The sequence below is a fragment of the Leguminivora glycinivorella genome, chromosome 18, assembly GCF_023078275.1.
Source record: "Leguminivora glycinivorella isolate SPB_JAAS2020 chromosome 18, LegGlyc_1.1, whole genome shotgun sequence".
NCBI classification, from domain to species: Eukaryota; Metazoa; Arthropoda; class Insecta; order Lepidoptera; family Tortricidae; genus Leguminivora; species Leguminivora glycinivorella.
In genome coordinates this window covers 16,992,469-17,136,647 of record NC_062988.1, presented here as the reverse complement: position 1 = coordinate 17,136,647, position 144,179 = coordinate 16,992,469, and the positions used below count along the sequence as shown (strand labels likewise).

General features: G+C 36.0%; 1 protein-coding gene and 1 long non-coding RNA gene across 4 annotated transcripts; one reads left to right on the top strand and one right to left on the bottom strand.

Annotated features, from left to right (window-relative positions):
• Positions 1-29,524: 29,524 nt before the first annotated feature.
• On the top strand, positions 29,525-137,483 carry LOC125235762 (leucine-rich repeat-containing protein 24-like). 3 transcript variants are annotated; one of them, XM_048142347.1, is made up of 2 exons: positions 29,525-29,636; positions 135,247-137,483. In XM_048142347.1, the coding sequence occupies exon 2, from the start codon at positions 135,282-135,284 to the stop codon at positions 137,046-137,048; it is 1,767 nt and encodes a 588-aa protein (XP_047998304.1). In that variant the 5' UTR covers positions 29,525-29,636; positions 135,247-135,281; the 3' UTR covers positions 137,049-137,483. The 3 variants fall into 3 exon arrangements, with proteins under 3 accessions (XP_047998304.1, XP_047998305.1, XP_047998306.1); XM_048142348.1 differs by having other exon boundaries at positions 29,538-29,636; positions 135,251-137,483; XM_048142349.1 differs by lacking the exon at positions 29,525-29,636 and adding an exon at positions 104,234-104,271.
• On the bottom strand, positions 92,941-96,325 carry LOC125235763. The gene is made up of 5 exons (XR_007178133.1): positions 96,084-96,325; positions 95,896-95,976; positions 95,419-95,687; positions 94,539-94,741; positions 92,941-93,845 (listed from the first exon to the last, which is right to left on the bottom strand). It is a non-coding gene; the product is annotated as an uncharacterized LOC125235763 (long non-coding RNA).
• Positions 137,484-144,179: the final 6,696 nt, after the last annotated feature.

Below are 144,179 nucleotides of genomic sequence, written 5' to 3'. Positions count from 1 at the left end.
GCTCGGCCTGGTCTTGAGTTAGAGTAGGAGTCTGATTAAAGTTTAGTTTTGGTTTTTGTAGCACAAAATCCTTCATATTGGTTATCTTATTTTTCTTGGAAGGGGGGTTTGACGATTGATGTGCGGTAGAGCAGCTAGGGTGGCCTGACTCAGGAGATATAGATAAATTTCTTTTTGTCTTATCGTGCGCTGGTGCTTGGGTTTTTTGTGATTGTTTGCGTGGGCTTCGTGTGTTCAGAACAATGAGTTTGTCGTATTTAAGAAAGGCCGTGTTGCCAGCTTCTTTTTCTTTTTGAAGTTGAGATTGAAGTTCTTTGCGTTTATTCAGAACTTCTATAGGAAAGTCTTCTTTTAAGTAGTAGGCGGTGTCTTGTGAGTAGTACTTCCTATTTTTCAGAACCTTTATTTTCAAGCCCATTGTGGTGAACGATATTGTGACTGGCCTGGTTTTGTCACCCTTTTTCCCACTCTCCTTACAGCTTCAATGTCGTTGTATGAACATTTAACATTAAATTGTGTATTTATTATATTAATTACTGACTCTTCTAATTGGTGGTATGACTTCTCTCCCTCTTCCAAACCAAACAGAACCAGATTTTTTCGTCTAGTATATCTTTCTAAACTGTCAATCTTTCTTTTTTGATCTTCAATCTTTTTCTCAAGAAGAGTGTTTTTTTGTTCAAGACTGCTAAACTTCTCGTTGATATTTTTATTTATAGTGTTTTTTATGTCCTCCTTCATCTCCGACATGTCAATTTTATTTTGTTTTATTTCTTGTTGTACTTGCAATATAAGGTTTTTTAATTCATCCATCTCTGACATATTTGTTGTGCTCACAACGCCCTCTGTGATTTGTAATGGAGATCAAGTACAGTGGTAAGCCTTCTCTAGTCTGTTAGTGTTGTTGTTCCGTTGGTAGTCTCGTCCTATGCTAACAGGTGGCGCTAAGTGTTATTTTACTCGTTATGTCGTGAGATGGCGCAGGTGTTGAAGGTTTGACACGCTTGGTTGATCGATACTGATTAGGCTTGATATCCCGGGTTCTCCACACTAGATGGCGCTGTCGTGTATGTTTTTATAACGGGTATTTAATAATTGAGAATTGAGTCCTTTCGATTGTCTTTTTATACCTATAGAACGTTTATTTGCACTTCACATTTACGCACTATGTTCCTAATGTTTATATGCACTCAACAAAGATCACGGCACGAAAGTATTATTGTGTGATGACACTTCCATTTTTTTCTTTGTTGTATTGGGTGGGTGTGCCGACGAATGTTTCGATGGTGCTTGTTTATTCAATTTTTTCAAGTTATGTCCGATGGATATGAGATTTATTTATTAAATTTATTTTTTCTCATGTAATTTGTAATAACTGAATTTGTAACATAGATGATTATTGTATGTATTCTAGTTATTCGAAATATAGTGATTTATTTATTTATCAATAGCCTACATAGTTTTTCACAGCTGGACAAAGGCCTCCCCGTGGATCTCTCTCTATCCGTCACGGTCTTCAGCAATCTCTGGCCAGTCGCTAAGTTCCATCTCCGCCTGGGTCGGCTAGATCCTCGTATCTCTTGCGGTACCTAAATTGTGGAAATTTTTGCCCACCTTTGTGGTGATATCAGATTTTTTTTTATTTCATTCCTAACTACAGAGTAACATGCGCCCTAACATTCCTCGCGAACCAGATTGCAGCAATATAAAAACACGCAGCGTCCCCAACTCGCCTCGTTACGAAACTTCAATACCGCCGTGAACTTCTGATTTAATTTCGCATCCCTTTCGCAGGTGTGCAAAGGGTACTGTAATGAGCTACGAAGATGGCGCTGTTTTGGGTTTGTTATTTTTAGAAAAATAAAGATATCTATAAACGTAAGCCGTAAACGTAAGGTTTTAAATCACTCTTAATCATGAGCACAAAAAAAATTGCGGGACCAAGGATGAAAATATAAAAGATTGAGAAGAGACAATCTTCATACTAAACACCGTACCTCCGTTTCTTAGAGGTCATTATTCTTAAAATAAAATATATTAAAATCACTCAATAATATTGGTGAAAATATGAATTTTGCCACTTCCAGGCTGTAAAACAGTGCCATCTAGTTTTAGCTGTGAACCATTGTGGGCCATTTTAGAGGGACATTTTTTATATGAGATTGTCAGTCCCGGTATATTATATGTCCTTGGTGGGACAATTTTTCGGAGGACATAAAATCTAAGAAATATGTAGTTCTTTCAAAATATTGATCAGCGATGCGATGTAGCTTGAAACTGGCAGGCGAAAATTCGAGAGAGTTTCAATGCTCTGTTTGGTGATTCCGCTTGACATGTGAACCATGAAGGTTTCGTGTGACGTGCCAAAGTAAATTTTATATCCTGTGATTGTCTAATGTGCTTCTAGCACGTGAATTATAAGTTAATTAATGTGGTAAGGTCAATATGTGTCTCACCTTAACATTTGGTCTGTTTAAAGAATGATCCGTGGTTATTGCGACTTCATACGTTTACCAGTAATCGTGAGCAGCAAATATCAAAAGTATGAAGATGCTAAAACACCTGTGACAATGACAAACTTATCCCCGTATGACTAGTTTTATTTACCCGTATTGGCTTAGCTTAATATGGTTTTTCTGGAGTGTCTTGGAGTTGTAAAACTTGAGACTCGTCGAGACACTTCGCGAGAATGACTAAAATATATTAGTACAATTAGAAAAGCCTTTTTATTGGGCCTTTCAAAGGTGCAATTATTATTCATAATTAATATATAACCTAATCACAAAATTTTGATTTCGAAAAAAAAAACCCCGACATAGACCGATTCCCATCAAACCTGGCTAAGAACACTCCCGACTAATTAAGCCTTCTAACAAAAAATTATAATCGAAATCGATTCATCCATTCAGGGTGCTACGATATGCCACAGAAAGACACACATAGACAGACAGACAATCCGTCGTTTTTGCGTCGGGGGTTAAAAATACGTAAACAAATTCTACAACTATGTCATTGCAGCTTTTTTTCCATGAACACGTCAGGTCGCCAATACCAGCAAAAATACTTTATTGCATCGCCGACATATTGCTTTGAACGTGACACCGTATAAAATATTTATGAAAAATGCTAAACCGAGACACGTTTTTATTTTTACTGTCTGCATGAATACAAATAAACTTGTGTACAGACTTATAGAGTTTGGCAAAGTTATGAAGTTATCAAGCATGCGAGACGATGAACTATACAAATATTTCAATAAGTTGTAAAATGGACGGAAATTTGACTTACAACATTACATCATCATACTTGCGTTATCCCGGCGTTTGCCACGGCTCATGGGAGCCTGGGGTCCGCTTTGACAACTAATCCCAAGATTTGGCGTAGGCGCTAGTTTTTACGAAAGCGACTGCCATCTCACCTTCCAACCCGAAGGGTAAACTAGACAACTAGAAAACTAGACAGTTAGTCCAGTTTCCTCACGATGTTTTCCTTCACCGAAAAGCGACTGGCAAATATCAAATGACATTTCGCACATAAATTCCGAAAAAATGATTGGTGCGAACCGGGGTTCGAACCCGCGACCTCCGGAACGAAAGTCGCACGTACTTACCGCTAGGCTACCAGCGCTTTGCTATTTTACATACAACATTTATATAATTATTATCTTCATGATAAATATAAATATATAGGGTGACAATGTGTTAGAAAACATAATAGGTTTCCTTTTTGTGTTTTTTATGACATTTAATTAAAACAAATTTGATTGGATTTCAGTATATTGTGTCGAAAATTTGATATTTATGTAACTGCAGGTGCAAAAAAACTTTAAGTATGGAACCAACTCCACCAAAATGGTTTTAGTCACTAAAATGACTTTTTAAGCTTCTTAAGTTTCCATTAAAGTTTTTATTTTATTTGTTTCATGAATCCATTTTTCATATCTCGTTTATGTGATCCACTGCTGGGCAAAGGCCCTCCGTTCCCCGTTCCGCAGTTCCAGTTAGTGTGCTATATAATCGACACTCGTATATTGTACCTTTGTTATTTATAGCTGTCTCATAAACTATTAGTGAAAAACCAAGGTAAATGTTGCTTTCTCGCTTTACCAGACGCCTTTTCAGCAGAAGTAAATCTTGGCTGGCACCTGCAATTTTCAAATATTACTTCCTAGCTCAGAGACCCGATGAGATATTTCCGTTACTGTCCAACTTTTGGGATTTGAAATTCAGATTGAAAAGATCTGTTTATTTTAGCATCTCTGGAGGAATCCCTTTGGAACCAATTTTTAATTAATTAACCTCTTCTAATTGCCCCAGAATTCGTTAAAATGTATCCTTTCAATTGACTTTTCGTTTTGAAATCTTGCGGCGCAAAGGTTAAGAGGAAAGGGCGGCAGTGTGACCTTACAAATTATCCGCTGTATTGTGATTTAGGAAATTATTTATACGTAATTTGTGACTTATATGGACCGGGATACAAAAACAGCACTGCAATGGTGGCCTAGCGGCTAGACTTTCAATCCGGAGATAGCGGGTTCGAACCCCGGGACAAGGCAAGGACGATGATAGACCAGGATACAAAGCGTGGTCACTCTTTTGTTTTTTATCGAGCTGTCGATATTTCCATGCAGTTGAGTACATGCATCATACTCGTACCTATGGTTACAATGATTACGAGTAGATTGGAGTTACCTGTGAAAGTAACTGTGATTTGCCGATGTATTTTTATTTTAAAATAATTATTCAATCAGATCTATATATATATATATATATATATATATATATATATTTATATATATTTGCTAAAATTGTGCAGACCTACATAAATTCAAAAAATAAAAATCAAGTGCCTACAGTTGTGGTTATAAACATTTACATAATTAGGTATGTCAAAATATTGATTAAAAGTATCCATAAGGAAAAATGGTGACTTATTTTGTATGAAAAGGCGAAGTTGTTCAGTATCGTCTTAAATTGGAACTTGCAGTGAGCAGTTACAAATTTTAGCGAAACACCGGAATCGTCTCGACAAAAAGTTAAATTAAAATCTAAATTTGTATTGAATTAAGACCGCGCCCACGTCAAAGAATTTGGAATTACATTGTTTGTATGATAAGTTACTGAATTTAAATAACATTTTTATTCTTAGAATACATTATCCAATCTAAATTTAAATTTAAGTGTAACGTTCTTACGGTATCACTACTAGTCCTGTTAAAAGTATTGTAGAAATATTAACTGATATGATTGAAATCATCATCATCATCATCATATCAGCCCTTTATCGCCCACTGCTGAGCATACGCCTTCTCTTCTAGTACGCCACTTTTTCCGGTTCTGGGCGGTCTCATCCAGTTGTGACCCGAATTTTTCGGATGTCGTCGACTCAACGAGCCAACGGATGCCAGGCACTTCTTACATTTGTTATCGATATGATTGAAATATTTTTGGCTAAGATGACAGATCGCTGGAGTTAGTATTGTAATTCCACTTTTAAATTTATTCTAGTTAAGCTCGATTGCAGTGTTCTATACAATTGTTTACATAAATAAGTATATTATACATATTGTTTGCCCCACATTCATTTACAATAATACTCATCTGCCCCATTTTTTCTTCCCTGACTTTCATTTGCCCAATCATTCGGGCGTTTACCATATAAGTTGTATTAAAGTGCATTAGGGTAATTCCGAAAGTCGTCTAATTTCGAAAGTCGCATAAAAATCACCATTATTTCCATCATATCAAGATTCCCCTTTCGGAATTACCTGAGCATTACTGTTATTCGGAATTACCCTAATGCACCTTATAGTTATATTATCATACTCTTGTTTACCCGAATATTAGTTTCCATAATGATATTTAATGATATGTACAATACCATTTTTGGAGGGGATCACAGTTCTGACAAAGTTTCAGGCAAATGAATAACATTGTAAACAATAAGTTAGTTAAATTAGTACTAAATTTCGAAAAAAAACATTATGTTTAATTACCATGACGATAGATTAAGGCACTAGTCCCAAGTAATTAATAGCTAGCTATAAAAAGAACAAAAGATAATCACATAAAGAACAATGTTTATAGTTACTCGACCAGCGGTGAGTATCAAAATCGCCGTGTCTCTTTTATGGGAGTGATTATCTTTTGTTCGTTAATGGCCATGACGATAGATTAAATTAGTGCAATTCGCAGACGTATCTGATTACTAAAAAAAATCTAAATATGTTTTTAATATCAAATTCTATTCACCTATTTAATTATTTACTTCAAAAGTGATTTGGAACACAAATTACAAATTCCGCTTGTCCTATTTCGATTTGATTTAAATCATCCATTTCTAAGAATCAGTTTTGGAATTACATTTAATGAATAGTTGCTTGAAAAAGGTATTTTGAAATAGTTGACTTGTGTTATTTATGTAAAGCGTTTTGACAACATAGATTTTACCATTTGAAATTTGAAAATGAAACTAGGCAAGTTGATGAAATTTTAAATAAGTCGAGCTCACTTAATATTTTGTCAAACTTAAATACTGTGATTTGTTGTAGAATGTTTTAATCAAAAAAATCAGGTAACCAATAACAAACTGTAACACACAACCTCATAAAGCTTTTACTATTCTAATATACTTGTATAAACCTCTCTTTTTAGGGTTCCGTAGTCAACTAGGAACCCTTATAGTTTCGCCATGTCTGTCTGTCCGTCCGTCCGTCCGTCCGCGGATAATCTCAGTAACCGTTAGCACTAGAAAGCTGAAATTTGGTACCAATATGTATATCAATCACGCCAACAAAGTGCAAAAATAAAAAATGGAAAAAAATGTTTTATTAGGGTACCCCCCCTACATGTAAAGTGGGGGCTGATATTTTTTTTCATTCCAACCCCAACGTGTGATATATTGTTGGATAGGTATTAAAAAATGAATAAGGGTTTACTAAGATCGTTTTTTGATAATATTAATAGTTTCGGAAATAATCGCTTCTAAAGGAAAAAAAAGTGCGTCCCCCCCCTCTAACTTTTGAACCATATGTTTAAAAAATATGAAAAAAATCACAAAAGTAGAACTTTATAAAGACTTTCTAGGAAAATTATTTTGAACTTGATAGGTTCAGTAGTTTTTGAGAAAAATACGGAAAACTGCGGAACCCTACACTGAGCGTGGCCCGACACGCTCTTGGCCGGTTTTTTTTAATAATATGATGTTGGCAGACGCCTGCCTACTGTGCAGTTTGAGTAGCCTATAAACGCCTGCAGCTCTGTGTGCGTATCCAATGCTCAAACGTTCACGATAATATCTGTTTCTTAGCTATCTATCTATCGCTCTTGCGTATTGGCGCAACAGAGCTAGACTGCATTGTTGGCGTCTGGCGTCGCAGAAATTCCATTCGGCTAGCAAGCCTGTGTGCGTAGCCGAATGCACAAAAACTTACGAAACGCTCGTAGATATCTATCTCTATCGCTCTTGCGTATTGGCGCGACAGAGCCAGACTACCTTTCGCGGCGCACATAGGAGTATTTCACTAAAAAAGCTCGCCATTGCTCGATGCAAATAAGAAAAAATAAAAATAGCATATTTGGATTGACACAATGGAACTACTTATAAAAATGTATATAAATAATTTTGACCAGCTTTTTTAGTCAAATACCCCTATGTGCGGTGTTTCGTTTTCGTTTCGCGCCAAAGAAATGCCATTTGGGTGAGGGGCCTGAGATGTTAAATACATGCGCTGTGCCGACCCTAACACTCCGCATCCTCGTTGAATTCTAGCAACCTTTACCTACCTCAGTTTCATTTCAAATGAAATATTAGACTGCATTTAATTAAGCAATTAACTTCGCGACAGAGTCCGGTCATCAGTCACCTAGTTTATCACGGTCAGTGACAAAGCAAGGGAATGATAAACCAGATAATGCCAGTGCCTTTAGGACTGTTCCCGGGAATTTCCCGGTAATATTGGGTTGGTAAGAAAGTAATGAGCGAATCATAACCAATATTGTAATTTTTATTTAATTTATTATTTTAATCATTTATCAAAAATATAACGGCCTTCGTTATCTACTACTTGTCTCCATAGTTCTGGTAAAGAATGAATAGCATCGGCGAAGAAGTTCTTAGGTTTAGATTCAAAAAACTCAGCTATGTACTGTCGTAGATGGGCTTGATCATCGAACTTTTTTTCATTCAAGGCATTGCTTAGCGATCTGAACAATGCGTAATCCGTAGGTGCCAAGTCTGGAGAGTACGGTGCTGCCGTCCTATCACTAAAACCCATCTAACCCACAAATGATAGTTTTGAGATATGGGCAAAAAACATAAAAACCCATATCTCTAGGAAATGTGTCGATTTAGTCCAGATTTCTTTTATTCTTAAATTAAAACTAAATTCACGCTAACATTATTTAAAATCAATTTAATTAAATATTGTTTAATTTATTAGAAATTCGCCATTTTGTGTTTAAGTTATGCAAATAATTCCTAAAATATGTATGATTTTACTGTTAAAACACGGTTAAGTATACTTTAGCCGTTTTTTAGGATTGAATAATACATAAAACATGGCTTAATAACGGCAAAGTAAATTTACGTGGTTATAGTAATCGTAACTGAGCATTGCATAATAATCTAAAAACATAGCTTAATAACCGCAAAGACACTAAATAATTTTATACTATCGTATATGCTCTAAAAAAATGCTGTAACCGTTTTTAAGCTATGCAATGACTACTAACATCGTAATAATTTGTATGCATTCCTAATCTAAAAGCCCGCTATATGACAAACCAGCGACGATTACTAGGTTTTAGCATTGTCATTCTTTTTAAAAGGAGTTTATCATTTTAGCAATGTCCTGTTTACCTGCAGTACCTGCACTAAGTTTCAAGAGCAATTCAATTTGTTAATTGAATAAAAGACAACTGTATGATATTGTAACCATTTATTTGCATGCATAAAAAACCTCGTTATAAGTTATGTTACAAATCAACATATTTAAACTTAATATAATATTCTAACATTAGTGAAAACTAACATAACATTAATATGAAACAATAAAATTCGCTTTTTACATTGCAACAAATCAATTTGCTATACCGACACGGCGAAAGGTGTCGCTCTTGGATATCCAAAGTTATTCGTATTATTACTATAATACACTATTAAAATAATGTTTTTATTACCGAGTTATATAAGGTTAAAAACGGTTGACATTGGCAGTTCTTACAAAAAGAAACACGGATTTCATTTATTATTCGCCAAGCAAGTGAAAATAGCAATCTTTATTTATTTTATACTTCAAAAATTCAAAATACATTTAGGATTGTTTGACATAATAATTTTCTCTCTTTTTGCTTGATTCCGTTGTTCTTAAAATGTATTTTTCTTTTTTTGTGCGTTTGGTTTTCGACAGTAGTATTATTAATATTAATATTACGAGTGTAGTGCTCTATATCGACGGTGGTTCTAGATCGATAAATGGTTATATGTACTTATGTGTAGGTCAGTCCTCCTTTTCTGTATGTAAAACTTCTGGATTTGAAGGGTCTGAATGAATTGGTACAGCAGAATACTTATATATCATACATCTTTTTTTTTTCTTTAAACTAGAATCAATATAGAGATCTTTGTTAACAATTTCTGGTAAAATCAGGTGCATCATTGCTTAAAATTGTATTAACTAGGTTAAATTTAAGTCTGTTTCTCTGTTGTTTGTATGAATTGGAGCGGATAAATCAAGATAAAGCTTCATTTTGGATGATACATATGTTGTCATTTTACAATTTTTACATGCTAGGTATAGAGTTCTTCTTCTTTCGAGTCATCACTTGTAGTTTCAATGCGTCTGCGACGGAATAGTCAAAAACCTTCTTTCCTTATATCAAGATGAGAAGCATTTTACGAATGATTAAAGAAGTAAACGTTGTTCGATTTTGTTACAACGAAGGATAAACCCAAATTCGATGATCGTCAGCAACGGTTAGCTTGGACCAGTAAAAGGGAGTTTTAAAATTGATGTATTTCCGTCAGCATTGAAAATTAAAGCAGAAACGTTCGACGTGGCTAAGTTAGGCAAAGAATTCTGAGGTATCAATCTCAAAAATTCTTGAAACAATACACAACGATAGAATGTTCCTTGGTAAAGATCGAGTTGAGCAATCCCCTTCTGTTCTATATTTATTAAACTTACTGCTGGTGTGATGACTTGTGGTCGGTTTTTCGGTATTCATTTTATTCGCAGATCTCTGTTATCGTTTGTATCCTGAAGTTCGTAACAAGCCTAAAAGAAATAACATTAATTAATTTGATTTTTGACTGCATTATTAAATCAGCTTGACGGTAATATAATGTTGCGCAAGTAATCCATACCTACATGGGTACTAAAACATTGTAAGGTAAATAAATGCTTACAAAATGTATGTGGCTATGGCAATGCCTACATAGCAATAGGATGGTACAATGTAATTTCTTGACTTTTTTGTTTACGCTTTATTTGTACACAATTGTTTTAACTGGGCTCTTGATCGAATAACTTATGAGTTAGGTATTTACTTGTCGCGGCAAACGTGTGATAATACGTTAGCAAAACGCAAGTTGTGCTTGAAAAAAACCTTAAAAAAAAGATATTTAACACTTACCCGGTCTTCGGTTTCTTAAGATTTTAAGGAGAAAATGTTCATTCACCGGTCACTACAGCCTTCGCACAACCTTCTGCGGGCGAGCCGCTCGGCCGACTGTCGGACTGGCGCAATAACTTTGGAAGGTATACTTTTACAACTAGCGGGGTTTTAGCGTAGCTTTGCTGGTTTGTCCTGTTTCAGTGTGGCATTATGAATATTTTTTAGTAATAAATTCACCGTAAAGCGCAGCAACTAGGTTTTAGTGATGTATTTGTAACCGAAATTACAATGAAAGTCTTTAAATACACGGTTAAAGGACTTTAGCCGTGTTTAAGCGTAGTATTTTATTTAAAAAAGTGAATGTTATAAAATGTAATAACGCAATTAAACGGCTTTAATGGGAATTTATGAAGCTTATGTCAAGTAACGTTGTTATAGTTATGTATCGTGTGATAAAACTATGAAGATAAACAACTGCTAAGCGCTTTAATATAAGTTATAGAAGACAAATGTGGGTTTGCGGTTTTATACTATTGAAAAGGGTTATAAAATAGTGCACTTAGCGAGGTATGTCGACTCTGTATCTCGGTAACTAAAAATGATAAAAATATGATTCCAAGACCAGTCGATGGGGAATTCTTTCCTATTTAAGAATATTTATCCAAATGAAAACTGGTAATATGCAGCTTAGAGGGGTTCTAGTGATAGGACGGCAGGGTGGATGAGGTATCACTTTCCAACCTAGCTCCAATAGCTTTAGCCGAGTCACTTTTGCAATGTGTGGGCGAGCATTGTCGTGTAAGAAAAAAACTTTAGCATGCTGTGGACGATTCTGACAGATTTTTTGGTTTAAATTTTCAAGCTGATTACAGTATACTGATGCGGTACCAGTCATTCCACTTGGTAGGAGTTCCCAGTGAATAATACCATGAACATCCCACCAAACGGACAGCATAACTTTTTTCGGGTGAGGCTCTGTTTTTGGTGCCTCTATTCCTTTTTCGTTTAGAGCTAGCCACTGACGTTTGCGTGTGTGATTTATATATAAGATCCATTTTTCATCTCCAGTGATAAGATGGTCCCACTAGTTGAATGTGCGGCGAAAAGACAGAAGTTGTATGCAGATATCGGCACGGCGGTTTAGTTGATCTCTATCAAGTTCGTGCGGTATCCAAACACTGTATTTGTAGTTTTTTCCCAACTCGTGTAAATGTGTTTCTATGGTGACATGAGAGCAGCCTAACTCGGTAGCAAGAGTACGACTCGTTAGCCTCGGATCTCCTTCAATTAAGGTTTTTAATTTGGCTACATCAATCTTCACCGGTCGACCAGACTTAGGTTGATCTGATAATGAAAAGTCGCCACTACGAAACCGCTGGAACCATCGTTTCGCCGTGGCCTCAGACACAACTTCAGGAGCAACATGCTGACATATATTACGCACTGCTTCGGCGGCTGAATGGCCAGACTGAAATTCATATAGTAAGCAATGCCTCACATGCACTTTTAATTCGTCCATTTTCTTCCTTATATTAGCTCGGCGACAGCTAGTGAATGACTGACGAGAAACTGTGCGACTCGCTCTTTATATACTTTCGACCATAGAAGATTCTAGAACTCTCTCAAAAATTTTATGTGGAATTCAATCGATCGCTCATTACTTTCTTACCAACCCAATATATTGAACCCCCTGTAGCTATAGCCTGGAACTCTGCGTACATTTTATGTCATACCGTACCGACTTTTTATCGATAGACAGATATATAGATAGATAGGTAACTTTATTCTTAAATATCCATAACACAACATATAAGGCTTAGCGCCAGTTGCGACAACCACATGACAGACACATCATCGTCACGCAGCAGACGGCTATGGAATTTCCATACAATAAAATTTAACGAACGCTTTAACGGTGACAGACGGTTTGACGCAACCGGCCCTTAATAAAGATAAACAAGAAAAAAGAAATATAACTACACCGCTTAGCAAATAAACAAAGAAAAAAGAAGCAAAACAAGCCATGTGTCGTGGTATAGAAAAGGGTGCTTGCTCAGCGTTGTGACGTGGCAAGCCAAGACGCAACGTACGTTAATTGGATTCCTCCGGGATACCCACTACTTCGACATCGTTGCACAGGATTTCCTGATCGCGATCATTTCGTCTATCTTCAGATTTGCGATCGATTCCTCCAGGTCGTTATTGTGTAAGTTTGTGTTATCCCGCTGTGCGCGTTCAACGGCGTCTAAACGGGCGTCACATCTTTTGTTACATTTTAGAAGTTCAGCCGTAAGTTTTGACATCGTAGATCTAAATGCTTGCATTTCAGTTCGAAAAGCAGTCATTTCTTCTCGCAGCATCCTCATTTCCATAGACAGCTCTGAGGATATCACCACATCACCAGTTTTACCAGGCTGCAGAGATACTTGTGGAGAAAGTTGTGACTTAGGTACCTATAAACTTCGTAAGGTCACATTTGAAATGCTTGGTTCGTCAACTTCATTTGCTGCACTTTGACTGGAGTCTCAATAATGCTTATCTTGGGCTTCTTCTCAGCACACACCGGGCATATCCAGCTTTTCTTGTGTTGTTTAGTCATTATATTGTATCTTGTTTCAGCATAAGTAGTCAAAGGTCGAAACTGTGTCTGACTGTAAATTTATTTAAATAAAATGCATTCCCTACTTTGTTAACAACTCTAGTTCTAATAATTTCCTCTTACATATATAAAGTATTGACACAGCAAATGGAAAACGAAATGAAATGTTGTTTTTTCATGTGTAGTGATAATTTTATTGGTTTTTTTTTTAAGGTATCTAATTACATTCCTTATATCCTATATTAACGACCGTTAAAAGTTTCCCTCGTATTAGATTTACAAAATGTATTATGAAAACTCATTGATACGAGCCGAAGTACAAAAACGCTCTCAGTCCTAGTCTCAGGCCCTTGAGTGTTCATAATTTTTGTGTTCTTGCAATTAAATATCATATCAAGGCTTTTTAATGTCTTTGTTGACTTCAACTTACAAAAATTGACGCCTGAAAGCTGCAAGCGGCGATTAAAGACGGATAACTTAGTGGATTTTACTGAGTTCATTTGACACGCTAAATAGATACGTTTTCTTGATCTATGGTATATATGACATCTGTGATTTCAACTTTCATTACGCACGGAACCTTAAAAATACTAAGGCACAACTTGCACAAGCATTTGAATGAAATACTTAGGTATTTTGTGCATTGTTTTAGCCACCGTAGGTCACGTCTTTGCCTTTGGCTAGTCTGTGGCCAAGAGGGACCTATTTTTTTTCTAGCCTAGTGTAGTGTCCCACTGCTGGGCAAAGGCCTCCCCTCGCTTCTTCCACTCAACCCTGTCTCGGGCGTAATCCTACCAGCGTGGATATAATGCGTCCAAGTCATCCCGCCATCTCTTCTTCGGTCTGCCTAAACCCCGGCCTCCAGCACCCTCTACGGTGTTCCGTGGGTCCCACTCGGTAACCATATTGGCCCACTGTTCAGGGAGCATGCGTCAGACATGTCCAGCCAGTTCTGGAGCGCAGTTCCGTGTTTCTGATTCGATCAGTGCCGCGAATACCCAGTATACTGCGCTCCATCGCTCGCTGGCAAATGTACATATAATAATTAAAAAAAACATATTTTCATTCAATATTCCCACAGAGTAATTTCCTAGAACTAACCGTGTCCAGTTTCATTCCGTTGCTTCCATCAGCCAGTGTACCTACACGAATATCTCGAGTTCAATCAATCTCAGTTTAACTAACAAAACAGGGGGTATAGGTATACCGTGGACGTCAAAAATACTTTCGTTATCTGTTGGCTCCCTGGTGTTATTTTTTATGGATCGATTTCTGATGAATCAGTTCAGTAATTGACGTAACTACTAGGTAGTAGGAAGGTAGGAACTTTACAATTCACCAAGGTGAGATAACCGCTAAACGAAACACTAGATGGAACATTTAACGTTAAAATATTTTCTTAAAATAAAAATTTTAAAATTTTTAAAATGCGTAAAATATGATGTAGATTTTACAGCGTGAGTTTAAAACATAAGCATAAAATCGTAAGATTAAAGTAATATAATAATATAGTTTACTCATAATGACTGAGACTTTCATATTGCTAACATATTAACTGCACTAATAAAATTAAATGTCCTACTCTTATTTCTTCACACCTAACCCATGAAAACGTTTAAAACTTAAAAGGGAATCGTCCAAACCCATCCATCTCTTTTACGACATAGATGCGTTTTCCGATCCGTGTTCTATTTTAATAATTAAAACCGGAACACGGAATTATTCTCACGCTTTTGACAATAAGGTTAGTTATTAGTTTTTCGATTTATAACATGCTGGTCTACGGTTAGAATGTTTTGCTCCGTGATGAAGTGATATATCTACGATTAGCTAGTACAGCGCCATCTAGTTATAAGTCTAAAAGGCCCATACATTTCAGGGGTACGCTTTTTTTTTTTTATACTACGTCGGTGACAAACAAGCATACGGCCTGCCTGATCTAAAGCGGTCACCGTAACCTATGGACGCCTGCAACTCAAACAGTGTCACAAGCGCGTTGCCACCTTATTAGAAACTTGTACACTCCCTTTTGCTGTGTTAAGTACACAGCAAAAAGGAATGTACAAGTTCTAAGGAGGGTTCGGGTTGCCGACGACTCAAAGGCCAATAGACGGAACAAGTTAGTTCCGTAAGTCCTCCCGTCATCAGCACACCGCACCCTCGTTGAGCTCTGGCAGCCTTACTCACCGGCAGGAACACAACACTATGAGTAGGGTCTAGTGCTATTTGGCTGCGGTCTTCTGTAAGGCGGAGGTACTACCCCAGTTGGGCTCTGCTCTAGATTCTAGCGAGACGATATCCGCTGTGCTGTGCCCTACCACACAAAGCGGAATATCATTCGCTATGCCCTACCTCCTCCTACCTCTTTTAATTAAACTTTGACATGTTTGGCCACAAACTGTACAGATAAATCAATAATTTTCGTTGGCTATTCTAAAACATATTGTTAAACGTAAGTTGTTTTAAAAACATAATTACGTTAGGTTGTGTTAAAATGTTGTATGCAGTTTAATTTTCTTGTATTAAGTTACGTTATGTTGTTTTCTTATATTCATTAAGTGAACATTATTTAGTATACAATTATGAACCTCCAGGTCTTTTGTTACTGTTTTCTTTATTTTGCAGTACATTTTTGTATTGCCAATATATAATGTGTTTATGTGACTGTTTGGTTTCTGAATAAACTAAACAAAAAAAAAAAAAAGTTATTTAGAATGTCAGTGGGCTACTTCACCACAGTGACATTAACACTCAACACTGACAAGTCTGTGCCTATTTCTGGATTGATAAGTAACATTGTCAGCGTCATATCTCCTTGTTGAACAGGCAACGAACAGCGAAGTGTCACTATTACGCCGTGTCTTGCGTGAGCGTCGCCGTCGCGTCTCATACTTCCATATCGATAAGGTTTGATTTCGTATGCGTCGCATCGCCGTCGCGCGACCATCGCGTGACCGTCGCCCACGCAAGCCACGGCGTTAGACGAAAATTGACACTATTGTGAAATAGCCACTGATATCTTTGTTGTTTTATTCACTGTTATTGATAATTACTGACTGTACATTTGTACAAGGAAAACGTGTTTTCGTCACGGCTCAATTACGACATTGGTCTAAGCGCGACAGCGGTGAGCGGCGGCCATACATTGGAGCGAGACACAGCGATGGGACTTTTCATTCGCACGTAACATGGCTGCCGCTCACCGCTGTCGCGCTTAGACCAATGTCGTGGCTGGGACGTCACATTCACGATAAAATAAGTCAAGTGGCATTCATAAAAAGTGAAACACATATCACCACTAGTTAGTACATACACTGAGTGACACCCGCTTTGAACGAGGAAATTGCGTCTTTTATATTAGCGCGTTAACGTAATACCGAGTTTTCTGTCTGTGTATTTGTATTCGGAAATCCTATTTTAGAAATTCTTGTTTAAGATTCCAGCTTTTTAATCTAAGTTTCATAGTAGAAATGTAAGTACCTACCCACTCTTCATAATTATTTTAATTAACCTGATTGTGGACAAGTCTGATATAAATACAATACGATATTTTTTTGATTTCAGTGCACGTCCGAATGGAACAGACAATCTTATCTCAGCAACCTCACATATACTTATCTTATCTTTCAACTGCCTGCATTATACAGGGCGCCCCTTTAGATACAAAAATAAATAATGCAAACAACGCCACGTGCACGTGCTATAGTTATTTTTCACACCTTGGATTGATTATGTTAATAAATAAGTTAGTGAAAAGATTTCAAAAGTAAGGATGAGGCAAATCATATAAGTTCATCTAAATATTCTCGTGAATCTTGGTGAAACGCATATAACAAACGGTATAATATGATATGATGCTCGCATACGTGATACGTGCACAGCGCTGTATTACCACAGAATATATAATAGTACAAGTACAGAAGGCTCACTCCTTTGATATTCACAAAATGCCGCCATTCTAAATTCTTACGTAAATTAACAAACGGACCGCACGCGAGCAGCCGACATTGAATTCTATTGCGCCGTGCGAAGGTCGTCGCCACTGAATGGGCCGCAAACTCGCGCATGTACTTAATTGTAGCGCGGCGATAGCATCGCGGAGTGAGCCGCCCCTATTATTACTAACGCCGTGTCTTGCGTGGGCGACGGTCCCGCGACCGTCGCCGTCGCGTCTCATACTTCCATATCGATAAGGTTTGATTTCGTATGCGTCGCATCGCCGTCGCGCGACCATCGTGCGACCGTCGCCCACGCAAGCCACGGCGTAACACTGCTGTGTTGGCACAATGGTTGGTGTGGCACGTCCTTACAAAGTAATATGTAAGTCAGTGTGCTAGATTGATGAACGCTGTGTTTTTATTTTAATAGTGTAAACAAGCCACAGTGATTGATATGTTTGACTGACGGATTCCACGTAGAGATTTATAATAAATATTTATAATATCGTTGATTGAGTTTTATTCTAAACAAGATGAAACATTTCTGAATTTTAGGTGTAACAGTTGTAAATTAGGACATTAAAAATAAGATGAAATGTCGCTAGCATCCTTGGTACAATGCCTCTAGGGCCTATTTTAGATATTAGCTAGCTTTTAAGTTTAGTCTTAGTTTTTTAATTATTTAAATATGTATGTTTTTATTCAAATAAAGTTGATTTTGAACAAAGTTTTAATAAGTCAGAGAGATGAGCCAATTTCATAATTCCTAAATAAGACTGTTTTATTTATGAATATTTATTGATGTAGGTACTATATTAGTAACATACCATTGAGTGCCGAACGAGTATGGCTAGGCCGGGTAGTCTAGTAGTAAGGACGTTATCGCGAAACCTAAACACCTGGGTTCGATTCCCGTCTCGGTGGCCTGTCGCTTTTTTGTATGATAACTATTTCAATATAAAAGATTAACGTTAGTGCCGTGGGAGAGAGGACGTTACTTGATATGGGACGCCACGTGCGTAGGTACCTACGCGGCCTCCCATATCAGTCGCACGGTACGCGCGGCAGAGGCTCAAGCGGCGCTAAAGCGCCAGAAGCATGCGCCTTTGGGCGGGTACATATTCGTACCATTTTCAGGGGAAACAGCGGGCTGTTCGGGTGCCGAGGCAAAAGAGTTTGTGCGCGACATAGGCCGTAGATTACGGCAAAAAGGAGAGGGCCCCCGCTCTGAATCGTTTTTGGTGCAAAAGTTATCCATAACCATCCAAAGGAGTAACACCATAAATATTATGGGTACTTTTGCACCAGAAACGATAAGGAGCGGAGTTTAATAGTTAGTTTATTTGTAAATATTTATTTTAAGTTACTTTCAATTAAATTGTAGTATTTGTCTGTATTGTAAATAAATAAATCCAGTCATTATAAAAAAAAAGATGGTGTGTTTACCTCACGGTGTTTTTGTAAACAGCTGATTAACATCATAAAAGAAGATTTCACGGAAACTAGAGCTCTCGTAATAACAAAGAATAACTCGAGGGAGAAAATGACGAAACCTCTCGTTAACAACATGGGACTTAAGATATTTTCAACCTTTAAGAGATTTTTTTTTGTTTTTAATAAATTGTTTTCCTGCTCATAATGCTTATAGGTACACTTTTAAATACGCTTAGACGCAAAAATAATAGTTCCTAAGAAATCATGTAACACAATACTAATTTTACAAGGGTCGGTTTATATTTTCCATGATTTTTTCTTGTGTAATAAAATACGTCATGCTCCACGGCAGCGCCACCTTAGCTTTGATGAACATAAACATATGGGAAAATATCTATATAAAGTCTATAAAATTCTAGACTAGTTAAAAAAATATCTATGTTTCTAGTTTCGTCGTGAGCTCTTATACATTGTGGCGCTGCTGTAGAGCATACTCCACAGCAGCGCCACCATAAAATATCAATTACTGCATATGGTACAGGCACGTATATGGCTTCAAATAATTCTATAACAATTCTATATTGACCTAGCTTACAAAATCCCTACTTTTATTTTGCAAGTAGGAAAGTACGATGCCACAAATCTTTTAAAACAAATAATTATCGCAGCGCCTTAATAAAAAATAAAGGCAAATACACTAACAATTTTGCCGAGATTTTCAATAAGGCGCTGCGATAATTATTTCTTACAAAAGGTTTGTGGCATCGTATTTTCCTAAATGGTAAATAAAAGTAGGGATTTCGTAAGCAAGGTCAATATAGAATTGTTATAGAATTATTTGAAGCCATATACGTGCCTGTACCATATGCAGTAATTGATATTTTATAGTGGCGCTGCTGTGGAGTATGCTCTACAGCAGCGCCACAATGTATAAGAGCTCACGACGAAACTAGATACATAGAATTTTTTTTAACTAGTCTAGAATTTTATAGACTTTATATAGATATTTTTCCATATGTTTATGTTCATCAAAGCTAAGGTGGCGCTGCCGTGGAGCATGACGTAATAAAATGTCGTAGATAATTAGAATACTCTAGTAAACAATATTAGCACAATTTTACAGTATGTTCTAAAAAACAAAATAATGTCATGGATGTGTAGGTATTTGAAATGTAATCACGATATAATTATGGTCGTTTTTGATTAAGACGATACGATACAGGTCAATTCTTCATACAAACGCTCTCGACTATTTTCTCCCTGGTTTTTGAAGATGCAATGATTTTTTCAACACAGATTATTATTATTTTTATCTGTGTCGCATCGTTTTGATTTTTTTGCTATTTTTATTTTAATAGACGCTAGAGCCAATCAAAAATTTCTAAAAGCGGCCTTTTTCAATATGGCTCAAAAAAAGGTGTGATACTCAAGATTGGTAACAATTAGCCAAAAAATCTAAACGGTCCGACACAGATTATTTCATTGTTATTCATATTCTCAAATTTCGTTCCGTTTTAATAAGTTTTGAAGGAGGAAACAGTCGAGAGCGGAAGTTTGGATTTTTTCGCAATATCTTTTAACTGAGTTGTTCTTAATGGACATTTTTTTTTCTATTAATCTAGTTAATAACACTAGTATATTTAACTGAAATTCCCAAATTGAAAGGGGGACTCCTTTTCATTTTAGCATTTTCGCTCCCAACTGGTATATAACGGCTTACTTTGCTATTCGAAAACAGATGGCAAAATTGCATTTTATCCACAAGAGGGCAAAGTAATTTCATAATTCATTTCATATCTTGAGCTGGCTGCTAGAATTTACCTATATATGATGATTTTGAATCATAAATATTGAATAAATTTATAGATTTGATTTAGTCTGATGTTTTATAGTCAGTATTTTGTTCGTGTTGGTGTGGTGAACATTTTTATGTTTCACTCGGTGGCAAAGTTTGTTTAACCGCACGTGCCTATATTGATACCAGAGCAAGCGAAAGATTCCAATATTAAACCGCGAGCGTAGCGAGTGGTTCAAAAAGTGGAATCTTGAGCGTTGCGAGGGTTTCAAGGCACGAAGGTTAAACAACAACTTTGCCCCCTTGTAAAACAAATAACTATTTTAGCGTAGAACTGTAGATGGTAGATATAATATTGCCTAGTATGGAGAGATAGTATTAAACAAAACACACGATATTCAGGGAAAATATAAATTAGTAATTCATTCAACTTTTGAAGTAAGAAAAAAGGTTTGCCTCAAACAACAAAATGAAAATTACTTAATTGAAATGTGACACCACGGAGTAGGAATTAAGCGACGTTTAATTAAATCTACATTTTAACAGCCACTTCTTAGAAATTCGAGTTATAATTATACTTCTTAGTACTAAGGTCATCGCTCTGAAAGCTCGACCGCGACTTGAGGTTAACCAATCCGTTATATCTTAACTTAAGGTCTTTGACATTTTCATCTTGGATTATGCGGGAGACATACATTGAGAATTAAACTTCATGAATTTCGTCATAAATTCAGATTTTAACGTTAATAAGTTCATTTTATTGTACCGCTCTTTTCTATCAATTGTTATAAAATATTAATTAACAAATAAAGTAACTCATGAAATAAAACTATGGAAATGGATGATATCGCGTATTACTTTACCACCGGCTTGGGATCATCCAGTATTACATCTGATAACGAAACAAGCACGACGAAGACTGTGAGGCATTTGTGTTGTATGGTGTTGGACTTTTGCAGTTTTTTTGACAATTTTGTGTTTATTAATTAATTAATTGTTTTTTAACATAGAAATTGTATTTTTTTTAAATATTGTATAACTAGCTTTATTAACAGTGTGTGAACTTGCCTTAAAAATCTATATTATTTATGGTCAGGCTTCATTAATATTTCTTACTCTTCCTCACTCACCCGTTGACCACGAATGCTGTAAAAAGTGTTCGAAACGTCGGGATGAATTATTAAATTCATTATACGCGATATAATCAGTTTCCACTGTTTTATTTCATGAGTAACTATCGCGGTACCCGAAAACAATCCATACTAATATTATAAATGGGAAAGTGTGTGTGTCTGTTTGTTTGTCCGCCTTTCACGGCAAAACGGAGCGACGAATTGACGTGATTTTTGAAGTGGAGATAGTTGGATGGAGAGTGACATAGGCTACTTTTTGTCTATTTCTAACGCGAGCGAAGCCGCGAGCAAAAGCTAGTATTAAATAAAGTTACTAATATTCTTGGCAAATTTTTTTCATATATTTATTCTCTTTTTTCAGGCATGTAGACAGGATGGACGAGAGGAGACGTTAACGAAGAAAGTATATGAAACAAGAGTGGAAGGGTCAGTTGGAAGTGGAAGAACTAGGCGAGCTTTTCTCGGTCAAATCGGGGAAATATTGCAAAAACCGACCAGCATGTATGAGGAACGTTATGAAAGTGCGTGAAGCGAAATTGGTTTGTCAGGATCGTAGCAAATGGAAATCCGTGATCTCTGCCTACCCCTCTGGAAGACAGGTGTGATTTAACTTTAGTTAGAACTATAGAGTTAACTTTAGTTAGAACTTAGAATTAGTATATAATAGTATCAATTGTAATTTCAACTCAATTTTAAATATTTTTTTAAATACCTATGTACATGTGACGTGTAAAAGTGCCCCTGTGGCCTATTTGCTGAATAAATTATTTTGATTTGATTTTGATTTTGATTGTAATTTTGTCAAATCAATCATTATTTTAAGTAAAGCCCTATTTATCCTTTATCTATAAAATATACATTGAATTCATAAACATAACCGGTCCAGCAGGCCATCACTCACACGAGGGGCCGGTCTCAATTTGAATATTTACATTCCGTCTTACCTTTCCCTTCGAGCGACGTTATTGCTAGATCGAATCGAGTCCTTGAAAGGTAGTCAAATATCAAGTTGTATTGTATATTTATTTATTTATTAAACACGTTTTACACAGCTTTACAGTTTGCCACCGAAGTACTGTGAAGTAGCTATATGCAAGAACAATTAATATAATACATGACTGACAAAGGCCATACATAAAAATTTACCCCTGAAATGTATGGGCTTTTTTTAAAACTAGATGGCGCTGTTTCGCAGCCTAGAAGTAGCCAAAATCATATTTTCTCCAAATATTTTTGCGTGTTTTTATTTTTTATAATAAGAAATGACATATTCCTTTATTTTAATATCATGTCAATACACAAAAAAAATTGTAGGCATCATAAATATAGTTATGATAGTATACATATAATGGGTGGTGCTACAAAAATCAGGTATGATTTTTAGTATGAAGATTGTAAGTTCATACTAATATTATAAATGGGAAAGGATGTGTGTCTGTTTGTTTGTCCGTCTTTCACGGCAAAACGGAGCGACGAATTGACGTGATTTAAATGGAGATAGTTGAAAGGATGGAGAGTGACATATCAATCAATCAATCAATATATCTTTATTGCTTACTTTTACATAAAAGCATAACGCATGACAAGAAATTGGTATATTACATCGCTATTCATATAGATATAACTACTTATTTCTATGAATGTGGACGTGGAAGGTATAGCGAAAGCAAGCTACCCTCCGTACTAGTATAATATACTGTTTACTGTATTACATCAAGGTACCTCCTCCCTTTCTTAACCCTTAAAAGAATGAAAACAGGCTAGCTACATAGTTATCAAGAGAGGAAAAACAAAAATAGTTTTATTTGCAAAGAGAAAAAAAAAGTTTTGCTTGCGTGTGTGTGTGTGTGTGTGTGTGTGTGTGTGTGTGTGTGTGTGTGTGTGTGTGTGTGTGTGTGTGTGTGTGTGTGTGTGTGTGTGTGTGTGTGTGTGTGTGTGTGTGTGTGTGTGTGTGTGTGTGTGTGAGAGAGTGAGTGTGTGTGTGAGTGAGTGAGAGAGTGAGTGAGAGTGAGAGTGAGTGCGTGCGTGCGTGAGTGTGTGAGTGTGTGTGAGTGCTACTTTTTGTGTGGGAAAAAGTGTGTGCTATATAAGTATCGTTGCACAATTTCACAAAATTTACACTTTAACGGCCAGTTAACAGACACATCAAAGTCACGAAGCAGAAGTCTATGAAAATTACGACACAAAACATATTATCGCAAATGCTAAATTCGGTGACGGACGGTTTGGTGAAACCGACCCTTAGTCAAAAAATATGGTTTGACCGTTCCGCCATCATTACACTGGCATAACAGATCGATTTATTATACAGACTTTAATAAGGTCAAGTTGTCTGATGTTGGATAAAGTTATTTTATTTCTTTCAAGATATTTCTGTCATCAAATTACCCGTCTTTCATCTTGCTATCATCTTGTTAAAATAATAATAAAAAAATACTCCTACGCACAGATAAGATTTTTCTTCCAAAAAAAATTAGATTAATAACATCGTATCGAGAATTTGACTCTTTTTTTGACGCACAAAATCAAAATTAGCAGATCCTTCAAGGGAAATACGCAAATAAATACTTACATTTATTTTACGAATTTACCGTTACATTAATGTTACCTGAAACGGGTTCGATAAAATTTATCAAAGAAAAATCTTAAGATGGGAATTTCATTTTTGTTTGTGACATGATTCCTTTATTGCCCAGTGAACAGTTAAAATGTAGTATCGATATTAAAACTCGATCGCATCGGAGACGACTAAAAATAAACAATTTCATTTTAGCTTAGGGGAGCAATATGTAAGATTAGAAATTTATATTTGGTAGCGAATTCTAATATAAGCCGTTTGTACGGCGTTCAGAATGCTGCTTGTGTATGTGAATTATATGTATGTATATGTTATAGAGTAAATCAGAGTAACTTGGTTACATAATAAAATGAAATATAAAATACTAGCGACCCGCCCCGGCTTTGCACTGGTACTATACCTACATGTAAACCTTCCTCTATTTATCATGTAAACCTTTATCTATTAAAAAAACCGCATCAAAATCCGTTGCGTAGTTTTAAAGATTTAAGCATACATAGGGACAAAGAAAGCGACTTTTTTTATACTATGTAGTGATTGACAACTACAAAAACAAGCACTTAGTCCGGAACGTTAAATTAAAAACAGTGGCAATAGTCGATTGATTGTTAAAAAATGAAATGAAAATCACTTATTCTCGCTAAGGTCGTTTCTTCGGAATCTTTCTTTAGTAAAGGATCCCTGCTCCGTCCAGATCAGAGTAACTTTAATTTATTCGTTTCACATTACATATTTTTCTAATAAATTGTGATCGGGCAATGAAAATTTTTAGTAACTCACTCAAAATATTTCGATTATACATAGTTGAAATGTACGATTCTTTGACCAAGTTGAAATAATCTTTACAACCTAGTTCATTTTCCCGGTCTAAGCAGCGCCAGGGTCCAATTTCCTTCTTAGGTTGAAGTGATACATGCAAAAATTAAAATATGATATTCGTAACGTCGGTATGTATTATAAATTAATTACTTATCTTATACGAGATATAATTTACCATGGTTTTACTTCGTGAGCACTATCGCACTCACCAAGGACAATGTTATTATTTTTGCAATTATATTTGTGGCAATTTTTAACAATGTTGCCACTTTAAGTCGAACATTTAAAATTTTATTCAGTAGTACTGAATGTGATTCGAAACGAGTGATGATAAATTAAAACACGACCGAAGGCAGTAAAAGACGCCATATATATGTACTGAAGCGGTACATATATATGGCGTTTTTTTCTGTCATATCATGACTCGTTTCAAATTACATCTTTTCCGCACTTGTACTATTTACAAATAGTTTTATTTTTATCCGGTAGGTACTTTTTGTTGCCTATAATATAAAACCGTTATTAATAAAGCCACACACTCTTTGTACGCATTTTTTTAATATTTCAAAAACCATGATCAAAGACGGGACTCAAATTCTAACGCAATTCTTAAGGAACTTTTCTCCGAATTATGGAAATTCTTCCCTTTCAATTAATATAATCCGCCTAAGATTTATATCTTTCTTTTCTGATTCCAAGATTTTTTGAGTAGAAATAAGGTTTTTCAGAAAACCACCAAGTGAGAACATTTTAGTTTTATTTAAATAGAATGAAAGTATGTATTTTCAACTAATCACAATTCACACAAGATAAACACGGTGCTCGCGTGCCCGCATAAGTTATAATATATATTTATTAATTGAGTAACGTTTACCAGTTATAATATTAATAAATTTTAATTAATACAGAACTGATTCTTGATTCTGAAATAAAGTTCAAAGTCATTTAATAATTATTATTATTTATGAAGTAACTCTGCCTAACTGCGTAACATTCCCAACTTTAAACGTACGTAACTTTATTAAAACTCATTATTGAAATAAGTGGGTAAGTACGAGTATTTTGTTTTTCAGTACAGATGGTGCGTTTTTACGCACTAGTGCGAGAAGTGGTTCATTTCTTATCAGGTCGAAAATTCGGAGGGCCATCTGTACTGAAAAACGTCGTACAATACACGTGTGAAAAGGTATGATGAAACAGAGAATATGCTGAGATAAATTCTACGCAAGCACGCACACACACACACACACACACACACACAGAGAGAGAAAGAGAGTTGTTCTTTTATTTCTGTTTTCCTTTTTATTGGTATATGTACATTAGATAGATATTATTTTTGGTATTGTAAAATTGTATATAACTTAGTTTAAGTTAGTTAAAATTAAATAGAATAGAATAGAATTTTCAACAATATGTAATATGTTAATAGTTAAATAGGGAAGAGCGGCGTTACCCAACACGGGCATTTGTTGCTTACAGGGTAGCACCATCCTCTGTATCATATTCTATGTGTATTTTTTGAAATAAACAATTTTGAATTTTTTTGAATTTTTTTGAAAATTCCTAACTCGTGTTTAAATTTATCGCCTTGTTTCAAACTTCCTATTTTTCGCACTTTTATCGTAATGTACGGACCCATACGCGTAACAAATGTTGAATATAATAAAGTACATTCATGTTCACCACACCAACTGGCAAATGCTCTCTTGATTATTCGAAAACTGATAGCAAAATTGCATTTTATTCACAAGAGTGCAAAGTGATTTCATACAAATTTACACTTTCCTACTTTATTACATAGGTACGACCGATCACTACATCTAGCGTATACTTAGCGTGCTAAAAGAATTCAGTCAAAATAATTAGGTAGTCCGTCTCTACTCACAGCTTGCAGCTTTCGCGCGTCAATTTTTATTGCGTGGAAGGCAACGAAAACATATTAAAAAAATGTGTCGTTACGTGATATTTAATTGCAACAACACAAAAATTATGGACACTGGGCCATAGACATATTTCCCACAGTAGGTAAGCAACGATGTCACTAAAAAAACCGGCCAAGAGCGTGTCGGGCCACGCTCAGTGTAGGGTTCCGTAGTTTTCCGTATTTTTCTCAAAAACTACTGAACCTATCAAGTTCAAAACAATTTTCCTAGAAAGTCTTTATAAAGTTCTACTTTTGTGATTTTTTTCATATTTTTTAAACATATGGTTCAAAAGTTAGAGGGGGGGGGACGCACTTTTTTTTCCTTTAGGAGCGATTATTTCCGAAAATATTTATATTATCAAAAAACGATCTTAGTAAACCCTTATTCATTTTTAAATACCTATCTAAAAATATATCACACGTTGGGGTTTGAATTAAAAAAAATATCAGCCCCCACTTTACATGTAGGGGGGGTACCCTAATAAAACATTTTTTTCAATTTTTTATTTTTGCACTTTGTTGGCGTGATTGATATACATATTGGTACCAAATTTCAGCTTTCTAGTGCTTACAGTTACTGAGATTATCCGCGGACGGACGGACGGACGGACGGACAGACAGACATGGCGAAACTATAAGGGTTCCTAGTTGACTACGGAACCCTAAAAATGTGACACGCTCGGCCCGTATAGAAATAAATTAACTCATTTCTTCTAAATATAGTTCTGTGGTTGTGGAACTAAGTATTCTTCATCTTTTGGCGTTGAAACTCTAGGTCCATGGGGTCCCAGCGCAAACAAGTTTTTCTCAGGAATCGCAAAGCGTCTGGTTGAGGTAACTGGTGACCGAAGAGCTGGCGACTTCCTCGCACAACGTGTCAGCATTGCGATACAGCGAGGAAATGTTGCCAGTATCCGTGGTAAAATACCTCAAGGGCATATTTTAGACATTAGCTAGCTTTTAAGTTTGGTCTTAGTTTCGAATATAATAATGTAAATAATGTTTATGTAAATAAAGATTTATACATTAAAAAAAAAGTATTCTTTATTAAGATTTAATATAGGAAAGCCCACAAAATGAGAACAACACAAAAAGTTCGAATCAAGAATCACAAGTAGGTAAATGCGATTAGATCCCGCTAAAGTTCAGACGTTATTTTTGTATGAGAAATGTTAGGTAATTCTGTTCTGTTGTTTATTTTTCAGGCTATTCCGGGAGTCATATTTGTCATAATAAGGCATCCATTCATATGAATGTTTGGTGGAAATATTGGTTATAAATACGATTGGAGCATGATTTTTTTGCTATTTACGAGGCATTCAAGAGGAACTGAAATTAAAAGTCAAAGTCAAACTCAGCGATAAATGTGGTGGTGTATGCGTAATGTGATGAACAGAAAGCAAACATTTATTCCTTAAAAAAATGATTTATTTTAACTTTTTTCGAAGTATTTATAGCCAAATACTTACATGAACAAATCTATAGTCATTTGATATTTGCCAGTCGCTTTTCGGTGAAGGAAAACATCGTGAGGAAACCGGACTAATTCCAATAAGGCCTAGTTACCCGTCGGGTTGGAAGGTCAGATGGCAGTCGCTTTCGTAAAAAACTAGTGCCTACGCCAAATCTTGGGATTTGTTGTCAAAGCGGACCCCAGGCTCCCATGAGCCGTGGCAAATGCCGGGATAACGCAAGGAGGATGATGATGATGACTTACATGAACAAATCTATATATGTATAGAACCTAAGACTAAGCATGCAGTCGTACCTACATGTATAAGATAGATAGATAGAATACTCTTTATTGGCACACCTCAGCAAGAGATACAGAAAAAAGATACAGCGGAGACAAAGCTACTTTTTGTTGACTAGAAATTCAGCAGATAACTCTAACAAACAAAATTCAGACACAAAACTTTTTATTTTCTACTATACCTATAGCCTAATGGTTACCCATTGCTGGGCAAAGGCCTCCCCTTTCTTTGTCCACTCCTCACGGTTTGATGCCCGGTCTTGCCAGTCGCTGCAAAATACGTCGAGATCGTCCCGCCATCTCATCTTTGGTGAAAATATTACCAACACAAATTTTATTTTCACAGTTTACAATAAAAGTTCCCTTCCCACCTTACTACCTTACATTTCAACAGGTATCAAAAATACCCAAATATTTTCTATTCCCCAAATGACAACGCACGAGCATAAATATTATAACAAGCAAAATTCGGACGCAAAACTTTACCGACACAGGTTTCATTTTAACAGCTTTTTACACTTAAAGTCCCCTTCACAGATGTCATATATACCGTAGATCAAGCAAACGTATCTACTTAGCGTGTCAAATGAACTCAGTGAAATCCACTGAGTTGTCCGTCTTTAATCGCAGCTTGCAGCTTTCGGGCGTCAATTTTTGTAAGTTGAAGTCAATCAGCCTGAGACATATTTTAAATTACAGGCAAGAAACAACTTCAGTACAAAATTTGACACGCTCGGCCCCTATACAAATAGATGAACTTGTTTCTTCTATATAAATAAAGTTCTGTGGTCCCCTTCCTACTTTAAACTAACCTTACATTTCAACAGGTACATCAAAAATATCCAAATATTTTCTATTCCCCAAATGACAGAACGCACGAGCATAAATATTTTTATGTCGCGAGGGGAGCGGGGCCGATCGAGCTCCATACGTTGGCCGGTTGCCGCGGCGCGCGATCGTGTCGCTCGACCCCGCTCTCCCCACGTGTGCAGTGCTGTGAAAAACTGTGATGGTGTTAGTGTTGTAGGAATTGTTCCATGTTCTATGGTGAGTTATTGTTTTTTTTTTACGACTGGCTGTTTCGAATTGACGTGTTTTTATTGGTGGCGGGAATATTGGCGGCAAAATTGTTTTAGTTTGGAAGTTGTGGAAAATATTTAAATAAATACGAAAATGTAGGGTTTTTAAATAAATACATAGTTTATTTACTGTATGCAGTGCAAATTTATTTAGATTGAAATAAATCTTAGAGATACAAATCAAATTGGATTATTCCGGAGAACCATTCAACCATAAACAAACAAGTAGGCAACAAATAAAATGGGTTTTATATTTTCCAATAATTCCAATAAACTGTTGCAAGTCGGAATGAGTTCTTTCCAGAATACTTGTGGGTCACGACGACGTAAAAATTCGTGCAGCGGGAGAATCCAATTGACGAAGTGAGTCCACTTATCCGCACCATGGGTACAGTCGACAGAAAAACTATAAACAAAGTCAAAATTATATTATTATATGAAGGACAAATCAAAATTTTATTGACATACGTTTAAATACTTTGAGGTTAACACTAGATATTCTTTTTTCAGAAAAGTTTACGTTTAGTAGGTAATTAATTTATACTGTACTCGTATTGTATTGTAGTCGGTACTTTCCGTTAACATTTCCGCAAAGTACGCTGTATTCAATAACTTAAGAAGAACACATAATTTTACTAGGTACCCATTTCATAGTTTAAGAATATTTATTTTGTAAAAACCAAATAAAACCATAAACTTAATTATTATTTTACATAATAATAATAAACCATGATTTTTTATAATGTGTTTATATATTTTGTATTGTTTTGTAGGTGGTTTTGTATTTTACTTTTATAATCATAGTATAAAATAGCCTAACTTAAGAAAAATTATCAATAAAGAGAATGACTTTCTTTACTTCCAACATTTCATTTTCTAATAAGCAAACATGCGTAATTTAGTATTATTCCCTTTCTGTTTGCTTTTCTCTACTTATACATAACAAGCTTCATAAATCAGAGCTCGGAACACATTTAATTTGAGCTGTGCACGATTTATCTATTTGTTTTCCTGTTTTGTCTAAATTTAGATATGTTTTTAATTATGAAACATCAAGTAAAACAAATTAAAAAAGGTACGTTTAAATCTTTAGGTAAGTTGATACTTATTACAATATATACGATGTATATAATTATAATTATGTTCAACGCGAGGACTTTTTTAATGGTTATTTATCATTACAAATTAGTGGGCTTTGTTAGATTCATGTTTACATTTTTTTCTGGTTTAGGGTTGAAAAATTGTTTTAATTCATTTTATTTTAAGACACGTGTTATTTAAACGTTATTTTGAAACATGGTGTATGTAACCAACTTTTTACAGTAGATTAAAAAGTAAAAAAAAATTTAGATAAGTGCCCGTGTGGTGACGGGTTAAGAATTTCACCACCCCCTTTCTTCCCGTGGGTGTCGTAGAAGGCGACTGTGGGATATATGGGTTAAATTGTGGCGTAGGCGAGAGGCTGGCAACCTGTCACTGCAATGTCACAGTTTCGTTTTCTGTCAACACTTTATTTGCCAAAAGTGGCACTGAAACTTGAATAGTTTCATATGCTCTGCCTACCCCTTCATGGGATACAGGTTTTTCGTAGCATCACCCACTTATTTGTAACAACTGTGTACCTACAAGCGTACTGGTTAATTAATTGGGCTTAATTTTGATATATAATATTAAATCAGAAACTTCAATTGGGATAGGAGGCAAACGAGCAGACAGGTCGCCTGATGGTAAGCGACCACACTTCATCCACACACACCACACCACACTCACCACACTTATCCACACTTTTGCGTAATTACATTATTATTGTATTAAAATTGGGCATTTATTTACCATAGTACAAGCCTTGCTTAGTTTGGGACTAAGTTGATCTGTGTAAGATATCCCCAATATTTATTTATTTATTTATTTGTGTGATGAGCTCAATTTGCCTCGCCAATCCTGTCGTGGATGTTTTCTCTGTAATAAGTATTTTTATATTATAAAATATATCGTTGCCTGAGTACCAACACAAGCCTTCTTGAGCTTACCGTGGCGTGGGACTCAATCACTCTGTGTAAGAATGTTTTATATTTACCTTATAGTCGTAGTCTTAACGAAAAATGGATTTCTGACTGGCAGTTAAAGACGGACGGTTCTGTGAGTAGCCTTGTCTCACCCGGTGCAAAATTGAAGGGGTTTAATCTCCCGCGTCATGAATGGTGCAAACTAAACAGAATGCGGACGGTGTTCGGCCGTACTGCCCATTTCAAACACCTTTGTGGCTGGATTGATTCGCCTAGATGTGACTGTGGCGCCGAATCGCAAACCGTTCAACACATAGTTCAGGAGTGCCCCCTCAGAGCCTACCCAGGAAGTCCCGACGACCTGATCTCACTTACTCCTGACGCAGCTCAATGGCTGGGAACCTTGGATTCAATTTGTGACATACTTTTTATGTTATAAAATATATACCTGTGAACCTATTTATGCCATACGATTAAATAAAATAAATTTACCTTATATTTTTATAAAAAAAACGGTATTTCTAAACTCAATTTTAAAAATAATCGCCCGCGATTATGCGTGAGCTCAAGGCTTAGACAGCTTAATAAGCTTAAGCAGTTCGTACACGCATTATATCTAATACGGCTAATACGCGTCGTTTTTCCGTACACACGCCGTACAAATCAGGGGCCGGGACACGTATTTAATTTAAACAGTACAGGCTTTATCCATCTGCCTTCCTCCGTCTCAATTTGCCGAATGGCCGCCGTGAAGACTTCCTCATTTATTATTTATTTCGATTACATTGCTTAGCTGAGTGTACTTTTGACAAAATGAGATTTAGTTTGCTTCTGGCAGAATACATACAATCACGCCTGTATCCCATAAAGGAGTAGGCAGAAGCACATGAAACTACTCTAGTTTCAGTGCTACTCTTGCCAAAAAAAGGGGGTTGAAAGAAACGATATTATCACTGCAAGATAGGTTGCCAGCTTCTCGCCTACGTCACAAAACACATCAAAACTGGAAGTGGTGATACCTACTTTTCAATACCTATTAGCTATTCAAATAACTTTCGGTTACAGAAAATACAAATGTACAATTCAGGCTAACCAAAACAAATATTTTATATTTAAAACAGTGTCATTATTATGTTCATAATATAGCTAGTTACGATGAATGGCTGATCAAGTGATCATACGAGTAAAATCTGAACGAATGAATAAAATACTGTACAATCAACAACCATAGCGGATGAATCAAAGCACCAAAAGTATCTGACGTCCTGAATAACTTTTTGATTAAAACTCTTTATTTACATGACCATATTTACATAATTATATAACTTTTTTTTAAATACAAATATGTACAAATAAGTATGTGCACTGTGCAGGTTCTCGGTCAGAAAAATAAAAGATAAGAGAATTTATTTTTCTCTATGTAGGTATAAGTAACATATTTCTTTTTAGCGGTTACAGATCGGTAGTTACTGTGAAGCGTCCGCTACTTTTGATACTGACTGCAATGAACAACATTTATATTAAGTTCTTTATTAAGGTAATAAAACTTAAATAACAAATAAATAACAAGCTAACTCTAAAAAAATAATAAAACAACTTAAAATTAAATTAAAAACGAATCTAAACTAAAATATATCTAAATAGGGGCCCCTGCAGCATTGTGCCAAAGATGCTGGCAGCATTCCCTCGCTGAATAGCAATGCTTATGCGTTGCGAGAAAAAGCTGCCAGCTCTCTGGTCACCGGTGGTTTCTATGAGCACATTTATATTATATAATTCCGTTAGCAAATTTTTAAGTAATAATTTTGATTTGAATAATCAAATGAATGATCCACATCCTAAGTTTCTTACAAAGATTTCTTTTTACTATCCGTTTTTTCTTGTAAGCTCGGAACTTGGAGGGAGATTAAACTTTAGTGTCTGTAATAAACCTAAAAATCTTCAAGTTCAGTCGCATCTCAAGCAAACAAACCAATAGGTAAACATGAATAAAATTAAGTACTTAAGTAGTAATTCCTTCTTTTTAGGGTTCCGTAGTCAACTAGGTTTCGCCCTGTCCGTCCGTCCGCGGATAATCTCATTGACCGTTAGCACTAAAAAGCTGAAATTTGGTACCAATATCAATCACGCCGACAAAGTGGTAAAATAAAAAGTGGAAAAAATGTTTTGTTAGCTGTAAAATGATTTTTTTTTTTTCATTACAACCCAAACGTGTGATATATTTTTGGATAGGTATCTAAAAATTAATAGGGGTTTACTAAAATCGTTTTTTGATAAAATTAATATTTTCGGAAATAATCGCTCCTAAAGTAAAAAAAAAGTGCGCCCCCCCCTCTAACTTTTGAACCATATCTTTAAAAAATGTGAAATTCTAGGAAAGTTATTTTGATCTTGATAAGTTGAACAGGTTTAAAAAAAAAGGGAATCTAAGGAACCCTACACTGAGCGTGGCCCGACACGGTCTTGGCCGGTTTTTTTTTCTTGCTATCACCATACTGACCAGATCCTGCGCAATATTTTTGATAATTTAGAATAATACCTAACTTAAAATATACATATGTATTTTTGGTTCGAGTACCTTCTCTCCTTTCCTTTACAAGCCAAAAAGCCCCGCCTTTCATAGACGAGTTATAATTACATACATGGTATTTTAATTGTATATCACCATCTGCTCTAAACCGTTTACTTAAAAGTGTAAATGAAAATAAAAATTCCACGAACTACTAGGATAAAACAAAAACGAGAAAAGCCGGCTTACGAGCAGCGTGTAAAAACCGCACTTATTCGGCTCAACATTTGTACTATAATTAGGACAGCGGGCTTTCAGAGTAGTTAGGATCATAAAGGACGCGTTGAGGGCATCTAGAACTTTGAGCTATTTTTCATTTGTTACCTAAATTACTGCTCTTTGTAAAATATGTTCTTTTATCTCTTTGGGACGTAAAAATGTGTAATCTCATTATTTGGATTAAGAAAAAACACATTATCTATCTAATTGGACTAGCAGTCCGTAATGTGTTAGTTGTTGCCTCATGATAATTGATAATACAATTTGGCGAAAATTATTTATTTATTTATTTATTTATTTATTTATTTATTTATTTATTTATTTATTTATTGGAAAACCAACAGCACATGAAACATGTTAACAGAAACAATAGAAACAAGAGGCCAATTACAGGTTCTCACCGATAGAAATCTTATAGAAATTAACTTCACTAGGTATTAGGTATTACAAGTAGGTATACAAATATGCTTAGACTAGACAAGTACATAAATCATATTATATCGTCATTAATAATATAATTGCACGCATCGCTCCTTTTAACAAGAATTTGCAACGTAGACAGCATTATCTTAAGTAAGTACTGTATACATATAACCTAGAACTATTTGTAAAGTGAAAACTTATTGCCTAGGGGAAAGACTTGAACTCACGGCCTCTGTATTTATACTCCAGTGCTCTGCCATCTTAGCCACCAAGGCTAGTTAGCCATAGTCAGCAAAACTTTCCATTTATATAGGTTATCTAGTCAATGGGACATGTTATGTAAAATAAAGGAGGGAGTTAAATAAAAGAGTTCATAGCATTAAAGTCTTCTTATAGGTATATTGATATAAATTTAGATGCAAAAACTATAATATGATTTGTTTTGTATAGTTTGTAGCTGCACTCTCTCGGAAGGGTCTCCACGGAAGACCAGCGTCAGGGTCCTCCAGGGTCCCTTGGCATGAAGCTGAGTGGAGACCTTTTCAGTTACGCTTTAATACAATAATAATATTTATTATGTTAGTGTTATTAGTTAAGTTTAAATTAAGGGTTTTTGAATAAAGTTCTTCTATTCTATTCTATTTTATTTTACTTATTGTAGTTGCGTTTTTTAATCATTTCTGATTTTTGAGCAACCGACTTGATTTTATTGCTCAAACATACTTATTCTAAACATTTAAGATAAAAGTGGGAGAAAATAACAATAGGAACATTATGTTCTTACAATATTGTAACCTGTCCTTAAATAAAACACACAGATAAAACCGATTCCGCTCGGTATAGCCCGACAAAGCCTAACAAAGTCCCACTTTCCGGCCGGTTACACTGTCGCCCAATCAATAGACAATATTACCGTCCTATCTGCCCTATAAACCCTCTATACGACTTCCTAGAATTACTGTCGCTTACTGGAGGCGAGTTGTTTACTTAAAGTACTGTAACAGACTTTTGTATTGTGTTACGGATGTAAAAAAGATCGTGCGTAGCCAAATGCATAACCGCTCACGAAACGCTCGTAGATATCTATCTCTATCGCTCTTGTGTATTAGCGCAACAGCCAGACTACCTTTCGCGGCGTTTCGTTTACGTTTCGCGTCGTAGAAATGCCATTCGGCTACGGGGCCTGATGGGGTGTCATACGTTCCTAGGAGATTGGACGGATCTTAGTGTGAAATGTTATCAAGTACGTACACTCATGGATATTGATTGTTGAGTCATTTAGATTTCAATTAATAATGGTTACTTTAGTAGGAGACTTCATTCTCCAGTATAAAGTTGGCTCTAAGTGGCTAAACAATTAAAGTCCGCGACCGTACATAACTTGATGGCGCGGCAAAGTTCGCATATTATATATGACGTCCGCACATTATTGCTATATGAAATCGGTATGTAGCGACTAGCGACACTCTCTCAGGGTCTAATAAAAACTTGTCAGGCTTTACTTAATTTACACTAGGGACTAATGATGATGATTCTGGAGTTGGACTGCACAAACGTCAGACTCGGCGGCTTTAGGAATAATCAGGACCAGGACTATTAGCCGGCGTTTTGCAATACAAATAATTCCAAAGAATCGTCAACCGGGGAAATTAAACTTCGCCAGTATCATGTTAAGGTCGAAGTTTCAGTAAATTGACGCGACAGTTGAGAATTTATGGTAATTAATGGGATTATCTTTATTGTTTTTTGTATTGGCGCTCAAACGGATTATTTGGTGAATAAATTGTTGTATTGTGCTAATTTTACTGGAGTATAAAGCGCCGCCCTTTAGGGTGAAATGATTTGCAAGTCGAAACGAACAAAAATACACGTTGTTTTAATATCTTCCTGCTTTATTCAAACAGTGGGATACGCGCGTTGAAGTGACTCACGATTATCTATTTTAGGGATTTCGAACAAGTAACCCTTGACCTATAACCTTAACCTTTAACCTTTGGGTAAGATTAATCAGTAGGTACACGTATTACGTACTCAAACTAAAATAACCTAAAATTTCTTCTAACTCATTTTTCTTTCGTTAGCTTAAATAAGTTTACTGTGTACATTTTAAGCTTTAGAAGGTAAATTTACATTTTTAAATGTAATTTAATATCGGTTTTATGACTTTGATTTTACTTTCAACCTTGATATGGATTCAATATCAGAAACCCGTGTAGTTGATAATAAGACTTTTTTGAAGCCCCGTTTGGAGAAAGTTAGACATATTTTTTTATAATTAGGTTTATTTTCACTTCTCTGAACTATTCACGTGATTAGTATTTTCATAAAGGGCGCTCTAAATTGCTTGAAGATAAAATTAATCAAGCATTTCAATACTCTGCTATGCAGCCACAGTTGCTGCAAGCGAGGTGTGTAAGCTCGTAACTCTCTACTGGAAGCATGTGAGTAGTGAAGTGTTGTGAAAATTGTCGAAAAAGTATTTAAATAACCTAACCACAAAATTAAAATTTTGAAAAAAAAAACCCCGACCGCGACATAGTGGACCGATTTTCATAAAACATGGCTAAGAACAAGAACACTCCCGACTAACTCAGCTTTCAGACAAAAAAAGCTAAATCTAAATCGCTTCATCCGTTCGGGAGCTACGATACCATGACAGACACACACACAGACAGACAGACAAAAGACAGACAGACACGTCAAACTTATAACAATCCCGTCGTTTTTGCGTCGGGGGTTAAAAATGCCTAGTGACGAATTTCTTAAGTTCCTAGTGACGAATTGAAACAAGATCTAAATAAAAGAGTGTTTATAGTCGATCCGTGTAGCAATACGTTTCTATTTGAACGCGAACTGTAAAGTATTATTATAATGACCTTTTTACCTTTTTTTAGACACTTATTAGATAAGTCGGTTGTCACATGAACAGTTAATAGTTATTTTCCCCTCACTAGCTCGGAAACACGTGTTTTGTCCTTTAATACCAGCGGATAAAAACGCATTTTATCCACTAGTGGGTAAAGTAATTTGACCTTGAATAAAGTCAAATTAACTGCTTTAAAATTGATAAAAGTAGGAGAATCTAGTAATAAAGATGATTTACCACCTGTGGAACTACTGGAAGCAGTGATAAACGCATTTTTTGCGCTGTAGTTTCCTCGCTATAGTGAGGGGAAAAGTTTTGTGTTACACTCGGGTGCAAATGTATTTTACTTCTCGTGTGTTAAAAAACTCGCAAGTTCAGGATTCTATTTTCGAACCACTCGCTTCGCTCGTGGTTGAACTATAGAATCCTTTCACTTGCTCGTTTTTCAATTCCACACTCGGCGTTAAAATATAACTTTGCCACCTTGTATAACAAATAACTATTATTATGCAAGGGTGCAAAGTTGTATTCTGCACCCTTTGAAAACTTTGAAAAACGTGCAAGTGAAAGGATGCTATAGTTGAACCACGAGCGAAGCGAGTGGTTCGAGAATAGAATTCTGAACTTGGCGAATTTTCAACACACGAGAAGTAAGATACATTTGCACCCATGTGTAACACGAAACTTTTCCCCTCACTATAGCGAAGAAAGTACAACGAAAAAAAATGCGTTTATCATTGCTTCCAGTAGTTCCACAGGCGGTAAATCATCTTCATCACTAGATTCACCCACTTTTATCAATTTTAAAGCAGAAAATTTGACTATCAAGTTCAAATTACTTTATCCACTAGTGGATAAAATGCGTTTTTACCCGCTGGCATTGAAGGATAAAACACGTGTTTCCGAGCTAGTGAAGGGAAAAAGCTTTCACAATACTTAGAAAGCACGTTCGTCTAAGATAAATAAGTGTGCATAAAGTTACCACTGTATAATTAACATACACCTACTTACTACCTACACAGGATGTCATATTAAACGTAAAGGTATTACAAGATTTATAATTTACCTAAGGCATATTGTTTCTTAGTGTAACATGGCTTAATCATCGAAGCTCCTTTACCTACTATGAATAAAATATGAGTTACAGCGATGTCACGAATGAATTATTAAAGCAGGTGCAATTTGAACATAGTATTAAATTCCTTAAAACGGTAACATAAAGTTTAATTTTGAGTACGCGAAAGGATTATTCATCACCTGTGCAATGTTATACAATTCTGCATTGAATCACAGTGAGTGAGATAGGGTACTTTTTGTCTCTTTCTAACGCGAGCGAAGCCGCGGGCAAATGCTAGTCTACTATATATCGCGTTGCTTTTGACGTTTGTCGCATAAGATAATCGTTCGCTTAATAATCCTTAAAGATATTCCTAATTTTTCCGTTTTTCATGGTAAGTATTTGCACTGTAGACTTCGTATATTTTATCAAAAAACTGCTACCATTTTACAGCGATACAAATGTAATCTCATCTTGTCTCATTATCAACCGAGTCGGAAACAAAGTCAAGAAAGCATCAAAACAAGCCCGTCAGTATGTTAAAGACCCAGACCCTGACCCTCATAATAGCGGGCCCTATCTGTTCATCGGCCCTTTTTATTCTGTGCGAATCCCTCCCTGGGGAAACCTTCGGTTTTTTCCACCTAAAAGTACGGTTATTTAATAAAAATGTACCCTCAAAGTTGTTAAAATGGCAAAATGAGAGAGTTTTTAGGCGGTATTGTTTTAGTCTTTTGTTTATTTATTCTGCTTTTAGCATGAAAACAGAGAAAGCATTATCAGGTGTTTTAAAATGTCTATTCGAGTGTTTGAAGTAGAAATGTAAAACTAGAAAAGTAACAATTAGACAATTATCGGCAAATTTGAGTCTAAAACTAGCTTTTCCGAACAGCCGGCGTATAGACGGTGTATATTAGACGTTGATTTGATGCATCTAAGTAGCGATGCATCTAGATACGATAGGGGATCGATTTTTAAATTTCGAACGGACTTATTCGCCGTTCGAAGGTCTGTGGAAAACGACGTAATTCTATTTTTGAAAAAGGAAAGGATTTTAAAACTAGTGGTAATGACCACTCGTTTTCGATCCTGTTAGTAGAATTTAAATCGTTAGTAGTGGAGATATTATTGAACGAATTTCACGAAATCGAATGGCCGAGATTAAAAAATCGGCCCCCATATGATGTAGCCTTTTCAGCATTTTCTATAAAGCTTGATGTCGAGACACTCGAGACGCAAGAGACGAAGGATTGAAATGATGACTATGAAGAATACGACCTCGATATCTTTAAAGCAAGAGCGAATTCAATAGGTTGATAATGACAAGCAAGACTGAAGCTCCATCTTACGCCGTGTCTTGCGTGGGCGACGGTCGCGCGACCGTCGCCGTCGCGTCTCATACTTCCATATCGATAAGGTTTGATTTCCTATGCGTCGCATCGCCGTCGCGCGACCATTGCGCGACCGTCGCCACCGCAAGCCACGGCGTTAGAATCTGTCTACACTTTTCACAAAAAAAAAAAACACCTAAGTGTGGGAATTTATTTATTCGTGTGGCTTAATTTTTCAGTCGTTTACCTATTTGGATCCATTCCATTACGTCATTATGCAGGGATGACCCATTAGCAATTCAAATTTGAAAAAAAGAATAATCCTGAATTGCCTTGTCATACCAAAACAAGAAGATGGTAATCCGCACGTCATCAAATTGCAGCCTAGCTAACGCAACTGAGAGCATGTCTAAATAATTACAAAAGGCCTGTCGACGAGCAAACTTGCGTAATTAATCAAAGCCGGGAATATTTTATTGGGCCGACCCTTTCATTGGAGCGCGGTTTCGGAATCGGCTAGACCTGTTTACCGTACTCACTTTAGGCTACAAACTTCTTATAAGGTACATCTACGCTGCGATAGTATTTAACATGGACACTTTATGTCAAAGTGACAATTTGTAGAGACTTTTAACTTATAAATAGAGAGCGGATTTCAGGTAGCGGTTTAAATATTAAATAATATGACTAGTGCAATTTTTTTAAATATATTATATGTCATGTGGTTTATAATAAGGTCTTACAATCTTAAAATATTTTATTCTTAATAAAGTAGTTTGTATATAGGAGGCTAATTATTTTCATTTTTCTATTCTTTGAGTCGTAATAGAAGTTTTTACTATGCTACTAGACGAAATAGTAAAGAAGAAGAACTTAAATAAATAAACTAATTTAATAAAATAACAAACATTTTTTAACCGACTTCAAAAAAGGAGGAGGTTCTCAATTCGACTGAATTTTTTTTTTTTGTATGTATGTTACTCGATATCTCCGAGGATCGTGGACCGATTTTCAAATTTTTTTTTTGATCGAACGGGTATAACCCCGAGATGGTCCCATTGGCACCAAGTCGGGGTCTGATGATGGGATCTTGGAGAAATCGAGGGAACTCTTCAAATGTTATAGGCACATGTAATGTTCTTAGTGTATTTTTCAAAGGTACACCAGTATTTACGCCTGATGGTAATAATTTTATGTGGCTGAGCTGATGATGGAAGGTCAAGTCCTCAACAGTTAGGAGTTAAAGGATAATTCTTTCACTACTGTACACATATTCGGACTGATACATATAATATCACTAGGAACCACTAAAAACCAACAAATAAATTAACTTTTTAACAAAAAATAAAACCGCCTTCAAAAAAAGCGTGTTACAAAACACGGAGAAACTAAAAAGTAAGAAAAAAAAAAATAATAAACCTTCGAATTCAGATTTCTTATCGGATTGCAATAATCTAAACATCCAAATTATAAACAAATCAATTATTTTTGGAGTCGGGGCCAGCCTGCGTATGGTTGGGTGGGGCAAACAGGAAATAGCAAGGCGACGAACAGGTCTGGTACCGACTACAATTTTTTAATTATCATCATAGTTTTTGTCCAATATTCACAAAAACATACAATGTCAACAATATCAATGTATTAGGTACTTTACATTTTTTTTGTGTGTGGAAAAAATAATAAATTATGCGAGCTATATCCATATTAATATTTAAATTGCTACCTGAAATCCGCTCTCTGCTTATTACTTAGAATTTGTAGCTAATCTTTCTATTACGTAAAACACGCGATAAAACGTTACTCATGAAATAAAAGTATGAAAACTGATTATATCTCGTATAATTAATTTATAATAGGTACTTAATTTATAATACCTACATCTCGACGCGACGTTTCGAACTCTTTACAGTGTTTGTGGTCAACAGGTGACTGAGAAAAATTACAAGGTGTAAAAACTCCCCCCACAGGTACCTACATACAACAAAACCAAATGAATGATCCATAAAATTCAACATCAAACCTTATTTCTAAAAGATAAAAAGAGTAGAAAAGATAAGAGTAGGGCGCTGTACGTGTCTCGCCTGCATTACTCCGCCATGGCTGACGAGGTGGTGGACTACGTTCGTCGGAAGACTGGCTACACGCTGAAAATGCAGTCGCGTCACTACGTGCACTTCAGCTCGTTCGTTGTGCGCGTGCCGCGGCCGCTGCAGGACACCATCGCGAGCGCAGACTTTAAAGGTGTGGTTTTTCGGCGGTTCCGGGGACCTGCCAAATCCCACACCGGGGCAAACGACGCAACGGAGCCACGCTGTGACGTCATCGCCCAAATCAATTGTTTAAATTTATTCTTTTTTGTTAAAATCTAAGTTTCGTGACGCATTGGTTTTACTGTAACATGTAAACATATTTTTACTAATAAATAAATAAATAAATAATAAATAAATTAAACATTTCTACGGGTTTTTTCAATGGTTATCATGATATGTAGACTTATAAACATTACATGACATGTAATGTTTATAAGGCACATAGTGCGTTTGTAGAACAATTCTCCAGATATGCATCTAAACTTGTTTAACTAGCTTTTAAGTTGTCTTAGTTTCTTATATAATTATGTAAATATGTTCATGTAAATAAAGAGTATAATCCACCAAAAAAAACTTGTTTTATAGTTGTGAGTTACCTCTGCATTGCATAGTGTTACAACTGCAGGAAAGCATCTGTACTTTGTAACCGTACGATTATTTTATTAAAAAAAACCTAAGCTGCTAATGTTGTTTAAATGGACAAGCATTTACTCGAAAAACTCCCATTGTTCAGTTCTCATTGCTAACTTTATTTCTCATTCAGTGACCGTAAACAAGAGCCTTTTTCCAGCATAAATTTAGCAAACTACAAAGTTAGTCTTTACTCTGAAAGCTGTGTCACGTCTAGACTGCAATGATTTAATAATAAAACTGGCAGAGCGCACATTTTACTACGGAATATTTTGTGCCCCGTGCCAACAAAGTGGACCACTGGGTTGATATTTGGAGTGGAAATAACAAGACTTATTATTTCCTAACGCAAAATCGTGATATATTATTTATGTTTTCTTTAATCGTGAGTTATGGAAACGTTAGTCATTTTTTTCAGCGGCCTTGTAACTGGAAAAGGCAGGAAATTAAAAAAAAATGTATACAGAAACAATTCCTTCTCAAGATGCGTCTTTTCTAACTGTGAGGTGTGTTTAAGTATAGCCACAGAATACATATTAGGACAGTATAGCTTTTGAAAGCTATTCACATAGACTGTTACAAATTACGACCAGGCCCCGTTTAGGGCATTTCTACGACGCCATTGAACACCGCAGAAATGCAATGTATCTCTATCGCTCTTGCATATTGGCGCGACAGAGCCAGACTGCAGTTTTGCGGCGTTTGGCGTCGCAGAAATGCCATTCAGCTACGGGGCCTACGGGGGCTACGGCATAGTTAGCCAAGATGCTAATAGTTCGTTCTCTCAATGACTGTTCCAATTGTTCCATATTAGTGCGACAGAGACATTAGCATCACTTTTGCTATGGAGCATAAATGAATGGCATCTTGGCTACGTACGTTGTTAACTGTTCGGTTATCTGGAAGATATCGCATAAAGGGATAAGTTCGCCTTTGTACTAAAAACTGTTTTGTTTTTATACAATACAATGTACAATAAAGTGTTTTTACTACTACATATTACGTTCCTTGGAATTATAACTGTCAGTCTTGAACTCTTGACGTTGGATAGAAGTTTAAAGTTGGGATGTATTGCGGGACAGTAATGTGACTAAGTTTTGTTACTTAGATTCTATTGTTATGCTCGGTGAGACTCAGTTTCTAGGTACCGTAACTATACAAACAGTCTAGCGGACTAAATGACAAAATGTATTCTCTACCAGTGAACCATCGAGTCAAACAGAGACATATATGTTGAAATTAATAACTGGCAGAGATAGATTAACTATAATACAATCGTGGCATCATCTTTTTTTTAATAAAATAAGGTTGAATTCAGGTTGGTTATCGTAGTTTACAAACTTTGCTAACTAGTGTTACATTACCTAAGTGTAGAAACTGACTTTCTAATAAAGCCTGACCTCAATTTAATTTTCTCTGACATAGAAAATATTTTAATATTCAAGTCGGAGAATCGGCGGACTGTTTAATTTCCATAATATTGTACGCATTGTAAATATTTTCTGGCCCTGATGGCACCATTCGAATTCGAGACCAAAACTCTAAGCCCAGAGGATTACTCAAACGTTCCAAAGTTATCTTTGAGCTACATTTGCTACATAATTTGGTTGAAACTTGTATTTATAATTCAAGGAGTTTCTATTTGTTCGACAATTTGGCGTGGCCTAAAATTTTTCTCCATTAATCCATACTAATATTATAAATGGGAAAGTGTGTGTGTCTGTTTCTTTGTCCGTCTTTCACTGCAAAACGGAGCGACGAATTGACGCGATATTTTAAGTAGAGATAGTTGAAGGGATGGAGAGTGACATAGGCTACTTTTTGTCTCTTTCTAACACCCCACTCCCTAAAATGGGGGGTAAAATTTTGTATGGAAAATGCCGAATATTTTAATTTAACGCGAGCGAAGCCGCGGGCAAAAGCTAGTATATTTATGAATCAACGAACTGCCATTATTTTATGTTTTCAATTATTTTTTACACAGCTGGAATTCACTTGTTTTGTCATATTATTAAAGCGTCAATAGTTATTTGTTTTACAAGGGGGCAAAGTTGTTGTTTAACCGCACGTGCCAATATTGATACCCGAGCAAGGGAAAGATTCCAATATTAGAGCGTAGCGAGTGGTTCAAAAAGTGGAATCTTGAGCGTTGCGAGGGTTTCAATGCACGAAGGTTAATCAAACTTTGCCACCGAGTGAAACACAACATTTTTCACCACACCAACACAAACTAAAAATAATGACTATAAAACATCAAACTAAATAAAATCCATCAATTTATTGTATATTTATGATTCAAAATCATCATTTATAAGTAAAATCTACCAGCGCGCTAAAGACATCAAGTTAAAATGAAATTACTTTGCACTCTTGTGGACAAAATGCAATTTTGCAATCTGTTTTCGAATAGCAAAGAGAGCCTCTACCAGTTGGGGTGGTGAAAATGCCTTTATATTGTACCTAGTTCAGAGTTTATTTTTAAATATTCTGAAGCGTGTTTAGAATTTAGTCATAATAAATATGATCTTATTGAATGAGTTTTTTTTTTTTGATGGACATGTGATTCAATATTTATAGTTTTTTTTTGTCATATTTGACATTGATTAGTTTATTTGCATTTTTTTTTCACTTGCTATTTAATTGTTAATTGTATTATATTATGGTAAGTCTATATTTATTTTCTGACATGTCCAATCATTGATTAGTTTTTATTACATCATAAGCATGTTCTTAGCTCGTAAGTTTTTCTAACACAATTTATATTGTTCAAGAAATAAATAATTGAAATGAAATGAATGAATGAGTGAATTATAAAAATTGATAATGTTTACTAGTTACCTGTTCGGGCTACGGGCGAGTAGCGCAAATGGTCCGGCGTTTAGGTTGCACGGAAATAATAAAGCACCACGTAAATAAATATATTATTTTATTGTTCTATTTTCCTACTTAATAGAACACATCAATGTCATAGCATAGACTACTGTAAGTAAGGCAGCCAGCAAGAAACCTTGCTTTTGGTATAAACCTCAATATTACCTATTTGTATATTTTTTATGTAGTCTAGACTATTCCGGTATTCACAATTTCGTTTACTTTGAACCAAGGATTATTTATATAGGATTTACATACTTCATACTAAGAATCGTACATCGATTTTTTTGCGCCACCTATTAAATACTTTCATAACTACACCGATGATACCTACAATTTTTTTTTAATGTGTATTGACGTGAGATCATGATTTTAAAATAAAGAAATATGTCATTTGTTCTTATAAAAAATAAAAACTCGCAAAAATATTAGGAAAAATATGATTTTGGCCAGTTTCAGGCTGCGAAACAACGCCATCTAGTTATAAGCCTAAAAAGTATGGGCTTTTCATTTCAGGGGTACGTTTTTTTGTATGGGCTTTGTGAGTGCAGTATTAATTAGTTCTTGCTTTGAACTTAAATAGTTAACAATAGCAGTCAAACTCGAGAACCTATGTTAAATTAGTTTCAACCTATCCTAATACCTGATTTAACATAAGATCCCAACGATAGTAGCTTCAAAACTGACGTATCACCCACAACCAAATTTGTACGAAGCGAAGCTTCGCGGCCAGCGGGCTGAGCGGACGTCAAACCCAGCAGTTGCTCAAATATTAGCACTGAAAATGTATAGTTTGTTCTCAACTCGTTACCACAGAATTACTGGCGTTGTTTACTGTTTTTGACAGCTTTAGAATAACGTTATGCGGTTATTTTAAAGGAAAGTTTGCACGCTGGCAGTTCGTGTCCGCGTTTTTGGACTGGAGTGTCCAACTTTTAATCAGTAGTAGGAAGCAGCTATCGTCTTCGACGTTCGAGTTTCATAACAACATTTTATTTTTATCCCTTTATAGGGCACCGGTCTCAAAAAAGAGTTTCTTTTTGTATTTTTTTCTTGTACAGAATTTTTAGTACTACAGGATGGCGATGAGGTTTGAACTCACGATTTTTTGAGTCTTGCCCGTTTATTTAACCGATATGTCTACGAGCTGTGTTCACATTAGAGAAATACGGAAAATCTCACGACTCTTTGACGTAACGGAATGAAAGAATCGAAAAATATCTCTGCTTTGCCTAAAGGTTGACTGGTAGAGAATGCTGTCTGGCATTAAGTCCGCCTTTTGTACTATAAGTTTTTCTTTCTTTGTGTGCAATAAAGATTAAATAAATAAATAAATAAAAATGTATGAAGTTTTGGCATGAGTTGTTATTGTAATATAATCATTAAGCCCCAGTAATTCCGATCAGAAACAGCACATTCACTAAATAGTAAAATAGATATCAAGTTACCCTTAAAAGTGAATAAGGGTCTCCCCAAACCTGTCGGCGCGGAATCGGTTTGGGGGTAGCGTACACATATGTGTTCGGCTATCCGACGCGTAAGTAAGCGTCTTGATACTAACAAGCGTTTTTTGTTCAGCTAGAGCCCATTACGCGTCGATAGGTTTGGGAAAACCCTAAAGCTTCAGATTACACGAGTCAAGTCCTGATCACTAAACCACTAAACGGTGCGGTCACTAAACGCAAAAAAAAACAGTACAAGTATATATCTATGCGACCTTTTTTAAGTTTATTTAAATACGGAGCTTAAACAAGCATGTTGCTGACTGTGTGGTGGAAAACTACATAGCCAAACATTTGGTAGTTTCACTGTTGATCGCCTGTCATGTCGCTGTGACGGATGATCTGTGTTAGCAAGTTCCGACATGTATTGGGAAAAACCGATTAAGTGTTTGGCGGTTGCAGAGTTATTACTGTATAGAATTATGGCGAGAGAAAAATATTAGCTTGTTATGTATATCGAATCTTATAAATCTGCGGGGGCCCTTAAGGATACACTTCGACCCTTGAGGATCTTAATGTACCCCTTATGATCTTAAGATCTAGTCATTCAAGAGCTTCTCGGCCATCTCCATGTATTTGATGAGGCTCGTGGGTAGCTCTCTGAATTCCTTTGCTTCCAGATAACGTGCTAGAAAGTTCTTCATTCTTTGTTTAGCGTGGTCGTGACATATTTTAGGCGGAGTAGCGAAAAGCACTGAAATTTTGAACCTCAAAAGAGACTACCATATTGAACCATTTTGTGAAACAAAGTCAAATATTCGCTAGTTTATGCGAATTTTGGATTAGTGTTCTGAACAGTTCAAATTGAGGAGTTCATTTGTTTGATGAATTGAAACATTTGCACAGAACATAGAATGTAACGCGGAGTCTGTGGTTAGCAGGATAAGAACCTTTCGGCTTTTCTACATAATAACATTTTTATGACAGTGCTGTAGTTACGAGTACCTGTGCATAATAGACTTCGTAGAGATCAGCATTAGGTACTTGATTTTCTTTAAGAAATATCATTGCAGTGATGGAGAGGGCAGACACATGCTGCAGACTTATGGGGACTTTTAACCCGGGTACGATGCTAAGTGGAGGTCCATTTTAGGTTACATGTTAACTTTTATCATAGTCGGAGTTACATAAAGATTTAATTTATTTTTCCCCTCACTAGCTCGGAAACACGTGTTTTGTCCTTCAATACCAGCGGGTAAAAACGCATTTTATCCACTAGTGGATAAAGTATTTTTTCTGCTTTAAAATTGATAAAACTGAGTGAATCTAGTGGTGACGATGATTTACCACCTGTGGAACTACTGGAAGCAGTGATAAACGCGTTTTTTGCGTTGTACTTTCCTTATTATAAAGAAAAGTATTTTACTTCTCGTGTGTTAAAAAACTCGCAAGTTCAGGATTCTATTCTCGAACCAATTCAACTATAGAATCCTTTCACTTGCTCGTTTTTCAATTCCACACTCAGCGTTAAAATACAACTTTGCACCCTTGTATAACAAAAAACTATTAGTAAACTTTAAAGAAATACTTAATCTGTTACCACACGAAGTTGTAAGCTATAAAGAAACGTAGAAAGAAAAAAGCATACTGAACGAATTCCACTAAGACAAATTAGGTTTCTACTAGCTTACGCTGACTTTTTCCAGGCGGACTTTTTATATTGCTTCATATGAAAAAACAGGATGAGGAAACTCTTTTTAGGTACACAATTAGTTAAGATTTAAAACCTGTATTATTTGAGGTAGTATAATATATGCAATATGCATCGTGTATGACACTTACATCAACATTTTAGATCAAATCAAATTATTTTCATTTAAAAATATTGTAATTTGCATTTTTAAGTAGTAACACTACTATTATACTACCTATACACGGTGTTTCCGGTATCACTCAAAACCTCAGACACCCCAACTGATTTTTATTTTTTTAAACTCATCTAGAGTATTCATCTTTTAATCTGATCGTTACTTTTTTTTTAATTGAATTTTTAATTTTCTGTACAGCTCTACTTGACTTTTAGCTCTACACTCAATAAAATAATTGCTAACTACCATCATAAACCATAAGACTATTTATTTGTGTACGTTACTGCAACGACATAAGGTTTACCAATAGACAGCTAAGATGTCACTGTAAAACACTTTAAATCTTTGTCACAGTAAACTTCAAATTGGACAGGTAATCGCAGTAAGCAAATAAACTCAATATTCAAAATGACAAGGTTGTAATTAGGTACGAGTTCAATTTGTTATGACTTATGATAAACATTAAGATTAAACTGACAAACAACGTCAAACTAGTAGCGGAAAAAATAATCGTCCAAGTAACCAGCCAGTATTAATACCCCTAAATACTGAAAAAAGGTAAACAACCTCTAGCAATGCGATATACACAATGTTGTATTACGAGTAGAATAGAATGGGCACGTAAAAAATAACTAATAATACTAATTTAAATAAAAATATTACCCCCATCAAGATATAGCTCAATCGATTCTACTCTCGATTCTGAACAAACTGTTTTCAGGTTTTTAGTGTTAAGTGAAACACGGTGTATAAACATTAAATAACTCCGTTAACCGGTTAACGGAATACGCTGATTCGATTACCTCTCGGAACACTTGGAGGCCTTGGTCACTTTTTCTTTGCATTTGCCCAAAAACTCTATCAACCAGATTTACGTAAAAATTTAACTTGTGCGGACATTTTAATTCGTCGACGTCTACATTTCCCCCATCCGCACTAGTGCGTTTTTACATTATCCGATCCGATATCGGATGTAGGACCGTTATCCAATATACATAAGCCGCCATCTTTGATTTTTGGCTTTGAAATCCGATATCGGATCGGACGATGTGAAAACGCACTTACTCCGATTAGGCAAGCAATAAAAGTTTTCACTGCTTTAGATTTTGGTACGAACCCGATAAATACTTTATACCAAAAAACCCGCGTTTTTCTTTTAGTGCAACGAAATTATTCACAGGGAAGTTACGAAATTGACCGTAAACCTCAACCTTCCGCAGTCTAATATGCAGTTTTATAATATTATTCCAGAGAATAAAACCGCCAATAAGAACGGAACAGGGTTTTTACGATTCCACAGAAATGATAATAAAACAGGCCTTTTTCGGCTTCCCCTGTAATTTCTCTTCGTCTGTATACGTGTTTTCTTAGTAATTTATTTCCTGGGTATTTTGCTTTCTTGGGATAATAAATAGGATGGGAAGAAAAAACAATATTGTTTAACCTGCCAATAAAATTACTATAAGTATCTGAAACAATTATTATAAACAATGAAACAATGATAAATTTAAATAGATATCATACACGAAAGAAAAAACGACAAGGCCCACTGGTGGCCGAGCCGGGAATCGAACCCGGGTCTTCAGCTTACGCGGCTAACGTCTTCACCACTAGACCACCCGCCCGCCGTGGTACCCGACGAAATTTCTCTAGTGTATGTTATCTCTGATAAGGCTAGGCGCCTTTTGACCAACTCTAAGGGCGAGCAATTAGTGCTTGCTTAGACGTTAGCCGCGTAAGCTGAAGACCCGGGTTCGATTCCCGGCTCGGCCACCAGTGGGCCTTGTCGTTTTTTCTTTCGTGTATGATATCTATTTAAATTTATAATTTATATACAGGGTGGGGCCTGTAACAAAAGCAAAAAATTAAACTGTAGGCTATACTCCTTAAACTGACCAACATTTGTTCAGTGACTTTTAAAAATTATGAAGTCTTTAATTTTTTAATTTTTCATACTAAATAAATATTAGCTTCAATGTACGCCATTATTGTTGTCATTGACGTTGTCTGTCACACTTTAGACTTAACAGAATTCGCAATACATTACCTCTTAGAAAAAACTTTCAAGGGTAATAAAAATCAAAATACAAGTTATTTTTAAAAGTCGCTGAACAAATGTTGATCAGTATAAGGAGAATAGCCCACAGTTAAATTTTTTGCTTTTGTTACAGGCCCCACTCTGTATAGTAGTGTGACTACTTGAAAAAAGAACAAATCAAAAAATATTCAATAAAATAATTTGATTTGTTCCTTAGTTGAATGAAACAATGATTTTGTAAAATGTCGATTCAGAATAAACCTGGTTGAGTGAGTTACTTTCTAAAATTTCAGGGATCCGTAGGCCGGACTAAATTTTTCCTTAGTATTTATGTGATATACTTACTCGTAAACAACAACCGGTTTTGACAACCGGTCTGGCTCAGTCGGTAGTGACCCTGCCTGCTGAGCCGCGGTTCTGGGTTCGAATCCCGGTAAGGGCATTTATTTGTGTGATAAGCACAGATATTTGTTCCTGAGTCATGGATGTTTTCTATGTATATAAGTATGTATTTATCTATTTAAGTATGTATATCGTGGCTTAGCACCCATAGTACAAGCTTTGCTTAGTTTGGGGCTAAGTTGATCTGTGTAAGGTGTCCCCAATATTTATTTTTTTTTTTTTTTGTGGAGGAAAATGAATATATAGGTCGCCTGGCGATAAGCGATCACTGCCGTCCATGAACACCAGTGGCCCGTTTCTCGAAAGGTACAAGCCTTATATTACAAGTGTGTTTCCATGACAACCCATACGATTTGCCAGTTAGCGCACTTGTAATACAAGGCTTGTACCTTTCGAGAAACGGGCCCCAGAAGGGTTGGAGGTACGTTGCCGGCCTTTTAGCTGGGTGTACGCTCTATTCTTGAAGGTTTGTAGCTCCGGAAATACCGCAGGCGACAGATCATTCTAGAGTTTAGCTGTGTTATTTCACCTTCCAACATGATACCATGTTGAAACACAATTTAAAACACCTGAATAGCTTCCCGATAACGATGTGAGTAAATCTCCTCACGTCGTGGCAGCCGTAACTCACGTTCGAGTAACTCAAACTCACTCTAAATCTTGTTTTATAGTTCGCATAAATTATTGAGATTAAGGCAATACAGTTATGTGTATTTATAGCTTTGGTGGCGAGCTCACGTAGAGTTTGAACATGAATACGTTGTAACCATTATCGTTCTCTTTGCGTCAACCCGGCATTCAGTGTTTTCAGTAGGTGCTGTTTCATCGCACTAGTGCGAGAAGTGGTTCATTATGTGCCTATGTCGAAACTTCAAAGGTCTATTATCCACTGACGTGATTTGGATTTTCATAAAAGGCACCCTAAACTGCTTCGACATAAAATTATTTAGTCAAACATTGCCATACCCCGCTATGTAGCCACAGCTACTGCAAACAATTCTGAGGTGTGCAAGTTTGTAGCTCAAGCTACGGAAGCATGTGAGTGGTTATAAATGTACCTACTGAAAAACGTCGTACCTACGATACACTAGATTCGTGCAAAGACGTGCATTCTTATTCTTATTCTTAAGAGGAAATTCGTAACTCGTTTCGATTTAGAACACCCTTCGATCGTTTTTCAATTTATCGCCACTCGTTCCGAACTTCCTCTTTCCGCACTTGTATCACATGCACTTGTATCTTGTATGTCTTCACAGCAGCATAGTACCTACTGTATGTTTACAGTTACGATGACAGTTGATGACGTTGCATACTTATGTGAAATGAGCTATTAAAAGTAACTTATCAGCGAGCGCTTAACGCGAGTGTTTGAATCACACGTGCGGGCCGAATAATTTTATATGAATTTTAATTTTTACTGTAAATATAGGATCTTATATCCTATACCGTTAGGAAATTCTCCCGTATTAGATTTAATAATGTACAACACACACATATATATTATGTAATGCAGTGTGTATAATATAAATAACCCGAATAACGCCTCGATAAATACGTACACATAATATTCAATTACCGATAGTTGAATTCTCGGTAAAGCGCTGATAACTTCATCGTACTCTGTTCACGAGTTACTAATAGGCTTGCAATTTTGCATGTTTGCGCTTGAACTTGGTGCCTATGTTAACTTGGCAGCTTTCGATGTGGGTAATAAGATAAGTATTCATGAATAGGTTTCATATAAATTTGATTTTTAACCCCCGACGCAAAAACGACGGGGTGTTATAAGTTTGACGTGTCTGTCCGTCTGTTTGTCTGTCTGTCTGTGTGTGTGTCTGTCTGTGGCATCGTAGCTCCCGAATGGATGAACCGATTTAGATTTAGTGTTTTTTGTTTGAAAGCTGAGTTAGTCGGGAGTGTTCTTAGCCATGTTTCATAAAAAGTCAGTCCACTATGTCGGGAGTTTTTCAAAATTTTAATTTGTTGATTAGGTTATTATATGTAATCAAATATTTTTAAGCTACTCGATCAGGTATTAATGCGGATAAAGAGAGACGATGTTTTTGCCGGTCACAAAGCATCACATATGTTTGCCGGGAATATGTCGTCATATTTATTTATTTTATTTTTATTTTATTTATTTATTTACACAAAGAAAATTACACAGTATGACAGTAAATAAAACTAAAGCACCGTGAATTTTAAATAAACATTACAACAAGTAACACAAAAATAAAATATTAAACAGCAAAATTAAACATAACATAACACACTAAATATACTAAATAACAGATGAAGGCCTAGCATCCAATCTCACACAAAACCTCAGGCATTCGTCACGTACAAACGCCCATCTGCTCGCAAAAATATCTACATTAGGTGCCCCGTCTAAAAACTCATTCACCATTTGTATTGCACGAACTAACGGTGACTTGCGGCGAGACACGGTCCGTGCGGCCGGCACCGCCAGTAAAGGGTGCCTACGTTCACGGAAGGCATATTTCGTCACAGGAGGAACAAACAGACGTACCAGCTGGGATACTAAAACCGGGCAATCTGACTCCCCCTTCAATCTAACGAGAAGAAACCCAACGTCCCCAAAAGGAATTTTGTTGGGTACAAGAATGGATAATACCCGTACCTTTTTTTATAAAAGAAGCGCAAAAATGTTTTTTGGACCTTTTCAAGCAGCAAGATATAGGACGCTTCATGGGGATTCCAAACGGCTGATGATATTATGCTTATATATCATAATTTATAATAAACACCTGAGGTACTGACAACAGCGTAGTTTAAAGTTGTAAGAAATCATTTTGTATCATATATCAATTAGGTATTAAGCGTGTTGGCAGAAAATCAAAGGTCCTTGCAAGTTCACAATATAAACTAATTCTTGTATGTCTAAAACGTTCATAAAAGTTTTATATTTGTACATTTCCATCGCATTGATACGAGTAGATACTCCATATATCTTGAACACAGATAAAACAAGCCATATAATAAAGAGCATTATCAGCCCAAATCAAGAGGAGACGTCCGCAGCAGCCGACCAGTACTTAACCTTTACTATAAAAACAATAAGATTTCCACACAATGGCTCGAGGAAAACCCGGAATCTTGTCAGAAAGCGGTTTACTTGCGTGGGCGATGTAGTTTATTTTATGTTATATGCTATGATCATTAGTGTATTACATAGATAAAGCGTCCTTATATACAATTGATAGAATGAAATACAGTAAAATTGGCTATCAGTAAATCAAAAATAGTAAAAATTTGATCTTAAAAAAACAGTAGTTTTACACAAAAATGTTTTTCAAATAAATATGTTATATATTAGGAACCTAGGTACCTATTTAGGATTTACATTATTAGGAGTGATTCTGAATATTGACCATTTTATTCCGGAGTCATGAATGTTTTCTATGTATATAAGTATTTGTATATTATATATATCGTTGCCTGAGTATCCACAACACAAGACTTCTTGAGTGTACCGTGGGACTCTGTCAATCTGTGTAAGAACGTCTTATAATACTTATTTATTTTATTATTTATTTATTTCATTTATTTATTTTGTTAGAATCACTGAGTTTCCTTTTCATTGTGAACATTTACTTATTTTCATTGTAAACAATTATGACATAGTACATCAATCAATGTTTTAGACGACATTCAAAGACAATTTTTATTAAAACCGTGCAAATGGAACTAATTATTACCATTTATTGACTAAAAAAGGCCTAGGAGAGTGTACCTACTGAAAAAAATGTTTGTAAAGAAACTAAGTATTCAACTAAGTATTCAAAATTTATTTTCATATAATTTTTCAATTTTTAGGTAACTATTAGTTTTAGTTTTGTACTTCGTTATAGTTTTAGGTTAATTTTTATTACTAAGTTTCCATTGTATTATGTAGGTACTTAAAGTTAAACAATAAATACCTTTCAAGTAAGTACATACTAGTATATAGGAACTGTAAATAGTAATGCCTATTAAATTAAATTACATTGGTAGGTAAAACCATAATTATCGAAATAATGATGGCATCGTTTTACATGGCTATCCATTTCATCTGATGTTGAATCCTCATTTAATCTGAACCCGCAACCTCATAATTTAAGTTGTGGCAATTTTATTAAATGTACTCGCGTAATTACAAATATGAGCATCAATTTTTTATTGAGTTGAAGTATTTTATGATAAAATATTACATGACTGAATGCTGGACATCATATTCCACAGCAAACTCTGATTCCCATGCATATTCTTGTGTATATAGTTTTAAGGTTTTATTTGGTTTTATCTTATATTTCCTATGTTTTGAAAAATAATCGGTAGAAACTAAATAATTCGTCGGAAATAAACTTCGACGAAAGAGCGATACAAAATTCATTATGATTTTTTTTCTGTAAATTCACTTAAAATAATCTGTGTTTGTTTTTAATAAAGTGTTTGAATAAAATCGAAACCATGACACATGTCAAGCATTCTGCATTTCTTTGTAAATTAGACTAGTCTAAATAAAAAAAGCTACTTCTAAGGCCTTACTCATATTGCCTCTCCGTTTCGCTTACGTTTAGGTCACTTCTGAAAGGGATCCGGCTCTTGTTTGACATAATGAATAAAAGTCAAAATATAATAATTGCCAGATTATCAATAAAGTCATAATTCTGAAACGGTTAACCTTTCAGGGTATTTTTTAATGTCGTCCATACTTAGGTTTGTTTTACGGCAATCCTGAAAAGTGACGCGTTTTGAAAAACTAAATTATGACTGACGAAAACGTGGACATATATTATGACTTAAGACTGTATAGGAAGCAATAGAGACCCCATTTCTGCATGTCAAACACAGCCCAGTTTACGGAAACGCCCGTATCAGTGAACTGGCCCATTGTCTACTGATTGCTCCAACGGGCCAAATTGAGTCTTGTCAAACAACGTCCGTATATTTCCACCTAACTTTTCCTTTTGTTTATTTCGCATGCGAGATATTGTCGGAATTGTCGGAGTAATTGATTTGTTGATAAACAGTGTTTATTTTTGCCGCTGTTTAACGCTTGTTTTTGATATTGAGTATTTTTTTTATACAACATAATTTTAACACAGTAAAATTTTAGTACAGTAATGCACAATTCCCTGTTCTTATTAGTATTTGCTCTGCCCTGTACTTTTTTAATTGACACACCAGTACGCTAATTTTGTTCTGATTGAAAATCACGTCTCTAATATCAATAATTGTTTAATTTTATACTACTATAAACACATGAAATAAAACTATGGAAACGGATTAAATCGCGTATAATGAATTTAAAATTAATTACGACGTTCCGAACACTTTACAGCATTTCTGGTCAACGTGTGACTGAGGAAAAATTACAATGTGCAAAATATCCATAGTTTCATTGTTTGTACATAGTTTTATTTCATCGCGGTAACCGAAGACTATAAACAATTAAAAGTTATTTCAACTTCATAAATCTATGTAATTCTAATATTGAGGTAATCCTAAATATAGACATGACCCAAAATAAATTGCAAAATTAAATGAAAATAAACAACGTCAAATACTGACAAGGGTTGAAGAGGATAGTATAAAATCCTTAAATTTTCTACCTGACTAAATTATAGAATAGTTTTCTTATTTCGGTGAAAGCTATTAAACTACCCCGGACTAATTTAGTTGAGCAGTAAATCTCACCTCCGCCGCAGGCCGCAAAAATCCTGTGGTACAGATTTACAGATACTTGAGGGGTTGAGGGTATGCCGATGATAAAAATTGAGTCACGCTCGTAGTAAGTTCATACTAAAATCGTGACGGAAAGGGAAAAAAATGAGGAGACTTTTTTATCGTCGGGATCGAATCAGCTCGTGATTCTGAGAAGAATGAGAGACACAGCCAGATCTGGAGAAATTCGACATTCGGGTTTTTTTTTTAATCACCTAGCAACGAAACGCTTACGAAGTGTAAACGACTGTGACGTTGGCTAAGGGTCTTGATATTCCACAGAAAAGGTTAATCTTCCATTTGCTTGGGAAATTTTAGTACGTAACTTCTAACTCCATGGGGAGTGGAGGAAGGAAAAAAGTTTGAGGAAGAACGGGGTTTGTTTTGGTGCTGATGCGTAATATTTTTACTGTAATTTAAGGTACTCTAAAATGGATTGTATTATTAATCATTTGGACATTCCGGCTTCATTGCGATTTTCGAGTCTTTAAACTTTTGCATAAATAGAAAAAAAAACCTAAACATTCGGAGAAACAACATTTTGCCAGACGCTATTATTTTGTTAGGTACACCACTTTCATACTCTCCGGGTCTCAAGAACTGTATAGTGCCAAAGAGGCAAAACAATATTAAGTATCATTTAGCATAAGATACAGCTTAGGATGGAATATTCAATTACCAGAAATGTTTTCCATGTTTTACATTATTTCCTAGAGTGCGAAATATATCCACTGAACACATTTGCCCCGGGTGTACCTACTGAACATATGAGGTACTCTAGTTAAATTATTATTAATTTATTATTTAGAGCCCACTGTGTCCCACTGCTGGGCAAAGGCCCCTCCTTTTCCACTCGTCCCTGTTAGGAGCAATATCGGGCCAATCTTCGAAAAAGAAGTCCAAGTTATCCCGCCATCGCCTAAGTAAATACAGCCATAATAATGTAAAACATAGAAAATGTTTCGACTAAGTACTTAGTTATTGGTTAGTGCTTAGTTTATGGTCTCATCAGAAGATCAGCGCCGGAAGTCACCAGCAACACGCTGAGATGAGGCCATTACGTGACACTTCATTCCTTTCTGTCCTGTATGTCAATCATGGTCGCGCGATAGATGATAAAACGTCGGGCCGTCCCTATCGCACTTACAAATAGCGCGATAGGGACGGCCTGCTATTTTATCATTTATCGCGCGACCATAATTGCCTGCCTGTTGTTATTATGTGTATTTTGTCTTGCCTGTGTTCACGAATAAATGTTGATTCCATTCTATTCTATTCTTATTTTCGTTCTATTCAGGATTTCCCCTGTTCTATATGTATAGGTACGGACGGTTACGTATATTGTGTAGAGGTGTGGATGGGCAAGATTTTTGTATCCTCAGTTTCCCCATTATCTGCGCATTTCTTGTAACTTAACCCCCCTACAGCCACACGTGCACCTCGCTCAATTAGAGAGCAGCCCTCGATATTCCACACAAGAGGTTAATCTCCTATTGACTTAATAAATCTTCGTCCGTAATCAAGTAAGCCCTGAGGACTTTAATTCGGAGATAAACTGCTCGATTAAATGGTTTGTTGTGCTGTGAATCGAAAGTAGGCTTTGTAAAGAGTTTTATTTTGTACTAGCTGTTTCCCGCGGCTTCGCTCGCATACTAAAAGTAATCTTATTCAAACGTTGAAATGTGGACCCCCATTTCACCGACTTAGGAAGTGAATTTAGAAACATCCTTAATTAGTGCTCCTCTACACCGTATAAAGAACCTACGTGCCAAATTTGGAATCTCTAGGACCAGCGGTTTCAGCTGTGCGTTGATATGTCAGTCAGTCAGTCAGTCAGTCAGTTTCTTCTTTTATATTTATTTTGTATTGGTTTTTTGCACTATCCAGTACTCGGTAAGTCGAAGACAATCGGACTTGATTCGACTAAGAGAAATGGAATGAAAACTCCTTACAAGTTTTATATCTTAGCCCGCCTTAATGTTTGTTTACCACATCTAAGCTTCCAGAACCTAGGTATTATACTTATTATTTTCGCAATTTTTATAAGTTATGAACACAATTTTATGGCAAATCGCAGATCAGATGCAATATTTGTGAAGTAACTTATATTAAACTAATTTTAGTTGGTTTAAGACTTAAATACCGTATAGATAAGAATGATATTGAATTGCCGAAACATTTCTTACATGTATATGATATAGCTAGAAACATAGACTAGAAATATCTAGGCAATTATATGAATATCTCGGTATTAACAATATTAGAAACTTATATTACCTACCACTTAAAATATATTCCGTGTTATGTCTGCAAAGGTTGTTCTAAACATAGGTTGGTTGCACCAAACCGTCTATCACCGTTAAAATGTCCTAAATTTTATTGTATGGGAGTCATAGTTCACTGCGCGACGTTGATCAGTCGTCGGCAAAGCTGTCCCATAGCAGGCACAACATGTTGAAATGTAGACAGTCAACCATTGGTCGTATCCCACTAACCGTTTCTTTTATTTTCTACACCAAGACGGTTCTATGTCACCATGTTGGAGTATTTTTGAAATTCAATTGATTTATTTTATTACAATTGACAGGTTTTAACCATATTATATGTTAGCTCGTAGGTACTTCCATCGTTAGCACAACTGTCCTATAATATGTCGGAGTGTAGCCAGTCAACCATTGGTCACGTCGCACGCTAAACGCGTCGTCTATATTTCACACTCTGTAGAACATATTGGATTAAAGTGGATTAGGTGAATTGATTGAAGATCAAATAGATGCTACAACAAATAGATTTAGAGCAGACTATTAGTTAATTTGACATGTGAGGATACTCCGGCAACGGTGTAATGTTGGGAACAAATTATCTACGCACATCACACACATTAATGCCCTTATCGGGATTCAAACAAAAGTACAACAGCTATTTAACAGAATGGATGCCAGCCTGGCAAAACAGACCGGTTGTCTATACTTAACAACATAGGAAAGCTAAGCTACAGCGGCAGCGATGTAATTAACAATGAACGGACCCTCAATCGATTTTTTACAAGCCGGCTGTTGATAATGGACGAAGGGTTCTCTTATTCTATTTCATTCTATTCAGGTTCACAAGATTCGAGTTGAGTTATGTTTGTATCTACCGCTTCGGTATTGACAATACCTGCATACCGTAGGTACTTGGCGTAGCACAGCGTAGGCGTAGCATACATTATTTATCTGATATGCTACGCTGTATGTATGTATTGTCAATATCATAGCTCAGTCCACTCGGTCTAAACAGTGACAATTGTTCACGCTCACGCTACGTAGCGTTAGAAACACAACCTGTATGCGTAGCCGAATGCACAAATCTCTTTCGTAGCTATCTAGCTACGCGCTAGCGCTAGCGCGACAGAGCCATACTACATATCTGCGGCGTTTCGGTGGCGTTTCGCGTCGCTGGTTCTTTTGCGCCAATATAAAGGAGAGATTCTAACGTTAGCTACGCAGGCTACCTACCCTGTGTGCGTACCCGAATGCACAAATGCTCACGATAATATCTCTTTCGTAGCTATCTATCTCCATCGCTCTTGCGTATTGGCGCGACAGAGCCTGACTATATTTCTGCAGCGTTTCGATGGCATTACATGAAACGCCGCGAAAGGTAGTCTGGCTCTGTCGCGCCAATACGCATGAGCGATAGAGACAGATATCTATGAGCGTTTCTAGATGGAATATATTCTCAAAGTACTTGATTCATCATTTTATTTATAAAACTTAAAATGCTTGTACATTGTGCAGATGTAGTGCGAAAAGATTTGTCTTCATATTGTTGCGGAAACGTACGAACATCATGCTATTTCAGTCAGTCTCAGTACAAGATGTACTAGGCTTGTGTCGTTCACGAACTATGAACTGTTAGGAATAAAATCCCATCAATGACCGAAATGAACTGAATCTTTCCGTGCTCTGAGAATCGGTCTTTGCTCATTTAGTTCAGTATATTAGGATCGGCGAGCGCGAGCGGTTTGGATCGAGAACGAGCGTGTGACTGCGCCGACCGAGAGCGAGAGCTACTTAGCAGAGCAACAAAAAAAGTCAAGTTTTCATATTGAACTTCGGTTACTTACAACCTTTCGGCCCGAAATGTTACTATCTGTGGACTATTCGTATCATTTTGACACTATTCGGTCCCATTCATTCTGATCTTTCTGACCGTAGTGGTCGCTGGTCTGGCTGAACTAAATGAGCAAAAGACCTAAAAGAGCGAACTAGTTCGTGGGAGCGATTGAACGAGATCGGAGCGCTCCGATCAACGAACGAAACGGCACAAGCCTAAGATGACTGACATTGACTGAACTAGCGTGACAAATACGAATGTTTCCGGAAAAATAGGAAGGAAACCCTTTTCGCACCACATCTCTATCTCTTTTTAAAAAGTAAAAAGTTCAAACGCGTCTAATATTTGGATGTTTATGCCATCGGCGTGTTATAGAATCTTTGTGGTCAGTTTTCAAAGTTACCTTTTAATTCCCAACCCAAATTCTGTTTACCTCTACTATTATAAATCAAACAGTCGACTTGTGTATTGTCTCTGACCTAACTTCTCTCGAAGTATCAATCGTGGATGTACGTGCCTCCATTTTCCAATTAATTTGGGTTTTGCTCGGTCTTGGCCCTGTAGCCAAGACTACAATCGTTGACCTTACGTAGTGTACCGTAGTTTTGTGTGTAAACTTTTGTGCCTAGTTTTAGAGTTAATACTGTTCATTCCTTATTACTAAGTGTCATTTTGAGGGCGATGATGGTATTGAGGGCGATGATGGCATTGAGGGCGATGATGGCATAATCTAATTATCCTCGTTATTCTGATTATGAATACATGTAAAAATAAATAAAACAAAAATTATAAAAAAAAACAACAGTATTTTGGTGAAAGGTTAAAATTACATGACAAAAATTACGTCGAAGTTAAAAACCTTTGTTGTAATATTTAATGTGTTTCGTGCTAGATTAATTTTCCACGTGTCACACAAAAATTAGGGATGTACCGACTAGTCGGGAAAGCCGACTATCCGGCCACATTTGTAGTCGGCGATTAGTCGGCGACTAGTCGGCAAAACAGGCCGATTAGTCGGCACTTTATAAGTCATAGAAAAACAGTACAGAAATAAATTAACAGCCGATATAATTGTATTATGTACCCGATTCGTTATAAATAAATAAATAAATAAATATTGTAGGACATTCTTACACAGATTGACTGAGGCCCACGGTAAGCTCAAGAAGGCTTGTGTTGTGGGTACTCAGCAACGATATATATAATATATAAATACTTATATACATAGAAAACATCCATGACTCAGGAACAAATATCTGTGCTCATCACACAAATAAATGCCCTTACCGGGATTCGAACCCGGGACCGCGGCGTAGCAGGCAGGACTCCTTACACCTTTACCTTTATACCTATACCTTATACCTTTGTTATAACTTTGTTAGTCAAAATAACAAATATCTGTGATCATCACAGAAATAAATATCCTACCTAGGACTACCGGGTTCCATAGGCAGGACTGGTTTCACTACCCTACCCACTAAGCCAAACCGGTTGTTAAAAATGGAAAATGTATAAATATTCGCATAAACCTTTGAAAAATTGAACCTGTAAAAAAAATTAAAAGCGCAAACGAAGGGAGGACCAAAAATGTAATGCAAAAATTCTGATGAATTTAGTCGAAAATTATATTCTGGCCGACAAGCCGACTAATCGGCCACCCAAGCGCCGACTAGTCGGTAGTCGGCCTAGTCAGCCAAATCAATAGTCGGTACATCCCTAACAAAAATCTGATCATGATTAATGAGATTTACTAACTAATGTCATGATGTTAATAATCTGATTAAATACTGTAAATACATTGCTCACATATTTTACCAATACCATGATCATATTTACAGTGAATATTATCAATGAGTATTTCGTAATAATAATTACTGTTTTTTGTAAGTACCTAGACTTGGCTCACGAGATAATCGCCATGTGGGATGTTGAATCAACGATCATTGTTCCGATAGTCGTTTCAGCGAACGGTCTCATAGCGAAGAGTCTCGACCAACATCTTAAGAGGTTAGGTGGCTGGATCAAGGGTCAGATGCAGAAGGCGGTGATCTTGGACACGGCGCGGATAGTCCGACGGTTCCTCTCTCTGCAGCCCTAACCACCGGCAGCTTGGGCCCTGCCCCGTTGCTGGCGGCACCCTAGGTTAGGTTTTTTATAATATGTTTATATGTTTTTATATTGTTTTGTAAATGTTTTTATATACATATTGTAAAAAACCTAGCCTAAGAAGGAAAATAAATACTGAAAATTACTGTTTCATGAACATCATTGTAACCTAGTTTCTATCGCCAAATTTGTCTATAGTATGAAGTGGGATAGGATAGGAGGCAAACGAGCAGACAGGTCGCCTGATGGTAAGCGATCACCGCCGCCCATGGACACCCGAAACACCAGAGGTGTTGGAAGTGATGACTATTAAAAGACATCATATTTTCCGGGTTTCTAACTACTTATTTCAAAACAAAATTACATCTAAGGATTATTTCAAAGACTTCCTACGGTCGTATTAAACATTCTCTGTAACTACATTTCACAAAGCCAACTATAACATTTGTAACCACGTTATAGTGACAACGGGTTACATCCATAAGAAATGCTTCAAAACTTCTAACGTTCTGTACATATGGCGCCACATTAAGCATTAATATAAAAAGGTGGGCCCTTCACATATGCAGAGTTCTCGTGAACAGCGAAATCGTAATTCTAAACGTTGTCAAAGAGATTTGCTCGGCCGCGCTGACCGGTATTTTGTATCAAGAATGCTTTACAGTCCAGTGATATTACGATTTTTAGAATATATAGGGCATTTTTTTCTCTTTTTATATGTTTCAAGCTTGACCTCAGACAATTCCCAAGGTAATGTTCTTTACCCAAATTTTATTGGAGAATAATAATATAATAATAACTTGACAAGTATAGCGATTATATTGTAATGCTGCTAATCAAATATATATATGTGTGTTACAATGCAACATACTCGTAAACATCATACTGGCTTTATAATCTTGTGCACCAAACTAACTATCTCTGTTTTGCCCAATGGTTGAATGGTAGAGAATGCCTTAAGGCGTTGAGTCCGCCATTTGTACTTTTTATTGATAATTTGTGCAATAAAGTTTAAATAAATAAATAATAAATAAATAAATAAACAAAAACATTTTTATATTAAAGGAAAAAATGGAAAAATTTACGCTTCCGGCGGGACTTGAACCCGCACCTTTTTTGCAATCCGTGCAATGCTCTTACCAATTGAGCTACGGAAGCCACGCCGGACTTCGCAAATCTTTCCATGCCTTTCCTTTTCGTAAATTTTTCCATTTTTTCCTTTAATATAAAAATGTTTAGAATCGTTAGCAGACGTTTCTGCTTAATAAAAATTAAACAAAAACATGCTTATATGTAGACATAGAATGAGGTAATAAAATTAAGTAGTCAAGTAATTTTTCATTTATGAGTGAAAATCGGAATATTTTCAAATGTACTAAAATGTCTCAATACTTAAAAGTCTTTTTTAACCTCTTGTACATTGTATTTCCTTTAACCCTTAAATGCATGACCTTGACAAAGATTTATTAAAATTTGAATTTTGACATTCTGTCAATAGAGTCAAAAATGCATGATGCATATATACATCACTATGCAGTTAAGGGTTAAAATTCCAAGGTGCCAAAAAGTCAAGCATCAAAACATTATTTATTTTCAGGGAACTAGAACAACACGAAGGATTTTTGCTGAACAGTTTTCTAAAATACGAGGTCCCTTGAGAACTCATTGAGGAAAGTGTTGGGATTAAAATAGCTTATTATTAGTATGGTTTTGTCGTCTCGCCAGGCAAAAGGTCAAGATATATTTACACGTTAAAGATGTTATTTAATTAAATTATCCTTAGCTACAATATTATAACTAACCAGTCTTATTAATTGTTGAGTTATTTTTGTACGCAGCGTGGGTGGCAAAAAAGCTTCCAGTCTGCATAAGAGTATATAGGGTTAGCTTAGCGCATCGTAAGTGGTGAATTTTCAATATGGCTTGGGACTCCGGTTGCCGTTAAAGAAGTTTAATGCTCTTACAGTAGATGTCGCCACAGGTCCCAGTGACTAAAGTAATGGAAAATTTCGCTGTTTTGGTTGGGTCCTTGTAGTTCAACACTGATTTAAATTTTCACGATTATTACACATAATTATTTTTAAATCGGGACTTAATCGCGTATGACTACATATCAAAGAGGATCGAGTATTAAAGAGCGTTACTGTTAAAGTAAAATGTGTAATCACAGTGCCATCACTGCCATCTCTCGACACAGGCTTAAAACTTTTTAACCTCAGTTTTGACAATTTGGCCCATATTCTTAGCTTGATATGTTTTAAAATGTCAAATATTAATATTAGCGCCATCTAGCCGAGCGTACCCCAAAGGTGTATCGCCATCTAGCTCACCGTACCTTTTTCTGTATGGTTTTGGGGTACGTTTTTTACTTAGACTTTATCTGTCTATACGAAGTTATATAGTCTTTGCTACATATTAAACTGACCTCCAACGTTTCAGGGACGGCGTTGTCCCCGTGGTCTAGGAGAAGACAACGTTGAAGGAAACGTTGGAGGTCAGTTTAATATGTAGTCATACGCGATTAAGTCCCGATTTAAAAATAATTTCCTTGTAGCTCAGTTGGAAAAGCGCTGGAGTGTCGATCCAAAGGCCGTGAATTCAAGTCCCACTTAAAGCAGTAATTTTCCACTTTTATTGTAAGCCTAGTCAGGAATCGATTGCACGCGTTTCTGCTAATAAAAAAGTTAAAATGCATAGGTATGAATGCTTGCTACCCAATAAGTATTTAGGTATTAAGGACATGACCATTGCGACACCAATACTCCGCACACTCGTGTTCTAGCAACCTTACTCACCATCACCAAGCAAGACGACATTCACAGTACACAGCTGTCCCTAATTTATTTTATTAGACGTATTTTGAGAACATACCTACCCGGGGGCGTAAGTACTTTTATCATTGAACCAAAAATAAAAATATTTAAGCCGGAAAATTCGAATCAACATCGTATTAATTATTTTGTCATTATTCATCTTTTCTCCCCGTGGATACAGCCGTCAAAAGCCAGCATGTTTACTAAAATGCTAAATAAATATCGTATTTTTACTTTACAGATAAATTTCTATTTAACTAATGACAAAGTCCATTCCATTTGCGGTTTGATTACAAACGAGTATTCATTTGTTTAGGGCTCCTGGTCCTCTAGCCAAAAGTGCAAGCGTTGGCGCTCCACGTATCGTAGTCATCTCTCTATATTGCTCTTCTTATGGCCTAGCTGAAGTGGCAATCGTTGAAGATACAGAAGAGCATATGGAAAGCTAGCTGTAAATTTTTAGAATACGTAAGCACTATCTTGTGAGCATCTTGGGATCACCTGTTAGCCCGCAAGAGTTGATATTAAATCAATAAATCAAACACATAAATAAATATTATAAGACTTCTTACACAGAATGACCGAGTTCACTGTAAGCTCTAGAAGGCTTGTGTTGTGGGTAGGTTTAATACAAGGATAAGTTTAATATAAAAATACTGGTATAGGTACATAGAGAACATCTGTGACCCAGGAACAAATATCTGTACTCATCGTACTCATCATTGAACCCAGGAACGCGGCTTAGCATCAGGCAACGTCACAATGCGCTAGGTCAGATTGGTCGCCAAAGCTGTACGACACGCATACCCTGAATTAGCGCGAGAAAGCCAATTGCGCCAGAGTCAACAATTGCACGTTTGGCTAGATACTCTGTTATTAATCGTTGTTTTTCTGACTCCAGCAATTTATCCAATATACACTTTGTGCCGTTATTCCTTCACGCTAAGGTTCTATTCCGTTTCATTTATGTCTCCGATTGTACTCGCCATTTCTGTTTATGTTTTGTATTCGTAACAGTACGGTACTTTATTTGTTATTAAACATTCTGGAATATTCTGCCGAATCGGGAAGGAAATCTTTTTTATTGACAGAGTCAGGGAAATGAACAGTTAGGAGTATTACGTCTAAGGGGCTTTATTAAATGAATGAAAGGTCGCGCAATATTGGATGAGGGTAAAACGTTACTAGGTAAAAGCTTTTAATGTTGAAAGAGTAATTGTTTTCCTTGTTTTAACGTAGCTAATGACTTTTAGGAAGGCTACTCAAGAGCCCAATTCAGAGTTGCAAATTAAAGTAAATTTGATACTGTTTTTAAATAGGTAAATAGGTAATTACGTATCTTATGCATATTTTTATTAGGTATTTGGTACAAAACATATTTCAAAATATCTCAATTTAAGCTATCGGGTCACCACTTTCCCGAATGAAGGTTGGGAGAGGCGATGGCTGAGATACGCGCCATACTCGTGAACGGGTGCTGTTTGTGAAGACCGGTCTGTTTCAGCTAATAGTAAGAATACATTGAGGCACTTTGTTCGGTCCTTGTTTGTTTATTTTCTTTCTGACAGACCATATACATCTCTGAGAAAAAAAATTAGATTAAGTATATTTATTATCTTCAGTTGTCATATCTAGAGTCTTAGAACTAAGTTATTTTAGTTGTTCTTATTTTTTGTATCAGTTTGTATTTTTTTTTCACTATGTTTGATTAACATTTCAAGCAGCTTTTAAACTTTGTTAAATCCGTATTATTTATTGTAACGTTGACATGTAAAAGTGCCCCTGTGGCCTACTTACTGAATAAATGTTTTTGATTTTTTTTGAGCATTTTGCATAAACTCTTGGTCCATGATGGTCCCAGTGCGCACAAGTATTTTATATCAAGCGCATTTTGAAATTGAGGATAATTTATTTACATCAACAAATTTCAAATATTTAATATGTAAATATAAATTTGTAATTTTTCCATGTAAATAAATGATTATCCTCAATTTAAAAAGGGCCAAAATTTTCTCCCGTTTATTTCTGCAATCCGTACAAACAAATCGCAAGACTTTGTTTTCTAAATAAGATAAAAGGTACATTTCGAGATTAAATTCGTTTCAGATTTGAGGCGGCCAGTATGTGATTTCCCTGGAGCTTACCTTAAGACGGCAGTCAGTGGATTTATGTTGAGACATGCAATGCCAGATTACGGAGTGGGAGCTCATTTGTCTACTTTTTCTGATTTACTAGATTTATTAGATATTCACCAAAGACCTAATTAATTGTTGATTTTAGAATTAAATAATTTATTGAATCACATAACAAATAACAAAATAAAAAGAGAGAATTACGTTATTGACTTGGTCGAAAGATTAGATCATGTGTGTCAAGTGCTGAAATAACCAAACATTTATACAACGTATTTGAGACTGCTCGAATTTGTTATAAGGGGGACTTGTGAAGGTGTAAAATCGGTCTAGGTAGGTATTTTTAACTTTTTATATCGTCACTACTTTAAAAAAATCTCGTATCTCACGCTGTTCCTCAAAGTTAAAACGTAGTAAGTCTATATGCATTCCATACAATACATACTACAATTTTCTTTTCATTGACAGACGCAGATACAAGTTTTTTTAAAAGTAGTGACGATATGTTTTGCGAGCTAAACTCGGTCTCCTTGATACTTAATCTTATCATATTATATCTATATTATCATATCTTAATCTATGACGTCTGGGACTGTTTAAACGGGCATGTTTTAGTTTAATGTTATATAGTTAATATTATTATGTTTTCCGAGTAGAACTCTGTCTCCACATAATAATATACCAATGTTTTATCAACACTCCAGAAATCTTCTGCAACCCTATCAGCAGCAGTAGAAACTCCAATAGTTTGACGTGTGTAAATCGCGTGCTTTGGTAACTTTACCGCTGCATTCCTAGAGGCGGGTTGGCGGACTATCTGACTTTGACGCGTTCTATGCAATAGTATGATGCTGGTACATACTTCTCGTTTTATAAGACCAAGTAGGGTTTTCTATGGCGTACTTGATATTGAATAGCGGACAGACTTTACGAATATTTTCAGACCTAATGAGGTGCTAATATAATATGCTTCTTGTAGGTATAGTTCATGATAAGAATCTAAAAGCAAAAGTTATAAATAAGTATTTAAACATCGCGTTGCTTTATATTAAACCGCTAAGTAATAACTTACGTCTGCAATATTAGATGACTAAATAAACATGTGAGACTTGACAAAACTAACCTATGGATGATTAGGGTCAACAGATAAGGAAATTGTGTTCAGAAATAGGTTGCTAGCCCATCGGCCACCTCAATTGAACCCAGCCCATAGTCGACATCTATCACCAATTGACCAGGAAAGGAGCAGTGAAATTTTTAACCGATCTCCACACTAAATTACCGAAGAAATATGTAGTAAATCGAGCCACGGCTTAAGTCATATCAGCTTCTAATAAACTTAACATGTAATGTGCTATACTATGTGATTGAACGTTATGTAATAACGTACACATGTTAAGCATACGTCAAGTTGCTCATGGATTTCCAACTATGTTTGCACTGACGGGTTGCAATTCTGAGTCAATGTTAGCGTTTAGGTACCTATGGAGTTTCCGTTTGTATTTCAAGCATCTGGCCTAGGGATTGCAATCCGGTCTGATATCCAATCCGGCCGGATCCGGCCGGATTTTGGTCCCAATCCGGCGGATCCGGCCGGATTGGCCTTGAGGATTAAAAGTACCCAAATAGTAACTTTTTTTGTATGTTTTCAGAATAATATGATAGTATTTTGCTTCACGGTTAATAAACCAAAAGTTGAAAGCTTAGAAATCAACATTTTTACCAGGTAACAAGTAAATTTTACAAAAATAAATCAGTTGCAAATAAAATTCCTTCGTTCTTTCTCAACTTTCATAGGATAACAAAATTATTTTACTGTATTGTTTTACAGTAATACCTATTTTAACACGTTCGCGGACGCTCAGTCACCCCTCTGGGACACCAATATTTTGTATGGGAATTTTTCGACTGCTATAGCATACCTGTCCTTAGACAGCTTATATTAGGGTTATTATGTGACGAGGAACGCTATAGCATTCGGATGCTATAGCATACCTGACAAAATACAGAGGTAAAATGTGATCTTATGTGACACCGTATGCTATAGCATACGATGCTATAGCATACCGTGACACAATACTGAGTCAAAATGTGATCTTATATGATACCGTATGCTATAGCATACGATCCGTAGATGGTGATACAGCAGATTCATTCTGTAGAATCATATCAAATAAAACATTTAGTGTTTCTGGCTGCGGGGATGATGCCCACAAATAAAAGTATAAAGCTTGTTCACGAATACAGAGTTTTTTGGTACAAGAAGAATTGTCTAAATGTGTATCTCGGGTATCTCCTACAGACTCTTTTGGAGTACCTAACTTTCGTCAGAACTGTAGTCACCCGTTTCGTCATTGAGACTAGAATAATGTTTGTTCAAACCTGCTGTTGTATAGGTGCTAAAGGCCTTCGTTTGGTGCGATGATTTCTGGGTAGAACTTATCCACTACCTCTCACTACGCGATGATTCGCCCAGCTTTATATACTATTTTACAAGCATCTAAACCAAGTTCAAGTAGTTAAACACCAACAAAATTCACTGTAAAAGACATAATTTAACGTAAACAGTCAGTATCAACCAGAAATAGGGTTTATTCACAATTATATGAGCAAAGCAATGACTAAGTACGAAGGAAATTACTCAAATAATAGGTATAAACATGCCTCGGTTTTCTTAATTTATCGTAACCAAAATCACGGTGTATTATTATAAAACGACAGTGGACATGTTTGTTAACAAAACCGCAACACAAAAATATATATAAACTGTAAAAATAATTACTTATGATTTTTTAAACAATCCGTAAAATTACGTTTGCGCTTGAAATTTGGCCACATTTCACGGGCCAACTCCCGGTGACACTCGCGGGGCTACTGCGCAAATTTCCATACAAAGAGGTATTCTATAGCATACGCGTCACAAAAAGGTGAACTCGATCTGTGACGCCACAGCATATTTTTTAACTGCGATAAAACTATGTAATGTTGCAGTATGCATACTATGATTCTAGTGAATGGTAGAGGAAATGTTGGTGAATAATATTATACTGTGAACAAGCAGATTACTAAGCAAACAGACGCAGAAATTCAAACCAAATAACGTATTCTATAGCATACGCGTCACCAGAAGGAGTACAAAAACGTATGCTATAGAATACGCGTCCGCGAACGTGTTAAGATACAATTAAGAACGGACATTATAACATTACCTACATGCATTATGAGATAACTATTTAAAAAAAGATAATTATGTTTTGTGTTATTTTACAGTTAACTTTTCTCACATGCAAAGAAGAACTAAAAAATAGTACAGTAGCTAAATTAAAGTCATCAAGAGTAATTGACCTTAGTATTATTTGCTATTGCTGAAACCACAATCTTACTGGATACCTTTTAAAAATGTTCATATTTAAGCTTTGAATTGTTTTTTTTTTATGATTCTCGTAGCAATGTGCCCTCATACTGAAAATTCTTATATCATGCTGAAAACGTGGTTGTTCTAGTAGTCCTACGTCTCCGCAGAGCTGCAAAGGGCCTTCTCAAGTGCCTTCCTATCTTCGGCTACCCTCGTGGCCTCACTCCAGCTCGACCCGGTCGCTTATAGTTCATCCTCAACGGACCGCTTCCATGAGTTTACAGGGCGCCCGAAGCCAAGGCTCCTTCCAGCGGCAGGCGATTTTCAGCCGAAAGAAATGTTTGCGTTATTTCGTTAGAGGGAACTCTTGGAATTGTGTGTTACCAATGTACTTTATGTACTTTTTCTGTCGCGGTTTCCTCACAAGCAAACACCCATTAGGGTGTTTGCTGGCATATACTCAATAGGTCTTGATTTCGGATAGTGTTTGGCCAGGAAACGCGAATGATCGACCTCAGTGACATGTTAACGAAAAGTTTTGTCGTATGGTCCTTTGTCACTCTCCACTATTCCACATTTTGCATCCAAGCAAACAATTGCACAGATTTCGCTACAGATTCAAAGACGGAAAGTTCGACGCGTCACTTGAGCACATTATTTTACTTCCAAACGGCCTAGTAATGCAAAAAACGTGCGTATTAAATTATGTTTTGATTGGAAATCAGACCGGATTGCAATCCCCTGTTGAGCTACGTTCAAATGTTAGCGTAAATGTTTTTTTCTGCACTATTTTAAAATATTAAATTACATTACCGGATCCGGTACCGGATCCGGCGAATTTCACCGGATCCGGTAGCATCAAAAAAGCACCGGATCCGGCCGGATTACCGGATCCGCCGGACCGGATTGCCATCCCTAATCTGGCCCCGTAGCCGAATGGCATTTCTGCGACGCGAAATGACAACAAAATGCAGCAATAATGTAGTATGGCTCGACCAATACGCAAAACCGATAGAGATAGAGCTACGAAAGAGATATTATCGTGAGCGTTTAGTGAGCGTTTGTGCATTCGGCTACGCACACTGTCATTATGGGTGTAATGTAGGTATATCTCTCTATGATCTCATGATAGTTTGAGAGACACAGAACTTAATTTAGATAGAAGAAACAAATTCATATATTTGTATAGGGGCCGAGCGTGTCAAATTTTGTACTGAAGTTGATTCTTGCCTGTAATTTTAAATATGTCTCAGGCTCTTGATTGTTCATAATTTTTGTGTTGTTGCAATTGAATATCACGTAACGAGGCATTTTTTATGTTTTGGTTGACTTCAACTTACAAAAATTGACGCCCGAAAGCTGCAAGCTGCGAGTAAAGACGGACAACTCAGTGGATTTCACTGAGTTCATTTGACACGCTAAGTAGATACGTTTGCTTGATCTATGGTATATATGACATCTGTGTTGAGAGACGTATAACAGCGCGATCTAGTAGACATTTTTGTGATACATACATCCAGGCATCGGACAAAAAGTGCCTATGACGTCAAACCACTTATAGGATGATTTTAAATAGTATCTATGATTTTCATAAACAATTATCACTTATCTGTTTATCAACCTCGTTATTAAACGATATCGCCACTTGAAATGAGTAAGTACGTACGTTACGTTTTTTACTAATCTTACCTACTGTTCCCACCTTTGAGTTTTAAACCTATTTATCTGAGGTTCCCACAGATTTATTCAATCCTAATTGAAGGGATGTTTACAAAAACAACATAACTGACTACACTGGTTGACACCTGTCACGATCAAAAATGTTGTTCTAAAAGTGTCAACCGCTCTAAGCAGTTATGTTGTTTTTGTAAATATCCCTTCAATTAATTTCAAATAATCGTACTTTATGTTAACAAATCTCGTGAATACATATTTTATTCACTAACATCATCCTACCTGTATTATGAATTCCATAGATTTATTTACGACTATTTTGTTACTTCATTAATACTACTTTGTTACTACATGTCACACGGAAGTTTAAATACCAACATCCTGTGTAGAAGATTACCTACGTCATTTTTACGTCATCCGCACTTTTTGTCCGATGCCTGAATTACATACCCTGTGCTCCCGTTAATACGAGTACCTATAATTATTCCGAGGATCTCCCTGAATACATTACAATAAGTTTAGCTAGTACATCAAATTGATAATAATATATTAATATTTGACATATATTTAGATTCGAATTTAGCCTTAGTCATTTTCATTTTAACATTTCGCTTGAAAAAATAATTCAATTAGAACTAACACAAAGGAAAACTTTATGAAGGATTATTCAGTTGAAATAATCTTAAATGTTCAAAAAGAAACTAATCTCCAACATTTAAACTGAATTTAGTATTACTGCGCTAACAAATGTATTAACTTCATTGCTGTTACAAACTAGAAAAATATGAGTGTCTGTAATATTCATAATATTTTCAAAATATGGCAGAAATGCCAAATGTAATAAAATATTAATATCGTGATACAAGTGTCTAGGCCTATACATGAATAATAATTGGGCTGTTAGAACTAGTTTCAGAATAATAATGTTTGCAAAGCATTTGAATTTATAGGAATAACTCTAGATGAAATTTCGCATGTTATATTTTTTTATAACTTAATACCAACTTAATATTGTACGTGTCCTCAGTTCGTCTTGACACTTTATCTGAATTTCTTTTTTGCATAATTTTTTGACATATATATATTTTTGGAATTTCGTAAAATATCAAATGAAGTCTCGTCAAATTTCTCATTTTAGGTAGAGAATAAAGTATAGGTGTGATATGTACGACGATAAAAATTTTAAAATAAATTATTAAGGCTCAGAATGTACATATATATTTTTGAAGCCGAACGATCTTGAGCCGTCGTGACCTTTATTCAGTATAGTCTAGTAAATAATAAATGTAAATTGAATAAAACTAAATTTCCATCACGTATTCTCGATTCACTATAATATTTAGGGTTTAATCAAAAGCAAACTTTATGAATAATCTAAACATTAGATTTTGTTCAGTATTATCTTACATTAAAAAAAATATTCGCGTAACTTGAGCCAAACGGTCGACACTTGTTAATGTTCAATATTAAGTTTTTTTTTTTAATAAGTTGGATTATCCTTTTTTTATGGGATAGGAGGCAAACGAGCAGACAGGTCGCCTGATGGTAAGCGATCACTGCCGCCCATGGACACCCTAAACACCAGAAGTGTTGGAGGTCAGATCGTTGCCAGCCTTTAAGATGGGTGTACGCTCCTTGATGATTATAATTAAACATAGTTAAAGAAAAAGGACCAAAAAACTTTCAGTTTTCAGACGATCCTTATTGCTTAACTACTTTTATTATTGTAACTGGTGTTTATTATTAACTTTTACTCATGAAATGCTATAGAAATCGAACCTACAGCTTGGCCATAAATGTGCTAAAAACCATACCGAGAACTTTTCATGAGGACATTTGCAATTTAGGAAACTTCTCTTCTGTGCATTGTTAAACTTAATTGTGAATAATTTAAAACGTTTCAAATTGTTTTATCGAATTCAAGTCGAGAAAATTAAAAGGTATGTATGACGCACTGTTGGTTCCCCTTGTTTTGGCATAATTTTACCATCTAGAATTCTTTTTGGCATAAACTATATTGGCATAATTCACCTTTCGTATTATATGTTATACCATAGTATAGTTACGCATAATTTGTCTAGGTATATTTTTGTTTTCCGAAAATATTTCGTGCATAATGGTTATTTGCCGAATGGTTTTTATGCATAAATTATTTGTGTATAACATCGTTTAGTCTAAATTTACTACGCAGAATTTTTATCATAAATAATACTACTTATATATTGAAACCTAACCGACATTCTTGACAAAATGTTGTAAGTATTTGTTGAGGTCGCAGTTCTAACATAACCTAACCGACTAATCTCCTGATAACATTTAGTATTGGTGGTTACTATGATTTTAAGAAATATGCCAAATACAATCATGCAAATCAATTTTATTCATAAAAACAATCGGCGTAAACAGTATTATGCGAACTTACTTTCGGACAAAGTAATATTCGTATTATTTTAGATTATGCCAAATAAGTTTTCTGCCAAATTAACATTCGTCGAAAATCGATTATGCGAAGTCTGTTATGCGTAAATCGTTTTGGACATTTAAAGGTATGCCAAATAGAGGGAACCTCGCACTGTTATATTGCCCTCACTTCCGTAATATCACGTGTCACACTCAAAATATGCCGATCGTGTGACATAACTTTCGCAAATCTGTATGCAAACTTCATTTACGTTTCCGAAGTGAAATTTTCAAGAAAGTTATTGAGAATGTTCGTCAATTATAAATGTTGAAGGAGTGTTACTGAAGCGACTTACATTTTGTTCGCACGTTCGCACTTTTCTTTGTAACTCGTGAGTCTCTTGACGATTACTTCGCTGATTGCAAACGGATTTCAATCCTACTTTGTGTGTGTTGTAGATAATTAATTTAATTTAGTCAACCGGGGTGGACATTTAGTTAGGACATTCAGTCAGTACTGACATTAACTGAACTAGCATGACAAATACGAACGTTTACGGAAAAATACGAAGAAAAAGCTTTTCACACTACGTTTGTATAACTTCACCATTTTTAAATAGTCTTGAGTTAGTTAATTAAAGTAATTGATTTATTAAAATACCTGTGGCATCGTTTTGGTCTTGGCATCATGAGTCTGTTTTTCTTCTTAGGTTTGCAAAATAAAGTTCATGTGTTCTCACTGAGATTAAGTATTAATAAATATACTAGAAGTTAAAATTAATTAAAAGTGAAAAAACCGGCCAAGAGCGTGTCGGGCCACGCTCAGTGTAGGGTTCCGTAGTTTTCCGTATTTTTCTCAAAAACTACTGAACCTATTAAGTTCAAAACAATTTTCCTAGAAAGTCTTTATAAAGTTCTACATTTTTGATTTTTTTCATATTTTTTAAACATATGGTTCAAAAGTTAGAGGGGGGGGCGCACTTTTTTTTCCTTTAGGAGCGATTATTTCCGAAAATATTAATATTATTAAAAAACGATCTTAGTAAACCCTTATTCATTTTTAAATACCTATCCAATAATATATCACACGTTGGGGTTGGAATGAAAAAAAATATCAGCCCCCATTTTACATGTAGGGGGAGGTACCCTAATAAAACGTTTTTTTCCATTTTTTATTTTTGCACTTTGTTGGCGTGATTGATATAAATATTGGTACTAAATTTCAGCTTTCTAGTGCTAACGGTTACTGAGATTATCCGCGGACGGACGGACGGACAGATAGACATGGCGAAACTATAAGGGTTCCTAGTTGACTACGGAACCCTAAAAAAAAACACTGTTTTGGTGACCGCTGATCAGTGCTTTTCCATCCTAGCTACAAACATGTCATAACTACCTACAACACAACGACCACCATTAGGGCCGATAGGTACCTAGCGACATCTGCCGTAAGAGTTTTGTTACACTTCCGAAATTATTCCTGAAGTACCATAAATACTAAGATTTACCAGCAAAGATGCCATTTGCTAATTAATTTTTTATCAATTGATAAAGCAATGTTAAAAGAGTTCCATATCGTAAGTTGTTTCAGTCAATGTTTAACATTTGATCGACAAATGGAAGATTTGATAGACCTGGCCCCGTAGCTGAATGGCATTTCTCCGACGCCAAACGAAATCGATACGCCGCTGGCTCTGTCGCGCCAATACGCAAGCGCGATAGAGATAGATATCTACTAGCGCTTCGCTTTCGTGAGCGTTTCGTGAGCGATTGTGCCATTCGGCTAGCCACCCTGTACCCCAAAAGCATAAAATTGTTGTAGTAATTCACCAAATCGCATTTCACCTTGAATGAAAAAGATATCACTAGATTTTTAGGGTTCCGTAGCCAAAATGGCAAAAACGGAACCCTTATAGTTTCGTCATGTCCGTCTGTCCGTCTGTCCGTCTGTCCGTCTGTCCGTCTGTCACAGCCGATTTACTCGGAAACTATAAGTACTACAGTGATGAAATTTGATGGGAATATGTGTTGTATGAACCGCTACAAAATTATGACACTAAATAGTAAAAAAAAGAATTGGGGGTGGGGCCCCCATACATGTAACTGAGGGATGAAAATTTTTTTTTCGATGTACATACCCGTGTGGGGTATCAATGGAAAGGTCTTTTAAAATGATATAAAGTTTTCTAAAAAACATTTTTCTTAAAGTGAACGGTTTTTGAGATATCAGCTCTCAAAGTCGTAAAAAGTATGTCCCCCCCCCTCTATTTTTATAACTACGGGGTATAAAATTCTAAAAAAAATAGAGGTGATGCATGCTAATTAACTCTTTCAACGATTTTTGGTTTGATCAAAGTATCTCTTATAGTTTTTGAGATAGGTTGATTTAACTGTAATTTTTATTTGCTGCTACGGAACCCTTTGTGCGCGAGCCCGACTCGCACTTGGCCGGTTTTTTTTTACTTGACGCACTTTTTCGTGTAGCTTTTGACATTAGTAGAATTAAATTGTAGTATTACATTTTTTGTATAGTATGTTACCGTAGACGCATTTCGCCGTGATCGACTTTTTCGCGTAGCTTTTGACATTAGTATAATTAAATTGTAGAATTAAATTTTTTGTGTAGTATTTTACCGTAGACGCATTTCGCCGCGATCGATGTTTGTTTGGGACTCTAATTAAATTGATACGTTAATTTACGTTTAATACGTTTTCTGTTGTGTTTTAGTTTAAGTAGTAACAAAGCAGATTTGTATTAGTTTAAGAAGATAATTAGGTTTCTTTTAAGGAGTAATAAAGCAGCTTTGTGTCTTAGATTATTTGTTTTGCTTTCTTTAACGCCAAGTATCCGAAATTAAGAATTACACCCAAGTCTACAGAATCATCAATCTACTCAATCTTCATACTGTTGCGTTGAATCACGTCGCCAATACAATACACGATCGAGGTGAAATGCGACTAAAGTAATTAACGATTGAGTCATAACGCGAAAGTTAAATGCACGGTCGAGGTGAAATGCGACTAAAACTAATAACGACTAAAATAATAAACGATTGAGTCACAACGCGATATTTAAATGCACGATCGAGGTGAAATGCGACTAAAACTTACAGCCACTTGAAAAAAAAAACTATTAAGACACAATGCGAAAATTAAATATGAGATCGAGGTGAAATGCGATTCGGTGAATTACTACAACAATTTTATGCTTTTGGGGTACAGGTCTAACAAATCAAATGGAAGTGCTGTATAAGAATAAAATAGTTTTTAATCCAATTATTATAAACCTAGATTACTCGATGTTTTACACACGGTCCATATGGACATCGATACTGCGCCGAGGTAACAAATAGAACCGTAATCCGGTGCCACAGTCCCTTGTTACTCATAACTAACTCCCGGCACAGAGGAGAAAACACAGCAGGATAACGCCATGTCTTGCGTGGGCGACGGTCGCGCGACCGTCGCCGTCGCGTCTCATATTTCCATATCTATAAGGTTTGATTCCGTATGCGTCGCATCGCCGTCGCGCGACCATCGCGCGACCGTGGCCCACGCAAGTCACGGGCGTAACTATGTTCATAAGGGTTGTGTGGCTAACTTAAGTGTTGTGTAAACTAACTTTTGTACCTAAAAGAAAACCACTATACAAAAAAAAAAAAAATATAACAGGCGAAAACCCTCATCAGTAACACAATGGCAAACATATCTTTTTCAGTAATTTTTTCTGGTTAACTTACAATTTACGGAGAATCAGTTTTAAAGATACGAGATAAATACGGTAATTTTAAGTAACTATATAGTTATAATGTTAAAAAAAATACCTACCTACATAAAGAACTGTAATTATATACAATAGCTTTAAGACTTGTTAAATTTGTAGTTATGTATTGATGAATGATTTAATAATGAACAATAACATCCGTTATCAAATAACAGACGACTAAACATAACATAATATTTGTTCCCGAGTCATGGATGTTTTCTATGTATATAAGTATTTATATATTATATATATCGTTGTCTGAGTACCCACAACACAAGCCTTCTTGAGCTTACCGTGGGCCTCAGTCTGTGTAAGAATGTCCTATAATATTTATTTATTTATTCAGAACTCATGTTATTTGCCCCATTAATGTTTTAATGAAACTGAACAAAACAAGCTTGAACTACTAATATTTGCCTATTCTCAGAGCTAAACAAAAGCCCGTGAAACTCAGTTTAACACTCGCTGTAAGTGGGACACAGTTTAGTTTACAAACTTTAATACGCACGATGAGGCAAGCTGTCATCGGATGATATTTTTAGTGGTTATTGTCTAGTCTGACGTTTTATTTGTAACGTTGAAATATGTAAAATATGTCTCAGAATTTAGGCTAATTTAACTTCTTCGAATGTGGTTTATTTTTAACATAGTTTATGTCGTAATTGACTTATCTTCATCTAAAGGAGTAAAAGTGGCCTATTTGTGTCACATTTGACTAATGCGCAAGATTGCTGGCATGCGAATCAAACCGCCACAGATATTGATATTGAATTCAAGTTTTATAAATTCCATCATTTAGGTATTCTTTTGTATTTCTATTTTATATGCTACTAAAGTAATCTCATTGATTTGTCTCAGATAACAAAATGGTTAAAACTGTGGTCTCTATATTGACTCAAATTTATTCAAATTGAATTATTCTATTAACTTTAATAAAATTGAGCTTAACTCAATGAAAAGTTTCAAATTCAAGTATTGACCTAAGAATATCAACTGGTAAAATTTTACTTCAGATATTTTGCCTTAGCTCTATACAGTTTCAGAAGGTAACTTTTTTGTAATGAAATTAAACTAAATACACTTTATATTTTCTTTGAAGTAAGAAAATGTAAAATAGGGTCTGTTTAAAAAAGGAATTGATTCATGTAGTTTATGTGTAAAACAATTCAATAAATTTATAATTAATTTTAATTAAAAAAATTAAAAAATATATTGACTATTTTTTTAGACAATAAAGTAACATTTTTGAAACTGCAGGCGTGGGTTCAATATGGAGTTGGCGTCCACAACGACATGTCAAAACATCATACTCTGTATTCGGTTTTTACGTTCAAATGATTGCATTTGTTGGGACTTCGAGACAAGTCAATAATGATGAAACGATATTTTTAGTATCACAATTAACAGTCACAAAAAAAATTTCTATGGTTTCTAAAAAACCTACTGTTGCACTTTATTTCTTACCTCAAGTCGTACTAGATTTTATAACTCACGCGTGCTGGTGTCCGTACTAAATTTATACGGACCAAGATACTGGCAGTTTTATTTTATTCCTTTTGTTAGGCGAGGGTCAAAGAAACTCCGATATGTTTAATATTCTGGTGAGCTTATGGAATAACTTTGATAGATTTTTTAGGAATATTCTATAAGTTTTGGAACGCCATCGTACGTGGGTGGTTTGAAAATGAAAAGTTTTAATAACAAAGTTTTGTTAATGAAATGAATGTGAAATTAAATAAACCAACTTTAGCACCAAATATTTCTTATTTCATTAATTTTCTTTGTTAAAGTCCTTTCTTATTACGTATTCTTAATGGTATTCCGAGATAAATAAATTGTCTCATAATATGAAAAAAAAATGAATGTAGACTAATTTTAAGCTGTTTTGTGCAAGGTAAATTAATAAATCAGAAAAAATATATTACCATTGGGAATAAAAAAGTAATAAGAGTTGATAAAATCATAATTTACGCATGTTATATTATAATAATTTCAATGGACATTTTACCATTTTTATATTACTAATCTTATCAAATTTATTACGTAAAGACGGATACTTTTTACTACTCATGTAACTCAAGTAATTTCTTTTCTACGAGCGCAAAAAAAATACAATTTCATTTAATCTTTTATAACACAATAGCCTTTAACTGAATGGCTAAAATAAATTATACTAAAAACGAAAAGACTACAGCTTAAATAATGAAATAAAGAATTTTTGGTAAGATTTACGAATTTGGACTTTTCCTAACACCAAAAACCGATAACCTATAACCGACGCAAACATTGCATTCTGTATCGTAAATTACGAGTAGTAACTTTACTGAGTCATCATCAACTCAGGCATTGCTTTTTTTCTCGCTGAATATTGGTTTGTTCTCAGGTGCAGGAATACCTATACATATAAGAAAATGTACCGGGAAATTCCTAAGTTAACACGAGGAAAGTCTTACCATATTCAAATAATTTTCAGACTTATAAATATTTAAGTGAAACCTACGCTTACCTTGACCAAAGTATTCAGGAAAGGCGCAGTTCACCAACTCACTAGACGCAGCATAAAGATTAAAGATGATTTATTTTGCGCTCTTAACAAATAATGTAGTGTACGCACAGTCACCGGCATAATTGTGATGATTTCTATACTTTGTCAAATTAACGTCTTGTTTGAAATGTCACACGAAATTGTCAAACGATTAAAAACGACAAGGTACAGAAATCATCACTTATTCATGCCGGTGACTGTACAGTATAGTTTTCCGACATTTCTGATAGTCAATTAGCCAGCTTCCACACTCATGAGACGCATGTCTTGCGGCGCACGCCACGCCGCCGCCACGCCACCGCCACGCCACCTGGGGCTCGTCTTACGTCCTTCCTATTGTAAGCATCACAATGAATAACATTCTGTATATATAGCCTTATACTGATCGTAGCTCATCTGTGCATGGGCTTAACGAATGTCAACAGTAAACGTCAGATTTGGCGGCACTTCACTTTTTAGGTTATAAGAGTTTTTTTGTACGGGTTGTAACTACTGATAGTAGATGATTAATGATTTGATTAATGTTATATTCCTGATTATTATTTGACACTGTAATTGAAGCAATCAATGTAATAAAGCAAATGTAGCTGGAAGCAGTGGTTTAAATGATAAACCCCCATACCGGAGCTCGAGGGCCACGGACATGCCCTCACATGAAACTGGAAGCAATAGATTAAATGATGGATCCCTGTGACTGAGCTCTTGAGCCTTGGCTTGGCTCACATCTCAGAAGTTGGATAAAGGATCTAATGTCCACAAGGTGCGTAAACGTCACTTGGCCTTCTAAAAGTTGGTTTGATAATAGAAACTACAGAAAATATGTGTATAAATGATACAAGATTTCATTAACTTGTTCGATAAGAGGAGCAAAAGACAGATCGTTTTGTTTACTTAAAACCAAAAGGTTTTTGTTTGGTGCATCTAGCATAACTTTGTTTTCAGTTGATCAAATTATTAACCATTTCTTTTGTATTGTTTGTTTTTGGGCTGTGAGATGAGAAGCTGCCATACACAAAGGAACAACTCAATGAATCAAACAGCTGATGTATGATGAGAGGTAACTTAAGGGTTGAAGCATTAGCTCTTTGGTGAAACTAACTATGTCATCAGCACAAGCCTTGAACATGTTGATAAGGATATGAAATGCTAGATGGTAAGAATGGCATTGGACAGAATACACAGTATTTTGGTGCAGTGCAGGTACTCAGAGAAAACTGATTAACACATGTAAGTTGAATGTATACTTATTTTTTTGGATGGTTTACTGAAAAGTACTGAAAAGTTTTTTTTTTTGTTCAGACACATTGGTTATATAGTACCTATATATATGTATGATGAAATATAACAAAGATAATGATATAGATTAACAATCCAAAGTTTTAGCTATTGTGTAAAATGAGAAAAGAGCTACAAGCAGTAGCATGCTAAATTAAATTGTTAGCAGGCTATGTCGGGTTTCAATATAAAGAGATTTTTACCAAGCAGCACACAGGTCACAGGTCATAGAATATATAAACTGTGGTTCATAAATCAGAATACATAGCTCAGTAGATAGTTCATGTACATAATTATATATAAAATATATGTATCAGTTATTTGAGGTATAAGGTACAAAGAAATTAGTTTTGATTCCGTAGCGCAATATTTATTTATAAATATTTTGAGATCTAGGCAAGTAAAAAGTGAATAAATAAAATCACAGATGATAAGAATTCCAAATGTGTAGCGGTACTGGTAGTGACATATTAAAACTGGTAGAGTGAATCAGATCTCTATTCCAGACTATTACCTATTGTGTAGTAAGCTAATCAAAGGTCCGCTTATACTATCAAGCCTGAATTTTGTGAAAGTATGAGTAATATTTATGCAATATAAAGATATAATGGGTTTTCCTGAATTGATTACTCCTCAATTATGGATATTATTAATTACTTCAAATTGTTCATTGATTCTCTAATGATTTTTGTCACCGACTGATATGGATAACTGGCATGATTAATCACGGGGTTACATACAAAGGTAGTTAAGTAATGTTACTAATGATATAAACAGTACATGAGTGTAAAAGAGACACACAACCATTTCATGGTGTCACTATCTTTTAACACTAAATTTCTAAAAGGTTACTCCGAAAACAAAGGTTACAATTTCAAAGCATCATCATTTTCATCCAGGACAATTGGCCTCTGATTCCATTTCGAATTTTGGTACTGTACAATGTACATCACGAAAGTATGCCTTTGAATATTACCATGTGATATTTATCTATGTTGATAATCAAATATGTATGTAAGTATAAAAGGTTTAGTGATAACCCGGTTCTTTTTTTTAGTTTTTGTTTTAAGGGATTGAGTGTGCACATTACTTTTCCCCACTACCAACATGTTAGAGAGTCAGTAATTCTATGGAATTATTCTAGAAAAGAACACAAATAATTTATAGTATGGTAGATTCAGGTTAATAGACAGAGTAATTATTGATGTATTTTAAGTAAACACAACTACCAGGTCGTAACTTTTAGGTCACTATATTTAAAATTGCAAGTGCCTAGTAAAGGTAAAAATTACAAGCCAGTTCAAGGTATACAGTGCCTAGTAAAGGTAAAAGCAGGTGACCTGTAGGTACCTACTTATTAAAATTAAAAAAAAATCAAGTTATATAAGTAATTTAAATAAAATATCAAAAAAACCATGCTTGTTTGAAATACCAGCAGAACTTTTTTTTATTCAATTATCATTGAAAATGGACTTTAAAAAAAAGTAACAATGGTAAATAGAAGTATCTACTTCAAATTGTTTAGGTACTACCAAGTTTTGGTATTAATACATTTATTTGTTCGGATTCCTGTTGTATTGATACATCATTGGCCACAGCATCTTAGCAGATGATTGTTGCAGTGATTTTATTGTGTGGTGTCGATATGTCGTACATTGTCTTTGGTGGCTTAGTACCTAGTCCAATGATACAAAAAAAAGGTAAAATCTAGAGTTTCCAGAGTGACTTAAATGTACTTATGTGGTTAACGGTAAATGACATTTTAATATAAAGAAACCTTGCGAAATAAGCCAGAAAGGGAGGAATTTGGAGTTAGTTTAATTTTTCATAAAGCATCATGAAATCAACTTTTGATCATAATATTTGGTGTAATTAATTATTGTATGATGGAGACTCAGTGATGACCAGAAATAAGTAGGTAAATTTAATCGTATTAAGGTAACCAACGAATACAAAATTGAAGGTTACATTTTATTTAGAAGAGTGCTGTTTACATCCAAATAGAGCTCGACGGCTGTACCAATGTAACAAAAAGAAGAAATGAATAAGATATAAGTAACTGAACTTATTCTAAATAATATGGCTTGTATGCAAATAGCGTTTTCGGCTCCGGCCAAAGACTTCAGAGGTTCATTTTGATTTTGTCTGAATAATGTTGTTTGTTGCGCCCTCGAGAGTCGCTGCAGAGCCAGAGGTTGAAGAGATGTTTCTGAAATTTCCGATTCCAATAAGTAGTTGATTATTGCCATTATGAATCTGCGGGTTAATAAACAATTAACGTTATAAAACTCCAAGAGAAAGAGAATGTAATACGTAGGAAAGTTCATTGAATATTTTTATAGGTACCTAAGAAGTTTTGTTTCATTAAAGGTTACTAATAGCTACAAGATTTCAATAGCTACCCAAAATATTCCCAGGGATGTTGCATTTAATTAATATTTACTGATAAACTTACATAACGCCATGTTTGTATTTCAAAATGGGGTAGGCAGAGCACGTGAAACTGCAATTACGAAGCCAATTTGGCAATTAAGGCGTAAAAAGTAACGGAAATTGTGAATATAATACTTAATTTTCTAAATATATTCAAGGTTGATAAATGAAATTAGTATGAATGTCATTGTATTAAATTAATGATATGAATCTTTGATTAAAATACTGAGAGTATCTTAGAGACTGATGTCCATGACGTCTGATTACTGATTCAATTTCAATACTGATAATTTTAGGTTTTAAGGTACTATACTCAATAAGTAGCAGGTCTATTGAGGGTGATTTTTCTATGCTTTTCTATGTTGACTGAAAGTTTGTTTCGATGTATATAACAGGGTTAATAACCAGATAAAATCGATGATGGATTATAATGATGGTAATAATCTTATACCTAGACGAATTATGATGATGATGATCGACTGTGTCTGATCGAATTTTTAACGTCTGTGGCTAGAACGAGAATTAGGTACTGACAATAGTATAATGTGTTTCTATTTGTTTTATGTTCCAACGTTGGTAATATGGCTGATCGGATGAAATTGATGATTTGGAAGACCCTCGCTGCAAGAGCACACTGATGTAAAGAAGGTTAAATCTGATAGATGGTGGAGCCACTGCCAGCGGACCGAGTGCCAAGCTGCTGGTGATCAGGGTCGCAGAGTCGCCGTACTGCAGTGCCGTGTACTTACACGATAAGGAAGCGAATCTCTCTATATGTGCATTGATTGAGAGTGTCGAGATTCAATTTTATAAGATTAATAGCTGGCACGACTATACTAGTCTTTATATACATATTGTAAAATCTTAATTAAGTGCCGAGTTATGGCAGTGTGTAGTCTAGACCAGGCCATGATAGTAGGTAAAACAAACAAAGCTATGTATAGATTGTGACTTATGTCGATTCGAAGATTCTTGTAATGTAGGCTTGTTGCGTGAATCAAATTTTAAACAAAATATTGATAGGTAAATTTATGTTGGAAAACTGCTCAGAACAGGCCTTAAAGGCAGACTGTCTGGGGCAGGCCCTGATTGTTGATGATGATATTATTTGCCATAACAAACATATAAGATTGAAAAGGTTAATACCTTTTGATTGATTGATTATGATGAATGAGGGAGCAGACTGTCTGGAACAGGTCCTGACTGGGTTGGGCCTAACATTCTAGAGCAGGCCGTGAAGGCAGACTGTCTAGAACAGGCTATGATACCAGTTTGGCATTCTAGAGCAGGCCGTTATGGCAGACTGTCTAGACCACACCAGTCTAGAGCAGGCCATACCAAATTATAAAATTATATTGATTGATTAGGTTGATTGAAGGAGCAGACTGTCTGGAACAGGTTTGGGTAGTAGCCTGACATTCTAGAGCAGGCCGTGAAGGCAGACTGTCTAGAACAGGCTATAATACCATCTTGACATTCTAGAGCAGGCCGATATGGCAGACTGTCTAGGCCACACCAGTCTAGAGCAGGCCATAATTTAATTGATTGATTGGCAGACCGCCTTGATTAGTCAAGAACGGGCCATAACAAATTATATTTTGTTGATGAAAAGAGCAGGCCTTAAAGGCAGACTGCGGATGTTTATGGCATAATATCTCTTATTAATATGTTCAGAACAGGCCTTTAGGTTGACTGTTAATGATATATACTTTGTTAATATAATTAGAACAGGCTTGTAAGCAGACTGATTATTAGTGATATAATATACTTTATTAATATGATAAGAGCAGGCCTAGTCTAGTAGGCAGACTGTGATGTTAATTAGAAAATATACTTTTGCTAATATGTTATACTTTGGAACCGGCCTTGAAGGCAGACTGAGATAGTTAATGATATAATATAAAAACCTCGATAATATGATTAGAATTGACTTTGTAAGCTGAATGTGACTATTAATGATATATTATACTTAGTCAATACTTAAATAACAAGCCTAGTAGGCAGAGATTGATAATGATGTTTTATATACTTTGATAAAATGGATAATCATACTGGTTATAAAACAGGTATTGTAAACAGACTGAGATAGTTAATGATGATAATACTTTGTTCATATAATTAGAACATTGGTGGACAAACTGAGAGTGTTAATCACTTTATATTATGTACAAAATTCAAACTGCCTATGGCATTGTTAATGATACATAATTCGTTAATATGTTTAGAACTGACCTTTGAAAGCGGACTGAGATTATTATTTATATATATATACTTTGTTAATGTGATAAGAACAGTTCCTGAAAGCTGTGAAAGACCGAGGGTTGCGATTGATCAAGACACGCATTGAATATAATGATCTAATTTGCCAGAATGTTGAGTAGGCCTTGAAGACAGGCTGCGGTTGTTAATGGTTCGTTTATACCTACTTGTATTAATTGCTTGGAGCAGTCTATGATTGTAAATTAGTTGCTAGATTGGAAAACTTCAACGAAATGCAAGCTGTTACAGCTACTTGATGTTGGTAATGCAAGTGTTTATAAATATGTTGAATATTACAAAAAAAAAGTTATGCATAGGTTTAGAGCAGGCATTAGGACAGGCTGTATTGATGTTGATTTTTACTTACTCATAAACTGTCTAGAAGAGCATGATTTAAGTTCCTTAATATATTAATGAAAGATAGGTAACTGCAGATTAAAAGTGATCTTGATTTGTGATTTTATGAGATTAAAAGGCTGATGATTTTATATGTGTTAAACTGATAGCTCTTGTATATTTAATAACTGTAATAAGGTTACGAAAGAATTTAAGATTTTGTATATGTGTTATACTGATTATTTAATAAGGTTTAGGAGAAGGATACTGTAGTAATGGATGTCTGTGGATTGATACTGTAGTAATGAATGTTGACATTAAGCGTAGATAGGTACCCGTACGTTTGTTACCACTGTTATTGAGGTGAATATGTTTAGTGAGAGGGCTCACTTTATAATAAGGACGGCCGAAGCTGTAAGCATCACAATGAATAACATTCTGTATATATAGCCTTATACTGATCGTAGCTCATCTGTGCATGGGCTTAACGAATGTCAACAGTAAACGTCAGATTTGGCGGCACTTCACTTTTTAGGTTATAAGAGTTTTTTTGTACGGGTTGTAACTACTGATAGTAGATGATTAATGATTTGATTAATGTTATATTCCTGATTATTATTTGACACTGTAATTGAAGCAATCAATGTAATAAAGCAAATGTAGCTGGAAGCAGTGGTTTAAATGATAAACCCCCATACCGGAGCTCGAGGGCCACGGACATGCCCTCACATGAAACTGGAAGCAATAGATTAAATGATGGATCCCTGTGACTGAGCTCTTGAGCCTTGGCTTGGCTCACACTATACAAAATGTACTGAGGAGACGTTTTTTGAATTACATTCAGACAGCGTGGCGGAGACGTCCGTTGCACGCCGCGAGACACGCGACGCCTAAGGGACCGGCCACACTTAAGAGACGCATGTCTTTGTAACGGACCACACAGTCCTCGGTTCAAATCATAAGATATATCTATAATAATTATGCTTAGAAACAAATGCATACAGAGATAAAAACTTAAAAATTGCAAATAAATAAAACGAAAACAACTTACATACGAAATGGAATTCCAACAAATTAAAAATAGAAATTCTCGGAATTAAAACCGGCACAATAGGCGTTTTAGGCACAATAGGCGAAATCGGCACAATAGGCGTTTTAGGCACAATAGGCAAGTCCGGCACATTAGGCGTTTTAGGCACAACTGGCGAAATCAGACATTGTTAGCCATAAAACAACACAGCGCATGCGTTAAAATCGGGACAATAAAACTCAGAGCGCAGCGTCAGAGAGGGCATTCGGCGAGGGAAAGTTGAGGTGTTCACATCTGAGGGTTAGGTAGGCATTCGATTAGGAATCGTTGAAGGAACACATCAGGAGTTTAAGTAGGAAGCGGATTTGAGATACAAGATTGAGAGGTTGGAGACTGGCGAGAAGGTATCTTGGTAAAGTAGACTTGAAGACTACAAGTAAGTGTCCAAATTGTTTATTTTGAATGTGTTTATATTTGTAATTTTAGATTAGTGCTATTTTCTGAAGGTGATAATTTTAAATAGTGGTACTTATTCATTTCATATGAACAAGATATTCATGAATGTTATATTTATGTGGTAATTATTTAAAGTCGTTCAAATTTCAATTTATTTATTACATACAATTAACACTAACAGTTAATTTGGAATATTATTAATTAAAATTCGGATCTGAGTATCTCTAATATGACTACTATATGTAACAAAATAGATACATAAAATATTACACATATTTACTTTATGTACATACACATTCTATTAGCTAGAATCTCTTTGGGAGATTAGAAGGATTTTCATACTATTGTCTCATCCTTAAGTAAGATAATTTTGCTATATCAATGAAGTAGGATTAATAACTTTATTTATTGTTCATAACATGTAAACTTTATTAGAGTTAAAGGATAACTTGTGGGAATTAATACTAATACTAAATACTAGGGAGGCATAGGACATCTATGGATGTTAGGATCCTGTCGCTATCAAGGAGAATCATTGATATAAAAATAAGATTGTTCACAAAAGTTGAATCATTGACACTGGCCTCGAGATTGGCAGACTTTGGAATCATCATTCCATTTTCATAATATGGTTAACGATAACGTTGTCTGGGAGACCAAACAATTCTAGCATTGACTAGTGAAACACGATGTCAAGCAATGGACCACTATACTCGGAACGTGGGAAATTGCACGCATATAGAATTTATATTTTGTGATCTTGGACAACCTTCGATGGCTATGGCCGAACCAAAATATATATATGGGATGGCGTGTGAGTCTGGGGTTTTGTCGTTCGAAAGGCTAGATCAATGAAGTATTTGTCTTAGTATCAAAAGAAGGTCAATGAATAGGCCCAATAAAGGGTATCAAAATAGATATTCTGTTTCCTTGATAGACCAGGGGTAGGCAGAGCAGTTTCTATCCTGACGTTAGAGGACTTGGTTGCAGAAACATCCCAAAACATATAAAATTATACCGGGATTAAAGGATCCTTGATTAAATATTTGATATCTACTATTATGGTAGTACATTTTTAAGTAGAGCAAAGACACTTTACATCAGTTTACTTTTGTTCTAAGGATCCCATTTGTTCAATGTTTGATAAAGCATAAATTGAACCAGCAACCTAGTTTGTACATATGCTCGAGCGAGGTCCTTATAATAGGCTATATTATATTATACACCTATTATTCCTACGTATAAGGGACTCGTGGGTCGGAAACAATTAACCCCATTTTAAATAATGTCTTGTATTTAATTTTAATATATTTCCTGTATTTATATTCCTTACACAATGTTACCATTCTCACACACTTTTATCTCAACGCACTAAATTCTTTCACAAATGACGTTCTCTCAGCTTATTATACCTCAAGTGAATATATTACTGCCTTAGTTTTATCAACTTAAATTTACCCCTAATAGCAAGTTCCTAAAGGTAAAAAGAATCTGGATTGCTACGCACAACTACGGGGTCCTACCACTTACTAGACGATCACAGTATTTGTTTTAATGGCCAATTTTTAATAGTGTATTGTTTTAATTAGGGCTAACAATTTGGACTTAAGTTAGGTAATTTAGGGTGAATTAATTAAGGGGTAGCGGGGTGTTATAAAGTGGAGACCGTGACCGCAGGATGTAATAGACCCTAAATATGTCCAATTGTTAGCATATTCAAGTGACATGTTGTCACAAAGTGTTGCTGTGAATGAGATATCCTTTTTGGGAACTTGCTATCCTTCATGCTGAAACTTTATTTTAATTTTGTATCATTCGTCTATTCTTATTAACCACTGCGTAATAGTCTAAGGGGCAATCAAGCTATTGATAGTTTTCTAAGATACGTTTCATTTTGAAGTATGTTTTGTAAGTTTAAGGTCACTAACCTGGATTTTTAAACAAAGTTATAATCCGATATTGAAACAGAAACATTGCACTTTGCACAACACATTTCACTCACTTTAGACATAGCTGTGTAATTTTAAAACCATTGTAGGCTTATCACTTATCTAATTAGATTTTTATTTCACTTTCGAAAGAACTAATGACAGTTGTACTTCTAGCATAAACTTATAAACGTTACCCGTTACGAACTTAGGACGCGGCTTTATACGATAATTGGAATCGCGTGTGCACATGGTATTGTATGTAAACAATAACATAATTATCGATCAACAACGTGCGTACAGACTGATAAGAGATAACACGTGCAGAAAACTGTCATCGACTAGGGACACCGGGGATAGAAGAAAGTATTTGAGGCTATTGTAAAAATGTCAAACCAGCTGTCAATGAAACAATTCAATTGGAATGGCAAATTTAGAAAAGTTATTCGTTTTCTAGCTAATATTTATTCTGTTGCGATAATGAAGAGATTATAGCAAAAATAAAACCTCAATTATATCGGTTATATTCATTTACTGGGAAAGTTGTAATAAAACAAATTAGTCGTTACTGAAAGCAATTACGCACAGATCGACTGTCTTGTGGTAATTTTGTGTCGAGGGTTCTTTAAAACGATATCATGGAAGATTATAAATACTTAGATACATCAAAATAATTTAATATTAAAACGTTGTACATGTTTTATGTTAAGGGAAACTTTTACTGTTTAGTGAATCAAGATTTTCCGTTCTGTTGGTTATAATATATCTGCCAGTCTCACTAAATTAAGTAGAAATGAGCAAGGAAATACTGCTAGTATTTTAGGTACTTTGCTCTATGGGCCTCTGTAGGAATTGATTTCTAACTAGATTTGGCATGTAGTATGTATATATGTCATGTACAAGTTGCTAGTATTGGCATGTTCTTTTAAGAAACAGAATAAGCTAAATTAATGACAGTATGCGATACACAGACTTGATTAAGTACATTTTGTCAAAATCCATTCTTCATGTGTCAACAGTGTCGCATATCTTGGTAGATGTCAATTTGACAGCAAGACAATATCATGTTCACTCTTACCTCACTATCTTCTCGCCCCTTTTCCGTGTTATCAACTGATTAGTGATAAGCTGTTATCAGCTAGAGAAGAACTAGGAAATAAAATGATGATTGATCCAGACAAGCGTTAAGCTGTGAAATATTTATTTTTGCTGTGATTATACTGACAATAATCTTATGTTGTCAACAGGGCGACTCATTGATTTGATTTTGATTTATTTTTAAATAAAATTAACAATAGAATAAGTAATGGTATTCATAATCATAGGGAAACGAGTAGCAATTAGCACGTTTCATACTTACTAACAACTAAGGATTAGTTGTCTTCCACTGAAGTGTGAACAAATTATAATTACTTGAAAGAGACAAACATTCAAGTAGCTTATTGACAAGAATGTCAAGAACATACAATCTAGAATTTAAGCATAGTTCTTAAGTACTCAAGTAAGGAGTTAGGCACACCATTCATTAATCTCAGGCAAGCTTATAGCTAGGAATATTTTTATTGACAGTCAGTCTGAGTCATTATATAAGATAGTATTCAGAGCTGTGTTAACATGAAATGATTCCCATCAGTGAACAGATTGCAGTAGCTATTGCATTCAATAATTAGGGATATGGTGAATCACACACTAGCAAAATTATGAAGGAAGGTGGTAAATGAAACACCCACAAAATGCTTTATTAGTAATATTGAAAAGGTGCACAAAAAAAAAAAAACCCAGAGCATACATGTTCATGTTGTTTTCATTAGACAGAAAAGCGCCACTCCATGCAAGAAAAATAGAATAGAGAAGTAACTTTTAGTTAGGATTATTCAGGAAACCATGGGAAAAGATATTATGTTCCTTCTTGATGACTTTTAAAAAGTATCTTGATATGAGACACGTTGAGTGATGATCATATTTGGTGTAGTCAGTGTAGGCGTTGGAAGTGATTGTACATGGAGAAGAATTTTCACTCTTTCATTGAAACCTGGAACAAAATGAAGGGAAAATACATTTCAGTTAAAACATTTAGAATGCAATTCCATTATTGGATGTGCATTCCTTTTTTTATACATACAGGTCAACAAGTCATATAATGAATTGCATTGTTTGTCAGACATCTTCATGAAGTCGGCTTTTAATGATATTGTAATATTGTATTGTCATCCCACTTAATGAGCTTATAAAATTTCAGTTCAATAGGTAACTTGTAGCCTGTTATTATCTCTGAAGTAGTCTACAATATAACCCAAGGTTACAATAGGGAAGCATAATTGCCAAGAGCAAGCTTTTTAAAATATTTATCAGTAGATTGTGATTACACTAATTCTAGTATACTATAAAATAGAGTGAGGAAGTTGATCATAGGTTTCCTATATTTATGACTTAATTTGTCAGATTATCCGTCTGTCTGTGTTTTGATTTTTTGAATCAGTTATCAGTGGATGCAGCAGGTTAGCATAGATCAATTTGACTGGTTAGGTAGATAAGCTAGACTTAAGATTTTAGACTTAGTGGTAGTGTTTGTGCCAAATGTAGTGCACAGTATAATAGTTTGAATGAACAAATGGAGTCAGTCTGTAATAGACTTGCTATTATTAGAATCAGGAATAAGGACAAACAATATTATTTACCCTAGAGTAAACCAAAGAATAATAAATAAATAAATAAAACATTTTACCATTGTGGATGTAGATCAGACATACAGGAACTGAGCCAGATCAGTCTGGGAGTCATTCTGTTGCAAGTGAATGTGTTTCGAGCACACACACATACACAAGTTGCTCAGTCAAAGGGGCATGCCAATGGAGTTCCAATTTGTGCGCAGCCGGGGAAGGGGCAGGACGTTGTTCCTAGTATAATGGCAGCGGTGTTCAGCATACTCTGGAAAATTTAAAAATATATTTAGTAATTAAGTAGGAAATAAGTCCTAGTTATAAGCATAAGTTATAAGATATGATTGGCAGAGATTTTATAACTAAATAGGTATTTGATCATTTTATTAATTAGGGTCTACTTTAATTACGGGATGAATTTCAAATTTTATCATACTAATACATTATCGAAATAAAGTTTGGTCGAACCAAAGTGAAATAATTGACTTAACAACAACATAAAAGGTAAATAAATAAATAAATATTGAAGGGGCATTTTTGTACAGACCTACTTGATTACAAACTAAGTATGATTCTTATTATGGACATTCGGTAATGCTTACATTCTTCATTTATACATTTTTTGCTTAAAACCAACATTGCTTGGTCATACTTTATTATTCCAGCATTTGCCAAGGCTCATGGAAGCATGAAGTCTGCTTGACAGCTAATTCCAGGATTTGGCGTAGGCACTAATTTTCAATAGGTCTTATTGAAATTAGTCTGGTTTCCTCACAATGATTTCCTTCACTCAAAAGCAACTGACAAATATCAGATGACAGTTCTCAAGGACAATGGGTCGCGGTTCGAACCCGTACCTTGTAATTCAAGGCATACAAATAATTATCACTAGGTGAGATTAGTTAACAGATTACAGGATCATTAGACATTAAAAGTGTAACTTACATATATTATTACGTAGCAGTACAGGTGATGCAAGCCGTGATCGTCGGTGCCTTGTCTACTCATGGAAGCGGTCCGTCGAAAATGAGCTGCGAGTTCCCAGGTTTGAGCTGCTGGAGTGAGGGCACGAGGGTTGCTGAAGATAGGAAGGCGTGGCGTGAGTTTGTGAAGGCCTTTGCATCTCTGGGGTGCCTTAGGACACCCACACATAACTGGTAAGGTAGTATAGTGGCATTGGGGCTTAACTCCAAGGGGCATCTAGCACCCAATACCTGAAACATGTCAATAGGCAGACATTAGAAATAGGGAGTTGTATGCTTACTAATATTCTCCATCTCTAAGACCAGAATGTTATTGTAGTGCGCTATAGGAATTAGACAATCTCTCTATTGGAAAACATTTTATCATTTTAGCAAGTCAAGGTTTAAACTAAACTATAAACTGCTTTGTGATGGACAAGTTAAATACATTATTACTTACGGCGAAAACTTGGCTCAATTCCATTGAGACATCATCAAATCATCATGAAAGAAAACCACGTAGTTCCATTGGCGTCACAGGCTAAAAGCAAACAATCATTTATTTATTACATTCGTTATACACATTTTGTGTTGTAGTTATCACGTTACTAACAACGTATATCATTACTTAGTTAATGTATTACTCACTTTTTTATGATTTATAACGAATACAAGCCAGCAGGTCGATAAATTACGTAATTTTCAGTTCCAAATAATGCGTGTACGTCTGAACGGCATCCATTTTTCTTTTATTTCTGTCTGACTGACAGTAATGACGTGGCAATGACGTCAGCATAGCAAATGTTGCCATAGAAAAATCAAAAGGGCTCTATAGATCATAAGACATTTGACGGACCGGATGCGACTAAAATTTATCCAGTATGAATGGGGCTCTGCAGACTATGTGGAATGAATTGTAGAATAATAAAATAGAGACAGTGATTTGACGTTTACATTCAATCTTAATGCTTTTTTTATATAAATATGAAATAAATAAATAAATATTGGGGACATCTTACACAGTTCAATTTAGCCCCAAACCTATCAAATTTTGTGCTATGGGTGCTAAGCGACGATATGCCTATTTGAATGGATAAAAACATGCTTGTATACAAGGGAAACATCCATGATAATAAATATATTCTGTGGAGTTTCATTGAGGAGAAAAATATTATTATAGTAAAACTTTGTTTAGACTGCTAGTATACTATGACAAATTAAAAGGTCAGTTAAAGAACACCAAATTTCAAACTTTCTATGTTTTGCTAAATAACGGATCGTAGAACCATATTAGTTATAAAATGAGATAAATAGGTAATGCGTAGTAGTACAGGATTTACTAGCTTTTGCCCGCGGTTTCGCTTGCATACTGTTCGAAACGTAATTCTTGTTCAATCGTTTACAAAACAAAGTAAGATTTCAGTTGGATCTGTAGATTTCGATGTACGGTACGGTAGCCATACTACCATCGTTGTGTAACAATGCAACAATCGTTGCAATCATTTATTCAGAAAAATAGTACATGTACGATATTATGTGCAACCAAGTCTCATATTTCGTCATGTTTGGAAACTTTCACTCATGTGTCTTCCATTTTTTTTATATACTGCGTCGGTGGCAAACAGGCGTGCGGCCCGTCTGATGTAAAGCGGTTACCGTAACCTATGGGCGCCTGCAACTCAAACAGTGTCACATGCGCGTTCGATAGATTTATTAAGCTAATGATAGTTCAGTATGTAGGTATGTGTGTATGTTTGAAACGATAATACTAGACGATAGTTATGTCATAGTGTTAGAAGATGTTATCAGAGCAGCTAGGCGTAACAAGTTAGGTACTTGTATTATTTTTCCTACTTACAAAAGGAGAATTCTTAGCAGTATCATCTTCCATAATTTAACTTTGCGTCTTGAACTATAGGTTAAAAAAATGTAAGTAATTAATACTTAACGGTAATTGGTGTCACATACAATATTTTGGAGTTTTGCGTACAATTTTGCGTACGTTTGTATAGGGTTAATGCGAAAGTTAAATGTAAGACGTAATTGCGTAAGGTAATTCATAAAGTAAAGAATAACATAGTACTTATACTTATGATATAAGTATATATATACTATTTTTAATTTCTGATCAATTTGAAAAATTGATAAAGCTTTTTAATTATGATATCATACATTATTTTTACTGTCATTATCTAAGTGGACTTGCAGGTATGACAGAAACAGTAAAATTGAGCGTATGAGGAAGGATGAAATCTGAATGAGTAGTATAAATGAGAGTCACATAATAGAAAGAAGAGAGGTTTAGCTAGATGAATGGATGGAGAGTCGTTTGAAGATATGAAGGGTTTCCTCATGTTTGCAAGTTTGAGAATAGTGACGGCAGTTATTGGAATTTTAGAATGGGGAAAGGGTTACACAAACTTGATACCAAAAGAGTTAGGTGTTAGGATAAATAATTTATACCTTTTACAGGTACATTCTTTTGGTAACAACATACTCTACATGCCGCTAACAAACGAACTAAACACACACCCTGTGTCTTTATGGGATAAATCAGATAATTTTGTCTGGCATATATAAAAAAAAAAATGTGACTTAACATGGAATCATAATTATAAAATTGTTGATTTGATTAAAACATTGATTGTCTGATTACTCTTATAATTATACATAGGACATTATGCCGAGAAAGGAGGAAAATTATTGATTAGTATTGAGTTGTGGACTGGTTCCTTGAACTATGGGGAGAACAGTTGTCAGTGGCTACCTGAGAATAGAAAGGCTTTTTCTTTCTAGTGAAGAGATCTTTGTAAGTTCATAATATCTGGACAATGGAGATAGCGGGTTACCTGTCGGACAATGTGACTAACTACCCATATGAGGATGCAAGGATTTTACCATTAGGGTACATTTGATTCACAACCAAATGCTTTTACTGGAATGAAAATTCTGGCTGGTGACAATTTGACTCATGTGTCTGGGTAACTATTAAGTTCATAATTCGTGCTGGATCAGTGAGGTTCTTTTGAGTATTGGTCACTTTTATTCGCCACAACTATGAAAATGGGAAATTGAAAATTTCAATAACTGAATTATTTTATTGGTTATTTTCGTTTAACACAAAATGTTATTTTGAATCAAACGAAAATAAAAGGGGCAGATGTAACGGACCACACAGTCCTCGGTTCAAATCATAAGATATATCTATAATAATTATGCTTAGAAACAAATGCATACAGAGATAAAAACTTAAAAATTGCAAATAAATAAAACGAAAACAACTTACATACGAAATGGAATTCCAACAAATTAAAAATAGAAATTCTCGGAATTAAAACCGGCACAATAGGCGTTTTAGGCACAATAGGCGAAATCGGCACAATAGGCGTTTTAGGCACAATAGGCAAGTCCGGCACATTAGGCGTTTTAGGCACAACTGGCGAAATCAGACATTGTTAGCCATAAAACAACACAGCGCATGCGTTAAAATCGGGACAATAAAACTCAGAGCGCAGCGTCAGAGAGGGCATTCGGCGAGGGAAAGTTGAGGTGTTCACATCTGAGGGTTAGGTAGGCATTCGATTAGGAATCGTTGAAGGAACACATCAGGAGTTTAAGTAGGAAGCGGATTTGAGATACAAGATTGAGAGGTTGGAGACTGGCGAGAAGGTATCTTGGTAAAGTAGACTTGAAGACTACAAGTAAGTGTCCAAATTGTTTATTTTGAATGTGTTTATATTTGTAATTTTAGATTAGTGCTATTTTCTGAAGGTGATAATTTTAAATAGTGGTACTTATTCATTTCATATGAACAAGATATTCATGAATGTTATATTTATGTGGTAATTATTTAAAGTCGTTCAAATTTCAATTTATTTATTACATACAATTAACACTAACAGTTAATTTGGAATATTATTAATTAAAATTCGGATCTGAGTATCTCTAATATGACTACTATATGTAACAAAATAGATACATAAAATATTACACATATTTACTTTATGTACATACACATTCTATTAGCTAGAATCTCTTTGGGAGATTAGAAGGATTTTCATACTATTGTCTCATCCTTAAGTAAGATAATTTTGCTATATCAATGAAGTAGGATTAATAACTTTATTTATTGTTCATAACATGTAAACTTTATTAGAGTTAAAGGATAACTTGTGGGAATTAATACTAATACTAAATACTAGGGAGGCATAGGACATCTATGGATGTTAGGATCCTGTCGCTATCAAGGAGAATCATTGATATAAAAATAAGATTGTTCACAAAAGTTGAATCATTGACACTGGCCTCGAGATTGGCAGACTTTGGAATCATCATTCCATTTTCATAATATGGTTAACGATAACGTTGTCTGGGAGACCAAACAATTCTAGCATTGACTAGTGAAACACGATGTCAAGCAATGGACCACTATACTCGGAACGTGGGAAATTGCACGCATATAGAATTTATATTTTGTGATCTTGGACAACCTTCGATGGCTATGGCCGAACCAAAATATATATATGGGATGGCGTGTGAGTCTGGGGTTTTGTCGTTCGAAAGGCTAGATCAATGAAGTATTTGTCTTAGTATCAAAAGAAGGTCAATGAATAGGCCCAATAAAGGGTATCAAAATAGATATTCTGTTTCCTTGATAGACCAGGGGTAGGCAGAGCAGTTTCTATCCTGACGTTAGAGGACTTGGTTGCAGAAACATCCCAAAACATATAAAATTATACCGGGATTAAAGGATCCTTGATTAAATATTTGATATCTACTATTATGGTAGTACATTTTTAAGTAGAGCAAAGACACTTTACATCAGTTTACTTTTGTTCTAAGGATCCCATTTGTTCAATGTTTGATAAAGCATAAATTGAACCAGCAACCTAGTTTGTACATATGCTCGAGCGAGGTCCTTATAATAGGCTATATTATATTATACACCTATTATTCCTACGTATAAGGGACTCGTGGGTCGGAAACAATTAACCCCATTTTAAATAATGTCTTGTATTTAATTTTAATATATTTCCTGTATTTATATTCCTTACACAATGTTACCATTCTCACACACTTTTATCTCAACGCACTAAATTCTTTCACAAATGACGTTCTCTCAGCTTATTATACCTCAAGTGAATATATTACTGCCTTAGTTTTATCAACTTAAATTTACCCCTAATAGCAAGTTCCTAAAGGTAAAAAGAATCTGGATTGCTACGCACAACTACGGGGTCCTACCACTTACTAGACGATCACAGTATTTGTTTTAATGGCCAATTTTTAATAGTGTATTGTTTTAATTAGGGCTAACAATTTGGACTTAAGTTAGGTAATTTAGGGTGAATTAATTAAGGGGTAGCGGGGTGTTATATCTTGCGGCGCGGAACGGACGTCCGCGCCACGCCGCCTGAATGTAATTCAAAAAACGTCTCCTCAGTACATTTTGTATAGGAAGGACGTGAGACGCGCCCCCAGGCGGCGCGGCGCACGCCACGCCGCCGCCAAGCCACCTGGGGCGCGTCTTACGTCCTTCCTATACAACAGGTACTGAGGAGACGTTTTTTGAATTACATTCAGGCGACGTGGCGCGGACGTCTGTTCCGCACCTCAGGACATGCGTCTCTTAGATGTGGCCGGTCCCTAAGTGGGGACGCTGCCTTAATAGGGTTTTAGCTGAACTGGACCTTCCATATCGTAAATATTTTAGCTTAGGCTATAAGTATGTAGCTCAAATATCACTGAGTGGGACTATATTATCAACAGGAATGATTTTAAAGATATCACATTTATTATTGGGTATGGATTCAGACAAGTATAAACAACTTTAATAAACTAAATATTTACCTTTTTAATAATAAATAGTGTTATTTTATCACGCTCGACCCACCCATATTTGAAAGTTACACCCGAGTGTAACTTTGAAAATATGTACAAAACACGAGAATTTTAAGTCTTATATTATTATTGCAAACCAGTACGGGCAGGAAGTAAGTACCTGACACAAAACATTTCCGAACCCAAAATATCAAGATCAAGTTCAGTGTTTATTTGTAAAATATAGGTAGATATAAATATTACTGATACTATATGTATTAGTGATACTAAATATAGGTAGATATAAATATTAGTGATGCTTTGCCTTTTGGCGTACAAAAACATGTCATAATAGTACATTACGATACAAGTGCGTAAAAAAGTAAGTTCGAAACGAGTGGTATTAATGTTTGTTTATTATTATTGTTTGTTTTATGTCATGAGTAACTATCGCGGTGACCGAAGACAATATCAAGTTCAAAGTGTTTATTTGTAAAATATAGGTAGGTATAAATATGGTATCACTATACTTTGCCTTTTGGCGTACAAAAACATGTCCTGAAAATAATTCCTACATTTGCGTATACCTGCGGTTGACTTTCCCGTAATAAGCGATCTAAATGAGGTAGTCAACTCTCCGGCCACATAACTCATGTTTATTTAGGCGCCGAGAAAAGCCTTTTCAGTAAACTGCTCAGAAACTTTCTCAAATATACGGGCCATATTAAAATTGGGTAATGTTAATCATACTTTAAATTACCATTTTGGGTTAATTTATAAAGTCGGCGGTCATACAACATAAAACTTTTTGATTAATTACTTTCATTTGACCAGGATGTTTAAAACAACGTAGCGGTCGTGAAGTTAAATATTTGTTTTAATGTTACATTTTCTCGACATAATTACTTTAACCCAAGTTAAGAAAATATTACTTTGGCTACCATACAATATGACACAAACTCTTTTATTTAATTCTTGTAAAATACGTTGAGTACCAAGTTTTACGCCGTGGCTTGCGTGGGCGATAGTCGCGCGACGGCCATGCGACGCATACGAAATCAAACCTTATCGATATGGAAGTATGAGACGCGACGGCGACGGTCGCGCGACGGTCGCGCGACCGTCTCAAGACACGGCGTTACAATCCTAATACTACATGGTTTAATGTTTCATTCTGTTATTATGAGTTACTTACTTAGTAATTGTAATTTGCAGAATCTTTAATAGCTATTTATTCCAATCAACTACTTTATGTACCTACTAATACATAAACTCAATCCTGTATTACGTATCCATACTAATATTATAAATGGGAAAGTGTGTGTGTCTGTTTGTTTGTTCGTCTTTCACGGCAAAACGGAGCGACAAATTGACGTGATTTTTTAAGTGGAGACAGTTGAAGGGATGGGAAGTGACATAGGCTACGTTTTGTCTCTTTCTAACGCGAGCGAAGCCGCGGGCAAAAGCTAGTATATACATAAGCTAAAGCCTGTACTCCAAACAGGGTAGGTAGAGCGTATGAAGCTGCTCAAGTCTCAAACTAGTTTTATTTATATATTTAACATTTAATCGCGTTAGTTTTTTTGCGGCGTTGCGTTGCGGTGTGCGATCGCATCGTCATACCTACTTGTAAAAGGTGAAGTATTGAGTTGTCTGCTAATATTAAAAATTACCGCGCACCCCGCTGGCTCCACAGAAAACCAGCGCCGTTGACCATGCTAGCCGTGTCAGCTGCAATGCTGAGTGGAGACCATTTTAGGTCTCACATCTTTATTACCTACTACTTTTGACTTTGTGCAACTTTTTACCCTGAGTTACTTGTATTGATGTGTTGCCCGAATTCTATTCTATTCTAATTTGTAGTCTATTGTAACAAACGTCCAAAACAACATACACGATAATGTAAAAAAACGTATATATAAAACGACCATATTAAAAACACAGTTCTGTTTTCATTTCCATTCACGCCAACTATTTCTAAAAACCCTCATCTCAGAACAATCACCAAAAAGCCAAATCCAGGCCAGTGGTCAACTGGCATTGTCTGCCTGCAATAAAAACCTATTGTTTGAGGTGTACAACGCATCTTCGTAGTAAACTTTTGGGTTATTCAGACCACTTACTGTTCAAAAGAAAACCAGCATAAACATAGCTTAGAGTTCTATATGCTGTTGTGCAGCCTAAGCTCAAACGTATACTAGTTTGAAAGCGGAACGCTCAGCAGTCATTTAGAAGAATAGCCATGGCGCTTCCTCCCTTCTAATATTGCACAGCACAACTATGCATTTGTGAACGACGTAAGTCTAAACATAAGTGGTGATGGTTTCGCTCATATAACGTGGGCGCTTATTTCCCTTTAAAATAGACTACGACTAGGTATATACATGAAAGACGAAAGTATTACATAAATGGTAGTGGTTATGTCCATAGAGTACGTGGACGCTTACTGCTTTTTCAAAATGTAAAGTAAGACCATGCATTCCTTAAGGACATAAGATTGTAAGTACAATTGCGGTGGATACGTCCATATAGTAGGTGATTGTAAAAGAGGTCATTGCTCGGAATAGAGATGGCATCGAGCCAGCACCGGACTAATGTTTTTGCGCAACTGTCTGCATGCGGAACCCGATGGGGGATTTTGAGATTTGGGATTGATAGGTTAATGTCATTTATCTTTTTTGTAAGTTATGTCACGGTCTATTAGGAAAATATATGAGTAGCATAAACATATTAAAGCAGTAAATTAGAATTTTATTCCCTTGTGTACTTTTTATTCCTTTATATGCTTTTTGTACATAAACATGTTTTTTTACATTAGTTTAGAAGTTTGATTTTTTACAGTTTAAGACACTATTTGATTACTTAAGTATAAATTATGGTTTAAATTTCAACTCACATCTCGACATGTTTTCCGAGATAAAGAGACAGGCATTGGACGGAGAACAAAGTGATCCATGATTCCATTTTTTCTGTTTCAGGTACGGAACCCTAATAATACAGATATCAGTCACGAAAGGTAAACAAAAAGATAAGCCGAGCCATCATTAATCATCGCTAAATTTTGTTACCGCGAGCTTCCCTAGATTATCCGTTTGAGACACCTTTTTCATAAACAATTATGATTTTTTAAACACACAGATACTTTGACAATTTCTGAAGGACCAAGTAAACCAAATCGGAGTAAAGAAACGGTAAAAACAGATTATGAATGTGATTCTAATTTAATATTTCGTTGCCGAGAAAGCTTAAAGAATGATGTATTCGACATTAAGTAAAATCATAGCGTGAAAACTATACCATTTGTTGAATACGTGAAATGTACATGAAAGCTCAAAATCATTGACTCTAACATAGGTGCTACCCAGTGCTTTGACGTAAATTGACAACCATAACATATCGTCACTACTTTTAAAAAAACTTGTATTTTCGTCTGTCAATGAAAAGAAAATTGTAGTAATTAAGTATGTATGGAATGCATATAGACTTTTAACTTTGAGAAGCAGCGTGAGATACGAGATTTTTTTCAAAGTAGTGACGATATATGTTTTTACAAATTTTTCTTTCTGGATCCATGTTTTAAGGGCCCATTTAGACGGTACGAGAACTCGCATACGAGTTTTATTACATTGCGGTATTTGATGGCTGTGCAAAATTGTATGTAACCTCAACAGCCCGCAATGTAACTAAAATCGCATGCGAGTTCGCACGCCGTCTAAATCAGGCCTTACTGTACGATTTGTCAACAATGCCGTTTTATTTCGTGATTCTGTTAGACACTAGCATGATCTAGAAATTATGAGAATTATTCTGATAGGTGTTTCAGCGTATAAATCTTGAATCTTATTGGGCCAAAACGCTGAAGGATTATAATTTCGGCTAGGCCGGCTGCAATACTTACAGGTCTAGTGTTTATTTAAATTTTTCAAGTATCATTATTGCATGGAGTATAATAATCATTGATAAATTATTAAATCTATCTGTAAATAATGTGGGAATCAGTATTCCCGAAACAATGATAATTATGCGGATTAACCACTGCCGATGTTTAAGCCCAACGAACACTCGAACAGACTAATTAAATAAAGCGAAGTTCAATACAAATTAATTATACGCTAATTTACCTTCCACTTTTATTTAAATTTAGATGCGTTTTTAGTCCATTTTAAATACTTGATTAATTTGGATGATTTAAGAATAAATAACAAAATTACAAAAAAATACAACCGAATTCAAAAAGAACAATCATCATCATGAGGTTCACTTTATGAACTATTTTCGAGAGAAACTACTCTAGTTACAGAAAACACCGAAATCGCCATACATACACTTTAAAAATTGAGGAGTTCCCTCAACTCTTCATGGATCCCATCATCAGAACAGCTCCAGATTAATATGGGACCACCTTGGAGGTAGCTCCTTTCAAACAAAAAAAGAATTACCTATTGAAATCAGACCACGAGTCTCAAGAGTAATCAGGTAACATACATAAAATGAATCCGAATATATAACCTCCTCCTTCTTTATTTTCAATAAAGAAGTCGGTTAAAAAAGGTTCGTAACTTATCAATTAAACCACGGTATATAAAGTTTTGGCTTAGAAAGTATCGATTGGTTGTTCAAATCATGGTTAGTTAAAATGGCTTGATAGACAAACAAAAAGCAAGCGTACATAAAATGCCCGTGATTCAAGCTATGGACCAATAAAGTCTTCACAGACAAACATATGTACAGCCGACCCATTTGAGTCTTAGGCCACCGTAGAACTTTTTCGCAGTAAACGTCAAAGTAACCTCTAAGACTTAGAACAAATTAAATTATTCTCATTTGAAAATATTTTAATTTGTATTTTTAAGTAGTAACACTACTATTATACTACATTAAATAAATGTCATATACAAAGAAAAAGTGACCAACCTGGAATCGAACCAGCGTACTCCGTAATAATGTTTTAATGTTTAACCTCTAAGTATATGGAAAATAAAGCACGTTGTCAATAAGACAGGGTTTTAAAGTGGCCTAGGATTCAACTTGGTTGACCGTACGGCCGAACAACCTAACATCTACCTGACCTATACCTACCTATTTTTTAGAACATTGCACATTTAACTACGTGCTTGTAAAACTATTAATTAAATAAAAGTGTTCTTAACCATCGATACGCCCTATTTTATTCCACCACCTCACAGAACAACATGTAGGCTACATAGAAGAACTCCGCGGCTAGAGTAATTCAAATCATCATTAAAAACCGGCCAAGAGCGTGTCGGGCCACGCTCAGTGTAGGGTTCCGTAGTTTTCCGTATTTTTCTCAAAAACTACTGAACCTATCAAGTTCAAAACAATTTTCCTAGAAAGTCTTTATAAAGTTCTACTTTTGTGATTTTTTTCATATTTTTTAAACATATGGTTCAAAAGTTAGAGGGGGGGGACTCACTTTTTTTTCCTTTAGGAGCGATTATTTCCGATAATATTAATATTATCCAAAAACGATCTTAGCAAACCCTTATTAATTTTTAAATACCTATCCAACAATATATCACACGTTGGGGTTGGAATAAAAAAAAATATCAGCCCCCACTTTACATGTAGGGGGGGGTACCCTAATAAAACATTTTTTTCCATTTTTTATTTTTGCACTTTGTTGGCGTGATTGATATACATATTGGTACCAAATTTCAGCTTTCTAGTGCTAACGGTTACTGAGATTATCCGCGGACGGACGGACGGACGGACGGACGGACGGACAGACAGACATGGCGAAACTATAAGGGTTCCTAGTTGACTACGGAACCCTAAAAATGTGCCATTCTTCATCCAGCAGAATTAATCTTCAAGAGCTCATTACAAAAACATGGAGCCGTAGTCAAACAAAAAGGGAATTACCTAGACGCGTCATGTCGCGGAGAGAATTGGAGCGCCCTTTGATGAAAAGGCCGTATAATGACATGGACAATGTCTTTTGGGTCACACCAAGAGTTTTAAATGCTTTGAATAATATTTGGAAATGCTTTTACATGGAAATAATGAAAATTATACATGTAACAACTTAGAATTTTCTGTTTCCTAAATGTGAAATTTTCTCATTGGAACATACATAAGGTACAGCGGGGCAAATCTCGACTGGGGGGCAAATGTAACAGGTCCATTTTTTCCACGTTTTACAATGTTTGCATTATTAAATAGAGTGTCCACCGGTTATATATGGTAGGCGTGTTTTATTTTTTATTTTATTTTTATATAAGTCTTACAGCTATCTTTACAGTTTCCCAATGCGATAGTGTATACAGGTTATTTACATTACAAACTAAACTTATTCTACTATGTACTACAATTAAATAAACCTATACTAAGAATTGGTCAAAAAAAGGTATAAATATAAAAGGACATTTTTTAAGCAACTTACGTTTCGCTGACGACCTAGTACTTTTTTCAGAGACAGCGTCACAATTGGAAACAATGATAACTGAACTTAACTGTGTTAGCCGTAATATTGGCTTAGAACTTAATATTGAAAAAACAAAAATCATGTCGAACAAAGCTCATAGGCCCATATTCGTCGAAAACCGACAGTTAGAGTATGTGCAGCAATATATATACCTAGGAAAACAACTATCTCTATCAAAGTCTAGGCATTGCGACGAATTAGATAGACGCGTCTCAATGACGTGGAACAAATTCTGGAGCCACAAGGAGGTCCTAAAGTCAGACCTGCCTTTGAAACTAAAAAAGAAGGTTCTGGACTCATGTCTGCTTCCGTGCCTTTCCTACGCCAGCCAAACATGGATATTTAATTCATACACGAAGAGAAAAATTACAACCTGTCAAAGAGCCATGGAGCGAAGCATAATGAACCTAAAACTTAAAGACAAAATACGTCATACAACTATAAGAGAAAAGACCAGAGTTATCGACGCACTGTCACATTGTAAGAAATTGAAATGGAAGTGGGCGGGCCACGTGGCACGAATGAATGCTGAAAAATGGACAAGGAGAATCACTTCGTGGGCGGGCCCTCCCGGAAAAAGAAAGTCAGGACGCCCAATGGAAAGATGGACAGACGAAATAAAAAGAACCGCCAGTGACGACTGGATGTCAGTAGCCCAAGATAGGGAAAATTGGAGAAAAATGGAGGAGGCCTTTACTCGTCAAGAGGTCCTTAATAATACCAATACCTGAGACATTGTTAAGAAAATATTATTTTTTATTATTAGCTAGCTATACCTACAATTAATTATTCATGTCTGCATGAGATATAATTAATTGATTTAATGTTTTATTTAATTTATTGATGTAACGATAGAGTGTTTAATGTTTTAATGATGACTAATGTATTTATAATCAAGTTTAAATTATTAAGGAACTAGCTTTTACCCGCGGCTTCGCCCGCGTAATAAAAGTATTCATTAAGATTTTCATTTGGATCCTTAGGTTTCTCTGTAGGTATATTTATCTGCGATTATTTCGATTGCACATAATACTTTTGCTTGCAATGATTGTAGAAATATTACACATCGACCACAGCGTAGGTAATTCTATATACGCTGGGGAAACCTTTATAAACATCCCACATAGCCCGTATTTCGACACTATGATCGGTGGGTAAAAAGTACTTTTTTCTATTATCCCTTACAATTTTTTACATTTTGCTTATACTTATCGCAAACGTAATCTTCAAGCAAGCAAACAACGATCGTCTTAGAGCACATTGATTGTAAGAGACCGCCGACCGATTATCCGTATCCCTGTAACGATACCCATATTATCCGTATCCGTATCCGTATCCGTATCCGTATCCGTATCCGTATCCGTATCCGTATCGCTATCGCTATCGCTATCGCTATCGCTAACGCTAACGCTGTCGCTATCGCTAACGCTATCGCTAACGCTATCGCTAACGCTAACGCTATCGCTATCGCTATCGCTATCCCTATCGCTATCCCTATCGCTATCCCTATCGCTATCCCTATCGCTATCCCTATCGCTATCCCTATCCCTATCGCTATCCCTATCGCTATCCCTATCGCTATCCCTATCCCTATCCCTATCCCTATCCCTATCCCTATCCTTATCCCTTATCAAGATGTTTAATGATATAACACTAAGTTCTCGCGCTTTGTACACATATTTAAAGTCACATACAGGTCGAACGCGATTAATTAACATTATTTTTACCTTTTTTCCCAACGTTTCGGCCAGGTTGCACTGGCCGTGGTCGCGGAAGACTGACGTCCCAGCAAAATGTCACCAGAGATGTAAACAACACAAAACTACCCGATATTAATTTATATAAATGTTCGGGGTAGACAAATAAATATAATCTACCCGCTTTTAGTTAATGTTTATTTCCCACCATGTTTATTTTAAAGGTAAAAATAATGTTAATTAATCGCGTTCGACCTGTATGTGACTTTAAATATATGTTTAAATAATGATTTCTTATCAAGTGCTAAAATATAAAGTTTCATGGTTTTATCTTTTAAAATTAAAAAATCCTATACAAACTTTCAACCTCTTTTTCAACCCCTTCATCCCTTTTTTTCGAAATAAAAAGTAGCCTATGTTCTGTCTCAGGGTCTAAAGATTGTCTGTTCCAAATTTCATCAAAATCGGCTGTGTGGTTTAAGCGGGAAAGCGTAACAGACAGACAGACAGACAGACAGACAGACAGACAGACAGACAGAGTTACTTTCGCATTTATAATATTAGTATGGATGGATTAGTATGGATTAAATGGCTTAAATAAAATAAAAAAATACTAAGAATAACACAACACATACAATGCAACTTTCTTAAATTCACCTTCAGAACAATAAAATACGTCTGTCCGACTAGCTACCTGGTTAAAAATTCTGGTGGCTCTCGTCCACGGGCCTGTGCGCATCATACCGGTGCGCGCGCGCGGCTCGGCTAGCAGTGGCGGCCTGCGCCTCCGCCACACGTAACGCTGGGGCGCATAAATCCCTATTGTCGCAAGTAAATCTGGGTTACTCATTTTTCCACGGACTAACTTAAATATATATGACGCTAGTGCCAACTCTCTTCTAACCTCTAGTTGGTTATATGCAACCATGCCGAGCACAAACAAGGTTGGGTACATTAAGGGATAAAAGGGGTACACTCCGTACAACTTTAAGTATAAGAACCTTACGAATTTATTTTGGATTCGTGTAGAACTCAACATCATAGTGTAATAATAAAAAAAATTGATCAGTTACAATTAGTCGATTCCCCCCAGTCGAGATTCGCCCCTCTGTACCTTACGTATATTCGATGTTAGATTTTATTAATCATGTAAAACTGGGTAATCATGTAACCCAATTTAATTATTTTAATTATTTAACCCAATGTTATGTTTAATTATTTCAAACACACACATATTATGAAAATTTTCACCAATTTATGGCAAACCTATTTGATCTATTCCTTTTGGTGTGATCTGTGTGCAATAATTACGGAATAGATTTTGGTAATTTATTGCTGCACATCATTGCAATAATTGCCCATGTTGTGCAGCCAAAAACCATTTGTAGACTGATTGACATTAACCATATTTAAATCAATTTTTCAAAAGAGAAAGTTCTGTACTAAAAAACAGTAGTTTTCGAGTCAAAGGTTGTATCTCGTCGGACTGCGCCAGTTAAGAATATTGCATATAAACGTTCCATGAAACTTGGAGAGTACCTCTATCAATAGTTCTCATTAAGTTGCGTTATCTTAACTACTAAGACTGATCTTAATGGCTGTTCGGTGCGTTAAGCTACCTATCAGGTAGAGGTAATTGATGATCTCAATAGTTTCCTGCTCATGAACTTAGCTACAAACAGTTGAAGTTTGCTTATTTTTTTAAAACGATTCAAACGCCGAAGGTAATTTGAATAAGCAGTCAATAGCTGTTTTATGTGAGGTTAATAGATGATTAGATGTAATACGTGATTTGATGAGTATCCAGAGCTAATATATCAGATGAATATTTCAGGGCGTGTAGCCAAAAGTACAGTCCTCCGTAGCTTTTGTGTATTGGCGTGACAGAGCCAGAGAGAGTACTTCGATCACCATGTGGCGTCAACGATTATTGCTTTGGCTAGGCCAGGAGGTCCTTATTAAATAAGAGCCAATTAGGAAATGACTTTATTTTTTTTAATTCAAAGTGTGGCAAAAAACCGGCCAAGAGCGTGTCGGGCCACGCTCAGTGTAGGGTTCCGTAGTTTTCCGTATTTTTCTCAAAAGCTACTGAACCTTGATATCAAGTTCAAAACAATTTTCCTAGAAAGTCTTTATAAAGTTCTACTTTTGTGATTTTTTTCATATTTTTTAAACATATGGTTCAAAAGGGATATTCTATGGGATATGGGTTAAATTGTGGCGTAGGCGAGAGGCTGGCAACCTGTCACTGCAATGTCACAGTTTCGTTTTCTTTCAACCCCTTATTTGCCAAGAGTGGCACTGAAGCTTTAGTAGTTTCATGTGCTCTGCCTACCCCTTTATGGGATACAGGCGTGATTGTATGTATGTATGTATGGTTCAAAAGTTAGAGGGGAGGGGACGCATTCTTTTTCCTTTAGGAGAAATTATTTCCGAAAATATTAATATTATCAAAAAGCGATCTTAGTAAACCTTTATTAATTTTTAAATACCTATCCAACAATATAATCACACGTTGGGCTTGGAAAGAAAAAAAAATCAGCCCCCACTTTACATGTAGGGGGAGTACCACAGAACTTAATTTAGATAGAAGAAACAAATTCATATATTTGTATAGGGGCCGAGCGTGTCAAATTTTGTACTGAAGTTGATTCTTGCCTGTAATTTTAAATATGTCTCAGGCTCTTGATTGTTCATAATTTTTGTGTTGTTGCAATTGAATATCACGTAACGAGGCATTTTTTATGTTTTGGTTGACTTCAACTTACAAAAATTGACGCCCGAAAGCTGCAAGCTGCGAGTAAAGACGGACAACTCAGTGGATTTCGCTGAGTTCATTTGACACGCTAAGTAGATACGTTTGCTTGATCTATGGTATATATGACATCTGTGGGGAGTACCCTAATTAATTTTTTTTTTAATTTTTTATTTTTTCACTTTGTTGGCGTGATTGATATACATATTGGTACCAAATTTCAGCTTTCTAGTGCTAACGGTTACTGAGATTATCCGCGGACGGACGGACAGACGGACAGACAGACATGGCGAAACTATAAGGGTTCCTAGTTGACTACGGAACCCTAAAAAGTGTCCCATAACAGCCAGCGTGGGAGCACACTCTTGCCCAACTTTAGCATCAAAATCAGAATTTTCGGAACTAATCTCACTTGATGAATGAGCTGCCGATTTGTCTTTATGGCTTAGGTAACAGATGCTTCAAAGTTCAAAAAAGGACTAACGATGAAAGAACTCTTAAAGTCGAGTTATGTTTTTTCAAGCAACGTTCTTGTCATAAACGAGTTTCAAACTACATATGTATAAGGGCAAATTTTGGCAAAAGCATAGAAATAAAAACACTCTTCGGCAATGAAATAATAAATATATAAATATATATTTAAATTTTCCTTGGTAACATAATATATCATCATCATCATGGGCCTTTGACATCAATTATATGATGTATTAAGCAGCGTCCGTAAGATTGCGGCATTTACGCAAATGACTGGTAAGTCCGATGCGAGAGCGGCAGCCGCGGCCGCACAACTGGCAGGAGAATATCATGCCAGGTGACGAAGGTGGTAAATCAGCGCGTTGGTGTCTCAGTTTCCGCCTAGTGTGAAGGAGGAACATAATATATATTACCGAAGTAATAGCTTGCTTTATTCTTTTTGATTAACTCTTAAGGAGAATATTTATAATATTTTTAAATGAATTGCACATAATTTTTGTAAATAATAAATGTTCTTAATTACATAAAAAAATATTCGTAACATAATAAATGTCAAAAAAAAATAAGTAACATAAAACCTAGATTAATACGTAACTATGCTTATCTGTCTGTGTATTTCCTTTTAACATTTAAACCTCCGAAGCTATTTAGTTGCGATTTGGTACATAGCTATTTTGAGTATCGGATAATGATAAAGTATAGGTTTTAGTAACAGAGGACAGAAGTGATTTCACTTCCGTCTAGAAAGTTAAAAAAGGAAACAACGCCTGGTAATTTATACAAACAATTAAATCAATGAATTTTTGCTTTTAATTTTTAAGCAGGCGCTACCCAAATTACTAATCCCATCCAAGCTTTGTATAATAATAAAATTTATATGCCTGCCATTTAGACAATCTGTAATTTAATTTCAATATAGCACCAGACCACTTCCAAGAATAGACTAGTATCAAAAAGAACAAAATCTTTTGATCAGACTGAAGAATAGACCGTAGCTATCGCAAGACCTTTGTTAACCTAATTAGAGGCGCTGCGGTAAGCCTCTCCTCTGAAGCTCGAGCCGACGGGAAATGTTAGTCTACTAACAATTGATTCTAGTCTACTCCTTGTTGATTGTTAGTCTACTAACAATTGCAGCTTATTGTCACGTCTTTGAAATTTTACTTACTTAATAAAGGGCTGCGCAAAATTACCTGGAATTGGCCCATCAAAACATTGTGTATTATTGTGTTTATTAGTATCGTATTAAAAACTCATTCGGGTATGTTTTTTAGGCCCGCAGTCTTAGTTTTTTTTAGCATGTTATTAGTAGTAGTAGTAGTAATCGTTTTAGCTAACCTTAGATTAGATGAGAGGAATGTTAAAGTAGGTAAGATAGACAAACTTGCAGAAGGACAATAAAGAGGAAAGAAAGAAGTATATTATTGCATATCCCAAGAAATAATGCAATATCTAACAACCTATCTAATTGATACTATAAGTAGGTTTATCATATTACCACAAAATGCTTTACAACATAGTCTACATAATATTTTAATTGTTAAAGGTAATCGCAGCAGGAAATTCAAGCTTATACTTTTGTAGTTACTAAAATGAAAGGTTTTTTGAGCTTAAAACAACTGTGCAAGCTTATTTTATGAAGAATAAAAACAAATTTACTAATAATTAGTAAATTTACTAATAAAAAAAATATCTTGGTGTTTTAATAATTATTATTAAAACACCAAGATATTATTATTCTCTCAACTGATGAAGTATACATGTATCTAAAAGACCTTAAAAATCTAGTGACAATAATTTCATTATGGTATGCGTAGCGTTGAAAAAACCGGAAAAAATCTAATGTTTTTTTCAGAAGTTTATGAAATTTTGGTTTTTTTGGGTCTTTTAGGAAAAAAACGAGCACATTATTAAAATAAGTATTTATTTAGTCACTCAAACCACTGTCACTCTCATCATACTTCAGCTATTTCTTCTTCCATGTGGTCGGTGTACCTAGTCCGTTTGTAGGTGCAAATTCGCCCGAATAAAGATTAATTTATTAAGACGCTCTGGCAATAGCGGATTTCTATCTCTGGTATGTATCCGTCCAAACAATGACCAATTTCTCTCAGCTGCGGCGGACGATGGAGGAATACTCAGCAATCTAACCGCAATATTTGACAGCAGTTTGGTAGAACATAACCGTTTCCACCAACTCAGTGGGGTTATGTTCATGACAGGCCGCCAAATAACTTCATTTGCCTAAAAACCTTCTTTTGCAAGCAATGTGTAAAGGTTTCAAAACCTTTAAAAAGTCAAGTACATACTTATTACTCGAAAATTTTAAATTGAAAACTACATGGCAAACCAAGACCAAACGGGCCTCCCGCTCGTTTTTGCCCAGAACGTGCAAGTTGTGGAATGAGCTTCCTTCTGAGGTGTTTCCCTTGCGCTATGACATGGGGTTCTTCAAGAAGCAGGTATTTAGGGTTCTCAAAGGTCGGCAACGCATAAGTGGCTCCCATGATGTTGCTTATGTCCATGGGCGGCGATGACTGCTTACCATCAGGCGGCTCATCTGCTCGTTTGCTGCCTATTTCATAAAAAAAAAGAACATTAGTTATTTTCAATTCGTTTTTTTTTTAGTTTAAATCGTTTTTTTCCGAAAAATACGAGCCGAAAGTTTCGCGGTTTCTTTCTATAAATTTCTGAAAAAAACAAGTGAAATGGAAAAAAACCGGGAATTCTACATGTCAGTTCAGGGAAGCCAAAAGACGCAGGTACAGTTGCTACAGTAGCTGCAAATTTCATGGAGAAATTATGTATGAATTTATTGATAAATTCGCCATGCACTTTTGCAGCTGATACTACATTTTTTTTATGAAATAGGCAGCTACATTTTTTTTTTGAAACGTGCAGACAAGCCGCCTGATGGAAAGCAGTCATCGCCGCCCATGGATATAAGCAACATCAGGGGAGTCACCTATGCGTTTCCGACCTTTAAGAACCCTAAATACCTGCTTCTTGAAGAACCCCATGTCATAGCGCAAGGGGAACACCTCAGATGGTAGCAAGTGTATTTTTTTAGAAAAGTATTACGTGCTCCACCGTAGACCGCATCATCAATTACCATTAGGTGTGATCGTGGTCAAACGTCTACCTATCCATACAAAAAAAAAAGCTTACCTAAACAGTCAGTATAGAAAGTAACGTACTAATGTTAGCATCAGACGGTATGTAAAAATTCTTTGATACTTTAACGGAAGGTCTGTCTTTAAGAGTCAGTTGCATCAAACTGTCTGTCACCGTATTTAGCGTACGTAACATGTTTTGTATTGGAATTTCCAGGCTTCTCTTCGTCACGTTAATTTGTTAACTGTGATTGATGCTAATGGCCCTAAATGTAATACTAAACACAAATCTACACATCTGTAGGTTATGCTGGTCTAAGATCACGCACCAGATTCGTACGCTAGGTACATCAAAGCCACGAAACCGTTTAGGAGACGGTCCTGAATTATTTCTAATTTACATGCATACGAGGAAAAAGAGCTGAGCAAAAAAAAGAAGAATCAGGAAATCTTATCAATAATTTCACAATAACACTTCGTAATATTAAATAAAAAAAAAACAAATATATAAACAATCACACACCACCTTGACATTAAACAAAAGCTGGGGCCTTACCATGATCTCTTAACGCGATTCAGTTTAGGACCTAAACTGAACTGCGTCGCTATTTCCTACCACGACATTGTTATTGCGATCAAATTTAGACCGAGCGAGCGATAAGCGTCCCAGCCGTTTCATTCACTCATCTCAAGTGTATTTCGTACCATGACATACCACTTGAGCCTAAACTGAATCGCAGGAATGTCAAATTTAGCGATTCATAAAAAGTTACTCACTTACCGCATTATTCTGAATCGCTTTGTTGTAACACTAGCGATACTAAATAGTTTTGTGTTTTTTATAAGGAGTAGGAGATGGAAAATATAACTAAAGCTAGTTTCATCACCTGATTAATTTATTATTTTGGTTTTTCGATCCTTACCGATTCGATAATAAAATATAAAGTTTTATGATTTTGTTTAGTAATATTTACGGACCAACTATTCCAACTTTATAACTACACGTTTTTACATTTTTAGAGTGCCCTATGAATCCTATGATCTCGCAAAAACGCAAATCAAAAAGAGCGAGAAAAAGTCTGATCCTTTTTTAGTCGATATGCAAGGAGTCATGTTAACACTTGCGACAAACATGCCTAGAACTAGGATGGCTAAGGAATCAACTAGATCTAGCATAACTTAGCGATATACATTAAATTTAGACACGAGTGAGCTACCTACAAATACTAATGACTTACGTATTTGTTAAAATATCATCCAAACACTGCGAGTTCTATAGCCGAGCACAGCACTTCAAATACATAAATAAAAACTTTATTATTAATTACCTACTAGTCAAGGGCGCGACGTTCTAAACATAAGCTTTAACGAACTGTCATCATATATATTTTTATAATTTAGTTTAGAGTTTTGTTCAAAAAGACACGATATTTTACAAAAAATCATTGTAATTATTGTGAATTTTACATTTAAATATTTTAAATGTTTCTTTTTCCAGTTTTAAGAATAAAATAAAATTAAAAATTAGTAATCGTTCCTGGTTTTCGAACGATCAAACGTCACAAGGGGAAAACGAGATAGATTTATACGATTCCTATAGCGTCATCCTTTTCTTGTCAAAACGATTCAGTTGCGAACCAGAGACAATATCGGTCTTTCATTCACTTGTACGCGGTTCAGTTTCGACTCTGAACATTGGAGGTCATGGTAGCAAATTGAGACGCTCAGTTTAGGCACCTAAACTGAACTGCTCTGCGTTTGAATCGTTTTTAAAAAGATCGTGGTAAGGCTGCAGATCTAACAAATATTTTTATAGAAAGAGAATTTTTATTGGTTTTCTTATTCACGTCTGGCCATTCTGGACCCCTACCGATCTAAATGCAATTTACACTTCAATAAAAATCGGGTCCCAATCAAATAAGATTTTGTAGCACAATGTATTTCACTTTGCTTTCTCGAGTTCAAATGTTAGAACCATTCTGTTTGGATCAGTACTTTTCTATACCAAACTTGCAGCTAAACATAATTTTATTAAACATTAAAAATAAATTAAATACGTAGAAGATATACATGACACAGGAACAAATATCTGTGCTTATCACATAAAAAAACCGGCCAAGAGCGTGTCGGGCCACGCTCAGTGTAGGGTTCCGTAGTTTTACGTATTTTTCTCAAAAACTACTGAACCTATCAAGTTCAAAACAATTTTCCTAGAAAGTCTTTATAAAGTTCTACTTTTGTGATTTTTTTATATTTTTTAAACATATGGTTCAAAAGTTAGAGGGGGGGCCGCACTTTTTTTTTCCTTTAGGAGCGATTATTTCCGAAAATATTAATAATATCAAAAAACGATCCTACTAAACCCTTATTCATTTTTAAATACCTAACCAACAATGTATCACACGTTGGAGTTGGAATGAAAAAAAATATCAGCCCCCACTTTACATGTAGGGGGGGGTACCCTAATAAAACATTTTTTTCCATTTTTTATTTTTGCACTTTGTTGGCGTGATTGATATACATATTGGTACCAAATTTGAGCTTTCTAGTGCTAACGGTTACTGAGATTATCCGCGGACGGACGGACGGACGGACGGACGGACGGACGGACAGACAGACAGACATGGCGAAACTATAAGGGTTCCTAGTTGACTACGGAACCCTAAAAATGGCCTTACCGGGATTCCAACCATGGCTTTATTAAGCAGGCAGGCAGGATCGCCAAGTTGTAGCTAAACATAATTAAACATTAAAAATAAAATAAATAAATATTAAAGACTTAAAATAACTTATGGGACTGGGCTGGTCACGTCTGCCGCATGCATCCTGACAGGCGGGCTAGTGTAGCTACCAATTGGATGCCACAATTAGAGCGCGGACGCGGCAGGCCCAGAAGGAGATGGAGGGACGACCTAGACACCTTTCTCACTAACTGGCCGGAAGAGGCACTAAACCGGGAGTCATGGTGGTCAAGGGGAGAGGCCTTTGCCCAGCAGTGGGACACCATTATAGGCTAGCAAAAAATTAAAGACATTCTTACACCAATATTTAAGTACGTAGAAGACATACATGACACAGGAACAAATATATGTGTTCATCACATAGAAAAAGATGGCCAGGGTTGCTACCCGCTATGCCAGAGCGGTCGTCAAAACAAGAATAGTTAAGTTCTGTCGCATAATGTCATCATCACCAATCATCATCAAAAATGCTTTTTGAACTAAGAAATAATAATGAGTTGTTATAATATTGTCTTCGCTTACCGCGATAAATAAAGAACCGAAACCGAAATAAAACTATGGGAACGGATTTAATATTTCTTGTATGTGGGCAGCTTTTGATCGGGATGAATTGTAAATTCATTATACGCGATTTAATCCGTTTCCATAGTTTTATTTCATGAGTTGTTTATTTTTTTTAATAATCTGAAACTAGGGGAAATCTAAAAAGTTTATACCACATTTTAAACTTAAAATGTCGTCAGGAATTACGCTATTAAAACTATTCGGTTTTCTCACGTTACACCGCGTACATAAATATATATCATCATCCTCCTTGCGTTATCCCGGCATTTGCCACGGCTCATGGGAGCCTGGGGTCCGCTTTGACAACTAATCCCAAGATTTGGCTTAGGCACTAGTTTTCACGAAAGCGACTGCCATCTGACCTTCCAACCCGAAGGGTAAACTAGACCTTATTGGAATTAGTCCGGTTTCCTCACGATGTTTTCCTTCACCGGAAAGCGATTGGCAAATATCAAATGACATTTCGCACATAAGTTCCGAAAAACTCATTGGTACGAGCCGGGGTTCGAACCCCCGATCTCCGAATTGAAAGTTGCACGCTCTTACCGCTTGGCCACCGCGTGCATATATAACTATTTATCAGTTTCAGTTCACCCAATAAATTGGGTAAACAAAAACGTTGAAATAAAAATTTACCGTGCGTTGCTTTTTAATCAAAGAAATCGCGTTATCTTTGTAATTGATAAGCATAAAAGCGTATGTAAGACTGTTATAACGAGGTCAAACCCCGGAACGTTCAGTTTGAGTGTTCGGAGCGCCGTAATTCCGGACTAAGTGTCAGTTAGCGTCGGAAACGTTCGCAATTAGCGTACCTTGTCTTTTACTGCTTGTGAAAACGTTGGGATTTTGAAGTTCTTGACAGTTACCAACAGACTTGTTCTAAGAAACGTATAGCAATAGGTAGAATTAACTTGAGTTGAACCCTGGTTTTTTCAATATTTGATATAGGTAATTAGGTATCAATGCCCCACGACAGTTTCACTGCTAATAATTTCAGTGACCTAAATCCTATCTTCGCGAAATCCAAAAGTGTTTGAGAAATTTAAAATTGACTTCGACCTCACACAAACCCGAATAGCACAGTTGACCGAACTTACTTAAAAACATAAATCAGAAAATAGAACTAGGTACTTAAAAGTAGAGTTGAACTGAGACTATAGCGTGACCATAGTTACTACTTAAAAAAACAAATCAAGACAAAATTAAATGAAAAGTTGGCTTCTAAATCTGTTTTTAAATAAGGTTTTTATTTTAAGTCGAAAACATCTACCGATTAGCATACAAGGATCTGCTTCTGCTAAAATTAAAATATAATATTTAGTTTAGGAATCTAATTCCATTTTGCACTTGGTACATAATAAATACAAGATTAGCAAACACATAATTCACGTCCCTTTCCCGTACATTAAATAGACATTAAACAACAATTAGCCAAGACTGCCTGATAAGTGAAGTTTGACTTATTACTTGTCATCATTCATCATCGGGTTTTACACGAGGCTTTTGTTTAAGGATTTCATCACTCATGGTTGCTATGCTCTCCCCAATTTAGAGAACTATTAAAATCTTGGGGATTATCTAATCTGTTGCGTTAGGCTGCCTTTACACCTGCTAGTTTTACTTTTTTTTTTTTAAATTTTTTTTTTATTTACTGCTTACGTAGCTAACTTTTTGTAACCAGCTTACGATAAGTTTTGACTACTTTCGTAAGCTGAAAACTTTCAAGTGTAAACAGGTAAGAGTTTGCTTACGAAAGCGACACACAGCTGCTTATCGAAATAAATTGACAAGTTTTGGACTTACGAATAAGTAACTAGGGCAATAGTTTTTTTTAAGTAAATAAAAAAAAAATTTGAAAATCACAAAACTTCCTTACTTTTTTCATAAGTGTAAATGGACCATAAGTTGCTTACGAAAGATATATTATGTAATTTACAGGTGTAAAGAGAATGACAAATGTTTACCTATAGAAAACGCTAAACACAATTCAATTTTTTTTTTTTAATTAACTGTTGTTTTGAAGATGAATGGCCCTCGCTAGGAATACGGGCGACCATTCACCTTAAAGCTGTGGTAAATCATTATTTAGGTGTTGTTGAACTTTTTTAGATTGTTGATTCTGTTGATGATTCTTTTGTAATGATGCTTGTTATTTCATATGGGTTGACGTTCAAAAAATCACAGGTGCTTTCATGGTGGATACGGCTATTGGTAAATTTTGGGCATTCTTTTAAGAGGTGGTCAATAGTCTGACAACTCACGTTGTTGCATGGGCATAAATTGTCGTCTGTTATTTTAAATCTATGTAAATAGGCTTTGTGATATCCATGCCCCGTTAAAACTTGTGTCAGCTGAAAACTTATTGCCATTGAGCCACGTAATTTTGTGATCGAGTCGATGTTGGGCAAATGATGTTTTAAGTGGAATCCAGTAGTGCTGTCTTCGTACCATTTGTTGTACATTGTTTTGACATGTTTTCTGTAGTTTATTTAGTGGAATGATAAAGGGAAGGATTCGTAGTTGGGAGGTGTTTGTAGAGTTGCCGCATGTTTGGCTGCCGCGTCGGCTCGCTCGTTGCCGTGTAGACCGACATGCGCCTTAATCCAACATAATTTAACTAGAGTCTTTCCGGATTTCTTGATACTGTAGAGTGTTTTGTAAATGTTATTTACTATTCGATTCGTGCTGCTTCTGTTTGCTATTTCCATTAATGCCGCCTTGGAGTCTGAGAAGATGGTGACTCTTGGCATTTCTTGCTTATAGCATTCATAGCATGCCTGTTCTAGGGCGTAGCACTCTGCTTGGAAGACGGTACAGCTGTTGTGTAGTTTGAAGTGCTTTGTATGGTTTTGTCCGTCTGGATATTCAATCACCACAGCTGCTCCCACATGCCCGTCGTGTTTGCTGCCATCTGTGAACATTCTGTGCATCTCGCCATCGATGTAGTACGGGTTTAACTGTTCCTGATTGCATATTTCTGATATTTCTATTGTTATTCTTTCAGCCGGGTGAAGAAGTTCAGTTATAGGAACTCTTTTGTCATATCTGATGTGGGCCAGTAGATATTCTGTTGTTGACCTCCGTTTGACGCTCTCAATAGAGGCTACTTCTCTCACTTTTAGGTGCAGGGGTATCAGGCCGGCAAGTGCGTGCGACACAATTCAAATAGTGTGCGACTTATGTTTCACGTTTCATTTCATTTTCTTTAATTCTGATAAGCTTGTACAAATTGGGAGATATACTTATGTACAACTTTTTGTTTACGTTGGACTCCTGCCATGTGATTTGCTAACCACATCAGATAGAACATCAAACATTACAGATTTTTTTGTCAAGACTAGGTTATCCTTTAGCGGTAATTAGAATGAAAATGTGACCCAGTTTTTACTACTAGGCAGCAAACGAGCAGACGAGCCGCCTGATGGGAAGCAGTCATCGTTGATTTATATTTAAACGAGGAACATAGAGCGTTGACTTCCCTCGCGCGGTCATTCTACATTGAAACTTTTTATCAAGGCTTCCTAAAGTAATCGCGTATGTATGAAACAGTTCCTTTTCAGTTTCTATTCCTCCAAAAAGGCAATTTGACACGTTTTCGTTACCGATAGGTTTCAAGCCTAAGCTTTCAATAATGTCGCGACGTAAGTATGTCTTCTGCGCTCCCGAGTCGATAAAACATCGTACCTGTATACATTTATTATCGCTGACAATATTTGCCATAAACGTTTGCAACAGTGTGGTACTAGCCTTATATTGAGTTACGTTGTTACTTAAGTTTGACGTTCCAACATTCGAATTTTTCACGTTTTCAATTTGACTTGACGTTTTAATGTCAGGGCACATCAATACAGAATGACGTTTGGAGCAGAAAAGGCATTTTGTAAAATTCTTGCATTTTTTCGCATTATATCCCGGTTTCAAACAAATTAGGCATGCTCCTTTTTAGGGTTCCGTAGTCAACTAGGAACCCTTATAGTTTCGCCATGTCTGTCTGTCCGTCCGTCCGTCCGTCCGTCCGTCCGTCCATCCGTCCGCGGATAATCTCAGTAACCGTTAGCACTAGAAAGCTGAAATTTGGTACCAATATGTATATCAATCACGCCAACAAAGTGCAAAAATAAAAAATGGAAAAAAATGTTTTATTAGGGTACCCCCCCTACATGTAAAGTGGGGGCTGATATTTTTTTTCATTCCAACCCCAACGTGTGATATATTGTTGGATAGGTATTAAAAAATGAATATGGGTTTGCTAAGATTGTTTTTTGATAATATTAATATTTTCGGAAATAATCGCTCCTAAAGGAAAAAAAGTGCGTCCCCCCCCTCTAACTTTTGAACCATATGTTTAAAAAATATGAAAAAAATCACAAAAGTAGAACTTTATAAATACTTTCTAGGAAAATTGTTTTGAACTTGATAGGTTTAGTAGTTTTTGAGAAAAATACGGAAAACTACGGAACCCTACACTGAGCGTGGCCCGACACGCTCTTGGCCGGTTTTTTATTTAACACTTCCTTCCTAGCCTCATACGACATTTTATTAGCCTTGTAGCACTCGAAGCTGCTATGTGATGCCTTTTCACACCAAACGCAACCAATTCTCTTACCTGCGTCTTCCGTGGACACAAAGCATGCCGCGGTAGGTTGTTGAGTAGGAACGCTATGCAAACTGTCACCCGATGCTATCCCGCTGCGCGCGAGCTGGATCCGCTCCTCCGACTCGACTTCGCGTTTCAGGAACTTCATAAGCCGGTTCAGATGATCGTCGCCTTTCTCCTCGGTTGCATGGGATCTCTGCCATGCTCGTAAAACAGATTCGGGCAAGGCGGACTCAACTAAAGGGAAAAGTAAAGCAGCATATTTATCTATAGTGACACCTAAGCTTTGCAGTGCTAATAATTGCGTATTTAATTTATCGTATAAGTGGCCTAATTTATAAGAAGTATTACCTTTTGCTTGTGCTAGTACAAGGTTAAGGAGCTCACGCACATAAATGTCGATCAACATTTCATCACGCGCAAACCTGGACTTCAGTTGCTCAATAGCCTTCTTGTAGTTAGCTCCCGACGGCGGAAAGCTCTCGACGATCTCTCGTGCTGGAGTATCTGGAACAGTGCACTGGTAGAGGTACTGAAACTTATCTCCGTCGTCAATTGTTTCGTCGTCGTGGATTTTCTGAAATTGACACCAAAAACCAATCCAATTTTTAGAATTTCCGTCGAACTTGCGTAACTCAAATTTTGGTAGGCGAAATCTTCTTGTATGACATGCTGTACTGCATGTCGACTTCTCACAACATTGATGAGACTTATCTGTATTATTCGACACATCGCTGCCGCTAGACTTGCGAGACCTCTTCACGCGTTCATTCTTCCGGGAAACGCTGTCGTACATGACTTTTATACGCTCCCAGTCGGTGATATACTTATCGCTGGTCATGCAATCCTCGTAAATTTCGTCTTCAGTCATCTCGTCCGTTTTTAGCCACTGTTCTTTTATACGCTGGTCAACGTTGAACAGGGAATCGGCTCGAAGCTGGAGTTTATTGAAGGCCGCGGTGATATCGTCGATATTTGCCGACTCTAGAATAGCGTTAATTTCACTTTTCGCGATTGTAAAAAGCCTCCTGGCTACACTACGTTCTTTTTTTAGTGTTTCCATCTTATTTAACGGTCGCCAGATGAAGGAAACTAAATAAATAATGAGCCGGTAAAGGGTCATGGCGAAACGTTTCGCCATTTATTCCTAGAGTGACATACAAAAACATAACAATCAATAAGAAATATAAATTTAAATATTTTGACATTTAACTTGACCACAAACACTAAAAGAGTTCGTAACAGATGTGGGCCAGTAGATATTCTGTTGTTGACCTCCGTTTGACGCTCTCAATAGAGGCTACTTCTCTCACTTTTAGGTGCAGGGGTATCACGGCAACACAATTCAAATAGCGTGCGACTTATGTTTCACGTTTCATTTCATTTTCTTTAATTCTGATAAGCTTGTACAAATTGGGAGATATACTTATGTACAACTTTTTGTTTACGTTGGACTCCTACCATGTGATTTGCTAACCACATCAGATAGAACATCAAACATTACAGATTTTTTTTTGTCAAGACTAGGTTATCCTTTAGCGGTAATTAGAATGAAAATGTGACCCAGTTTTTACTACTAGGCAGCAAATGAGCAGACGAGCCGCCTGATGGGAAGCAGTCATCGCCTCCCATGGACATAAACTAAACGTACGATGATTATTTAAGTATCACTGTAGTGCTTATATTACATAATATGTATAGGCAGGCATATAACTAAATAATAAAAGATATTCATGCTTACTCGGCGTTACTTTTCATGAAACAGCTGACGTATCGCACTTCATGTCAAAATAAACATTGTACATAATTAAACATCGCTCGGCTCTCGACGTGCAAAATTCAGGTACATTTCCCGTTGAAATACTAACACGAGTCAGTACACAAACCTTCTATCTTTTTTCGCACCAAAAGTCAACTCTCATTTTCTGGTTCCCTTTGAACTGACGGTCTACATTAAAATGGCGCGATGTTAATGAATTGACATCACCTGATCCTCTTTTTTATATTTCACGCAATGTTATGATACAGGAAAATAAAATAAGAAATTACCTATAGGTAATATTATGTTTGAGGACAAAATTTATTTTAGCCAAATGAGCAACTTTTTAACATCCTCTTTTTTTCCTTTTCCAAAAAGTTTTCGTTTTTTATCATGTTGAGAGTCTGTAACGTTTGTTTAGGACGTTATTCACATTTTATATCGGCGATGCGCCTTACGTCTTGCTTACTTACTGCGATGGCTCAGCGACCCGAAGTAGATCTTGGCCTCCGACACTAGACTCCGCCATTCGCTCCTATCCTGTGCGATCTGATGCCACTCGGTCACTCCAAGGTCACACAGATCCTTCTGGACCTCATCGATCATTCGGTGTCTGGGCCTTCCGACCGGCCGTTTCTCGGTAGATCGTCGATTTTGGCCGCACGATCCTCTCTCATCCTCTCCACATGGCCCAGCCAGGCTGAGCGCAGACGCTTATGTTATGAATGCAAATGGTAAAATACATACATTAGTGAAATAAGATAACCGTTTAATTGTTTGTCGGGTATAATAAACTATGGAATGCGCTCCCACCATCGGTGTTCCCAGAAAAATACGACCTCTGTCTCTTTAAACGTAGAGTGAATAGGCTATTGATTAATAGCTCACCGATTTGTGAGCTCCATCTTAGACTCTGTCTTCACTTCCCATCAGGTGTGACTAGGGTCAATCGCCGATCAGTCCATTATTATCCATTTTGTTTCTATTTGTTTCTATTTTTTTTTCTCGTGTATTTGTATTTTTTATAATAGTTATGGCAATAAAAATACTTGCTAAGTTTTTGTTGCTTTTTTATTTCAATTTTTTATAATAATTTTATTTTTAAAAAATACCCGAAAAATAAACTAATTGACTAGTTACTTGCTAAGTACAGAGAAAAAGTCCATTTTCCACCCAATTCCATGTTTTTATGGTAATTTCAATTGTTAAAACTGTTAAAAGTAACATTTTATTTTTAAATTTAAATACCCGAAATTGTTTACAATTACATTATTTATGGAAAACTGGAAAGACAACCTTAAAAAAGATTATGGTCATATTTTAATTTTTAGTGGAAGGACTTACATTGAGACTTAAAGTAGGGCAGTCATGCCGTCCATCGCAAATCGCTTTCCACCCAATTCCATGACGCCTTTGAAGTCGCATGGTATCTTCCGGAATCATGTGATCCACGTAAGAGCAGACTCAGCACTGAGGAGAAACAAAGCAATAAAACACGTTGTACGGTATTTCATTATACTATAGGTACCATTATTTAAGTTGACTAGTAACTACAAAATAAAGGGAACAAGGCTAACCCAATTTTCTCCAACCCAAGATAGTTCGGATTGGGAAATATTAAATTCTTCTAGCCGTGTGGGCACAGTAATTTGATCGGAACTACAGGCAAGTTACAAACGAAACGCTATCCAACCCACTTCTCAATTACATTTGTTTCAAACTGCTTTTCTTGGGCCTCATTCGGAAATTAAAATCGAAGTTCAATCAATTCTGATACCGGACAAACAGAAAGTAACAGTACTTAATCAGTGGTTCACATGTGGGTTAGAAAGATAAATGCCAGTAAAAAAGAGTCAACACGGAAGAGCGAACGATAACCATGTTAGTGTAAGCGATTGTCACGTTGGCAAGGAACCCTGGGCGTTTCTAATGATGCTCCCATACTGGCTGTTATAAATGTCATATAACATGGTGTGACAAGGACAGCGCGATGGCGAGCTATCCCTGTCACACCGTGTTATATATCATTTATAACAGCCCAGTCTGGAAGAACCATAAAGATTACTTGTTCACGAAACCTACCATAAAATAAAATGTCCTTACTACGTCACGTTGTAACGTGGCAACTTCTTTCACTTGTTTGCACTGTACACTACAATTTCCATAGGTACAATTTTATAACTTTTATTTTAAGAAATGATTGTTACTTAAAAGAACAAAAAAATACCAGGATCTGTGAGAGATCTTCAATTTTTATTAGTTAAAGCTCACCTACAGCAGATTGAGATAGGTGAGTGTCTAGACAGGAAGCGTAAAGAACCAATTTGATTTCGGTCCCAATTTGATGCGTGAAATATTCGAGAATACGTCTTCCTTGGGCTCTCTAACTCGGAGGCTGTGGCTGCGGCTTCACGGTACATTGCGTTCCTAACTTATTTAAATTGGAGCAAAGTAACTATTTGCCATTTAGTATCGATTTTAGATTAATTATTAGAACAGAGGCAGTCAGTCGAGTTGAAGAAAATTAAAACAATTTTCGTGGTAAGCCATTTTGACTAAAATTATATCCATTAAACAAAATACAATTATAAACAGTAATAAATACATTAAACAAAGGCTTTTGAGGAACAATATAGTCTGCCTGTGTGGTGACGGGTTAAGAATTTCACCACCCCCTTTCTTCCCGTGGGTGTCGTAGAAGGCGACTATGGGATATGGGTTAAATTGTGGCGTAGGCTGGCAACCTGTCACTGCAATGTCACAGCAAAAAATATTTTTCAGTACAGATGGTGTTTTTTTTACGCACTAGTGCGAGAAGCGGTTCATTATTATGTCAGGTCGAAACTTCGGAGGCTCATCTGTACTGAAAAACGTCATACGATACACGTGTAAAAGAAATTCGTAACTCGTGTCGATTTAAACACTCCCTTCGGTCGTGTTTTAATTTATCGCCACTCGTTTCGAACTTCCTTTTTTTCGCATTTATATCGTAATGTACTAATTGCTATTTGATATAGTGAATTGGTATGAGAACATTACCTACACTGTACGTCCCGACGCCTATATTTCATATTTCATATATATATATTTTTAATGTGATAGGAGGCAAACGAGCAGACAGGTCGCCGGAATTGAAAAACGAGCAAGTGAAAAGGATTCTATAGTTGAACCACGAGCGAAGCGAGTATTGCTAATGTTACATTTTCGAGAATAGAATCCTGAAGCGTTTGCGTGAGTTTTTTAACTGGAAAATACACTGAGAAGTAAAATGTTTCATTTGCACTTAACACAAAACTTTTCCCCTGAGATTCGCTTGAAACTACAACGAAATATTCTCACAGGTGGTAAATCTAACTTTATTTTGATCCGCGGGCAAAACCTAGTCTTTTACAATTTTAAACATACATGGTATAGTAGATCTCAGTGAAATTTGACTTTATTCTATTTCCAATTAGTTACCCAGTTGATAGGAGGCCGGAACGTCCACAAACAGAAACTAGGTGATATTTACGGGAGTTACAAATCAAGACTGACGAAAAATAACTTTGTTTTGTGAAAACTATTCCAAATATAAATCAGAAACTAGGTGATATTTACGAGAGCCAAATACTGGAAAATAGTAAACAATATAAATCACTAAACGCGGAGTTTTTGGTGAAAATATTTTCAATTTTCAAAGACATGGCGTTTTGTTTCAGTTTCAAATCGTAATCTATAACAGCAATTACTCATTGAATAATAAATTTGAGTTTAATTACGTCCATCTTCATTTTACTTTATTGGGCTCACACGCACGCTTTTAACCAAGCAGATTTGATGATGCACAAAATCATATATCCATACTAATATTATAAATGGGAAAGTGTGTGTGTCTGTTTGTTTGTCCGTCTTTCACGGCAAAACGGAACTACGAATTGACGTGATTTTTTAAGTGGAGATAGTTGAAGGGATGGAGAGTGACATAGGCTACTTTTTGTCTCTTTCTAACGCGAGCGAAGCCGCGGGCAAAAGCTAGTTGAATAATAAATTACTTATTATTTTACTTTATTGGGCACAACCAAGCAGATTTGACGATGCACGAAATCATGTATACATTTGACGTTACTCTAAATAAATGGCTTAAAACTACTACGAGAACCAAAAGAAGTGTACCTAATAAACATGATTTCCAATGCAACAGAAATGTTGACCTACATTGACACTTACTGTATCTGCCACAGATGTCATATATAAGTACCATAGATCAAGCAAACGTATCTACTTAGAGCAGTTAGAGTGTCAAATGAACGCAGTAAAATCCACTTGTCCGTCTTTATTGGCAGCTTGCATCTTTAGGGCGTAAATTTTTGTAAGTTGAAGTCAACAAAAACATAAAAATGCCTCGTTACGTGATATTAAATTACCACAACACAAAAATTATGAACACTCAAGGCCCTGAGACATATTTGAAATCAAAAGTAACAATTTTTAGTACAAAATCTGACACGCTCGGCCCCTATAGATGAACTTGTTTCGTCTATTCAATCTAGTTCTGTGGTATCTGCCATACATCTACTTCTTAAGTATGGTGTTACTCATCAGTTTCAATCGCAGTGACCAAAAATATTAGGGTTCTCCTTTTGTGTGCGCTAATACAGTTCGCTGTACATAAGTTGCTCTTTAACGCCTTTTCTTCGGCAATAAAATGAACCTTCTTAAGTGTACGTCGGCTACTTTACTCTACTTTTAGCGACAAGAGAAAAACAGTGTAATGTTTTTTCTTTCTTTTTTGCCATTTTGTATGTCCATTACGGCCACGCATGAAAGCCGTAACATCTATGGACACATTCAGTCGTGGACTGTGTTTTCGTGCAATAAATTCAGAAATCAAAATAGTTTGTCAGTGCCATAGCTGTTACATGTGGAGTGTATTATGTCTTTATGAACTTTAAAATGTTTCTAAATTTGAAAGTGTTTAAGATTTTTTTTTAATTATAAACTGGCCAGTGATTGACCTTAGTCGCACCTGATGGAAAGTGACGACAACGCTGAAGTTGTAACTCACTGGTTCAGTATAATCGCTTACAAAGATCGTGTTTTCATCGCCTTAATTTTGTTTTGGCAAATAGATCAATTGGTTGTTCAGTATTTGCGCTATGGATGTTAGATTTAGATAAAACATTTAATTGGTTCTAAATCGCATTTTTGACTGTACATTATAATAACCGACTTTTCAAAAAGCAGAATTTGAATATTTCTACTGTAGTGGGCTATTTTTATGAAAATGTTAATGACCAAGACTCGAAAAACGCCCGTCACTTTGAAACCGTAACAATAATGTAGGACTCATTTATGAGTAATGGCTCAGCCACGACATTGGTCTAAGCGCGACAGCGGTGAGCGGCGGCCATACATTGGAGCGAGACACAGCGATGGGATTTTTCATTCGCACGTATGGCTGCCACTCACCGCTGACGCGCTTAGACCAATGTCGTGGCTGGGCCGTAAAACAGTGCGTTTACTGTGAGTTACCAGAGGAGTATAGGTACTTTAATCATTGATACTAGTATAAGGAAGCCTCTATTGTACGGAACAGGATTCTATATTTTTATATTCTAGCATTTTCCCGAGCCTTGTTAATGACCACACTAAACTGACCTAGTAGTTGGTTATCTTTTATCAGCAACTATTCATTCTACCCGCATTTGTCTACTAGTTCCATAGTTAGTAATCACTGAGTCTATCTCCGGACCTATTTCGCAAACAATACCAATTGGAGCTCCAACTATTTCTCATTTGTAGGCCAGAGCCTCTAGTCAAACGTACAATAGTTAACAAACGATATACAACCGGCTCTGTCACGCCATTAGGTACGAAATAACTATAACATAGATAAATGTAACTACGATTATGATACGGAGCGTCAACGATCGCACTCTTGGCTATAGCCGGCCTAGCCAAAGTAATAAACGATCGGAACGTAAACTGGATCTGTCGCACCACGCAGCGATAGGAAACGCTACGGTACCCTTTCGAAGCGTCAACGATTTAATGACATTGGTTAGGTGCCCTGCTTTCCTATTTAATGCCAACGTTTGTATAGGTACAGATAAAGTCTAAATCACAGACAAGGGACTACAAAATCATTCCACGGATAATATCTGTTAATAATTCAGCTCTGGGCTATTTTCGAGGCAATTGATCAAATAACATAATTTAACATAATTGTGTTGATATTTGCGGTTTTACTCGCAATTTCAGCTTATTATTAGTTCTGCAGTGTAATTAAGATTTTGATTAGTGTGTATTTAATAAACAAATGTATGTATTAATTAATTGGTTATTGATCTGAGTATAATATAATTGTTATCTTACCATAAATAACTTCCAATTATATTAGATAAGACGGTCAATGTATTCGAGTAATATTAGTGTTGTGAATTTAAGCTTTGAGGCGTAAACTACAAAACTCGAGTCGCGACTTCTGAGTCTTAAAGCCTCGACCATATAACCCTCAACCTTATAAGTTTGCGTTGCTGCTTACGAGCACAGAATCCTCGAGTCCTTTAGTCCTCAAGCTTTAAAGACTCCTAAGCTTTGAAGGTTTGTCTATAAGATTTGTAGCATTTAAGTCTTAAGAGCTTTTAATAAACTAGATCCTAAGGTCAACAGAAGTAAAAAAAAACAGGCCAAGTGCGAGTCGGACTCGCCCACTGAGAGCTCCGTACTTTTTAGTATCCTGAGATACATGAGATACAGCGTGGTGACGTGACCGGGCGGTCGGATATCTGAGTCTTAGTAATAGACTTACGTTTTTACCCATTGTGTACGGAACCCTAAAATCTACCAAACCGACACCGTCAAATTAAGGGTTAAAAATAAATACTATCTGCCTATAAAGCTCGTTGCTTGAGCTTTTAAAGCTTGGCACAGGCCTTCGAGGTTTAGGGGGCTTGAGCTCTCTATGAAGCCCGAGTCTTAAAGACTCACTCTTAAGAGCTCATAAAAAGCTTGAGTCGTTAAGGTTCTGAACCGTTTCTGAGCTAAAAACTTTAACGCTTGTCTTTAAAGCGTGAACCTTTAGGGTTTGCAAGTCTTTAAGGTTTAAAAGTCTTCAAGACTAGTCTTATAACAACACTAAGTAATATACATATTTAGCACAGCGTATAAGTACCTAATGTACCTATCGCTACGAAAAGCGCTGGTGGCTTAGCGGTAAGGGCGTGTGACTTTCAATGCGGAGGTCGCGGGCTCGAACCCCGGCTCGTACCAATGAGTTTTTCGGAACTTATGAGCAAACTGTCGTTTCATATTAGCCAGTCGCTTTTCGGTGAAGGAAAAACATCAAGAGGAAACCAGACTAATTCCAATAAGGCCCTTACCCTTCGGGTTGGAAGTCCAGATGGCAGTCGCTTTCGTAAAACTAGTGTCTACGCCAAATATAGGGATTAGTTGTTAAAGCGGACCATATCCATAGTATCGTAGCTATCGTAGATTTTTAATTTTTTTCCCTTAAGAGGATACGGTAGCAAAATTGCTAAAATGGAAAGGATCCTCCCTTTCAACTTGTGAATTTTAGTTAAATATACAAGTGTTATTAACTAGATTTATCGAAAAAAAATTGTCCATTAAGAACAACTCAGTCAAAAGATATTTCAAAAAAATCTTTAAAATCGAGGTTCCGCTCTCGACTCTTTCCTCCTTCAAAACTTAATCAATCGGAACGAAATTTGAGAATCTGAGTAACAATGAAATAATCTATGTCGGACCGTTTAGCTTTTTTGGTTAATTGTTACCAATCTTGAGTATCACACCTTTTTTTGCGCCACAATGAAAAAGGCCGTTTTTGGAATTTTTTGATTGGCTCTAGAGTCTTTAAAAAGCAGAATATCAAAAAAATCAAAACGGTCAGACACAGATAAAAATAATAATAATCTGTGTTGAAAAAAATCATTGCTCTATCTTCAAAAACCAGGGAGGAAATCGTCGAGAGCGTTTGTATGGAGAATTGACCCCTACCGTATCGTCTTAATTTAAAAATGTTCACATAACAACTTGAAAATAAAAATACCCTTCCTAATTAATTGTCAGGTCACGCCGTTGTCCAATCAACAGATTGTCCCCGAAAGCACATCACCCTGGAATTAGTTTGCCGTGGCGAGCGTTCCTTTATTCGGCTGAATTTCGCTAGTGCGTCCTAATTGGATGCAGTTTAAACATTGCTCGTTTGCTGGTTTATTTATTTTTTACCTGTAGCGAGGGCGATAATGGAACAGTTTATGTTTTAATTTTTCTGTTTTTATTTTTATTTTATCGTTACCTCTTGCCGCTTAATGTGCAATCAGATGTACATCTGATGCAATGGAATTTCTACTGTCATGTAAACAAATAAAGTAGAATTTCTTTTGTTTCTACAATTTTTCGAAGAAATGAAAGTCAACTCAATCAGTGCTATCAAAATCCCTTAGCAAAAATTTTGTATGGTGGGCGTTACGAGGTCAAATTAGTTTAACTGAATTTAATTCTATAAAGAAGCTTAATCTGTTCACTGTTCAACAATTTACCAATCAAATTATAATATCTAAATGTGTCTTCAATGTTAGTAATTGAAAATAAATAAATAAGTAAATAAATTGAAAAGGCACTTACGTAGCATAGCATAGGTAAAGTCGCGTTCAGTTAAAGCTACACAGGTACAATGAACAAACATAACTGAACACGCTTTTGTGTTCATGGCAGAGCCGCGACATTTGACGTTTTTTTAAGTAATTATTTCTGCTTGGTTTTCAAAAATTGTCAGTTCAAAGCTCAGCTCTAGTGTGTTCTAAAGAGAAAAACAACGTTTAAAACGTAAATTACAAATTGGCGAACTTGACTCACTTCATTTTAATTTGTCAAATTACCAAATAAGCTTCGACCCTTGACTATTCTACCCTGACACTTAACACCCTATAAGAGCAACCACTAAGCCGAACAGGGTAAATACGGTTCACAATTAACTCTCCCGTGACCTATTAATCTTCGTGGCCGCTCTTTCGATCGCTGCGGTAACGAAGTGGCTAGCGATGGAGACTAGTTTCATTCTGAGATGAATCCCAGTTTGAAACACAGGTTGATAAAATTAAATACGAAATAATATTCGACGAGTTTATTCATTTTAATTACTACTTTGTTTATAAATTAGCACAAATGATAATTATTTATTTCCGCTATGATCTGATTTTGTGTATGTTATTGAATTTTGGATACGTTAATCATATTTAATTTTAATGATTAGGTACAATAAATTATGTACGCTAATTAAGTTAAATTTTAATGATCACAATTGGCTTGACAAGCTTAATCTTATAATCGCAAATAATAAATCACATTAATTGGCGTTTGCTCAAAGATTTTATGTTTTTAATGTTAGACGAGCTCGCGAGGCAATTAAAGGAGAAATGATTTTGATAGTACAAAATACACAGATATGTTGTAAGATTGCGTTCAATATGTATAATATAACGTTGCGAAGATAATATTGTTTTATTTAAAACTAAAAAAATAACTTCTAATACAGTTATTTTTATTTTACACGCTATTTTACCTCACGCATGTTTGATTGACTTATTGTGTTCCACTGTTTATACGAGTCGATTTATTTTGAGCCCAGACGTATGATCGCACGTGCTCTGATTCATCGTAGCTATAAATAACCAACGCACGTGCGTCTTTGATCCGTTACTAACAGACACGTTACTGCTCCGGCGGTTTACCAAATCAATCATTACAAAAACGTGCTAAGGCCACGTAAATAGAGTAACGATAGCGAGCCATTGTTCCCGAAACCCCGTTGTTTAGTCGATTAACGCGCGTTTGTTGTTTCAGGCAGCCTGCCGATGTAAACACACGCCCGAAATGAGATGAGCATGCGCGTGGCTTGGGCCAGGTGGTACTGGATAGTGATCTTCACGACGTGCACCGCCAGGACTGCCAGCGACTGGCTCGACTGCGCCCGGTTCGCCGCCTGCGTCTGCAAGTGGTCGTCCGGCAAGAAGACCGCCACCTGCGCCTCCAGCGACCTGCGCCGGCCCCCGCCGCTCTCATCCGACATCCAAGTACTAGACATACACGACAACCCGATCAGAAACCTCCCCGCTGAAGCTTTTGCAAATATCGGCCTATTAAACCTGCAGAAAATCAACTTACGGGCCACTAAACTTCGATCGCTCCATGCGGATGCATTTCTCGAATTAAGAATTCTGATTGAAGTCGATTTGGCTGAAAACGACCTTTCTAATCTACCGAGGGACATATTCAGAGGCAACGAAAGACTGCGCTTGGTAGTTCTGACCAACAACCCTTTGACGACATTAATTGCAGACCAGTTCCCGCCTTTGCCGCATCTGCGCATGCTTTTATTAGACGGTTGCCGGCTGCGGACGATACATAGAAACGCTTTACGGAATTTAAAGTCTTTGGAGAAAATAGATTTGCGTAGAAATCAGCTTACATTCCTTCGTTACAGTACGTTCTCTTTGCCGACTTTGAAAACGATTTCTTTATCAGGCAATCCGTGGCGATGCGACTGCCGTCTGCGTGAATTTAAAGATTGGTTTTTACTGAGGAAGTTAGATACAGAGGAATTAGTTTGTGTGGAGCCTTCCACAAAGGCGGGGAACAAGTGGAGGAGTGTTTCTAACGAGAGCATGGTGTGCGCGCCCGAGGTGCGCTCCAGCACGTTGGTTGTAAGAGCCGAAGTCGGAGTGGCCACTTCCTTCGGCTGCTGGGTTCACGGGATTCCAAAACCTCAAGTAACATGGTTATTTGATGGTGTAGATGTACATAACAGTAGTTTAGATTGCGATTTGGAAGAAACGCAGACAGATATAGAAGATGATGATTCCGATGAAAGAGTACCAGGCAGCGTAAGATGGGTGAATATCACGCTGTTGAATGTGACTTCCAGTGCGGCCGGAGAATGGTCGTGTGTAGCGAAAAGTAGCGCCGGAGAAGCGAGAGCGATAATTAGTCTCGTGTTACCTCGATCCCAAACGGCTACAGCAAGAACTGCTCCCGGCATTCCTCAACTTCTAGGCGTCGTTTTTGGTGCATTAGGCATCTTAGCGTCCCTCGGCTTTTTAGCAGCTGTAGCTTGCTGGAGATTAAGACGACGAACAGTTCCACCTAGCAGAAGCTTCACTGACCAAGAAAAGAGATTACTAGACGCCTCAGTGGTCGTTAGTTGCGATCGCTCTATAGGTGACATGGCGTCGCCCTGCGATTTTGAACTGACAGAAAGATCAGGTGACGACCAACCTAGAGGTTGCGGCTTCGACCCTGTACATATAACTATAGAAGGTACGCCTGGCGCCTTTCCTCCTCCGCCTGCAGAATTCGCTGTCCCAGTTCCGTACGGAAACATTTTTATATCAGTTCAAGTAGCAGGAAGAGTCGGTGAGCCGGGGAAGTACCCTGATCTACTGAGTGGAGGAGCGACGTTGCCACGTAGAAGTAGGACATGCTGCACTGCACCAGCGTATGATAATATGGGACCCAGAGTGACAGCAACGGGGAGTTCTTCAACATGGTCTTTACCCGGACCTAGCGCAGAGAATGGTGGAGTGGACAATACAGAGACCCCCGTGCTGACCTTACCGCCTCCGCCGCCTGAGTTTGTGTCCCTCTAGCCTCGGCCCCTGGTACTGGACGCCTCTGCCCTGAGGTGACCTGGTACCACACGGACTTACGGTCAATTAGACTTTTCTCAAATTTCGTCATTATAAGATTATTAAGTTTTTGTAAATAGTTAATTGCTAAGAGGGAGATGTGTGACATCCTGTGAGATTTAAATACGTAAGGTTGTTATCACTATTGATGATGATGATGAATGAATGTTATTTATCATTATTAGTTAGAGTAAATCTTGTTGCTGATATGTTGGGATTTTATTGGAGTAAGAATCTAGTCTTTGCGTTGATTTCCTAGGACGTTATTTTTAAATACTTTTTGCATATGTGTGTCTTCCCAACTTTTGTAAATAGAATTATTTATTACTTATAAACTTCCCAAACATAAGACTGACCCTTTTGTCTTGTTTTCGTCTATCTTTATATCTTTAATGATGTATACACTCCACTTAGTCATACAGGATAGCTTCTAAACATTTTCTTTGAGAGCAAATAATGTAAAAATAAACAGATCACAAGCATAGTAAACCTTCGTTTTATTTTATCTATAGTTATTATTTAATCAGTAATGTAATTTTTTGTGAAAGAATCTTATATTTCATGTGAGATTAGGACGTTATTATCTAAACTTCGTATTCAACTATTGGAAAAAAGGTCTTTACGTTACAGAAGAATCATCAAGACCCTTTTTTGCTGAAAATATATAAAGCTGAAAAGAAAAAAAAATAAACAAAAGAGATGAGGTAAGAGTGCCTGCAGATGCTTACTTACCCAAACCAAAATTGCACAAAAGATCCCATGGGTCTAAGTGTCTCGGAAAGGACTTCCGCAGATATAAAGATAAGATAAGATATCAAACCATAATATTTAAATTTAGGCCAAAAAATATTTTCTAAAGGGCAAAGGGCAGATAAGTATCACATTGTCATGAAAGAAATGTATATTTTGATATTTTCGATAAAACACTATGTGTCAAATTTTATACAAAAACTGCTTTTCACAAATTCACTATTTTGTTATTATTATTGTCAGACTCTCACTAGCCGTGGCAAATTCCGGGATAACGCAAGGAGAATGATGATGATAAAAAATATTTTTATACCGGTGGCAAACAGGCATACTGTCCGGGTGATGGAAAGCGGTCACCGTAACCTATGGACCCCGCAACTCAAGGGGTATCTATCACATACACGTTGCCGACTCATAGACCCACCCTTAAATTTACATTAAAATTAGCTAAAGATAGATTATTATTCTAGTTCAGCAGCTTCATCAGTACTGACACAATTTGGTAACTCAATCGCATACCGCTGACACTCTCATAGACGCCGTTTGCTGTGTGACAATGGAATTTCTATTAAGCCAGGCTCGGTGCCGTGAATCAATTACCCATATCGGCTTCGTTGGTAATACAATGGTCTGCCATACTATGTGCTTAAGGTGTTAAATGGAAACTAACCATTTAACGTTCTACAGCTTACAAAAAAGAGTAAAATGGAACTATTTTTTTTAATCATTGCATCACTTAACTATTCTCATACAAAAGTGTCACAATCGTTGCCAAATGCAAAACGGTTTACATAGACAGTGGCGCCCTTAATATTTTATATTCTTTTTTGCCAGGTTGTAACTGTGTGTGATTTTGCAAGCCCCTCATGGCTCCGTCTTTTAGAAAAAAAAAAAGAAAAAATAAACTGAGAGTAACTTCCAAAATTACTTGGTAAGCGAAATTATAAAACTTTAAATTAAAATATCTTAAAATGTGTTATTTTAAAGTACACTATTATATATGGAGTTGGATATGTAAGGGATAATATCGATCTTTGCCGCTGTGACCTGGGTAGCCGAGCGGTCGACATGCATCTGCAGAGTACGCTGGTTTGAATCCAGCCTCGGACACTGGAGGCTTTGGTCATTTTTTCTTTCATTTTTAATTCATCGTAATCTGTTGCGAAATAATCATTAAAAAAACGACGAATCACTTCGAGAAAAGGTAGCTAGTGCCCTGCCCTTGCGCTTCGCTTGGCTCGTCTTGGCGGGGGCACTGCCGTGCCCCCAGATATGAAAATTCGGCCAGACAATCTAACTAAGTTCATCAGAATTATTGTCCAAACTGAAAAAATACGTTTAGCGCAACTTTGTTGAATTAAAACAACAGATTTAGTTCAGAAGTGGTTGGACCTGTGTAAAAGATTCTGATTTGACGGCGTGCGAGCTCGCATTTTTGATCCCAGTTCCCAGAAGTGGTTGGACCTGTGTAAAAGATTTAGTCTCGCCGCCTTATTTTCCTGTTAAAAAAATCATTTTCGGGTTTTAAGATTTAATTAATAGTATTTAACGCTTTTTGATATAAAATCCTCTGTAATCCTAATCCGTCTTTCCTTTGATAAGCTGTTCAAGAGGGACGCGGATGGCGATACAAACGCGAAACAAAAAGAGGGTAAGTAGGTAAGTACATAGACGCTAAGAAACTGAATGATTAGGTCTAGTTAAAACATAAATTTAGACCTACGTTTTATTAGCCGCCTTTACACAGTCGCTCTATCGCGCGTGAAACAGCAATCGTGTGTGAAACAATGCGCGTGTAAAGCTGGCGGGAGGGGAAGGGAAAGACCGCGCGATTGCCTTCATGAGAGCGGACGCGCAATCGCGTGGTTGAGGTTGAATAGAATAGAATAGAATAGAAATCGTTTATTCGTGGTAAATTACAATAGGTATTAAAAATACAAACATTTAATTATTAGAACATAATATAAAAATTATCGTTTACCACGAAATGGTCCCGCCTCAGCATAATGCTAACCATACAGTCAGCGCTGGTCTTCCGGCGACACCATTTGTGGGCCACGGACGCAAACGTGCAACACGTCCTTAATATAACTTGAACGCGCCCATTTGTCATTCTTGGGTCGACGCCAACTTGTTGCGCCTGCGCGCTGCACGATGGGTTAGGTGTCATGATGACATTCATATGACATTTGAGAACTGCGAAAACGAAAACCACATTTCAAACAGTTCAATCTGCTAAAAAAGTAATAACTACATGGAACAAGCATAACGTTAACTCGTTACACGGAAAAATAAGTGCAATAATAGGTTGTGTTTACAAGTAGGTAACGTTCATTCGCCCGTGAAAGATGGCGGACAGACTTCAAATGAAATCAAAAGCACAGTATAATAAAGAGTACTAATCGTATGAAATCGTCGTATCGTCAAATATAAACTTTATTCATGTAGGCCTAATTACAAGCTCTTATGAATAGTTCATTATTCCTTTTTATCCAAGTCAGTATACTGGTATATATGTATATATGTATAGTATATGTAAGTATATTTATGTAAATTTGTAAGTAGGTATACTGTGGGTATACTCGTATTATGTAGTTTTATTTTTGTAAACGTTTGTATGATGTAATATATGTAACCATTTAGGTTTATTAAGTAGATATTCAATTTCTCGTCTTGTTATATTTCTTGCACCTATTAGCTCTTATTGATCTCTGTTTGGCCCAAAGGTTAGCTGGTAGAGAATGCCTTTTGGTATTAAGTTCGCCTTTTGTACATTTTTTTTACTGTGCAATAAAGTTTAAATAAATAAATATTTATTGTATAATAACCTTTCCTTCAATAAGCTTTTCTTCAATAATATTTCCTACAGACTAACTTTCGAGGAATAGCAGGAACACAGGCATCTTTTGTTCACACTAATAGACAGCACTTAGAACAGGATCCGACTGAAATATCCGATACTGCAAACCACGGTGTGGTTTCAAAGTTTTTACTTGTTCTTTTATGATATTTGAAAAACGTGGATAACAATTTGAGCGTAAAACCATGCGTACTGCATTTTCAAGATTTAGCAATATGCTATACAAACCATTCCAGAGTCTTTTGTAATAATTATAATAAGTATACAATTTCATCAAATAAATAGAAAAGTATTTTCAACATGTAGTAGAGAAGACATACTATCTTGTTGAATAAATTCGGCACTTGTATGAAAATGAAGTACAAGAAATTGTTTATATATTTATAAATTTAGTATAAAACTTTACAAGAAATATTTAAGCAACAGTGCCTAAGATGATGGCAGTATTTCCTCGATGAATCACAACGCAAGCGAGGAAACTACCAGCTCCTTTATCCCCGTAACATTAACCAATCAACATTTCTTCAACTTTTATGTATGTAATTAGACTTTTGTTGGGTTAAAATTCTACACGTCATTTTTTAGGGTTCCGTGCCAAAAAGGTACAACAGGAACCCTTATGGTGCGACTCTGTCCTTCTGTCTGTCTGTCTGTCACATTACTAAATATCTCGAGAACTATTAATCCTATCAACTTGAAATTTGGAATAGTTGTGAACATTGTGAACCTCTACAAATAGAAAGTATATTTTTTTTTAATTTATTAATTTTAATTGTAGAAAATGGCTAAAATGAAAGGTGGGCAAACTGTAAATTTCAAGTTACTAGATCAAGTGGGGTATCGTTAGAATGAGCGCAAATTGAACGTAAAGAAACTATTTTTTATATTTTTTTTTGTTGTGAAAAAAAAAGAATTTTGAAGGAAAATGTAAAAAAAATACCGCCCCCCTTATCTCCGAAGTTTACCAACGAAAAATTATGAAAATTTTAGGAAACATTGGTTTTATGCTAAATTTTACAGGAAAAAAAATTGTGTTTGTATCTTGAAAACTTATTTTTTTTTTACTATAAATTTACCCAGATTGCGGATGTATATCGTACTTTAAATTAATACGAGATGTTACGTAAACCGGTTGTGTTACGGTTAACATTATAAAGAATTATCTCTGAAAAACCAACATACTATACAGGTCGCGCAAATTAGCGAATTCACCGAGATGTACCGATGACGCTATACACAATTATGCTCATTAGTACCTATAATTTTGTCTTCTAGTCAAGTCATTAGAGTTATATGAGAAACACGAGATTATTTTAACCAGTTAGTTTGAAAGAAAGTTTCTACGGAACCCTCGGCGGGCGAGTCTGACTCGCACTTGGCCGGTTTTTTTATCTGTGCAAACAAGCTTAAAGCTCAAAACATCTATAAACCTAAATTCGAAGGTGTAATAATCCCCTGTATAGAAAAGCCGCCCCTATACAATTAATCCATGAAAATTTATATTAAAAAAAATGTTGACCGAAATATGAAAAGAAAAACAAAAATAGATTTAAGAGGGCTTTGTTCAAACACTACCTAGACAACATTTAGATGCCTCATTTATTTGTGAACTACCTAACCATCTTTGGCAATATACTTATGTAGATCTGTATTCATTACCATGACAACTAATTATAATTATGTACCTTTAGACTCACCCAGATCCCACAGTCAAACTGTGTAAACAGTTTTGGGGGACATTGTATTTACATTTAAGTTTCTATGTAAGATGTTTTATTAAAAAAAAAAAATGAAGCTAATTTAAGAGTGGGTATATTAATACTAGACTACTTTAAAGCCATAGGGTACCTCCGTGAGTTTTAATTTTGTCTTTCAATAAGACCTACATCAAATTCAAATTGACTAAACAGACCCCAGTGACACAACTTTCAGGTTATTCAAAAAGGGCCTAAGTTCCTTACAATTGTAGGGCAGTTAGTACTTTTTAAGTTAACAGGATTATTGCAACGTTGCTTAACTGAATTCTGAACGAGGTGCCTCGTGACCTGGTTAATAATAAACTTGCATTTGCTAGCTCAGTGACTGTACCTGGCTTATGCAAGCACCTACGTAATATCACCTCAGGGAAGATCTGGTAAAATCCATACTAATATTTTTTTTTTAATTTATTTAGAAATCAAACAGCCTTTTACAAGTACGGTTTACAAAAATATATATAAATCTAGGCCTAGAGTTTCCTACATTACTAGATGGTTAAATTTAAGTAAAAATAGTTAACAAAATTACACACGCAGTAGTTGAGTACACACGCAAGGATGCATCTTATAAAATCTACTTAATGAAAAAATAATACAGTTAATAAGAAAACAGTAATTGCCGAACCTTGTTCTTGAAACTGGACAAATTATGAGCAAAAATATCAATATTATTAATCGAATTATTATAAAAGTTACAAGTGCACCTAAAGAAAGAGTTTTTAGCATACTGTGTGCTACAGGAGGAAATAGCGAAAGTAGGTTTAGAACGTGAGTGGAACCGAGATATTTTGAAGGAGATATTTTAATATTATAGAGGTAAATGGGAAAGTGTGTGTGTCTGTTTGTTTGTCCGTCATTCACGGCAAAACGGAGCGACGAATTGGCGTGATTTTTTAAGTGGAGATAGTTGAAGGGATGGAGAGTGACATAGGCTATTACATTTTGTCTCTTTCTAACGCGAGCGAAGCCGCGGGCAAAAGCTAGTAAGCTATAAAGCAGAAGGGTGCCTAGAGTTTCTTAAGATTTACTTGAGAATTAAACGGTCCGTATCTAGGCCGAGGTCTTTAACACTAAACGTTTTTTTTTTAATGGAAAGGGATCACCGTCACCTATGTACGCCTGCAACTCAAGGAGTGTCACGCGCGCGTTGCCAACCTATTAGAAACTTATACGCTCCTTTTTGCTGTATTGTTTTTGCAGCAAAAAAGAGTCTACAAGTTCTAAGGAGGGTTTGGGTTGCCGACGACTCAAAGGATAACAGACGGAACAAATTAGTTCCGTAGGTCCTTCCGTCACTAGCACACCGCACCCTCGTTGAGCTCTGGCAGCCTTACTCACCGGCAGGAACACAACACTAATGAGTAGGGTCTAGTGCTATTTGGCTGTGGTCTCATTTGTTCATATAAATAATAAAAACACGCAAAAATATTTGGAGAAAATACGATTTCGGCCCTAAAAGGCCCATATATTTCCGGGGTACGCTTTTTTGTATGGGCTTTGTCTGTTCCAGTATTATATCGTCTTTGTTCAAACTAAACCTAAAACGGCGATTTTTCTCCTTTATTCATCTGAATAAGTATCACTAGGTACTAAATAACCAATAAAATTATTCCTTGTATCTAAATGGATATTCTGCAACACAGAACAGAACTAGGTCAGATGTTTAACACTAAGCAATGAAGCCTGATAATGCATTTACACTCCAACAGACAATACAAGAAACAA

Excerpts from the sequence above, each read along its gene's own strand:
- LOC125235762 (XM_048142347.1), top strand. The coding sequence starts at position 135,282 with ATGAGCATGCGCGTGGCTTGGGCCAGGTGGTACTGGATAGTGATCTTC.